General features: G+C 42.0%; 1 protein-coding gene across 8 annotated transcripts; it reads left to right on the top strand.

Annotated features, from left to right (window-relative positions):
* The first annotated feature begins 50702 nt into the window (after nt 1–50702).
* On the top strand, nt 50703–90112 carry PJA2 (praja ring finger ubiquitin ligase 2). 8 transcript variants are annotated; one of them, XM_080972629.1, is made up of 10 exons: nt 50703–50816; nt 62976–63092; nt 65428–65628; nt 67396–68425; nt 72937–73122; nt 78386–78571; nt 80088–80199; nt 87695–87809; nt 88048–88169; nt 89427–90112. In XM_080972629.1, the coding sequence occupies exons 2-10, from the start codon at nt 63047–63049 to the stop codon at nt 89553–89555; spliced, it is 2127 nt and encodes a 708-aa protein (XP_080828755.1). In that variant the 5' UTR covers nt 50703–50816; nt 62976–63046; the 3' UTR covers nt 89556–90112. The 8 variants fall into 8 exon arrangements, with proteins under 8 accessions (XP_080828755.1, XP_080828753.1, XP_080828759.1 ...); XM_080972627.1 differs by having other exon boundaries at nt 50771–50924; XM_080972628.1 differs by lacking the exon at nt 50703–50816 and adding an exon at nt 54245–54350.
* The last annotated feature ends 54067 nt before the right edge of the window (nt 90113–144179 follow it).

Raw genomic sequence — 144179 nt, 5'->3', positions numbered from 1 at the left:
CCTTCCTTTTGTCCTCACAAATGAAAAGGGATGCCATCAGCAATGACCCTGTTTGAACAACTGGTCAAGAGGCTTACAACCTATCTCAAGGGATTAGTCTCCCTGTTGTACAAAATGCTAATAAATGTCTCTTTCGGTTCTGACCAAGCTCAAAGGCTCTGGTGAGAGCTTAACTGGAATGCTCCATTGGAAGAACTGTGGAACGGGTTATGGGCTAAGTCTTTGTCAGCTGGTACCTCGGGTTACATACGCTTCAGGTTACAGACTCTGCTAACCCAGAAATAGTACCTCGTGTTAAGAACTTTGCTTCAGGGTGAGAACAGAAATTGTGCTCTGGCGGTGCAGCAGCAGCAGGAGGCCCCATTAACTAAAGTGGTGCTTCAGGTTAAGAACAGTTTCAGGTTAAGAACGGACCTTTGGAACGAATTAAGTACTTAACCCGAGGTACCACTGTAGACGTCACTAAAAGTAGCCTGTGGTTGGCATCTTTTGAGGCAGCTCTCTTTCCTACAACCAGGTAGTTCACCCATGTGCTAGAGGGAGTGCCAAGTAGTTGGAACCTATAAACACATGTGGTGGGAATGCCCTAAGATTTCTGGGGGAAAGTATTTAGTAAAATTTCTTTAATAACAAGATAGACCATCGTCTGTCCCCCCTTGGCTCTTTTACATCTGTATTTCGTCTGAGATTGCAGGGTGTTGGACTAGATCAGACTTCCTTAACCTCGGCCCTCCAGATGTTTTTGGCCTACAACTCCCATGATCCCTAGCTAGCAGAACCAGTGGTCAGGGATGATGGGAATTGAAGTCTCAAAACATCTGGAGGGCTGAGGTTGAGGAAGCCTGGACTAGATTACCCTTGGGAGTCCCTTCCAACTCTGATTCTGTAATCTCATGCAGGTGAGTTGAGACAGCAGATAGCTGTTTCTACTGCTTTGTTGTGTTCAACATTTTCTCTTAAATATTGCCATGAGATGCAACATTGATCTGAATGATATGGATACAAACTCTGGCAAACATCTCTTCTTGGAACAATCTCCCGCGAGTTGAAAGTAGCTAGAGGACAAGAGACCTTTTTTCTTTCTTTTTTCTTTTTGCCCTATGGCATTACTCCAATAATAACAATGACAAAAAAGAACCCCATCAAAGCATTTAAAAGGCCCACAGCATTTACCGTATTTTTCACTTTATAAGACGCATCAGACCATAAGGTGCACCTAGTTTTTGGAGGAGGAAAACATTAAAAAAAAAAAATCTGAATCTCAGAAGCCAGAACAGCAAGAGGGATTGCTGCTCAGTGAAAGCAGCAATCCCTCTTGCTGTTCTGGCTTCTGGGATAGCTGCGCAGTCTGCATTCGCTCCATAAGACGCACACACATTTCCCCTTACTTTTTAGGAGGGAAAAAGTGAGTCTTATAGAGCAAAAAATACGATATAGAGCAAAAAATACGGTAAAATGACATGTATTTACGGGAAATTCTGCAAAATATCCCTTGAAGCATTAGAAGAAGAGGAGGAGGAGGAGTTTGGATTTGATATCCCGCTTTATCACTACCCTAAGGAGTATCAAAGCGGCTAACAATCTCCTTTCCCTTCCTTCCCCACAACAAACACTTTGTGAGGTGAGTGAGGCTGAGAGACGTCAGAGAAGTGTGACTAGCCCAAGGTCACCCAGCAGCTGCATGTGGAGGAGCGGGGAAGCGAACCCAGTTCACCAGATTACGAGTCCACTGCTCTTAACCACTACACCACACTAGTTCATCACTTCAGTTGTATGTTTAACTGAAACTGGTTTTTCAGCTGATGTGCCAGGCGGAGAAAAAAGAGACGTTGGCAAGAGTAACATTTCAGTTTGACAGAGGTAAGGGTCAGTTTGTCCTGCCCCCTCTACGTATATTTTCAGGCCACAAAAGTGATCAGCCTTCAGAAGTCCACCTTTCTCCTTTACACAGCCTCAGTATCTGCAGTGAGTGACTGAATATTACCTCTCTGGGCAAGGGCCGTAACTTACTGATCGAACATCTCCAGTTCAGTCCTCAGCATCTCCAGGACAGAAACTCTGGAGAGCAGCTGGTGGTCCATAAAGACAATGCTGAATGAAATAGCGCAATCGTCTGATGCAGTATAAGGCAGCTTCCTAGGTTCACCCCTGAAATCTGAAGTGACTCCACGGGACAGAGGATGAAAAATGGACAGACTGATAAATATGCCCACTTCCTTCTAGTTGTGATCTGCACACCAGGAACTATCTTTCTGCACAAAGTATTTTTCCCTGCATGGAATTGCACTTTGATAATCCTCCACTGAATCTGTATTCTTTAGAACTATAAATACAGCTGAACTGCTGTGCCTTTTCTTTAAAATTCAATTGGTCTCTTTTCCTGATCATCTCTGAGCTGCTGCGCTACCTCTTCCAAAATACACGTGCTGAAAATCTGGGTCTTGTAGTTTTCATACAGGCAAGATAGCAGTTGAGTTTCTCCGAGCACAATTTCTTTCATAAATTGATAATGATGTGACTAGGAGCTATTTATATCTCTGCTCCTGTGTCAGCTCTTTAAAAGTAAACATGCTATTTCAATGCAGCAATGTACTGCAGATCAGATCTTTAGAGGTAAGCATCAGATTCAGAGGCAGCATATTTCTGAGTACCATTTATTGGGAGCGACACCAGGAGAAAGCTATTGCTTTCCTATCCTACTTGCGGGTTCTCCCTAGGCATCTGCTTGCCATTTGTAGAAAGCAGGATGGCTTTTTGGTCTGATCCGGCAGACCCAACAGGGATGCAGGTGGCGCTGTGGGTTAAACCACAGAGCCTAGGTCTTGCCAATCAGAAGGTCGGCTGTTCGAATCCCTGTGACGGGGTGAGCTCCTGTTGCTCGGTCCCTGCTCCTGCCAACCTAGCAGTTCGAAAGCATGTCAAAGTGCAAGTAGATAAATAGGTACCTCTCCAGCGGGAAGGTAAACGGCGTTTTCGTGCACTGCTCTGGTTCTCCAGAAGCGGCTTAGTCATGCTGGCCACATGACCCAGAAGCTGTACGCCGGCTCCCTTGGCCAATAAAGCGAGATGAGCGCCACAACCCCAAAGTCGGCCACGACTGGACCTAATGGTCAGGGGTCCCTTTACCTTTACCTTTACCTTTAGCAGACCCAACACCCCATGCAGGTGACTTGAGACACAGTTAGCCTTTTCACCTGCTTCGTTGTGTCCAATGTTTCCTCTTAAATATTGCCATGAGATGTGGAATCTTAAGGCTGAAAACTGAGTGAAAAATATTTTAGCTTATTTTATGAGGAACAGGTTCAGCAATACTCAGTTATAAGATGGGCTTAACACAACACGTCAGAAACATGTTTCTGTCAATAATGTCTAGTTGCATTTGCATATATAGTAATTGTTTCTTTTTAAACAGAGTTTGTAATTCAGATGAATATTTGAATCAGGTAGAGAATTGGCTTGAAAACTCTGTAATTTGGTTGTTTAGAGAAACGGGAGGGGGGATAAATAGTTTACTGCATGTTTTGCTTTCAAATTACTAAGTACCTCAACAAAATTACTAATATTTTTATCATGACCCATCTCCACCCATCTTTCTGTGTTCTCCCATTTCCTTGCACCACAACTTACCCATGCTGGTAGCATCATCCATCTGATTCAGAGATGATTCCATTAGCTGGATCCCATTTGATTCAAGTCAAGCCTTTATTTTTCTGTTTTATTTTATAAAAGCTCATTAATACCTTATCCTTTAGGGGGAAAAACCCTTGGCAACAAAATGAAAACATCACCCCAAAATAATCACCAAGCAAGTTGTGTGGAAAAAATGACTCATGACTTTCAATTGTAATGTTAAGATGTTTTTATTTAGTCGGGCTATTGGCTTTTGCTGAATATTCCTCTTGCTGTGTTGCTTTTGGTTTTAATGTGTTTAATATTTCTGTTCTGTGCTGTCATATTTCATTGTATTAGTTGTGCAAATCATCATTTTAATTGCAAGCCACCTTGAGGGCTGTTGTTAGGGGGTGCAAATGGGTTTGCAAAGAAATCAATAAAACACTCATGTCCGTGTATTTCATGGTAATCATTCACAAAGCTTTTCTGTGAGTACAAAACCTTACTAGTTGCGAATACACTTACTAGGAAGTAAGTTCCATGCTGAAATTGATGGAACATTCACATAAAGGTGTTTACAATCAGAATGCCAATTCCTCATATCCTTTATATACACATCACCCCTGGTGACTGTGCCAATAACCATTTGGTGCCTATTCCCTTTATTGAAAAGCTGCACAGCTCTTCTTGTTTAGACCTATGGGGTTCTGTGGAGTCGGAGTCAATGGCAGGCAGAGCCATCTCATTCTAACTTAGTCCACATAGTCCTCCTCCTTGCTCAGTTGCGCGTCAAGGCCCCTCAAACACCCCCCCCATTTAATGAATAAAACATGTTGACAGCAGTATTTTAGGTTAATGGGCTAATCAAGGCCACAACTTTATTGGTTATGGACTGTGAGTGGTATTGGCTTAGGCATTGGACCTGAACCAATTATATCTGACTCCTGCCTGCCATGCAGAGAGTCTCTCAAGGGTTAACCAGCAGTAGGGGGAGCCTTGTTGATGTACATCAACTCAGAACTCCACTCAGGGTCACCGGAGAGGTTGTGCCATGGCCCTAGCCTCTACCCAGGCTTCGACAGGAACTACGACCCCTGGATTCCTTTAACGAAATACCCTTATAAGGGAGGGGCAGGTGATGGCCACAGCCTCCCCTCCTATCAACCAAGCTTTTCCAATGCCTAACTGCCAAACCTTACAAAGTTGTGACGATTTGCTACGAGGTAGGCAAAAACCAAGTGGCTGGTGCCAATCTGCCAAGTGGGAAAATTCCCCTTCAACGGGCAACCACCAAGGTCTATAGCAAGGTCAAGGTGTCGAATGCAAGAAGAAAGGGTGGGAGGGCGGGAGATCTGCAGGAGCAGGAAGCTGAAGGAAGAGCTCCTGGCCTTCACTGCGGCAAACCACACAGCTGGATTGGTTGGCTGCAGCCATGATGTGGGCCGGGACTCCCCAATGACGTGGGGGACTCGTCACACCCCTGCTAAGGGTAGGAGAGTGCGAGACCAGCACGCAACCCAGGCCTTCCTGTGAAGGAGAGCAGCTTTCTGAGACTAAGGAGGGGGAAGCTAATAGCCATGGCTGCCCCATGGACAGGATGTAAATAAGGGGCTGGCTGAGGGCAGAATGAGGTGGTGCCCCACTTTCCCTAGCAGACCAGTCCATGCTGGCAAAAGGGTTGCCTGTGCTTTAAGAAAAAAACAGGGCTTCTTTTCAGCTGGAACTCACCAGAGCTCAGTTCCAGCGCTTCTCAGGTGGGTGCCATTGCCATTATAAAAGGGAAAAAGGGAGGTGTTCATGGTGAGTTCTGGCACCTCTTTTTCTAGAAAAATAGCACCTGGGTAAAAGAAATGGGCTCCATAAAGCATGTCCTAAGAAACCTGACGGGAAATAAAGAATTTCCACAGAAGGAGGCCACAGTAAGAGCTTTATCGTAACAAAGTACTCAGATATGCCACAAGCCTATGGCATAAGAAGCCATTTAATGACTACTTGTGCAAGAATATTGTACAGTAGGCTATCTACTTCAGATTACTGAAATTTCAGGTGTCCTTGTTAGTCCTCTCTTTCATAGTCATGAGTTACTTGGAGGCATAATTACCTTTACAGCTAAAAAGATGAATTTTCTCCAGGGGATTAATTGTAGCAATTTAAAATACCATTGTGAGTCGTTAACATCTCTTAATAATCACTGAGAGGCTCATGTTGTAAATGTTAGCAAGGCTATTCAAAGCATGGCATAAATTCATGACCTAATCATTTAATGCAGCACAGTTTCTCCAGCAATAGACCTTCCCCTCTTCCCTAAAACATGTTCCTACAATCACACTCTACTGCTGCAACTCCTCAAAGTGGAAAATGGCCAAGTGCAACATTGACGTGCGTGCCAAAGATGGGATAAGAACAGTTCCGTGCTTTAAGCAACAATAGCGATGGTTGAGGGTTTTCTTGTTTGTTTGTTTTCATAGCTGCATTCCCCACAGGAAACACAAAGCTTGAATGGCTGTTGAGCATCTTAAAAAAAATAATAATCCAGTGTGCACACATCAGGAAGCAGTGGCCTAATCTGAGCCTCCAAGCAAGGCTGTACATGGGTGTTTAAGAATGTCCAACTGGCATTCACACTTTATGTATTTGCTCTAGAAAGCACCTGTACAGCACTACTGAATCCACACAAACTGCTTTATATTTAGTGATGGGAGTAAAGTTAGAATTGGGAGAGTTCAAAACACAAACTCGCCCGTTTTGAAAAGCCTCTTGTGCGTGCCATTTTGAGCCAAGCCCAGACTCCTTCAGATTTGGGTCTTTGGAATGGGGTTCCTCGTTCACACTGCGGCCAGTCAGCCTTGCCTCTGAGTTCTCCAATCCACTTCCCAAGCCTGCTCCACCCTGAACCCGGCCCACCCATTTGCCATTGGGCACAGAGCCACTTGGCAACCCTCATCCCATAGGCTGGTTCTGCTGAGTGATGCAGAGAATGGAACAGTGTTAGCTATTTTCTCTGTGAGCCCATAGTCCTTGCTTCAGGAGTTTTTAAGCCCTAGCCAGGGCTTTTTTTCAGCCAGAACTCGGTTCCGGCACCTCTTAGGTGGGCACCATTGCCATTATAAGAAAACAAGGGAGGCGTTCATGGTGAGTTCTGGCACCTCTTTTTCCAGAAAGATAGCACTGGCCCTGCCCTAAGGATCCCCCTTTGCTGGAATAGGCGGGACATGCATACAGCAAATTCTCTTAGGCTGCATATATTGGTCTTGGACTCTGTACAAAGCAGAAATGGTAGGATTGTTATGGTGATTGGCCCTCTGTTGGCACTGGTGCCACCCTCCGGAGCTGGCCATGGGTTTGGGTGAACAACCGTTCCCAACTGGGCAAAGAATGGCAGGTTCCCCGGTTGCATTATTTTCAAATAAATGAAATGTTTAAAAAGGATCTTAAAATGGATTCACAGAGAAAGATTCAAAATTTCAAATAGAAGTAATAAATAATGATTGTAAGATTTTATCTAAAATGTATAAGATACTGTTGGAATGGCATACAAAAGATGAAGAAGTCAAATCTGTTATGATACAATGGGCCAGAGATTTTGAGTACAATATACAATTTAAAGATTGGATTAAACTATGGAGTGAAAACATTAAATTCACCGCATGTATTGCGTTAAAGGAAAATGTTATGAAAATGATTTATAGATGGTATATTACACCGGTAAAACTTGCAAAAATGTATAAAACATGTAAGAAATGTTGGAAATGTAAAGAAAAGGATGGTACTTTTTACCATATGTGGTGGGAATGTAAGAAAGTGAAGAGCTTCTGGGAATTGATATACAAAGAATTGAAAAAAATGTTGAAATATACATTTCCTAAAAAACCAGAGGCTTTCCTTTTAGGAATCATAGGAAAGGAAATAAACAGAAAGGACTGTAAACTTTTCCAGTATTCAATAACAGCGGCAAGAATATTATTGGCCCAGAGGTGGAATCAGGAACAAGTACCTACTTTGGAGGAGTAGAGAATGAAGCTGATGGACTATGCAGAACTTGATAAAATGACAGGGAAGATCAGATACCAACGAGATCAAAAGTTTATTGAGGACTGAGGAAAATTTGTCGAGTATTGGGGAGATTTAAGTGATAATGAAATAACGTTTGCGGCATTTAAAGAAGCTCTGTAAAAACTTTAAGAAATATTGTAAGAAAGGAAAACAGGTGTGGACAGGTTTGTCAAAAGGCAATAGGAAATGTAGGAAATGTGTAACTAAAAAGTTTAATTCGGATGATTGTCAGAATGGCTGATGGAAGTCCTAAAAATGAGAAAATTTGTAAAGTGGAAATGTTTATCTATTTTTCTTTTGGTGAAAATTAATAAAAAAAATATTATAAAAAAATAAAAAAATAAAGAATGGCAGGTTCCCCACACTGGCGGAGGAAGAGGAGTTCGGGGGGAGCACACTGCCCCGGCAGCACGATCCTGGTAGGGTGCCAACGCGGCTGCCCCCCTGCCCGCACTGGGTGCATGCCCCTGGGGTGCACGCCAGCCCCGCCCCGCCTCCCCCCGGTGCCGGAGCATGAAGCTCTGCCACTGGTTCCCCATTCCATACAGAAGCTCCAAAGTCAAATCTTTCCTCAGCCGTAAAATTTCCATTGCGTCTTTGGACAAATCACTGTCTCTCAGCCTTACTCTCTGTCATAGGATTATACTGATAAATGAGACAAAAATAGCCAAGTATTGTGTACACTGAAAAGTGCTATAGAAACAAGAAACAATTATGTTATGAATCATTTCACCACAGTACTCTCTATCTGAAGAAAAATTAGCTGTGTCACCGATTGGAGATAACATCATTGGAGATTTTGCCTTGAGCTGTTATGTGGTAGAAATCTGTCATTCTTCACTGCAGCAATGTTCTCGGTCACAATGAATAAAATTCCCTGCCACATATTTTCCAGTATTTGTACCATTGATCATTTCTATGGAAGGTTTTTGTCTTGAGTTGTTCCGTGATCGGCCACAATTCTGCTGCTCTGCAAAGAGCGCTGTGACTTGTCCCACAATATAGAGTGCTTTCCTTGTCTGAAACCCTGGAGAGATGCTTCCAGTCAGTGCAGACAATACTGATCTAGATGGACTGTTGATCTGACTCAGTATCCTATCCTGACTGCAGGGGCAGAGGAAGGTGGTGCCCCGGGTGTCTTTGCTGAGGGGGGTGACATTTGGTGTGCCGCCTGCCCGCGACTCCCAGGCCTACCCCAAACTGTTGGGGTAGGGGGGGGAGCTGCACCACTTTGCCGGCAGCATTCCCCCCTCCCCCTTTGTTTTGACAGGTCGGGGGAGGCTTGGGAGTTGCGGGTGGGTGGTGCACTGAATGTCTGTCATCGGTGGCTCCGCCACCATGGGCAGCTTGCTCCGCTCCCGGCTGCAGGGTGCGCACACCACTCCGTGTACCCGAGTAGCTATCCCGCGCCTGGGAGGGCACCCTCCCCACCCCTTGGGAGTGCTCCCACCCTGGGCAGCATGGGTATATGCTCCGCTGCTGCCTAACTATCAGAATCATTGTCAGTGCTCACCTATATTCAGATGCTGAGCAGGAGGCAGGAGCTGAGCCAGCAAAGAGAATTGGTAATCAGACTGAGAGAACAAGATGGGATCCAGACACAGAAAAGGCCACCCGCAAAAGCCCAGCCTGAACTGAAAGCTTTGACAGCCCTCCATTGGACTGTGGGTGTTCTTTGATGGTGGTGGATTATTCTCTTTGTTTTGCATTTCTGCCAATAAGAGTGGCTGGTGCCCATTGTCAACAGTAGGGTGGGAAGGCGAAGGCAGAAATCCCAAACAGCAGGTGAAGCCGGAGCTAACGACTGAGTTCTACAAGAGTAGGTAAAAGCAAAGGTAAAGGGACCCCTGGACAGTTAAGTCCAGTTAAAGGCGACTATGGGGTTGCAGTGCTCATCTTGCTTTCAGGGCAAGGGAGCCGGTGTTTGTCCACAGGCAGCTTTCTGGGTCATGTGGCCAGCATGACTAAACCGCTTCTGGTGCAACAGGACACCGTGACAGAAACCAGAGTGCAGGGAAATGCCGTTTACCTCCCTGCCACAGTGGTACCTATTTATCTATTTGCACTGGTATCCTTTTGAACTGCTAGGTTGCCAGGAGGTGGGACAGAGCAATGGGATCTCACCCTGTCATGGGGATTCGAACCGCCGACTTTCTGATCAGCAAGGCCAAGAGGATCAGTGGTTTAGACCACAGTGCCACCCTTTACCTTTACCTTTACCTTTTAGCTTCTACAAGAGTAACACTGAGACTACTGAGGAAGAAGATGACAGGCATGCAATGTTACCCCTCAGACTGATGGTAAGTAAAAAAAAGCAGGCTGGCTGGTTCAGGTCAGACAGGATGTTGTGGTGGTGACACATTTGCCCTCATTGAACAGCTTCCACAGACTCCTGCACACCTTGGGCTTTACCTGAGTATTCTGATCCTCCCTCTTGATTTTCCGTGATCCCTCCAGTTTTGTTGGCACTCAACCACCTTGGCTCACTATTAGAGGGAATAAAGTTAGTTATGGCAGTGCTTTCCTACCTCCTACTATTTATTGGAGGCCCTCATCATCAGTTGGAGAAAAGATGGATTATTCTGCTAGATTGTGATTCTGAATTTGCATTATATTTCTCTTTGTGTATGTGCAATCCTTTTAAACATTCCACTCTCTATATGTCAAACTTAAGTCATATGAATGAATCAGTGTCTCATTTCCATACCACCTTGGCACAGTTCAGGCATATAAAATATATTTGTGGGCACATTCTTTTTCATTGCATTCTCAGGTATCCTGAATCAAACTGTTTAGCTCTTATATTTTATTATCTAAGAAAATAGTAGAGATCTAATGGAAAGGGGAAGGGGAAACCGGGCTTATTATATGTTATGGGTGCCAGGGTTTGTGGGTGCCAGATTTCCCTAAACTCCTGGATTTGGTAAGTGTTAGAACTTAATCAATGCTTGGAGGGTTAAAGTCACACTTCTTTGAATTCTTGGGCTAGTCACACTTGGGCTAGTCACCTTGGGCTAGTCACACTTCTCTGAAGTCTCTCAGCCTCACTCACCTCACAGAGTGTTTGTTGTGGGGGAGGTAGGGAAAGAAGATTGTTAGCCGCTTTGAGACTCCTTAGGGTAGTGATAAAGCGGGATATCAAATCCAAATTCTTCTTCTTCTAAAGTGAAAGTCAGACTCTTAATAGCTGGGCTCAGCTTCATGTGTTCAGGAGATCACCTGAGAGATGGGCCATTAACACAGAACAAAGAGAGGGAGATAATACTTATTGGAGTGTTAATGCTATGAGCCTCTCCATCGCAGGCTCAGGTTGTATATGTGTTTGAATAAACCAGAAAGCATAAAGACACCACCGTATCTGCTGTGCCTCATTGCCAAAAGAAACATGAACCCTGGGTAATTGCCTGGAACTCCTGGAATCTTGCACCGCTCAGAGATCGGGGTGGCATCTCACAATACAAATCTAATGGCGTTCGCACCTGAAGCTGGAGAATGAAATAGTTAATTTCATTAAAATTCCAATTTTCCTTTCAATTAATACATCTAAATGCCACACTGTGAACGAATATAAAAAGAGACTCCAAATATACCGCCTTTTGCTATAAAAGGAGGCATATTGGCCCATAATTTTATATTGTCTATAAATGGTAAAATCTATGTGGCACTAAAGTCTTTAAATGTACTTACCGGTGCATGCCCAGTTTCCTTTGACTTTCAAAGCAATGACCCTCATCTCCAGTGGAATGTTTCAATAAAAGGTGGATTGCTACAGAAGACTGTCAGAGGTATGGGAGACAATGAGCTGCTTTGAAGTATTGAGGAGGAACACTGGGAAGAAGAAGCTGAGCATGATTTTGTCCTAGTGAGCAGTAGCCTTTGAAGGTGTTGGTGTTAGAATACACAGCTGCTATTTAGCATTGAGAGGAGGAGCAAAAAGCTTGGATCGGGAGAGCACCATTGGTTGATGAAGGCATATCTTGCATAAATGGAAGCAAGACCAAATTGGACATAGACACCTTGCATAGACTAGTGTGGTGTAGTGGTTAGAGTATTGGACTAGGACCTGGGAGACCAGGGTTCAAATCCCCACTTGGCTGTGAGGCTCACTGGATGACCTTGGGCTGGTCACTGCCTCTCAGCCTAACCTACTTCATGGGGTTGTTGTGTAAGGTTACCAGACATCCCCGTTTCCCAGGGACAGTCCCCGGATTTACAAATCAGTCCCCTGACAAAATCCATCTATTTAGCAGGAAGTTGAAAAGTGTCCCCAGATTCATTGAAAAAAATCTGGTAACCTTATATATTGCGGGGATTAAATGAGGAGGGGGAGAACCAAATATGCCCCCTTGAGGTCCTAGGGGGGAAAGGTGGGATACAAATGAAGTAAATAAAATAAACAATGAGATCAGGGATGTTTTTAGCACACCGTTAGAAACAGAATATGGAGTTGGAAACACATTTGAGCAGTTGGAAAGCTGATAATGTGAATGAAAAATGAAAAAAATGAAAAATGGAAATGGAAAAAATGAAAAAATGATACTTTTTTGATGCTTGCAAAAATACTTTTGTATAGATTAGCCTACCCAGATATACATAACATGTGGATGTATGTTTTAATCTGCTTTTAGCTTATTGCTGATTTTAATTTCTGTGGTGCTTGTTCACTATTAAGGGTATTTAGGATTTCAGCCTAAATGGAGGAGAAAACACACACGCAAATTTTTTATTTGACACATTTTTGTTAACATTCATAAAATATAGATTTGAAAACAAAGACTCTCCTTTGCAGAAAAATGGTGCCCATGAAGGACTATTATTTTATTTGTGTTATTAGCATTTTGGTCTGCATCAATATGTCTTTCATTAACTATTTCTGAGTCAGAATATGCAGTTCTGATCTAAAATATGTTTCTTGGCCTTCCTGTTGGGAACCAGATTGCACACCTAAAAAAAGCCATATTTTCATCAATTATGTTTTGTGATGCACCTACTACTGACTAATGAATGATAGGCTAAGAATTTCCTGTTAAACCCTTTTTAAAAAGAGGTGTTTCCAAGCAGGTGAATACATTTCCCTTTTTTTTCTCCTAGGCCATATTTTATCAATATTCTTGGTCATATTGTACCAGTATGAAATATTAAACTCTCTGAAGTAAGGCAAGCTAATGGGATATTGTCCAAGAGAGTCATGCCTGCATCTAAATAAATTAGTTGTATATGTTTTTTTTCAGTTTTCTCTCGGACCAAGCAAGCTGATAAAATAGTATTATGGTTATTACTATCCTTTCTTCATCTCTGTAACTCAGTCAATAAGAGCATGAGACTCTAAATCTCCGGGTCATGGGTTTGAGCCTCACATGTCAGGGATGGGCTGGATGGGAAGTGGTGGGGGGCTCCAACCGGAAAACCCCCTAGGGAAGCATCAGAGGAGGAAGGATCAGAGTCAGGGCGGGGGACACGGAAGGCAGGTCAGAGGATGAAGTGGGGACAGAATGATTGGATCCTGAACAAGCAACAGGCTTGAGTGAGAGAAAGGAACCAGAGGCAGAAAGCACTGCAGACACGGGGCAGGCAGCTGACATGGAATAAACCAGGCATGTCCGAAGTCCATTTCAAGGGCCTAATCTGGCTCACCCGTCGATTTAATCTGGCCCCCATGGCAGTATATATTCTTGGGTAAAATCCCCCCAAAAAGCTAAACAACTTTGGGGTAAACTTCAATCCTAAAAAAAGCCAACAACTTTGGTCGACCCTCACACATGTTCATTTCATCAAATCTGGCCCTCTTTGAAAAAAGTTTGGGCACCCCTGGAGTAAACCAGCCAAGTTCCATGATTTTTTTTAAAAAATTCTATGTTTGCCTGGCAGTTGCAAAAGTTTGGGAAGACAATGGCATTCTAACAGCACAACCTAAATCTACTAACAGCACAGCCCACAACATGGGTTTACTCAGAAACTAATCCCATTGAGTTCAATGGAGCTTACTCCTGAGTAAGTGGGCATAGGAGTGCCAAGGACATGTTTCGCATATGGCATAATGGGCAGGTTGGCAGTGTGCTGGTAAGATTGATTTTTAAATCCAGCCCTACAGTACAGCAGCTTGTGTAGAAATAGTATGTATACACGTTCTGATTAGTTGAAAGTCACACTGGTCAGACTTCAAGCCACCTGCTGTTGCAGGAGAATTAATGGTTCTTGACATGAACATATCATCAAGTGTCAATCTCCATTAGTATGTAATGGACTCCTTCACTGGAAAGAGCTAAGGAAATAATTTGTGTTGAATAAGATGAAGCTGCAGCAGTAGCATTAATAGTACAAACAGACCAAATCACAAAAGAGCTAAGAATAGCACACACATTAATTAAGAGCACAGCCCTAACCTATGAGAGAAGGAATGGAAACAAATAGAAATGAACATCAATTTACTCTTGAAACATGCATTTAAAAAAAAAAATACTCTGATTATAATGAGTAACATTTCATTTTTCCTAAGTCTGATAATTGCATAACAGTATTTGAAACGGAGTTGCTGGATGTTCTGCGATAGAGACAGGTGTACAGTGGTACCTCGGGTTACGAACTTAATTTGTTCTGGAGGTCCGTTCTTAACCTGAAACTGTTCTTAATCTGAGGTGCCACTTTAGCTAATGGGGCCTCCCGCTGCTGCCGTGCGATTTCTTTTCTCATCCTGAGGTAAAGTTCTCAACCCGAGGTACTATTTCCAGGTTAGCGGAGTCTGTAACCCAAAGTGTTTGTAACCTGAGGTGTTTGTAACCCGAGGTATCACTGTAGTTCAAAAGACAGCGAACTGTTGGAGAAATCAAACAAAAAAAAGCCACATACATGTTTACATTATTATGTTCCCGTTGTGCGAAGGGGAGGAAACATGAAACACCCCATATTCCCGATCTACCATTGTTTCATTTGCCTCAGAGTATTAGTTAGTCTGTCCGTAAGTAGCACAGAAAAAAAAGGAATGGATGGATTGCATCAAAGGCTCATGCACATAATGATACATAAAATAAATTGTCGTGACTCAACCTACTGATTAAATGCAGTTAACAAGCAAAAAAGTGAATCACATTTTTAATTCTTCTGATCGCATCTAGGAAACGAGGCAGAGCCAGGGATTAACAGGCTAACAAAAAAGAACCTGCCCATATTATGCAAATGTCATCCAAAACAGATGATACTGTTACAAACAATGCAAAACGGATCTGTAACTTGTTTAAATTAGATTATATTTCACACCAAAAAACGAGGCAATAAAAATGAGCACTTGTGTTTTCCCAGCTGCTGCTGCTACCAGCAATGCTGTCAAGGAGGGAAGGGAAGGAAATCAGATGGATTTAATTAGCTATTAATTGAGATTGCTACACTTAATATAAGACATTAAAACAACAAGTTTGCAGCGTGGGCTTAGAACTTTAGAAGAATGAGGGAGGGACTGTGCTTGTGCCATCTGGGTTTCCTATTCCCTCCTTTTCCCACCTAAAAAAAAGCTGCACCTAAGGGTCAGGAGTATAGGGATGTGGGTGGCGCTGTGGTCTAAACCACGGAGCTTAGGGCTTGCCGATCAGAAGGTCAGCGGTTCGAATCCCCGCGACGGGGTGAGCTCCCGTTGCTCGGTCCCTGCTCCTGCCAACCTAGCATTTCAAAAGCACGAAGTGCAAGTAGATAAATAGATACCCCTCCAGCGGGAAGGTAAACGGTGTTTCCGTGCGCTGCTCTGGTTCACCAGAAGCAGCTTAGTCATGCTGGCCACGTGACCCAGAAGCTGTCTGCGGACAAATGCTGGCTCCTTTGGCCAATAAAGCGAGATGAGCGCCACAACCCCAGTCGTCCGCGACTGGACCTAACAGTCAGGGGTCCCTTTACCTTTAAGGGTCAGGAGAAGTTCCAGAATGGAAGGGAGGGGACTTAGTGGAAATTTGGGAGAGGGTAGCAATGTTGTGTGTGGGGAAAAGTCTTTCTGCTAGAGCAAGACAGCTTTGGATCCATGCCATTGTTGCGGCAAACTTCACATTGGAGTAGAAAATGAACAACTGACTGTATTAGCGTCACAGGCAGGATCAAATACGTTAAAACATGTTAAAAGAATACATATAAATGTACTGAGGAACCATCTGCTTTCTACTTTGTTTTGAATGTGGAAGGAATATAGCTACCTTATCAGTGAAATAAATAGTCCTCAATTGGTCAAAAAGGGACCAACATTTCTTCAAGGCAGAGTTCTTTCAGGAACAGAGGGTGAAACAGATGGCATTGCAATTTAATGTTCAACAGCACTGCACAAGCTATGTTGAGAAGCCACTTGATCATGGATTGTGTGTGTGTGTGTGTGATTGATTGATTGTATTCTACCAACTTACTGTATATGTTTAAAAATCCCCCTTTAATTAAAAAAAAATCAAAAAGTAAAATCCTTGTTTGAAATTGAAATACATATACATTTTGAAATACACATGCATGTGCTTGAAACACATATGAATTTCCCTTTACTTGCCATTAGCAGCAGTTGTCTGTAACTTCTGTTTTCCCCCCAGTATTAGAGTTGCCATTTGTCCAGAATTTCCCGGATTTGGCCGTCAGAAAGTGTCTGGGTGGAAATAGCTTAAATGTCTGGGAAAATCCAGACATATGGCAAGTCCGTGTTGGAAGAGTAAAGGTAAAAGGTACCCCTGCCCGTACAGGCCAGTCGTGTCCGACTCTAGGGTTGTGCACTCATTTCACTTAAGAGGCTGGGAGCCAGCGCTGTCTGAAGACACTTCCGGGTCACGTGGCCAGCGTGACGAAGCTGCTCTGGCGAGCCGGCACCAGCGCAGCACACGGAAACGCCGTTTACCTTCCCGCTATACAGCGGTACCTATTTATCTACTTGCACTTAGGGGTGCTTTCGAACTGCTAGGTGGGCAGGAGCTGGGACCGAAAGACGGGAGCTCACCCTGCCGCGGGGATTCGAACCGCCGACCATACGATCGGCAAGTCCTAGGCACTGAGGTTTTACCCACAGCGCCACCCGCGTCCCTGTTGGAAGAGTAGATTAGTTGGAAGAGTAGATTTTGGCAAATTTCCTTAAAAATAGCTTTAAAAATAAATAAATAGTTGTTGGGTCAACAACTTTGCAAAACACAACAACTCTCTAGATTTTCACTTTTTGAAATATGGCAATGCTATGCAGTATACGGAAGGGAAGAGAGGGCTCTTATTAAAAAGTGCAATACAAAGATTGTGTGAATGTATGGATCCACCAATTTAAAGCTCGCCAGTTCAAACCGTCTCTCGCCTGGTCAGTGGATTTTTCTATTTAGAACATCATATTGATATTTAGCTGTCGATAACATAAATGTTGATAAGCACAAGAATGTGCCAGCTGTATCAGAGTTTCAATTGCAAGAAAGAACGAAACGTTTTAATGACAGTGACAGTAAATCAGTGACTAGCAAAGGAAACAGAGGCTGCTATACAACACTAACTTAAGTGTTAGCTGCAGGTTTTTGTGTTGTTTTGCTTTTTTAATGAAAGGTTTATTTTGTATTGAACTCTACTGGAATCTTGTATATATGCCAATAAAGGTTTGAGAATGAGAAAATGAGAAAGCAGAGGCTGTGTATAAACCATACATGGTTTCCCCAAAGGAATCCTGGGATCAGAAGTTTACCCCTCGCAAAGCTATGATTCCTGGCACTCTTAGGAAGACCCAAAAAATGTTGAGCTTTTTTAAGACAAACCCCAAAGTTGCTGACCTTTCCCCCCCGAAAACGCCAAAGTCGATTGACTTGCCTAAGGTCCAGGACAAAGCACTGCCATTTAAAAATTCCCTACGGACTTCAATTCACAGACGTATGGCAGCCTTATCTTAAGAAACTGGAGTTTCCAGCAGAGCAGGGTGAGATTGCTTATGAGATCTTGAGTGCACAAGAGATCTTTTGAGGTTTCAGCGCCCCTGCTTACAACTCAGGTAATGAAGTTTAGGGTGGTATGTCAAAACAGGGCACAACGCGCCTAGTTCCCAGAGTTCTTTCCGGGAAGTAATGTGCTTTAAATGTATGGCGTGTAGACAGCCCAAATGGCAAAAGTCATAACGTCATTCTCTCAAAAGGAGAAAGCAGGTGGTGAGGTTTTTTTCTTCCCCTGTTTATTTTTTCCATCTTAAGCTGATTCTTCAAAAGAAAAAAAAGCGCCATAGAACAAAGGCAGAACAGCATGCGCTTTGAGAACAAAGTGTTTCAGGACCCCCTCCCCAAAATATGGTGAAAACAGGAGAAAAATCGACATTTTTAGTGGATATTCAGGTGGTTGCCTAAAATTAACTTCTCTTTTTAAAAATGTAAACACAAATCAGTCTTTAACAGCCAGATGGTTAATGAAGGCAAGCTAGGCAACTTCTATAATTCACAATAATGCTTATGGTAATGAGACTGCGTTATAAACTAAACTGCCAAGTGATACATAGCACCTACTTCATATAACAAAGCCCTTGGAGTGGTTGATACTAAAAAGAGAAATGTTTCATCTCTGTGAAGAAATATTGGAAGTATAATTAACAACCCTCGTTAAGCACTCACTTGAATAGAACACTCAATGTTTGTTCTAAACAAATGCTTTCAGCTGAAAATCTTTGTAACGCACTGTGGAAGAGCCAGGCTAGAAGCAGGAGAAAAGTAAAAAGTAGCCACTAGAGGAAATGAGTTCGTTTATCCTGGTTTTCAATCAGGACACCATTTCCTTTTTCCATTTGTTTTGCTGTTAGCAGAGAAACTGGGGTACCATGGGGAAAGCTGCAGATAATGTTAAACTTGTGACTTTTCCTCACATGCCACTTAGAGTTGTTGTTTGACTCAATGTTTTAAGAAACTGTAGCTGATTGTCTACACCTTTGGTCCCATGTCACTGTTTTTGGAGAGTCGCTATGTAGCCTAATATTAGTCCAGATATAAGTTGGAAAATGTCAATTTCTCTTTTTAAATCTATCATACAGAAAGCAATGGTCCCATCCAGACATCACAAAGGACAATATTTTGCGGTAACAAGAATGTATTGTGACATACAAGCATGTACAGTCAAACATCTGAACTTGAATGGCTCTGTTGCTGAACGTTTCAGTTCCTGAACGCCGAAAACCCAGAAGTAAGCGTTCCAGTTTTCAAACATTCCTCAGAACTCGAACGTCTGACGCGGCTTCCACTTGAGTGCCAGAAGCTCTTGCAACCAATAGCAAGCTGTGCCTTGGTTGTCGAACATTTTGGAAGTTGAATGGTCGTCCGAAATGGATTACATTTGAGTTCTGAGGTGTGACTATACTTTCCCCAATTCTCCATCCTTCCTTCATATAAAGGAAGTTTTAGTTAACAGGCTTACTGGTGTTACAGGCTGTCTGCTTTGGATGTCATGTATATTTCTTCAGTTCAGAAGCGGGCAATAATCTCTTTCTCTTCCTCGCTCCTCCACTCATTCATAGGATTCAACTGCTAGGAACTATGGAGGCTTCAGCCTCCCCATAAAATATTTGAGGGGGGCTGCCCCCCCAAAATCAATGGGCATTGCTATTCAAATGGTGTGCATGCAGCATGCCATGGGATCAATTAGGCAGGGCAGGGCTTACCTGCCCCCCCATAATTTATTCAAGATGGCGCCCCTGCACCCATTCCACGCTTTACAACTGCTAATACGTTCTTGATATGTTACAGAACAAGGGAAACAGTTCGAAACACTGATAAAAACTTTATATCTTCTTAGTTTTAAACTTGCTTAAATCACAGCTCCATCACATAAACTGGAGTTTTCCTCTGCTGCAATTGTCCTAAATAAATTTGCTTGGGTATAAGCACCATTTTGTCATTGATTTAGAGTGTTTCCCTGCTTGCTATATGCTCCTTTGCCTCATATTTCAGGAGAGACTTGGGGTGGGGTTGGGGGTACCAGTTGCTGCAGGGTAAGAAGAGGAACAGGAAACTGCCGTTCATCAAAATTACTTATGTTATGAGCCAAGCCATGGTTTGCTGCACAATCTGAACATGAGAACAATGGTTGTCAAAAGCTCTGCGCCACAAGTGTGCTCATTATGCTGCTGTAGGAGGCTTGCAACATATTCCAAACATAATAATAGAGACTCCCCCCTTATGGCTGTTTCCTGAAGGTGTAAATAACTAACGTGATGCTTTCTTTCTTGGTCGCAGTCCAGCTACCTTAAGTAAAACCCATTACCACAACATCTATAAGTGTAATGGTTTTCCATGGTTTAAGGCTTAGTCTCCAAATAAGTTCATTCTCTTCTGCTTTGCGCATTATCTTTATTAAGCAGCCGAAGAACCTGCTGTTATAAATGTCTTTCAAAAGCTTTACTTTTGTTTCAGTCTCTAGCTCAGATTCTCCACACTCCCAGTCATAGTGGACTTGGCTCATTGTTTGGTGCCGCGTGGCTTCCATTACCCAGTTTGCCGTTCTTTTGTTTCAAGTCTATGGTTTCTCCCGCTCTTCCAATCATGCTGTTAAATGGCTTTGTTGTCTTGCAGCATTTCTGTCTGGCTTGTTCCATTCTGGAGTCGGTTTGGATACTCTGTGTATGAGGCTATTAATAGATACACAAAAATATTTGGAACTATCTTTTGAAATGGGAAGAATTTAAATTGGCTGAATCTAACTGAATGAAAAGGCGCTGTGGTCTAAACCACAGAGCCTAGGGCTTGCCAACTGGAAGGTCAGCGGTTCGAATCCCCACGACGGGGTGAGCTCCTGTTGCTCGGTCCCAGCTCCTGCCAACCTAGCAGTTCGAAAGCACGTCAAAGTAGATAAATAGGTACCGCTCTGGCGGGAAGGTAAACGGCATTTCCGTGCGCTGCTCTGGTTCGCCAGAAGCAACTTAGTCATTCTAGCCACATGACCCGGAAGCTGTCTGCAGACAAACACCGGCTCCCTCGGCCAGTAAAGTGAGATGAGCACCCCAACCCCAGAGTCATTTGCGACTGGACTTAACTGTCAGGGGTCCTTTACCTTTACCTAACTGAATGAAAACAGGTTTCAATTGCGGGGGTGGGTGGGTATGCTTTCCCATTAAACACCCCAGATGAAGATTTTCTTGTACAATAAATGCACAATTGGTAATTTGTTCTGGTGAGTTATCCAAACACCTTTCTCTCTCTTTATATCACAAATTATTAAGCCACCTTCAATTCTTGAATTTATGTTAAAATATGTGCTATTTTATTGGTGAATGTGGTGTGTATGGATGGATCAAACTGTATCCCCACTGATTCACAGAAAGCTTAAGAATTAAATCAGCATTTCAACACAGATTATAATCAACGAAAATCCTTTCCAACTGTGATATGGTAAATATTTATCAATCATAATTTGCTGAAAATTATGAAAGTTAAGAAAGCCTCCCTATTTAGTTTCAAACATATTTGTTCTAGAATAACTATTCTGACTTCCTAAAATTGGTTAATCTGGTAAACTTGGCTAAATCCCATCTCTTCCGTAAAGGTTCTATGGGAATATTTGGCAACTTTCTGCAGCGAGCTGTTACTCTTAGCCATTTTACGCATGCTCAAAACAAATTCCAAATCAACCAACACCATATCATTAAGTAACCCAGTAGTAATATCAAAGAACCAAAAGGCAAATCATATCCAATCAGATTTCTCATAATGCTGACTCCTATTTTGCACACTGCAACAGTGGTAATGGTTTGCACTAATAAGTCCACACTTTCAACAGTATATATTATTGATATGTAGCAGCAGTCCGTGAGCCAACCAAGAGGAGAATGGCTTGTCCACATAATGCTAAATTGTTTGGCTTACAGGTAGTCAATGTGGTGCCATCCAGATCTTGTGGACTACAACTCCCATCTTCCCTGTCCATTGGTCATGATGGCTGGGGCTGATGGGAAATGTAGTCCAAAATTACCTGGAGGGAACCATATTGATACACACACACACCATCAGGAACGTCTGTCTAAAACCTGTTAAAGTGAAGGAGAGTTACTCTATATTCTTTCACAATCCCAATGAAACTGGATAAGAAAAAATCCTCAGGGAGAAGCCTAATATTCCAGTGAGAGTGAAGCATATTGCCCCCCCCCCCAAGAAGGGCTGATATCCCACAATGAGCTATTAAAACAAAGAACTTTTAAAAATAGCATGCATGGAAATTATGAGTAGATCAACACTATTTGAGGTGGTTATTAGTATGAATATTCTGACCCTTTGAATATTTCTTAATAATATTCAACATATGATAGCAAACAAGCAGGATGAAGTCCTCATCAAATAAAACTCCTATTTCCTCAAAGGGTTTCAGGTATTTGTTCAGCTGAGCAATCATTTATTTCCTCAACTATTTGCCAAAGACAGTAGCCAGGGGAATCTATTTGGCACAAAGCAAATAGCATGAATATTCAAGAGTGTGTTGCAGTATTACAAGAAACTCCTCAAAGTGTACTGTCAAAGTATTTCTGCTGAACACACACATGTCCCCAAACGTCTTAGCGCAAGCTTTGACCGGTAAAATCCAATCACTTACCATACCGCTGTCTGGCGTGAGAAATTCTGCACTACACAGTGACCTGTCAAAAGTGATTTTACATCCATGCAAATTTGGAGTGTTTCTTAAGGGTCACTGCACCAAAATCAATGACATAAAGAACAGAGACTCAACACTTGCAAACATCAGCTTACAGCCAGTTTGAAATGCAATCCAGTGGAAGCTCAGGTGCATGTCAAACAGTTTCCCGTTGCAAGATTCAGACGCAAACTCAGAGATTTTTGCCACTTCCCTGAGTAACCTGCTTCTTTGCAACCCAAACATGGTCCCCAGCCATGTGGAGAGAGACTATGCATGTGTAACTTATACATACATACATACATTCATTCATTCATACAGACATACAGACATACAAACACTCAGTTCATTATAGGACACTAAACACATGGCGGTAGGGATAGCTGGTGCAATACTGCTTCTCTTTCACATAAAGTCTGCTTCTGCTTCTACGCATATTCCTTGCAATGTGTGAATTGCCTGCTTATGTTCCAACCCCCGCCTCTCTTTGCCGTCTTTGTAAAACCTGAGCAAGTACGAATGAATCTGTGTGAGTTTTCCTAGAGCTGTCATCAGCGAAGCAGCAATCCCACTCTTAATTCCTCTATCTCCACAGCTGCATCATACCATATCGGCATAATATTTTTTTTACCCTTTTCATTTCAGCCCAGTGCAGTGCTTGCTTCCACTGGGAATTTGTAACCGAATATGTAATTTAAGCACATCTATATACAACATTTTTATTCAACTTATTGTTTGGATTCATTGTAACATCTACATTCAATAATGTTCTTACTCGCTGCATTGTGGAATGTAGCACTGAGTTTATGAGCTTTCATTTATTGCTTATATCAAAGAGAGATTAAAGAAGAAGGAAAAAACCCCTAAAGCCTCAAATCTCCCTCCGACTGTTTTAATATTGCAATCAACCTGTCTCTTCATCCATTCTGACTCTTTGTACACACTTACCCTGAAGTAAATCGAACTGAAATCAGTGGGGCTTACTTCCAAGTAACCAGGACTAAACATGTCAGGATCGCATCTCCTTTATTTTTAATGTAACCCATCCAAACAATACTACAGCTGAAAAGGGAACTAAAACAATGGGAGGGAGGGATTTTAATCATTTTTACTCGGTAATAAATCACCATGTATAAATATAAAATGTTTTAAGCTCTTTACGGCTGAGCACTTTGCTAGATAATTAAACACTTTCTCTCTGAAAACATGCAATCTTTCTGTCTGTCACAATAACAGTTACTGCGATGTGCTAAGGAAGACTGTTTACCAGTCAGGTTGGCTTGCAGAAAGGGATAACCACAGTCACTTCAGAAAAGATTGGCTTCCACCAGGAAATAGGCACTCCTTGCAAATCAATACCTCATTGCCTACTACCTGTGTTGTGTATTCCTAATCTGACGGATCTTGTTTAGAGGAAGATGGAGAATGACAGACCAATCCTAACGCCTAGCTCTGCTGGAGTGGGCTGAGACTGCAGGGAAATGCTTCTCTATTGGCAAACAAGAGCTGCGCTGGCAGATGCTCTTCTGCACCCACCTGCAGAAAGGTCCCTGGCACACCCTTCAAGTAACAACATTCTCACCTGCTTCTGATTAGCATTCCTTTTCTTTATTTTTACACTTCTGTGTAAAGCATAGAATAGACTGAGATTGGCCTACTGTATCCTAGTTTGGATGGGACGTGGGGGGACCCAGAGTTGTCGACCTTTCCCCAAGCCTCTGCGGGGATCGCTCTCCTCCCACGGAGGCTTGGGAGGCAAGCTGCATGCCCGCCAGCCATATGGTTGATGGGGCACAGCTGGTGGGCGTGCAGGGAAAGGGGAGGCCGCTTGCAAAGCCGCGCAGCTCCCCCACTCTCTGGGGCGCTCCTGAGAGGCCAGCGCCCTGGCGCAACGCGCTAGTAAGCCCAATAGGAAAGACGGCTCTGCCACTGAGTGTAGGGCTTGCCAATCGGAAGGTCGTCGGTTCAAATCCCCATGGCGGGGTGAGCTCCTGTTGTTTGGTCCCAGCTCCTGCCAACCTAGCAATCTGAAAGCACACAGTGCAAGTAGATAAATAGGTACTGCTCTGGCGGGAAGGTAAATGGCGTTTCTGTGCGCTGCTCTGGTTTCGCAAGAAGCGGCTTAGTCATGCTGGCCACATGACCCGGAAAACCTGTCTGCGGACAAACGTCGGCTCCCTTGGCCAATAAAGCGAGATGAGCGCCACAACCCCAGAAATGTTTGCGACTGGAAACTGTCAGGGGTCCTTTAGCTTCTTTTATCCTAGTTTGGAATGATACCGTCTAAACTGATTGTTTCTCCTACATGACTTAGCAGCATGGTCATCCATTTGGCTTGGACACTGAACAAGAAAAAGAAGAAGATCAAGAGTATTTTATAGATCTAATAAGTCAGACGAGTCAGAACACAAAGCTACAACAATAACTTTTCCCGGGGGCAGCAATATACACCAGAATCTCTTTGGAGAATTAAAGTGAACGGGGGCGGGCGGAGGATAAATTCAAAGTAAACAAATGAAAGTACCGTATTTTTTGCTCTATAAGACTCACTTTTCCCCTCCTAAAAAGTAAGGGGAAATGTGTGTGCGTCTTATGGAGTGAATGCAGGCTGCGCAGCTATCCCAGAAGCCAGAACAGCAAGAGGGAATGCTGCTTTCGCTGCGCAGCGATCCCTCTTGCTGTTCTGGCTTCTGGGATTCAGAATATTTTTTTTCTTGTTTTCCTCCTCCAAAAACTAAGTGCGTCTTGTGGTCTGGTGCGTCTTATAGAGCGAAAAATGCGGTATATATCATACCTTCCACCTACTAGACATTCTATTTGGGAAAAAAGCTGGCTTCATTTCTACCAAAAAAATATCATTTCTTGTGCATTCTTAACTGATTATATTTCCAGTAATCTTAATTACTGGCCTAGCTGGGATAAAATGGGTTTTAAACACAGTACAGAAGGAGTGGCAGCTGACATGCATTGCAGTTATGGATCTCAAACAGATGACTGCAATTCAATCCAAACTTGCTGGGGAGAAAACCTATAACAACTGAGGAAAGTCGGACGGCTCAGGAATGAAGTTGTCAATTGCTTCTGGGGTCTCTTGTTGAATACTGTCAAGCTACCGTATTTTTCGCTCTATAACACGCACCCGACCATAACACGCACGTAGTTTTTAGAGGAGGAAAATCCGTAGGCATGCCACCCGTAGGCATTTCCTCCATAACACGCACAGACATTTCCCCTTACTTTCTAGTAGGAAAAAAGTGAGTGTTATGGTGCAAAAAATACGGTATGTGACACATTAAATATTACTACAATTATATATATTTTGCTGTGTGTTCAAGTCTACCCTGAAATACGCAATTCATTTATTTCCATTTATGGAATTTTGGAATTGTACTGCATGCTTTTATTCTCTTTATAATAAGATGAATAGTGCTGATTTTTGTAGCACATTCAATCCACTCAGAAACAAACTAGAAGCAGGCAATAGTGCTCCTCACATCTACTCAGTCACATAGCTCTGCAATAATCCTTCATTAAACAGTCACATTTTTACACTAATGATGCTGCAATTTAATGAAGGGTGGCTCCTAACAAATCCTGCCAAATTTTCTAGAGGATCTGAGGTGTGAGGGGCTCAACTACGATGTTACTGACATTCTACAAAGCTTCAAAATAAGCTTGCAATTCCCAAATCCAACTTGCTCTAGTTACGCTGTTGCTGGTTTTGGAAGAGATCACCATAGTAAAAATCTGGTCACATCTCTGTGGAAGGCCGTATTTATCATTTTACCCAATCCATCTTTCCGCAACAAGTCCTTTCTGAACATATGTATGACTTTGAATCCATAGGCATTTATTCAGAAAAGAATAACAAAGATATTCTTTTAAGTTGCAGGAGGTAGGTAGGTTGTATACTAAGACCCTTCTAAGCCCTGGATCCAGCAATTGTTAAGATATAAGCCAGGCGACGTGATAGCCTAGGTAACAGGCCATTCAGGAGGAAAAGGAAGTGTCTTGGCACCAGAGGGCAAATGAGTGAGCCTCCTTCCCTCACCTGGCCAGTACCGTATTTTTCTGTGTATAAGACAATACTTTTTTTCTTAGAAATAATAGGCAAAAATAGAGGGCGTCTTATACATGAATAGCAGAGGGGGGACGGGCGATTGGTGGCACAGCCAGCTGGAGATAGGCAGTGGCAACTGGGTGTGTGATTGGTTGCTGCGGCAAGGCCTGCTGATGATTGGCTGTGGCTGTGGCAATTGGACATTGATTTACGACAGTGTGTAATTTGCTGTAGAGCGATTGGCGGCGGTGACTCCCCCCCCAAAAAGCGCAATAACTCTGGGCAATCTCCCCCCCAAAAAAAAGCTCAATAACTTTGGGTAATATCCCCCCCACCAAATCTTTTTGTTGCGTTCCCAAAAAAATAGGGGTTGTCTTATACATGGGGGTGTATTATACGCGGAAAAAATATGGTAATTAGGAAGAAAAAGACCCAAGTGGAGAGTTGGGTGATATGAGCTAGAAGTGAGAAGTGGAAAGCAGCAAGCTGGGAAGCCAGCAGGGGTGCCGACTTGCTCCCCACCTTGAGGGGGCCCGGTGTCACGTTACCCGTCCCATCCCTGCCCGGTGTGTCAGCGATTTTGCGTCAGCGGGGACTGGGGAGCCTGGAGGGTGCTCTCCACATTCTGCACCTCCTGTTCCTTCCCAGCATGCCCGCACTCGCCCAGCTGGGTGGGGGATGGCAGCCTCCTCTCTATTGGGGGGCTCTGTCCCCTGCCCAGAAATATTGAGGGGGCTGAAGCCCCTTCCGCCCCTGTAGTTGGTGCCCCTGGAAGCCAGAGAGAGAAGTTTGGTTTCCGTTTGAATCCAAGACTACAGCACTGGGGAAGCAAGGCACTGTGGGGTGTTAATAATAATTTATTATTTATACCCCGCCCATCTGGCTGGGTTTCCCCAGCCACCATGGGCGGCTTCCAACCAAACACTAAAATACAATAACCTATTAAACATTAAAAGCTTCCCTAAACAGGGCTGCCTTCAGATGTCTTCTAAAAGTCTGGTAGTTGTTCTCTTTGACATCTGGTGGGAGGGCGTTCCACAGGGCGGGTGCCACTACCGAGAAGGCCCTCTGCCTGGTTCCCTGTAATTTGGCTTCTTGCAGCGAGGGAAGCGCCAGAAGGCCCTCGGCACTGGACCTCAGTGTCCGGGCAGAACGATGGGGGTGGAGACGCTCCTTCAGGTATACTGGACTGAGGCCGTTTAGGGCTTTAAAGGTCAGCACCAACACTTTGAATTGTGCTCGGAAATGCTGTGAACCCCTCCATTGCAGGCTCAGGTTGTATGTATGTGTAAATCAGAGGTTCCCAAACTTATTTGGCATAATTTGACTAAAACTGGAGGGGGGAGGTCTGCAAAAGAGGCCTATGGGTTTCCTTAAGAGCCCCCCACTTTTGTTCTCATTATACAGGGAGTGTTCATCTTGTCACAGTTCAGTGCTATTTCTTCTGCATTTATGACCCTTGGCTGGCCCAGAGCGAACTAATTGTGCTTAGAGCTTTTTGGTAATTCAGGGAGTTGTATCAGTTGCAGCAGAACACTGAACGTCTAATCTCTTTATCTCCAGCCACTCAAAGTATTGCCATATTGCAGTCATTTTTATGGTCTTTACCATTGTCACTGACTTGCTGTAATACCTAATCACTTCCCATATTCATTTGGGCTTAAATGATAGCCCTTTTTTTCCAGTGTAGCTTTTTGACATGATTAGTCATAATTGGTATCATTTTTGTCAAGCATCTCTACAGTAGATGGGATAAACTGTCACGTTGGCTGCATGATTGCTAGATAAAGGAAGAAAAACATTTTAAACCCCGCTCTCCCATGCTTTAACTATTCTTATGGGGGACATTTCAGCTATTATTATTTGAAGTGGAGGTTTCTGTTATTATGTGACAACATTTCTCCAAACTGAAAATATAACTCTGCATTTTATACTACAAAACAGGTTGATTGGGGGAAATTATATGTATTTTCCTAAGAACTTATCGCTGCAGAAGGAACCCAAAACCATTTAGGCAAATACTTTTAATCACAGGTTCTTGAAAAACTAGATTTTAGCATGGGAATTACTGTTGTTACTGTGGGAAGCACTTGGCATTTCTCATGTGGAAACTGAACGAAATTTTCAAAGTGAAAATCAGTCTTCTTTTTAAAGTGGGGAGGGTACACAGATATAGTTAGAGTTGCCAAGTGATTAGGGTTTCACTAGCCCATATAGAATCTCATCTTCCATGCCAGTTGACAGAATGGAGTAGTGAAAACCAGGGTAAAATGATGGGTAAAAATGTACCCCATGCGCGCATGAGCAATAGTTGGCAAATAGCTTTGACGTGGCAAAGGGTTTCACACAAGCCCATCATGGCATTGCACTGCCATAGGCTTTGAAAATCAGACCCTGCAAATTAGGGACTAGAACATGGAAGTCCAGGAAGGTGCTATGGAGTCTGGACTACAAGCTGACTGAACCTGATTGGTTGGATGCTGGTTCCAGGGGCCACCTGACTAGCAAATTGATGGGGTCTCACGGCATTTTGGTGGGTCAGGGAACTGAGCCTGCTGAAGCATTGAGGTTCAATATCTAGGGCAGGGATGTAGAACGTGTGGCCTTCCAGATGTTCTTGGACCGCTTCTCCCTCATCCCTGAACATCAGTTGGGTCTACTGACTGAATTTCCACATCTTTGCATTTGGGCAAAATAAACCCAGTCATTCTGAGCACTTAAAGGAATGCGCCACCTAAATGCAAAAATATTATTATGGTTGTGTCTGTTTTACAGCTGGTTGGATGAGGGAAGAGGCACACAAATCCCACCCACAAGGAAGGAGGGCATTTCAGAAGTTTGAGTGCTATAGATGTACAGTAGCTGAAACTCATCAAGTCTGCCGTCCATAAGCCCTAAGCTAGAAAGCTGACAGGAGGATGTTTTCAATGATTTGGAAAGGAAATGTGTTGGTATTTGGTTGCTAGGCAATGGACTTGTAGGCCTCTGTCTCCCTACTTAAAGGACCGCAGTGTCACTTCGTTTTTATACCACTTCTGTCAAAGTACTTGGCCTGCTTGCATACATAATAACTACACACAGAAATGCCTATAATTCAAAACAACGCCAAATAAAACAAAAATCCTTGCATGGCACTTTTAAGAAACCCATTAAAACTTTGCCTCTTTTCTGAGAAAGTTGTTTATACTCACCCTCCTGTCAGCTGTCTGGCTTATAGCCTTCTCATCATGTTAGCTTCTTGACCTTTCCGCCATATGTCTGCTGACCTTATGGACTGTTCCCTTTATGGGATTCAGCCATATGCCCAGATCCCATGCTCAGAGCACCACTTCCAATAATGGATTAGAGCAGAGGCCTCAGAGATAAGAGCTGACATTGCTTTCCATTGTTGCTGTAACCTTTGCTAACTCAGCAGTGCAGACACTCTCTCCCGGTCCCCGAGTTGCTGTTTCCTGCTGTTCGACGCCTGTTTCAGGAATGACCTACTTGATAGACATAGCACTGTCCAAACATCCGCAAAAGCCATTTTAAATCTAATGTTCGCTGCCAACATTAGATGTAAAGGGTGATGTACTACTGGCCATTAATCTGTATGTGTAATCTGCTTTTCATAGTGACATAATATAAGGTTTGTTTCATATCCTATTTGTCTTCCTGGCAAGACAGAAGTGCGCCCATAGGAATGCTGGGGACAAATTCTTGCGTGTCAGACACAAGCTCCTGTTTTCACATACAGAATGGCTCTACCAGGGAGTTCGGTGTGCAAATAAAATGAATTGTGTTCCCTGCCCTTCTCCTTGAATTTCACACTGTTTAGTCTTAAACCTGACTGTATATTTAACAGATGGGATTTTGGCTTTCTGAATCTTCGTTCAAATAAACACGATACGTGGACAGCGATATCACAAAACCAAACAAAACCCTAACCAATAGCTCTTCATGTTCTGTAGCTGCCGCCTGCTTCTTCTGAATGGTACACTTTTCTTTTCTTTTCTTTTGGAAACATGCTGTAAAAAGTGATTTTATGAAATGGTGGTTTCATCGCTAACATTGGCATTGTACCAGAATCAAGTGGTCCCTTGATGCGGTTGCAAATCAACAAAGGACCACATGTAAGGGACGACACCATTAATCCATCATTTTTCCTTTGGCAAAGAACCTGGAATTTCCTATAATGTGCAAAATTACGCATATAGAATTTCTGTAATATAAAGGTATACAAATGTATAGGCCTCCTGCACCATTCCTTATCTGCTTCCTAAGCAAGCTAGTTTGCCTTCAAAGAGGTATTTAATCATGGTTATTGCTTCCGTTGATTCTTTGTTCATCCGTAATTCATAAGGGTAGAACTGCAAGTTTTTTTCCTTTCTTCGAGGAAGGGGGAGATTTTAAAAAATCCCAGCAACTTGAACCGTGCCTTAAGTTTCAAGCACAATTTTTCCTGGCAATTCCCAGAGCGAAAGGACTTCTGAATTTGTGAGCCTCCTCCCTTCCCCACCCACACAACAGATGGCTTATTACACCCTGCTCTGTGAGCTTACAATGTCTCCACAATGTCTCAACTGTCAGTTCTTCTTGTAGCGCTACTGGCAGAATGTGTTCTGCGTGATGGCTGCTCCTTCTGTAATTTTTTGATATTAGGTGTTGTGTTGTTGTTTCTAAATAAAACAACAACAACAACAACCCACCACCGAGCCCAAGTGTCACGGTTTTGTATATTTGCCCACACTTTCAATCAAAGTTAAAATTGTGCACTGTGGGAATCTTGTATCGATCTCACATCCACGTTCTTTTCCCTAAAGGACTTTCTATTGATTTCTCATTTTGTGTTCTTCCATCAAGGGCATAAACATAGCCAGAGCCATATCCACATGGAAGTTTCTTCTGCTTCGTTGCTTCTTTAGCAGGTTGTGACTATCTTTCTCAGTGTGTCCCTAAATGGGACAATATAGAGGTGCAGGTAGGTACTTTTAGATTTTGGACCTTGTGGTTGCATAGGTCCCCTTCAGAACATGGAGACCCTTCGTATTTTGCTGTGTGGGGCCCTGGACTTGTGCTTCAAAGTCTTGCCCTGACAGCCTCACTCACACTCCAGATCAGCTTTACAAGCTATGTAGTTAGAGTGCAAATCTCATTTTGTTTCAAGAGTGGTGAGGCTCCCAGGAAGACAAAGCAGGTCTATGTTAAACAGCATTGTTGAAATGTCAGTGTGGTGAGTGAGGCTTCTGAAGGTTGATACATCATTGAAAGCTATTAAATTCATCAATGTAATGAATGTGCACTTATTTTAAGAAGTGCAAGAACACAGAAGGAGCAATCACAGCTAGCTAACTGGCCATAGATTTGTGACTGATCGGCAATAACGTTCAGAGTAGCAAAAACACTTGCAGTAAGTGTACATCCTGCCATTGTTCTGATCGCTCCCCAGTTAAAGAAAGAAAGATCTTTACCGTAAGCAGGGCAGGATACTCCTGGCTCTCGCTTGTGAAATATTACCAACAAAAGGAAGGAAGATTAAACACAACCTTTATTCCTAAAGGGCAGTCGCAAAATTCACACACACACACACACACACACACACACACAACTTTGACATCCCTGCTTCCTCCATGTTCATTGAACAAGTGATGGAGAAACAAGATGAATGATGCTTTTTCCCCACCCCCACCCCCACTGGCAGTTGCATATTCAGCGTTAGTGAGAAAGGGCCCAAGTGCACAGACAGCTTTGCACAAATAGGGCTCCTCCGTGCTTTTGGAAACCCCAGTTGACCAGGATTCCCAAAAGTATAGAGGAGCTGTATGCACATCTAGCTGGGCATGACCAGAGCCCCTTTCTCATGAATACAAAAAAATGGAGCCACTGGGATAATAGCCAATGGACATGTATTGCCCGTGGACTCTATCTTGCTCCACTTACTGCTTAATTGGGTTGTGTACTTTTTGATGTTTTATTTATTCTTCATTATTACTTTTGTATGTGTATTTTTTTCATGTTGCAAACCACCTTGAACATGATTTTATCAGTGGAAAGGCAGCACACAAATAAAATTATGTACGTATTTATGCAAGGGTGCCAACCTGAATAAAATATTGGGGGGGGACACCAGGTAAGCCCCACCCCGCATAATCAATCACAAGATGTGGCACGCACACACCATTTGAATGGCAATGCACATCAACTTTTTTGGGGGGGTCCGACCCCTCAAATGTTTTAGGGTGGCTGAAGGGGGTCCCTGGCCCCTAGGCAGGGATGGAGGAAGGGGGTGTGGTGAGGGCAGGCCACCCCGGGTGGCACCACTCAGGGGGGTGACAAAATGCTGGGCGGCACTCACCGCAGGGCCTGCAGCGCGCCCAAGCCACGTGTCTCTCCTGGGAGTGACGCGGTGGCTTGGGCGCCCGCAAGCTCCACGCTGCCCCAAATGGTTCGCCCGCCGCCTCCCCCTCAGTTGTAGGGTGGCTGAGTGGGAGGAGACAGGCAGACTCCTTGGAGGCCCCACAGAGTGTCCTGCCCTGGCTTGACCGTCCTGTGGGCAGCTGGCCCTGCCCCTGGACGCAGGCGCGCATACCGCTTCAGGCGCCCAATTGGTTTGCTCCACCGCTGCCCCTAGGAGTCGACTCCTATGTATTTAGGTATGTTCAGTGAATGTGTGAGCGAGTTTGTATGAACACTACCAACCACAAACGCATATGCTTCAGGAACAACACTAAATTCCTAATGGACCTTAATTGATGGTTGCAAGTGTGGCTGGCTTATTGCTATGGTGTGGCCTAAAGTGTCACCTGAGAGGTGATCTGGGACTTAGCAAAAGAGATTAGTGTTATCTGATGGCTGCAAATCGCCTCCAAAGTCTTTGGGAAGACTACCCTTCTGCTAGTGAGAGAGCCAATGAAACAATTTATAAGAGTTGGACACATATATACAGAGAGCAGGGATGTTTAGTAGCATAATAGACTGGAACATAATAGACTGCAGGTATTCTTTTGCAACCTGATCCAGGACTAGTGGTTGTGTTGCCTGCTTTAGGAATCTCTTTGCTTTTCAGTGGATTTTCTTTGTATATTTGTAAATAAACAAATACTATGATGTGACCATAGGCTTCCACAGTCTCTCTCATTCACGCCCCCTCAAAATCCTGTACTTCTACGCACTTGGAAGAGTGGAAATATCATGGGGAGATCGTTACATTTCAGTGTAAATATCTGGTGAAGCTAGACACTTTTAGCTTTGAAGTGTAAGCTCCATAGCTGCATAATTTCTACTCTAAAATAATTATTTACATGTTTATTCCTGTGGCGGCTTCAGAGGCAAATATTTCATTCACTGCCTTTTTTTCATCTCATTTCTTTTTGCCTGCGATGATAAATAGACAGATATCAAAACTGATTCTCTTTGTACATTGCGATATAAAGATGGCAATGTGTGCATTTGCATCATATTATTTCTGATGAGAGTTTTCTTTTCTTTGACAAATTTACTGCCGAGCCAAATTTTAAAAGCATTTGATTTTTGATGTGAAAGTTGCTGTTTCAGGGTGGGACTGTAAATTATTGCTGAAAAACAAGCCCATTCCTTGCAAAAAATGAAAACCACAACAGCAGATCCTAGTTAGGATGCTGAGCCTTGTCTTGTTTGACACTGTGGTTGCCAGAACATACCACCATAGGAGGTGCCAGCACTGTAGGGAAAAATCTGCTGTGTAGACAGGTTCCTTTGTCTCCACTGCTGCTGCTACTACCAGAGAAGCTGCTTTTATTCCGTGGCTTCCAGCATGGCTTCTGATAATGATGTACATTATAATGATGTAATGATACATTGTGCACTGTTAGCGGAAGACATGCAGCCACGTATCACAAGCACTTGGGCCCAGTTCTGACACCCCTGTCCCAAGGAAGCTTACAAAAATTGGGTGCCCCTTTTGGACTGGACAAGAGGGGTTTGAGATGTGCTTCCACACTTTTTGTGTTGAGTGGTACTTGAAGTGTAGGTGGCTTCCCACGAGGCAAGACACAGTGATAACAGCAAGAACCTTTATTGAACTAACAGAACTGAACAACAGGGGCAAAGCAACTGCTTATATACATTTCTGAAGGCCTGGGCCACTCCCACTCCCAACGTGATTGGCTGTCTAAACTTCCAAGCTGCGAATCATGACTCAGAGTTTAAGGGCCAATGGCAGAGGCCCAAATCCTGAAATGTTCTGTGATTGGATATCATGTATCAAATCAGAACAAAGGGGCTCAGAATCCTTAGGCCAGACTCAAGCGCAGGCAAACAGAGACCACTGAAAACTGGTGGACAAACTAAGGGATTCTGATTAAATCTTATAAGATCAATATGCGAGCACAGTCTTGAGACGTCTAGATCTCATCACTTTGGGGAGCTTTCATTTTCTTGCATGCTTATCTTTAAACGATGAAATTTCCAGAGCCGAGATGAGTTGACAGGGCAAACACTCCTTCATAATTTTAGTTGGGCACAGAGTGAATTGAAGCCCATTGGAAATTAGCTGATTCATAATTGCTAGCTCAAGGAGTAATTGCCATCTCAAAATAACTACCATGAAATGGCAGATCACTATATTCAGCATTCTTCTAATACACTGTAACCCTCCTGATTTCCTTTTTGGCCTCTTGTCTAAATGACGAGATGGTTCTCAGTATAGTAGTTGCTTCTTGTTCTGTTTGGGAGATGATAGTCACATTGGGTATGGTCGTAACAACAGCAGTTATTGTGGTTTTAAGTTATTGGGTCTTCAGCAGCGCTGTGAAACAAAGCACTCTATTTCCAGACTTTTAACGGCTCAGTCAATTGAGTTCTGGCACTGGATATGCTTGCAAAATAGTCAAAGTCCTACTTGCCTTGCTCTTTTTAGCTCTGCAGGGTGCCTCCAGATAGAGCAATAGCCATCAGTTGTTTATGAAAAGTACATGAGCAAATTTCTGCTTCAGATTTATGTCAAGCTGGGTGGTGCTTACGGTAACTTCTCTTTGAGCCACTCTGAACTGACCTTCTGGTGCACTAGCTTTGATCTTTCTCCCTGTGGACAAGACATTTTGCTGCCTGAGGCAAAGGGCAAGTTGGTGCCTTCTCTCCCACATGCTGAGTGGATTGGCATTTGGCTCTTTCTTCAATATGGACAGCAGAATAGCACCTGAGGGCAGCAGATTGGTTCAGAGGCTGCTGGCCAAGTCTAGCACACATAGCTCTGATCTCCAACAGGGAAAGATGTTTTGGGAGCTCATGGGGAGCAGCTGCAGGGGCTGCTGCTCCCCAGCCTTGGCCACCTGAGGCAATTGCCTCAGCTAAAATTCCCTGGGAAGAGGGACTGTGACTGACTGACTGACTGACTGACTGACCGATAAACCACTCTGGGAATTGTAGTTCTGTGAGGGGAATAGGGATCTTCTAACAATTCTCAGGGACGCGGGTGGCGCTGTGGGTAAAACCTCAGCGCCTAGGACTTGCCGATCGCATGGTCGGCGGTTCGAATCCCCGCGGCGGGGTGCGCTCCCGTCGTTCGGTCCCCAGTGCCTGCCAACCTAGCAGTTTGAAAGCACCCCCAGGTGCAAGTAGATAAATAGGGACCACTTACCAGTGGGAAGGTAAACGGCGTTCCGTGTGCTGCGCTGGCTCGCCAGATGCAGCTTGTCACACTGGCCACGTGACCCGGAAGTGTCTGCGGACAGCGCTGGCTCCCTGCCTCTAGAGTGAGATGAGCGCACAACCCGAGAGTCTGTCAAGACTGGCCCGTACGGGCAAGGGTACCTTTACCTTTACTAACAATTCTCAGCACCCTTAACGAACTACAATTCCCAAGATTCCTTGGGGGAAGCCATGACTGTTAAAGTGGTACAAGAGTGCTTTAAATGTGTGGTACGGGTGTGTCCTGAGTGTTTTGTACTTATTTTGTTATTATTATTACTTACACACGCAAACACACACATATAAAATGCTTGCTTAACTTTATATCATTCAGTGCCTTGTGAGAAGTTGAGATAGAAATTTATTAGTCAGAAATAGATACGTACATATATAGCTAGACAGATATAGTGTTTATAACCCATGATTCTCCTACAAACCAGAAGATTCAAAATGCACAGCTCTCATTTTTAGCTTCGTTTTTGAATGATTGTTTCATTGCTGTATTCCCTATTTAAGCTATGTTTATTCAAAACTCTTTGGTTCCCATGTCTGCTGGGTAATTTGGCTTGTAGCAGGGCTAGCTTATAATTACTAGCTTGCGATTTGGCTGGTAGTGATATTAGCATTCTGGTTTACTCTGCTTAACGATGACAAGGACCCAACTTTGTGATGATTGTCTGCAGGAATCTGCCAGAAGTCCACATTTGTTCAAATTTCCCACTGCTTTTGCATTTGGTAGATAGGGTGGATTTCAACAGTCGGCTGCTGATGGGCAATTTTGATGCCACATTTTCCTCATATTCAGCATTTGTGAACATGTTGCTGCTATGGAAACATCTCCGTGCTGTTAAATGTTCAAGTTATTAAAACTTATTTTGGAGAAAATTACTCATTCCTAAGTCTGCTATGCCACACACACACACAAAATATTTGCAGGAGGTTTACAGCAAAATGATTTCCCATTCCATGTAGAAAGGTAGCATACAAGTTAGAAAGTTATTGCCTCTGTTGTGTGTGGGCATATATATATATATATATATGCAAACATTCACTTTAGAAAACATCCAAATGCATGATCATTAGCTCTTTTCAGCATTTATTTTTAGAAGAATAAAATGTTAGGCAAATCCAAAGTGCCTTGATATGTTGTTGTTGTTTAGTCATGTCCGACTCTTCGTGACCCCATGGACCAGAGCACGCCAGGCACTCCTGTCTTCCACTGCCTCCTGCAGTTTGGTCAAACTCATGCTGCTAGCTTCAAGAACACTGTCCAACCATCTCGTCCTCTGTTGTCCCCTTCTCCTTGTGCCTTCCATCTTTCCCAACATCAGGGTCTTTTCCAGGGAGTCTTCTCTTCTCATGAGGTGGCCAAAGTACTCATATACCTCTAGATTCTAGAGTCTAGAACCATGGTTCCCAACATGGGGAACACACCCCACAGGGGGGCAATTTGATTTGGATGGGGGGGCAGTTTGAGAATGAGTTATTAACAGTGGGGGTGCATTTATTGTAGTTCTAGGGGGCTCATATACAGTACACAAATATATTTTGTGGCATACACATTTTAAAAATTAAAATCAGAATGTACACAGCAGCCAGGTGGTGACAGTGAAGAGGTTATCTAAACAGAAAATACACTGGGCGCATTCGGGGGGGTAGCATTCGGTCAACAGTTGTGGAATTTCCCCTTGAATGCGACCGCTCCTTAGCTGCTCAGTTGAAGCGGTCGCCATTTTTCGGTTCTCTGTTATATGTTTTGAAACTTTGTTTGCTATTTTTCATATCACTTCATATTATTTATTTAGTTTAACAATTTCTTAGTGATTTCTTCCTCAGTACTTCAACTGTCCTTTTCATTCTTTTATTTTTATCTTTCATGGGTGCCATGTTGTTTGGAAGCTTGCTTAGACCAAGTTAATGGCCTTTTAGGCTTCCTCCACGTGAATAGGAGTTCACTTTTTTTGAAAAATAAGAATGATATGTCACAGGGGGGGGGGCAGGACCAGGATTTTAGAGATGCTTAGGTGGGGCGTGGGCAAAAAAAAGGTTGGGAACCACTGCTCTAGAGTAATAATCATTCCAGTCATGGAATTGGTAGCAAAGTTGCCAATTAATACCTGGTGCCACAATGTGATTTAGGTTGAATGGCAATGATCAGCCCTTTTCTTACGCTTTCTCTCTGCCTATTCAATGAGGATTGAGATTCTGCCCCCAGTATCTCCATGTGCGCTCTCTCTGAGCCCAACTTCCATATATGGGGTGGAACATAAGAGAGGGTCCACCTTGTCACAACTATTGACCCACATAGTTCACAGGGCCCATTTTAACATTCCTCCCAATCTGCAGAAAGGTTGTCAAGCGATGCAAGGTTCAAGGATGAGCTGGGACAGAATGAGATGAGTGCTAATAGCCCTGATCCTGCTATAGTCATGTTACACTAAGGTGCTATTTAGAAGGCAAGATAGTTGGTACCTTTGCACAATCCCATCTACACTGCGAAGCAGATTAGAGACTCATCTGGATCCAAATGTGCATATCAGATCCACATTCAATCAACGTGCAAAATAAACAAGGATCAGGGCAAGTGTATTTAATACACTTTAAGCCACAATTTAATACAATTTATTTAATAAATACCATTCTGGAGGCCCAGTTTGATCCTGAACCACAGTATTCTGGAGGCTGTTCAAAATTTAAGAAGCCATTATATCTCTAATGGTCAAGAAAGCCAGGATGACTGTAATTATTCCAAAATGAATGTTCAGTTTCAGGGTTTTAATTTTGCGGCACATACTCACCCTGAATAGATGGATTTATTTTCCCTGCCAAAGCGAAGCAAGAATGCCAAATAATCTGTTTCTTAATCAATACAAGCTATGTGGCCTGTTGCAGGACTATTATGCATTCCAATACATGAATATGTTGACACCTAATTCAGCACAGAACTTTGCACTTCCTTAATGATAATGATAGCTTCTTTTTGCTGCTGACAGCATGCAAGATGCTGTCTAACGCAAACTCAGCTGCAGCAATTTTAACATTTCCCCCTCAGAAAAGCTTGCTGCTGATTTACTCCAAGGACTATGGTTGAACCACAGCACTGTACTGCTGTATGAAGTGCACTGAAGGACTATATCTGAATCAAACATTGTAGGCATAGTCAAGAGTCATAGCCACCCACACAGAAACTGTAGTTTGTTTAGAATGCTGCAATTTGTTAGGAGACCCCTATTCCTCTCACAGAGCTGCAATTCACATAGTAGTTTAACAATTGGGGATCTTCCAGACCTCTCTGCCCAACCCTTGAGATTCTTCCAAAGCCACACCCCTTCCTGTTCCTGTTCTTCCCAGGCCACACCCCTTCCTGTTCCTGCTTTGCACTTCCCTCAAGTTTTTTGCCTGGCTGCACTGTCCCATTGTTCTAGGCGCATTTTGCGACAGGGAATTTCATTAGCACAAGCGGCTTCTGAGCTCTGGGTGCAGTACTGCGCCTAAGATTTCAGATTAAAACTGCAGAGTGGAAAGAAAGGAGGACCTTTTTCTGCCTCCCCACTTCCAGCTACTCTCTGAAGACTGGAGGTGAGACCCTCTTAAGAATATTAGGGGGTTGGGCAGGGGAAGGACTAGACCATGTGAAAAATGAACATAATATTTTAGCTGCAGTTCATTCATTTTCAGCCTTGTATTCTTGTTATAAAAAAAAAAAGCGTGCCTAAACATTCCGTCGTTGCGCCCATAACCTAGGTTTAAGGTGTCATTCAGCTCCTAGCTAAATATCTCAGTTTCTAACACTGCCTAGCTGTGATGCATCCTTGAACTCTAATCATGCTTTTTCCTTGCTTGGATGGACAGAGAGGGTTTTGTAGGGTGTCCAGGAACCTACTATTTTGCAAAGGTAAAATTCATATTACAGTGGTACCTCAGGTTAAGAACTTAATTCGTTCTGGAGGTCTGTTCTTAACCTGAAACTGTTCTTAACCTGAGGTACCGCTTTAGCTAATGGGGCCTCCCGCTGCCACCGTGTGATTTCTGTTCTCATCCTGAAGCAAAGTTCTTAACCCGAGGTACTATTTCTGGGTTAGCGGAGTCAGTAACCTGATGCGTATGTAACCTGAAGCGTCTGTAACCCGAGGTACCACTGTAATTGTCCTGCCCACTTTTGCCTCTCACCACTCAGTAGGGTAGCAGGTGTGGCAGGCAACTGGGACAGGTGCCTGGGGTGTGCCCCGGGGTGGTGTGGGGATGCCGGGGTGTCCCAAGTGTGCACATGCCCCAGGGGGGCGGGGCATGGAGGGTGAACGGAGCCCTCGCCCAGCCCATGCTGCCGCCGCCCACCATACACTGATTTCATCAATAAAGCTTTTGGGATTTCCCAAACCAAGAGTCCAAGTCTTTTGTTTGAGAGTGGGAGCCAGAGCATTAATTTATATGTATTTTCTAGATTATAAAGGTTCTACATAATTAAGGCTCTGATTTCCCACAATGCTCTGGAGCAGTGGTTTGCAATTAGCTAAGTACTGCGGACCACCTGTTTTTCAAAAGCCAATCCATGGATTGAAACTTTTGATATCTCTGTGGTACTTTTTGTTATGTGAATGGTGCCAATGACTTCCTGGTTGGATTACGCGGGTCCCCTGGGGTACACAGACCACTAATTGGGAACCACTGCTCTAGAGTAACACTAGATGCATTGTGGGAAAATAAACGGGCAGCTTCCCAGGTCAAGCCAACTAGAGCTCAGTGAAACCTGGTGGGTCTTGGTGATGTCTGCCACTGCCGGATAAGCCTTCTGGGGCAGGAGTGGGGGTAACGAGGGATCCACCAGATTTTTTTTCCCTGAGGATCCCCTTAATCCTGGAGCCACCCCTGAGTGTACAATAAATACTGTTGTCCTACTGCTGTGGACACAGAGCCCTTTCAAAGGCAGCACACTCCCATACATAATGCAAAGGAAAATGAGATGTCTTATTACTTTCTTCTGAGCTTTGGGACAAAATAAATAGGAACGGCAGTCCCTTAATAATCTCCACTCAGGTAGCTCCGCAAGCCTTACAGCAGTACTTTAATGAACCCATTTGCACCTGTCCTTTCAAACAACAGAGCGTTATTATTTCAGCTATAAGGAAGGACAGAGGATGCTGACTTTGAAAAGGGCAGTCTCACCAGCTACTGCTGACCAGGGTGACAGATTTAGTCGCATACTCTGCACGGAGAATATTCTGCATTTTACCCTTCAAGCATCCGAGAGGAAAATGCTACCAGAACATACAGCAATTTGACACCAAGAGGAAAGGTGACAGAGGCACAACCAGCAGAAGTTTGAGCAGTTGGACTGCCAATGGGATCACATCCAAAATCAAAGTCAAACTGGACAAGAACCTTTAAAATTTTAAGCAGGGAAGGGCTGCAACACAGGTGGATCACAGGATGGAGTTCCCAGGATCAATCCCTAGATCAGGGTTTCTGAAACTTGGGTCTGCAGCTGTTTTTGGACTACAACTCCAATCATCCCTGACCACTGGCCCTGCTAGTTTGGGATGATGGGAGTTGTAGTCCAAAAACAGCGGGGGCCCAAGTTTCGGAAGCTCTGTACTAGATCTCTGAGTTGGGGCTGGAATAGACTCCTGCCTGGATCCTTGAAGAGCTGCTGCCAGTTACAGTAGTCCAGAAGTGGAGAAACTGTGGCTCTCCAACTCCCATCATCCCTGACCGTGGGCCAAGTCCAAACACATCTGGAGGACCATAAGTTCCCTGCCCAGCTGTCGATAACGCCAAGGTAAATGAACCAGCGTTTCAACTCTGTACAGTGGTACCTCGGGTTAAGTACTTAATTCGTTCCGGATGTCTGTTCTTAACCTGAAACTGTTCTTAACCTGAAGCACCACTTTAGCTAATGGGGCCTCCTGCTGCCGCCGCGCCGCCGGAGCATGATTTCTGTTCTCATCCTGAAGCAAAGTTCTTAACCTGAAGCACTATTTCTGGGTTAGCAGAGTCTGTAATCTGAAGCATATGTAACCTGAAGCGTATGTAACCCAAGGTTCCACTGTATAAGGCTGTTTCCTATTATCTGAAGAATTGCCAGATGTCTGTGAAAGTTAATTAGACTTTGTTGCAACAAGATTCATTTTCCTCCTTTGCTTCAAAAATAGAAGTGTCGAAACTTGGAAAAACAAAGGTCATTTGCTTTCTGCTTTTCAAGCTCCCCATAGCAGGCGAGCTGAAGCATATTCCATAAGTAACACTTGCTACACTAGTGTGAAACACGCCTCCCCCCGCCCCAGCATTTATCAGTCTGCAACCCCATTCATTTACTTGTGTGTGTAACATGTCTGCCGGACTGTATTGCTATTGGAAAAAGAAGAAATAAAGTACATTATTAACTCTCCCATTAAAATTGATAGGTCTTACATGTTAAAAATTATGGCAGGATTGTTTAGGATAGAGCTAGCCAACAGGGGTACCAACTTGAATATAGTATTGGGGGGACAGGTAAGCCCAGCCCCACATAACTGATCACAGGACAGTGCACACACACCTTTTGAATGGCAATGTCCATTAACTGGGGGGAGGGGGGACGACAACTCCCATCAACTAGCCAGTTTGACTGGGGGTGATGGGAGGTGTGGTTCAAAACATCAGGAAGTCACCACATTGGCAACCCCTAGTTTAGGATATTGGCAAGCATTGTTACCAACAGTACTATTGTGCTGTCGTTATAAATCAGTCCACGATAGTTAATTAGTGAGGCAGCCATAGCTATCAACTTTTCCCTTATCTTGCGAGGAATCCTATTTGGAATAAGAGAATTTCCCTTAAAAAAAGGAAACCGTTGACAGCTATGCAACATAGATCGTTGCTGCTATGCTGGTAGTGGACTGGACAAGAGCCAATAAACTGAAGCTCAATCCAGCGAAGACTGAAGCACTGTTAGTAGGTGGTTCCCTAGACCAAATGGCTGGGAAGTTGCCTAGCGTTGTCATATTTCAAAAAGTGAAAATCCAGATGCAAAAGTTAGAGCATATTACACTGATCCTGGCCCAACTGCACTAGCTGCCAATTAGTTCCCGAGCCCAATTCGTGCTGGTTTTGACCTATAAAGTCTTAAACTCAGGACCGTGATACATCAAGGACCTTCTTTCCCCATATGAACTGACCAGGGCCCTGTGATCATAAGCTGAAGCCCTTCTTTGTGTGCCCCCTCTATGAGAGGGTCAAAGAAGCAACACAAGAAGGGCCTTTTCTGCAGTGGCTCCCCACTTGTGGAATGCTCTCCCCAGGGTAGCTCGACTAGCATTGTGATTCGAGGACCCGTCCCCCGCTTGGGAATAATAAAGACACGTGGACACAGTATATTAGGTTAATGGGCTAGAAAAGGCCACAACTTTATTGATTACAGCATGTGAGAGGTATTGGCTTAGGCACTGGACAACAGCAAATTCTGACTCCACCCACTCGGAGAGGAGTGAGTCTGACGAGGGTTAACCACCAGTAGGGGGAGCCTGTTGATGCAAATACAACTATAAGCTCTCCCCTGATGTCACCAGGGGTCGTGCCATGGCCCCCCACCACACGGGCATCGGACAGGATCCACGACCGCCGGATTCCTTTAACAGAATACCCATAAGTGAAGGGGTAGGCGATGGCCACACCCTGCCCTTCCATACACCAACAACACATTCCAATGCCTAACCGCCAAATACCGAGAAAGTTGTGACGATTGCTACAAGGTAGGCGGAAAAAAACCAAGAGGCCGGTGTCAATTTGCCAAATGGAAAAAACTCCTACCAGGCCCCCTGGACAACCAGGGCGACCAACCATAGGTCCATAGCAAGGTCAAGCGAGGAGCTACGCACTAAAGGGAGTGGTGGGTGGGTGACTCGAAGAAATCGGTAGCGCAATGGAGGGGAGAGCTGCCGCGGCCACATTTGAGCGGCTAAACCACGCCCCCGAGCTGCCACCTGATTGGGTGCCATTCTGGGAGGCGTGGATCGCCAGCGACGACGGCAGGGCAGGGGCCGGAACGCCCCCTGCGTAGCACGGGAATCGGTTCCCGCTCACAATCCCTCCCCTCCGGGAGGAGGAGAGGCTTTATCATTCCATATCTTTAGGCGGAAGGCAAAAACTTTCCTCTTCAACCAGGCCTTTGGCTAATTAAACAACCACATTTAATGTGGTGAAGGCATGACATGGGCAGAACAAGAAACATGTTACCTATGTGGTACCCTTAAGGCATGATAACCAATGCAACTTATGACACCTATTGTTTGGTAGCAACTTCTTATAATGGAATGCCAGTTTGTGCCATCAATTGTGTCTCACACATCCATATGTAGGATGGGATTGTATCTGTATCAGCAATATAATTCACTACCCTTCGCCCTATCAGAGGTATGCAGATCTAGAGGAACACGGTGATCAATGCCAGCATAAGATAGGTGAAATCTTCATTCTTCTTTTGAAATGAGCTTTTCAAATTTCATTTATTTTAGTTACCAGAAGTTCCATGTAGCACAACAGTGATACAGCTTTCAACCACAGCATTTTCTCAAATGGCTGTTTTTCAAGGAAAACAAAATGGCAGCCACCAGGTGCGGCCACTGATGTCTCTTCTAAGTCATGAAATGAGGAGGAGAGGAAAGTATTTGCAGACATGATTCCATTTAGAAAATGTCCTGTGGTAAAGTGAGAAAGGCCGCAAAAGCCTTTTGCGCCTTAATGAAAGCACCTCTGTTTGAAAATATAATACACTCTTAAGAATTTTATTTCAAGATCTGGTTTAGTAGGGTATAGGAACTCACAATTTATTGAAGGTGATTCAGAGGGGTTTTTTTGTTTTGTTTGGTGTTTTATTATTATTATTACTTCCTTATCATGAAGGTAGGCTGCAATTTATTTTCTGCTTGTAAAAGCATTTGAAATTCAGCCCTACTGCTTACAAAGAATCTAGGGCACCCGAAATGCCAGAGGGATTAGGACGTTACAAATAAACGGGAAAAATAAAACCCGGAAGCTGAAGATGAGAAATGATATATTCAATCCATTTAAACTTATGCAAGAATTAAGAAACATTTTTTATATTTTAAAAAACTGGAATTAATAAAGAACTGGAGTTCCCTATGCATGTGAAACAATGTCAATCAATATTAACAGCTGTCAGGTTCTGCTCCTTCAACCTTAGGCTACATCATACACAACAGAAACTTGTTCTTCAGTCGTATGGACCCTGCCCCTTCCATTGTCTCTATCAAAAGCATTTCTACTGATATGTGTTGGCATTGTGGTGAGGTAGGAGCAGCACCGTAATTCATGGCCTGGTCTCACCCCGCGGTGGCTGTGGCCCCGTTTGGGGCAGAAGTCCTTACCTGTATTAACTTGGTCCTAGAAATATCTCCAAAATTTTCAGATGTCCATGCTATACTTCATTATGTCCGAATCTCCTGTAATTTATTGGATAAACGCCAGATCTGGACCTGGAGTGGCCAAGTAGCTGATCGTGCAGCACTGGAAGGAAAGAACAGTTCCTCCAGATGCCCATTGACTGAAACATCTCTTTTTTCTTGTTGCATATGAAAGAGCTGCTTGTTCAGCGGCACAAAATAAATACTGTTGAGATCTGGGACACCTATCTGGAACTGTTTGTGTGATCTATCCACTATGTGGAATCTGCTGTGGCCTGTTTCCTCCTTCCTCTTCCCTTTCCCAAGTCTTCCTCCTTCTAATTTCTCCTCCTCTTCTTTTCTTACGCCTGGCTTTGATTACATATTCCCAGTGCTTTTTTCCTTTTAGAATGTTTAGGGGTACTCTCATTTTCCTACTCATATTGAAATACTGCCCCTCAGTGAGGCCAAACTTAGATTCACAAAATGTTTAGGGGTATGCGTACCCCTGCGTTCCCCCAGGAAAAAAAGCACTGCATATGCCAGAGTTTCTTAATGGCATTATGAATTGATATGTTGCTGTTTTTTAAACCTGTATTGTTCATGTTTGTCACTTTTATTGTTACAAAAATAATATTACACCCCCCCCAGCAATAAACCATGCATTACAAAACATACCCACTGGAATTAGCACACCAGAGTCTGATGCATATCTTGTTGTTTAGTCATTTAGTCATGTCCGACTCTTCATGACCCCATGGACCAGAGCACGCCAGACACTCCTGTCTTCCACTGCCTCCTGCAGTTTGGTCAAACTCATGCTGGTAGCTTTGAGAACACTGTCCAACCATCTCGTCCTCTGTCGTCCTCTTCTCCTTGTGCCCTAAATGTTTCCCAGCATCAGGGTCTTTTCCAGGGAGTCTTCTCTTCTCATGAGGCGGCCAAAGTATTGGAGCCTCAGCTTCAGGATCTGTCCTTCCAGTGAGCACTCAGGGCTGATTTCTTTCAGAGTGGATAGGTTTGATCTTCTTGCAGTCCATGGGACTCTCAAGAGTCTCCTCCAGCACCATAATTCAAAAGCATCAATTCTTTGGCGATAAGCCTTCTTTATGGTCCAGCTCTCCTTTTCATACATCACTATAGGGAAAACCATGGCTTTAACTATACGGACCTTACATGTGTGCATTTTCTTTTCTTTTCTGTAGAATGCTGTGTGCATCTAGCCTTTGGGGCTCCATAATGGTAAATATAGGGGCACATCAAGAGTGTATGTGTGCATGATCCATGTTTACATGCAGGTCTGCTACTCTGTACCAGTATATTGCCATGTGAGCATTGCTGAATATCTTCAATCTGTTTTACTCAGTTTGGTTTTGCTACTTACCGTATGTCATCTGCCCCTTCTTGGTACAATATTTTATACGGCAAGCAATTTTTCTTCCTTCTCTCCATATGCTAAGTTGTGTCTGGGTTGCAGTGTGGATCAAGTATGATCTAACCTGGGACTTGGGTTTTGTGAAAGCATCCTTAGCCCTTCAGAGTAAGGAGTCAGATATTGGCTTGATATTAAACAAACAAACCCTGGAACTTCATTAGGCTATGGGACTAATAAGGCATTTTCCACCACTGTGTCTCATTTTCACAATTACTTGGAGAGAAACTGGGAAAATTCTATCCTAACACTAAGTTTTCCTGACCTTATTATTTCATGCTCCATAAAACAAGACGGCCAATAAGACCACTGGCATTGCAGATAACTTCACAGTGAGCTGGCGCCTTGCAAACTCTTCTTAGGAAATTGATATTTGGGCGAGAACAGCAATTAATTTGAAAGAAAAGCAGCAGCATTTGACAGTGAATGTTTTTCTCTATCTGTTCTCAACAGTACATATTTTGGGAGTAGGTTCTTTCAATAGAACAACATGCACCCGGATGTGTTTCTGTATATCTTGACATGTCCTTAATGCAAATCTGTCTTCATTTCTGTCATGCTGCTGGTCTCTTTTTATTTTGTAGAGTCTTCATTTGACAGCATATCTGTGGAAAAGCCTTGAGAAATCAATATAAGCTACTTGCCTGAGAATGAAATCTATTATATTCACTGCTTTGCCACTATGGCTCTAATAATAACACTAACAATACGTTTTTACTCAAACATCAGAATAAGCAAAAGCTTTCTCTTGGTGACCAGGCAAGTCAATTTCACTCAATAAATTGCCAAGAGCTATAAGTGCATGCATAATCGTCTTGTAAAAAAATTCAACACTCTCAATTTGTCAGGGGGGCGGTGCATTCTGACTAGGCCAGATTTAGTCCGCTGCCCCTTTTGGCATAGTTTTTCCCCATATGCTGTTGAGGAGGTTCCAAAAAAGATAAGAAAAATTGGGTACTCCCTTAAAGAGGGCACGTATTGCGGTGAGACCCGGAAACCAACACCCTGTGTTGTGGGTGGGTTTGATTGATCAGCCACAACACCTGATTGGAGGTCCCTCGATGCTGGGTTTAATCGGGCCAATGGAGCTGAGTCCAAAGGGATCAAGGGACCTATTTATACCCATGTATGTAACCCAGAGCTTCCTCTTTCAGCGCGTGCATTTGGAACACCCACCCACCTCTCCCTATTTTTAGGGCTTGTGCGCTTGACCTTGCTATGCCGTCATGTGTCATCTGTCGTTGGTACAGGGGCATGGCAGGAATTTTCCCACTTGGCGGATTGGCTGTTGCCATTTGGCTTTCACCTGCTTCGTAGCAAATTGTCACAACTTGTAAGGTTGCAGATAGGCTCTGGTTCAGGTGATAGGGATGGCGAGAGCGTTCTCCCATCCCTATGTGAAGGGTATTTCGTTAAAGGAATCCAGGGACTCAATGGTTTGGTCAACCCCTGAGAGGGGGTTGTGCCTGTGCTTTGGTTTTCGAATGGTTCTGGGAGTCGAACCAACTCCCAGAATGCATTCTGTTTGAAAACCAAGGTACCACTGTATACAATACAATACACCTCTATAGGGGACTTCTGAAAAGTCTTTATCTCCCTAGCTGGCATACCAGAAGCATAGAATCATGTCCTAAACCTAAAGCATCTTAAACGCTATAAGAGGGGGAAGAAATAATGTGCTGCCATGAGAAATGGATACTATGTTGCAAGGAAACATTCCAGCGAGGAAAATACAAAGAGGCACTCTATAGGGTTGTATCACATTTTCTTTTATTTGTGTATTATATAAGCAATATTAACTTGAAAGCTGTTTACGTGAATTCTGACAGAAAGGATGAAACTATATATGATATTTTCTGCAAATTTGCCATCTCTTCTGTGACTACCTTTTAAAAGGTACTGTTTACAATACTTTATTGTGCTAATACATTGTTCCTTTAAAAAAAGGGGGGGCAGGTGAAAAAGGGCCCTGTGAAAGCCATAGCTAAATGCAGCACTGTCTGCAAGGGCCTAGTTCTTGCTTGAAATGGCAAACCTGTGTCAAAATTGTACACTTCAAACTACAGGTGGGAACTCCCATGGCTGAACCAAACACTTCCCATCAAAAAGAAGATATAGAGGCAAGCATATTACAGGTAAAACTAGGCTGGAATATTTCCCTGAAATCCACTTCTCAGTGCGGAGGGATTTTTATTTTATTTTTTGGTATGAAACAGCATATAAATACTTATATATCTATTTTTATACCAAAAATTCTCTAGGTGGTTTACAAGCTAAAATAGAATGACAGTGGGTTTTTGTTTTGTTTTGTTTTGTTTAAAAAAGAGCAAATGCAGATACCGTATTTTTCACCCTATAGGATGCACCGGCTCATAGGACGCACCTAGTTTTTTGGGGGTGGAAATTAAGGGGGGGGAATTATTCCCCCCCCCCAGCCGCGGCTTCAGCGCGCCCCACGCTCCGGGCAGAAGGCTGCTGTCCGCAGCCTAGGGAGCCCTGCGGGAACTCCCGCAGGACTTCCTAGGCTGCGGATATCTGCCCAAAGCGCGGGGTGCTCTGCTTCCTATAGGGGCAAAAAATACGGTACTATTTTTGTTAGTTAAAAGAGTTTTAGCTTATTGTGTTGCTGTCTGTTATTTGCATTGTTAGCCACCTTGATTAACAGAAAGATGGGTTATAAACACTGTTTATTTAAGGCTATGATTCAGTTAATCTCAGCTGTCCCCAATATGATTATTTCCCAGTCTTCTTGGCACAGAATCCCCGGGTCACTGATATTCCTTTTACCCGTAGGCCTAGTCTCTTTATGCCAATTCCTATTCCTTCCCAAGTGCTTTTCCCATCCACGTTCAGTTCATTCCATTTCCTCTTGCTGCTTCCCTGCAAGTGAGCTCCCACTGTCCTATCCTTTCCCCTTCTATCTCCCCACAATTGTCCAACCTGATAAAGCCTTTGGAGTTTCATAGAACTGTAGAGCTGGAAGGGAATCCTAAGGGTTGCGTAGTCCCACCCCCTGAAGTCCAGGAATCCTGCCCACAGCCATCAAAAGTTCTTACTCTAATGCAGTGATGGCCAAACTTGGCCCTCCAGCTGTTTTGGGACTACAGTTCCCATCACCCCTGACCACTGGTCCTGTTAGCAAGGGATGATGGGAGTTGTAGTCCCAAAACAGCTGGAGGGCCAAGTTTGGCCATCACTGCTAATGTGTCAAGAGTAGGGGGACCGTGTGCCCTACTTTACAGAGGACGATCCTCTGCTTTAATGTTCCCTTTTATTTTTTTGGCAATGCATAAGTGGCCACCCTAGTCACAAGTTCATACCCCAGACTCTAGTCCTACATACCCTCCAACATTTCTCTGATGAAAATAGGGACCTCCTAAATAATAATAATAATAGTAATAATATTTTACTATTTATAACCCACCCATCTGACTGGGTTGTCACTCTGGGTGGCTTCCAACATATATAAAAACATAATAAAACATTAAACATTCTTTTAAAAAAACTTCCCTATACAGGGCTGCCTTCAGATGTCTCAGGGGTCGGATAATCGCATACCCTCAAACATTTCTCCGATAAAATACGGACATCCTACCATAACCGCCAACATTTCTCTGATGAAAATAAGGATGTCCTAAGGAAAAGTGGGACATTCTAGGATCAAATCAGAAACCAGGACGGATTCTGTAAATTTGGGACGTCACTGGAAAATAGGGGCACTTGGAGGATCTGGTCCTATATTAGTTTTGGAACTAAGTTGCTAAGCACACTGAGTCTGTCGCTCAGTTCTATGGTCTAGGTAAGATGGCTATTGCTGAGCTTTTACTTAGCTGGAATCTTGGGCTCAGTAAGAACCACACACTGAAAACATCACAAGCACAACCAGCACAGTAACAACCATTCTCACAAAGCCCATAGTAACTGCACAGTTAGTCTACCAATCACACTATTGCTCACAGGCAGGTCCCTTAGCAATGATACAATAACAACACTCAGCAATAGCCAGAGATGTCACAATTGCTGAAGATGGGTGACTCATACTTGCTTAAGAGAGCATGTTTATTCAGAAGTAAGTGTGCTTTGGATTGCAGCCTTAAACCACACCTCCTTTCTCTCTCACACAATGATCAGGCAGAGGCTCAGGTATGCCAAGCCCAGCCTCCATATGGCTTTACAGGTAAGCGGCAATTTGACTTGGGACCTTAAGCTGATAAGCAGCCGGTACAACTGCAGCAGATGAATGGAAGTGAGATATTCCCTAATCCTGGTTTCCAGACAACAGCCAGACCGGGGTATTCTACAGTATCTGAATACTGTCCTGTGTAAATATTTTTTTATTCCGCCAGTTACGCAAGTGTTAAAAGTCACTAGAGCTATGCATGCAAAGGTGGCAGGGAGATGGTATAGCATGAGAAATATCTGAGATACAATTCCCGGCATATGTAGGGAGCAAAGGCAAATAGTGATATGAAAGACCTCTGTCAGAAAGCTGCAGCTACTTAAGAATAGAGATAGCGCATCATTGGAAGTTTTGCATGCAGTTCTTATTGCAGGGATTGTGGTCCAAAGTCTGGTCTCTTGCCCTAGCTGCAAAACTTACACAAAGACATAAAATAAAATCAATCAATCCACCATATAAAATTAATTGCAGCATAGTATTTTATTTACCTGCAAGGGAAGAGACAAAAATTAGTTTAGGAACATAAATATACAATAATACACAGGTGAGACATTGAGAGCCCTGATATTAAGACCACAAATTATTTAAAGAGATGGGGGGGGGGCAGGTAGAGAGAAATCTACCTGGAGCCAAAATGGCCATAAAGAAAATGTGAGGAATGAGAATGTATATTGGGAAGAAATTAACTTCTTGGGTAACCTAGTCCAAAGATATAAAAAGGTAAAGGATCCCTAACAGTTAAGTCCAGTCGCAGACGACTCTGGGGTTGCAGCGCTCATCAAGCTTTGTAGGCCGAGGGAGCCAGCGTTTGTCTGCAGACAGTTTTTCCGGGTCATGTGGCCAGCATGAATAAGCTGTTTCTGTCACAACAGAACACCGACACCAGAGCAGCGCACGGAAATGCTGTTTACCCTCCCACCGGCGTGGTACCTGTTTATCTACTTGCACTTTTTGGCGTGCTTTCGAACTGCTAGGTTGGCAGGAGCTGGGACCGAGCAATGGGAGCTCCCCCCGTTGCAGGAATTTGAACCGCCGACCTTCTGATCGGCAAGCCCAAGAGGCTCAGTGGTTTAGACCACAGCGCCACCCACATCCAACAGTCCAAAGTTACTAAGGGCCTTTAGCAATTAAAACCAGCACTTTGAACTTGCCTTGGAAATGGATCCTGGGCACTAACATAATATTGTTGCACATCACCCTAACCACCACAGTAGTGCAAGATTCAGAGGGTCTCAGGTGCTTTGACCCCAGGGTCTGTGTTTCCTTTTGGACCAATGAGGCACAGTGGAGTCTGTGGTATCTTTATGATATATGGTGTATTTTCACATGTATACAAACTGTGGTTGCTGTGGAGGGAGTTCCAAACATCACATCCCAAACGGCACCAGCTTCTTCCAAAGGCAGCAGCATCCCTCCCTTGGCAGTCTGCCTCCTCTGCACCCAAGGATCACATTTCTTACCTGTTCTAACCTTGCTAAAGTAAGCCCTGGCCTTCTGTAACACAGAGGGAGGCCCCAATCACCTGCTTCCTCATACCTGGTGATTGATGCTTTGTTGTGCTAATACCCCCATGCTCTCACCTCAAAGGAAATTAGGTTGACTCCATTACCTTTGAACCCATGTTAATTTCACAGGATTAAGGATGACTGGCACACTGTCCAGCACACAGGGTCTGACTTAATTAGCCTTCACCTGTGCTAATTAAAGGATTAACTAGGGTTATCACACAGTGTAAATACACCTGAGTCTGGCTATTAACTCCAGGTAAATTAGCTCTGACACCCCTAAACCTTAAATTAAATTCTAGCACCGATAAATCAATAACAATATGATGAAAGCATCCGGTCCCAATTTAAGATTTTGAAGACCTCTTTTTAGATCAACTGCCACTTCTATATAATTTTCGAAGGCAGCCTCATGCACGATGCCTTGCAATAGTCTTACACATGAGGAAACCAGAGCATGGATACCTTTGTCCAGACTATCGCATCAAAGCATGGTCCTGGCTGATGTACCAACTGGATAATTTCTCGAAAATTTATGCTGTGAGATCTTTGGGTGGTATGCAAATTAATTAATTAATAATAGATTAAATAATAGTTTAAATTAATTGATAGGTTAAATATAATAATAATATATTTCAAGGCACCTTCTAAGCATGTATCGACAATGCTGGAGGTATAAGTACCCCATCCACCCCGAGGGCCTTCTGGCGGTTCCCTCATTGTGAAAAGTAAGGTTACAGGGAACCAGGCAGAGGGCCTTCTCGGTAGTGGCGCCTGCCCTATGGAACACCCTCCCAGCAGATGTCAAAGCAATAAACAACTATTTTACTTTTAAAAGACAACTGAAGGCAGCCCTCTTTAGGGAAGTTTTTAATGTCTGATGCTGTACTGTTTTTAATATTCAGTTGGAAGCTGCCCAGAGTGGCTGGGGAAACCCAGCCAGGTGGGTGGGGTATAAATAATAAATTATTATTATTATTATTATTATTATTATTATCCAGCCCATTACTCTGCCCAGTAATGTTGGTATATATGTTGGAAGCTGTCCAGAGTGCCTGTTGCAACCCAGTCAGATGGGTGGGGTACAAATAATAAAATCATTATTATCATTATTGCTGTTATTAGGAAGTCCGGTAGTGCCTCTATCCTTTCGATAGCCTTGTTGCACGGGTCAATCTAGCACTTTGCGCATCGCTAGGCTTGTCTGGTGTATCGGATTGCTGGACAGTGGATAGGATCAGGCTGTTACTTCTAATCTGAAGAGAGAGAGTAAATGCCCATTTTATGTTAGCAGGGCCACTCTTCTTCTGTGACTTGCATTTGTAGCACCTAGGGCTCAGGATGGACAGCTGATAACTTTATGTGTACGGGAATCATTATCCCTCGAGCATCTGCAATAAAATCAGACCACATACATTAGCAAGGTACTTTCCTGACGAAATCAGTGGCCGATTTCGAGTTTCCCATCAATTATGGGAACTCAAGGGTAGGGATATGCATTGCGTGTTACTTGTGTGCTGCTGAAGAAAAGCCCCGCTGCCAGGAGTTTATATACCCTCATAGCTCCGCAAGGAAAACTTTACTGCGGGCTCCAGGCGGGATTATTACTACAGCTCCGCAGCGGAGACCCTGCCTGGGCGCCTCCTCTGCCGAAACGCGCGCGAGGGATCTCCTGACAGACGCCCGCAAAACTCCGGCCCTCAGAGGGAACGAGGGCGTGCGGTGGGCGGGCCCTTCCAAAACCACCTCCTTCATTTCCCCTCACCGATTGGCTTCCTCCCGAGAGGTGGGAGGCGGGATTGGCCGGCGCGGGCGAGGCTTGCCGGGCGGGATTGGCCGGGCCGGCTTTCCGTCCCGAGGTGGTGCGTCTCGACTGCCGCCGCCGCCGCCCTGTCGCCCTTTGGCTTAAGGGGAGGCGGTGAGTTCTCGCGTCCGGATTCTTGAGGGCCGGCGGCCGGGTGGGCTCCGGGGCGCGCCACTGCGGGCCGTGGCGGGAGGAAGAGGCAGGCGGGAGCTTGGCTGGTTCCCCGCCCCCTCGCGGTTCTCCTCAGAGCGGAGGCCTGGGGTGGGGGAGGGGAAGGAGGCCGAGCAGGCCGCCCCTCCCCCTCCCTCCCCCCGCCGGTCTCCGCCCGGGGTTGGTTCTTCCCGTGACCCGGCTGAGGGGACTGTGCTCTCCAGGGGGAACCGCCGTAGCTGGGGGCTCTGTGGGGTGGGAGTGGGCCTGACAGGGCTGCGACGGGGCTTCGGAGGTTGCGCGGTGCCCAATTCTTGTGGGGGGGTGGGTGGGGGGGAGCTTTGTGATGCGCAGTTACGTGTTTGTGTGTATATACATAGCGAATGGGTACGTATCCCTTCTTGTGTGTGTATATACAGTGAGATGTGAGCATGCTTCTTAGCGCGGGGGGGGGGCAGATGGGCGCACGCGCGCAGGTCGCGCGAGAGTGGTGCAGCGAGGGGGCTGAGGGTTGGCTCCCTTTTTGACAGGCCTGCATTTGTTTCGGCCCGTGTGATTTTTGCCACGGGCGTGTGATGCAAAGCTTCTTTCCCCGCCTACGTTCCTCCTCCCCACGTGGGTTTGATTTGGGAATGGGGCAGAGAGAGAGACGACTTGCACCGAGATTTGAGCTGGGAACCGGATTAATTCTTCGGCTCTCCATCGGAGGCCCGGAGATATAAAATGCGGGTTCTTAATTTGGCATCTTCTGCACGTGTTTTCGTATTGTATGCACACCTGGGGCTCCTTGTTGTTTAGTCGTGTCCGACTCTTCGTGACCTCATGGACCAGAGCACGCCAGGCACTCCTGTCTTCCACTGCCTCCCGCAGTTTGGTCAAACTCATGCTGGTAGCTTCAAGAACACTGTCCAACCATCTCGTCCTCTGTCGTCCCCTTCTCCTTGTGCCCTCCATCTTTCCCAACATCAGGGTCTTTTCCAGGGAGTCTTCTCTTCTCATGAGGTGGCCAAAGTGTTGGAGCCTCAGTTTCAGGATCTGTCCTTCCAGTGAGCATTCAGGGCTGATTTCCTTAAGAGTGGAGAGGTTTGATCTTCTTGCAGTCCATGGGACTCTCAAGAATCTCCTCCAGCACCATAATTCAAAAGCATCAATTCTTCGGAGATCAGCCTTCTTTATGGTCCAGCTCTCACTTCCACACCTGGGGCTTATGTAAAAACAAGAGAGAGAGAGAGAGAGCCCCCTCCCAAGAGTTGTCTCCAGAACTACTACCTAAGAGGGCCAGTTCATTTTTACATAGGATTCTAATTTGGAGGCAACGGAGAAGCAAACGAGATGGAATGGTCTTTATGCCTCTGCCCTATATAAATCGTGTGAGAGGGGGGGGAGTTTGCAAGCATATACTGATTATATAAAAAGGAGTGGGGGAGCAACCTCATCTGCTCCTAAAGCACTTTGCTGCTTTAAGCAGTTTTCCAACACCAGAAGTGAGCTGGCCATAAACAAACAAGCAAAAACTATTAAAAGCAACAGAATGCGGGGGGGGGGGTGTCAGTAAAATAGCATGTTTGAGCGGATAGCATGTAATATTGTTTTAGCTGATGGTTGATACGACTGGTTCAATTGCTCCTAAAGAAGTTGTATATACATTTGTCTTGCATTTTGTTTGGTCTTCTGGGTCCCCCAGAAGAGCCCTACAACTCAAAATAGTGAGCGTTTAGTACACCTTGGAGATTTCATTCTTTCATTCCCATGTTGTTTCCTCCTTCAGTCTGTCTGCCTGTAGTTACCATACTGTGTTTGCATGCTAAACATTATTTATCTGTTTTGTATTCTTTCCTACTTCCAAGGAACTTGGACAGTTGGGTGCACATAGAATTACTCCAATTTCAAATTATCTTTTTATTAAAACATACAGGGTTTAAGCAAATAAACCCACCTTTTTATTTGTTTTTGCAGTATTGATCAAGCTGGAAATAAAGGCATCACATTTGAAAAAGTAGTCTTAACATAAAAGCTATTGTGGTATATTGGGCCTCAGTATGCTTCCTGAAGAAAGGGTTAAAACTTATGATTGGTTGCTCACAGAATCAAGTTTGGAAAGGCTCAAAAGCCTGTTCAGTTCAGCCCCTGCTCCAAGGGCAGACACTTTGTCCTCTTTCTTCTCACCAGGCTACATAATCCAGTATGTTTCAAAGAGAAAAGTTTTTTTCATATAAAATGCATGGAAAAAAGATGTATCACTGAAAGAGACACTGAGGCTATTTAGATCTTTATATTTCTAACTCAGATAATTAGTTTTATGCCCCTTTCCTCTGTTAAATAAAAAGAGAGGGGGAAATGCAAGCTTAAACCTACTTTTCAAGATGTTACATGTTGATTTAACACAAACAAAAAAAAACTATATAAAAAGGAGCAGGAAAACTTCTAAATGCAGTGCTTTTCACTCTTAAATTATCCAGTGTACATTTAATTTCTTAACTGTTTGATTTGGTAATGCACAGGTGGAGAAACTTTAATTTTAAGGTCTGCATTTTCATTTATTTATAAAAAAAATTGACTCCTTTTCATCATCAATGTGGTCCCAAAGCATTGTCTGATGGGCAGCCTTCAAGGGGTCACTTGACAAATGCATAGAGCAGGGTTGGTTAGAGACATGGATGGAGGAGGAGGAAGAATCCTGAAGGCTGGATAGAGAGGTTTTTCGGGTCACATTTGGACTATGGAGTGCACGTTCCCTATTCCTGATTTAGTAGATGCTGCTCAGCTCCAATGGTAAAAGATTGCAATCCAGTTGATTGGTAGTAAGATTAATTGATTTCAGAAAATATAAGTTCAAAAAATGTGCTTGGTAAGACTTTCCAATTAAGAAATTTTGATCTGGTTCGTCATGTGAAAATTGTGAACATACTACTCCGTGTCACACTTAATGCAGCTGTAATAAACATTGAATCCTATTCTTTTCTGACTTGGGTGTTTTTGGAAGATGATATCCATATCTGAGCTAACATGCATGACAAGCTACTTTAATCTATTGGATATGGGCACAAAGCATGACCTGGCAATCTTTAATCCTAGCTTCAAATTTATCTCTTTTTGCATTGTATGAACTGCTGAAAAACAGATGTGTAAGTGACTTGTGCCTCCACTGTAACAGTTAAAGGAGAATTCAAGTGGAGGCCATGTGTGAACTCAAGGTTCTTACAGAGCTAGTGCATTTGGGTTTCATGAGTATTCTTTGAAAGCTATGGTGAAAGTACGACTCACTTGTGTTGGCCTTGATCATTTGTTTATAACCAAGGCCTGATGCAGATGTAAAATCAGGATCACAGTTTAGAACAGGGATAGCTAACGTGCGTGGTTAAGGGATAGCATGGTTAAGGATGTATGGGAGCAACATCTGGAGGGTCACAGGTTAGCCACCACATTTAGAAACCCCTGGTTTAATTTCCTCCTCCCCTTTTTGGAGATAACTATTATATCTGCACCCATGTTAACACATTGTGTGGTTAGTGTCAAATCAAAGTTTGCCTCCAGGTATGCATGTTTGCATACCTTGATTAAATTTAACTGAGGCATTAACAAAAGTGGAAATGGAATAATTTCCATAGGAGAGGAGACAAGGGAGAGCAGCCTGGCTTAGAGATGTGGAACATGTTGCTTGTTCCAGGCTTTACAAGACAACCTAAATCAATAAAACATGTTGTATTGTAAGGATAAGAAAACTAACCATGCAAGACCTTTGAACATACTTTAGGTGCTTCTGTTCCTATCATTTTTGTTGTAATCCTAAACTGTGATACATCAAGTATACACTTTAGAGATAATTACTTAAGTTATATCACTGCGCACAACACCACTATTTTTTATTTAGCTGCAAAGTGCCGCTGGCATGAATTTAAAATGTTTATTGTCTGTTTGAAGATGATTTCTTTAATATTACATAAAAAGTTGAAGTGTTGTAGTTCTAAATCCCAAACTCCTGGAATCTGAATATCTCAGTAGTGCCACTAGTCCAAAAATTGTTGGAGTATTTGCAAAGTGTATGCTTTCTGCGGCATTTCACTTTTCACCTGGCAGCTGTGAATTATGAAATGGCTTCGTATTTATGCTGCATGTTTAGTTACCGTAGTTTAGCTGATAGGATAGGAACTGAATCAGAAGTTTGTTGTGAGACTTTCTAAGCCAATCATAATAATAAATTTTGGACTGCTGTGCATGGATAACTTATTCTGTTATTTCTGCAAATAAGTTATAGAGATAGTTGTGGAGAAGCTGTGGTAGATGATCTCAGAAGAATAAGGGGAAACTGACTTTGGGGGTGAAATTGCTCTAATAAAAAACATGCTCATGTACTATTCTGTGTTTTATTATTTTTTAAAAACTTGCAGTTCATGGTGACTTGTTCAGTAATAGTCACCACATCTTCTGCTACACCTTCCCAAATGCCATTAACCTACAGACCAACTCAAAAAGATCTTGCAATATTTTTGAAAGATGCTTGGAATTTGGCAAATTCTAGGAAAAGAATTCCATAGTTACCACTGAGAATACTTCTATATTACTGATGCCTGAACATGGCATGCACATTATATTGTTGAGGTCATTCTTTGTCAGACTAAGATCACTCAGTGTAAGGTTCAGTGGATAAATATTAGCACCTTCCATTGTGCTCGGGGTCAGTAGTGCCACCTGTGTAGTACTTGTGTAATACAGTATGCGGGGGCCAGTAGGAACATAAGACCGTCTAACATTTGCACTAGCTGAAGCTTTGATCAGTGCCCAAGGATATGTAGTGCAGTAGTGTACACTAAGGAATGAATGAAGACTGCTAGATCTGAGTATGACCCCCCCCCCAAGTCAGTAGCCACTGATAGGAAAAAACGGTTTTGGCCGCTGCCAGTGCTTTGAGAGTGATAGAACCATTGAGTCTGCCATTTCCAACATTCTGCAGTTTTCCTAGAGGACTACCTCTAGAAGGAATGGTGTGCCAGAGGAAGGGTAGGAAGGAGGAAAATGGCTGCCACAAGCAGTAACTGTCTCAGCAGCGGTGCAAAACTAGAGGAAGTCAAGGATATGGTTAATTGAGGATTGAAGCAGTGGGTGAAGAAGGACCTACCTGCCTATTTAAAAAAAAGAGAAGGAGACAAGCTCAGAGGAAAAAATGGAAAAAGAAAATATTACTAGATGGTTATTGGTTTAATAAAGCAAAAATGGCCTGTTCCAGTCTTCTGAGATCTACTTTTAAAAAAACTACAATCCTTTTCCTAATAGGAACATAGTTTGCTTCTAGGAAGGCAGACCTTTGGTCCATCTAGCTCAATGCTATCTATGCTATTTGGCAGCCGCTCTCCAGATTCAAAGAGGAGTCCTTTCCAAACTTTCTGATAAGTTTTCTGATTCACAGTTTTCCAGAAAACCCACATTACTGATCATGAGGCTCCAAATGTTCATTAAATATTGGTCTGTGTTCCAGTATCCAGTGGACCACAGACTACCTGTCTTTGTAATAGATGAAGAACAAGTTATACTGGCTCAGTTGCATTCCTGCTCAATAGGCTCTGAGAAACAGAGAACCTTGTAGAAAGACTTTTGTTAAGGGTTGGAAGGGGCACTGGACTTGAGATTTGTGGGAAATATTTTCATCACAGTGTTTTCCACTTGGCATTAGAGAAGGATTGTATGACAGATACCTCAGAGAAAGCACTTTCATTGCAGGGATAATCCCCAAAGCATCATAGGGCAGCTGATACTTTGTGTTGTCAGAATCTCTACTGCAGACTCCCATTGGAATAGGAAACTGCAGGAACAGATAATCTCTTTCAGTCTGATGGATTTTCTTTGATAGTTGAATACACTGATTCTACAGTTAGTTTACATGCATCACCAAAGGGGTTCAGCAGTAATGAATATCTGAGCACCCAAAGGTTTAAATGTTTGTGGCCAAAAGCATGTTAATGATATTCTGTCTGCCGTAGATCACAAGTCCTGGTGGCCTGTTATTTCAGTTTTGTTTGAATTTGGCTTCACTAAAGGTCCACAAATCTGTTGCTAGTGGCATTCATATATATATATATATATATATATATATATATGTATAGATAGATAGATAGATAGATTTCCAGAGACCGTTTATGAAAGCCTGTAGTATATCCCCCATAGGGATAATGGGCTTTGAAAAGGCTGCTGGCACAGAAGGCAAAGTAACTCTTGACATGGTGCTCTGCTATGCACTGTGTTGGGATTCAGTGTCATTGATTGAAGGTTGGGGGTTGCTACAGATACTCATCTCAAAAACCCTCACATCTCAACTAGCTGTTAAAATGGTTGACTAAGAAGTTGACCAGAATTCTTTGTGTCATTCTTTAGTGGCTTTGCTGCATTCAGTCTCTTATTATGAACAGGTATCACATGAATACCAATACTAAAGACCTTAGTCATAAGGAAAGTATGAGCACAGTGTACCAGCAGCATAGGATGGCATCAAGACCCATGCCTTCCTATGATCTCTGTCAGTAGCCTCTTAGATGTATTGGAAAGCTGATTAGCTACCCTTTCTCCTGTTCCAGAATCTCCCTGCCCAGAATGCATCTGAAGCAATGTCACTCACATGTCATGATCAGCAATATTGAAAGCCATTGAAAGATCCAAGAGGATCATTAGGGTGTGATTTTCTTTGTCCATTTCAAGGCAGATAAAGCAACCAAGGTCACAAGTGCTAACTCTTTGTGATATCTGCTATGAATGTCAAATAAATGAATGTCAAATAGATAGTGGTTAAAAATCCTTGCATCTAGATGTGCCCCAAATGGAAGGACGGTTATTACAGTATTTTTTTACAGAAGAAGAAAATGGAAATCAACAACAGCTAGTTTAGAGCATTGCTACTCAAAACTGGTGGTCCACTGGTGCTGGTCCACAAGTCATTGGCTGCTGGTCCGCAGCAATTCTACCACAGCCTAGGTTGGATGGGATGCTTTCGGGACCGTATATGCTTTGGGCGCTGGCACAGTTGGGTGGGGGGAGAATTGCTGGTCCACCACATCAGTTTGAGAAACACTGATCTAGTGGATCTAGAGTACTGCAGATAGGAGGGCAACTTGTACACTGCATTCCATGAGTGAAGCAGTAACAAAGTGCAGAGTCTGCTGACTGCTGAGCATTCACTAGAAATTCTGAATCTAGTGTGTCAGTGATTGCTTCCAATCATATTGTAGAGTTGGAAGGGACCCCAAGGGTCATCTAGTTCAACCCTCTGCAGTGCAGGAATCTCAACATACAGTCTTCTATCCAGTTGAAGCCATAACAGGCCCTATCTGGAATGCTGACTCCATTAACACTAGCAACTTCCAAGGGAACTGAATCTAAGCAATTTTATATGCAAAGCAGCTGGTGTATCATTGGCAAGAAAATGAGCAGTTCCTCAATTTTCAGGCAAAGAGAGCCTGAATTTGTCAGAACAATTTCCATGTAGAATAGACAGATTGTCCACACAGAAGACCATTTCCTTAGCAAACTATGCTATAGCAGTGACAAAGATCATTTAAAAGGCAGTGGCCAAACTCTAATAACAGCAATCTCATTTCCATTCCCTGGAGGATGTATTTCTGAGCCAGGAAAATATATTAAATGTAGTATATGACCTACTATTTATCAGCTAAGCATTTTGGATAGATCCCAGATTGTTAAAAGATAGGAAATCCTGAACCTGTTATCCTGGCCTTTGATGCACATATGCCAAATTATTCAGAGTAAGAACTCCACAACCATTTTGACCAGGAAATAATGTATGTAGGATGGTTAGATGACAGCAGAATCTCCATTCTAACTCAGACCATCAAGATAAGGAATTCGTTCTGCTTTGGCTAGATTGCATGATTTTATTGTGTTATAGGCAAATACATCTTTATAGATCACAGCTGCTTCAATCTGTATGTCCTGAAAAGTTATATCTAGGAAAGCAAAGTGTCTGCCGTGTTTTTGTCCTCTTAAATACTTGCTGCCCAGCAAGCAGTAGTTTTTGATGGCCTAAACTAGGGCTTTACTGTTTTGTTTTTAATTCTATTTTATTGCTTAATATTGCTTGAATAATAATGTGAATACCTGAATTGTTTGAGTCATTCCTTGATGATGAACTGTATATAATCCAAAGCAGAATAGGATGATGCATTAGAGGAAGCATTTTGAAACAGGCTTGTTTCATTGGCACTACCATAAATTTTCTCTCTAGCATTTATAAGTTATACTCTGCCTTGTAAAAGGACTTTGCACACTAAAATTGTTTTTGCAACAGAAGTTACTGCATTCTTTAAAAGTGATGTAGTTAATGAACAGAGAATTAATACTTTTATAAATATAAAAGATTGCTTGTAGGGACATCGAAACAGACTTTGAAAAAGTGTTTTTGTAAGATAACGTTCTTGAATTACCTTCTTTAGATCTCTTGGGAAATCTATAGCTGTAAATGAAATAAATGTGCAAACCTAATGATAGAATACATACAGCTTTTTTTTACTGAGCATAACTATTATAGACAAACTTGGCCTTTGTTTAAAAGATACCAATTAAAATCATGTGATTGGTATCACACAGGTTTCATGGACAAATAAAATGATAGATCTGATGGACTGAGGAGATGGCGGGAAGAAAACTACTGGGAGAATATGGATCATATTGAAGTCTTTTCTAACAAGACCCTGCTGAATTGCAGTAGGTATTACAATTGTTGGAAGTAGATATCTACTGGAATAGGTCTGGAAGAGCAGAGAAAATGAAGTTTTAATTTGTTAGACATTTTAAAAAATGAGTTTCCATAAACAAAGACGAGTTTCAGTGTCAAAAACAGTTACTTTGTGAGCTTGCACACTCCTTCCTCTCATCATGGCATTCTTCCCCTCCGCATCGTGTTTTGTAGGTAACTACAGCTTGCCATACAAGATATGAATCAGGAAAGCCATGATTATTGCCAACGAAAGTTTGCCTACAAACCAGAATTCACAAACCCACTTCAGTCTGTGGTTTCTTATTCTGGTTTGAAGGCAAACTTCCATAGCTCATCTGAATAAATGATTAGAACTCATTTCTCTAACTCTAATTAAAGATTTATATTAATAGAATTACTGCCAATCAGGGTGCATGACTTGGAAGTAGTTCATGTAGTATCTCTTGTTTCCTTCCTTGCCTGCTTGATGTTGGTTATTCTTGTTTGCTTTTAAAGCAACTATTCTAAAATTATTACTGTTATTTTTACTTTATCTTAGAAGGCGACAGATGGATACAGATTGCAAGGGATAACTTAACTGCAGCATAGTCTAGGGAATGCAGATAAAAAAGGAAAAGAACTATATTTTATACAGACACACTGAGAGAAGTACTAGAAGATCCATAAGCCTTAAGGCAGGACCTTATTTTAAGCTTTTTATAAACAAAACTATACAGCACTTAATTGCATTTTTGGAGCTTAACAAATTATAAATATTAAGATACAAGGCAAATGTACCATAGGCACAGTGAATAGACTTTTCATTTTCTTCAGTACATCTTTATCTTGTGATGTTCACTGGTGTAAAGTATATAGAGGGCCACTAGCTTAAATGAGTTAAAGATTCCAATTCATGAGGCACAGGTATGTCAGCAGCTATTAGCTTATTGAAATCTCTGTGCCTGGGGCAGTGTACCTCTGAGTATCAGTTACTGAAAGAGAAATAGAATGGCTATCACCATCAGCTTCCAGAAACAGTTCAGCCTCTGTTGGATGCACAGTGTTGGGCTCTTTGGTCTTTGATCTGATTGTGCAAGGCAGTTTGCGTGTCCATTCTTTGCGTGATCCACGCTTTAAAATCTGCTTGACTGCCATTGCCTCCTATCTGAACTTCAATAAAGAACAGACAGAACATCAGAACCTGCCAGCACTGCAGCAGACATTAATTTGTTTCTATTATAACGTGAGTTTCCCAATTATAATGTGAGTTCATGTAATCCATATTGCAATTTTGCACTCTCCTGCCCTCAGGTTGAAAAAGCAGTGTTTATGCATGCTGTTTGCCCTAGTTCCATTATTTCTTCTTGTGGAACCCTCACCTACCTTACTCATCCTCTTTTGCTTCTCTTGTATAAAAATCAGAGATTGCAGTGATTTTTAGTTTCAGTGCCTATAAGGTAGTAATAAACCAGAAGTGGAGCAAACTAGATCATAGTTGTGACTGTAAGGAGAAGGGATAGAGTCAATTATTTGGAATCGCCTTCTGAGCCCTAATTTTGTCCTCTACAACAGAAAAATGCAAGCATATTGTACTCAGAAACTGAATCCCCCCCCCATATTTAATGATAATACGAAGGATTATATATTTAAATAGAATTTAAGCATAAAATACAACAAGGGATGTAGTGAGCAACCTGTGTATTAAAGGTGGCCATTCAGAAGTAGCTGTATGTGGTTAGCCCAGTTAAAGAAAAGAAAGGCTCTGGAAATTAGAATAACCCCTTACATGTTGGCACCTATTTGTAGGTTTCTTCCAACAACTTGAGAAACTCTGAGGTACTGTTTGAATCCCGGTGAGAGAAGCAGCGGCATAAAACAGGCTGTGAAACTGAAGACAAAACTAAAAGGGAGATATAAGGAGCAGTTGTGGAATGGGTTGGATTGTTTGTGTGATATTTCCTAAGGTTAAAAAATGCTAGAGAAATGTGACTTATTAGGGGATGCTGCTAAAAGTTTAAGAGAGTCAAGTGCATTGATTCAGCTGGGCTAGCTAACATGTCAGCTATTTTCTAAATTGGAAGCTATTAGACAAAAAAGCATGCTAAGTTTGTTTTTTGTGCTTATGCCGCTGTCCTATTTTTAGGTTTTATGCAATATTTTGAAAAGTAAAGTAACATGACAATTGACATACAGTACATACCTGTATTGCTAGCAGCATGAGACCTAAACTGTAGTTTTGCATGTAGCATTTGTTTATACCATGATTAAAAAATGAGTTTTTTATTAAAAAATATTTTCTAATGTGTTTAGAATTGCTTCCCTCCTCCCCTCTTTCTCTTGCAGAAATGGGTCAGGAAGCTGGAAAGCCCACATGGCCAAAACCAGCAGGAGGGTATCAGACTATTACAGGCAGAAGATACGGAAGAAGGCATGCCTATGTCAATTTTAGACCATCTCTGACGAACCAAGAGAGAAATTCGAGCCAACACGATGGAGAATGTGAAGGATTAGAACTAGATGATGTTCAAAAAGAAAATTATTTGTGTGCGTGTCAAATAATTACAACCTGAAAATATTTTTCTTCTTAAGGGAAAGCATTTGAAATAATAACATGCTGTTGGTACAAGTCAGTTGAACAAAAGGCTAGGTAATAGTGAAATTGGCAGTATTGCTAAAACTTTTTTCTTACATCCACTAGTGTATTTGAAGCTCATCAGAATGATATGAAATTATTAAAACTGCGGTCAAAACCTTAGCCACGGCCCCAAATTTGCATAATTCTCTATTGAGGGAAATACTAAAAGTGGTTTGTATGACAGTGGTTCATAGATGGATCATTATTGGAATTTTAGTTTTATTATGCATGCAAACAATAGAATGCACAGAAATGGGCATGTTTCAGGTGTTCATTGTCCATGGATATAGGCAATTATATACCATACTTTGTAGCGTTGGGTAGTAAGTAAGTGGCCTTCTGTTCATTTCTCTCTCCAGCTTTGCTTTATTTGTTGCATCCAGTTAGTTTCTGCACAATCATCTTCTAACTTTATTACCTTAATGTTGTTGGTTGTTGCTATTTTGAAGAACTCCTCTCCCCCCCCCCACCTAATCTTAGCAGTATTTTAACTGTTCTAAAAATGTAATAATAACTTGAATCCAATTTTCTCAAAGTAAGACCCATAGGAACATGGGAAGCTGGCTGGTACTGAATGAGACTATTGATCCATCTAGCTAGTATTCTCAGTGATGACTGGCAGCGACTCTTCACGATTGCAGGCAGGGAGTCTTTACCAGCCCTACCTGGAGATGCCGGGGATTGAACCTGGAACAATCTGCATGCAAGGCAGATGCTTATCAACTACGCTACTATATTGAAACCCATCAATTACAGTACTGTATTTTTTGCCAATATCGTAGGAGATGCCAAATCATCAGTTAACACATTTACATCTCACCTCTTAGCCAAATGTTCATGCTGCTGCTTACAACATATTAAATATAAATCACAATAAAACCATTTAAATGAAAATAAAATAGTAACTTTGGCAACATAAAGTGAAACACCATCCTATTAAAGCTAGCAGAATATGTGCCCTTCCATGTTTTCAGATTCTTTCATCAAAATCACAGAAATACTGATGGAGAGACAGAGGAAGGACGTTCCAGAACCTAATTAAATTGTTCCATGAAGCACTTGGCTTTGACTTGGGGGATTGTATCATAAGGAATGGCATTGACAGACACAATAAATATACACTTGTTTAATCTTAGTAATAGCTATTGATAGAAAATACTGCATTCTTCTTCTTAAGATGTTGTAGAACAAGAATTTCCTTTAACTGGCCATGTTCGGAGGTTTGATACAGTTTCTAGTGCAGGGATATTCTTTAAAATTTCTGTAATTTAATACTGTGTGTTGACTCGGAAGTAATACATAGTAATTCTGCAGCCTGGTCAATATTCTGTGTTGTCCCCTAAGTTCTTAATATGTGGCATATCAGCAGCTATAAAAAATGTCAGGGTATGGTTAACAGAACTGCAAGATGCTGGCTTTCTCATTCTGATACGCAATACAGCATGATTTTTCAGCATTACCTTAAATATATTTTAATTCTAGCAATGAACATCCATGAAATCGTCATAAAATGTCTCTTATACATATTACGACTCGCTTTTTTAACATTCTAATGAAGAACAGCCACAGTTGAGCATCATCAACAAATGCCATTTTTATTATGTGTGTTGATAAAAAAAAAACTTTGATTGGTCTTATCATTCCAACATATACTTTCTTTACATTTTTATATAAAGGTTCCAGTCCACTTGCCCAAGTATGTTCTCCTTTGGCAGATGTACCATTGTTAGCAAATGTTGCTTCAGAAAATCCTGTTGGTCAAGCTGAACTGAACCAAGCAGTCAACACAGATGCTTCTCCATTTTCTCCAGCATGTTACAATTGGGGAGACGGACAAACTGGGAGTAACAATATGAATTCTGATACTTGTGGAGAGCACAATAACCTTAATGGTCAGAATGGAATTGCTTTTGTAAACATTGACTCTTATGAGCCAGATAGCAGTGATGGAGAGGAAGAGAATGACCAAAATGATATTTCATTAGCTAAAGAAGAAGCGGGAATATTTCAAGAGACACTGGATAGTATGCTTTCTGAATTGGAGAAAGGAGTGGACTCCTTTAGTGATCTGCAGTCACATCTGTCTAATTTCAATCATAATGCTTCAAGCAAAAGTTTTGAAGACATAAGACCAGTGCCTTTCAAGAGACATTCTAGCCTAGAATTGGATACTGCTCACCAAAATAAGACACTTGTAAAAACATCTAGTGAAGACGAGCGTCTAGTAAAAAATAACCTTAGTGTTACTTCTGATATGGAACAGCAAAAAAATACAGCTGATCCTACAATTAGGACACAAATAGGAATTTGTAACGAACTGAGTACTGTGAAGACAGACCAAGAGAATTCATCAGAACTGGTCGTAAGACCCAAAGTTAGAAAACAAAATCCTGTGAGCCAGTTGGATAGGAAGCAGTCTTTTTCGAATGAAGAGGAAGAAAAGACCAGCAGTAGAAGGTGGAGTGAGAATGTGGATGTCCAGCACTGTAACACAGAATGTGTCCTGAAACACAGCAAAGAGAAAAGCAATTCTAGTATGTTTTTTGATCCAAGAGACTATGGAGGAGCTCAAAAGAAAATAAAAAGTGAACTAAGGAAGCAAAATATAACACTTCAAGAAAAAAGCAAAGTGGACGATAGTGCTTTCTGGGATGAATTTGAAGACTCTGGCAGAAATCTATCAAGCTCCAACAAAGATGAAGACAGGTAAGAGTTTCTGCAAAGTTTAATTCAAATTTTCTACATGTCTGAATACCTGTACAATGAAAATCACTAAGGTTAGGACAATATTAAATGGTCTCGTAGGACTGACCCCATGTAAGGTGATATCTGCCAAATGGTACCAGTTCCCCATATTCCTTATATGGTAATTAACGGTCCCAATTTCCCCCTTTCTGATCTTTGCCAAAGGGAATGGTCCCCGAGAAAGAAAACTCCAGACTGTACCATCTGATGTTTATACTTTTCACTATGTACTTTATGACATAATTATTGGTGCCAAAACGTGGTGAGTTTTTTGTTTTTTGGTGGAGCTGCTAGCCCTAAGAGCCTCAGCAGTTACTCATAAGACCAGCAGTTTTGGAAATAACATAATTTTTGTAAGATTTCTTGATAGCCAGACTTCTTTATATTTTGTGACATAAGTATTTTGACCCAGACTTTTGGACTATTAGCATCATCTGCTAAAAGCAAAGCTGCATTTTTCTTTTTCTTTAGTGGCATATTCACTGCTGTTAATGCTGTCTTAATATTTCAGAAGCACTTTACTACTTTGTAAGTCATTATCTCCACATGACAGAAAGAGAATGAAGTCATAAAAGAAGCCACACAAACAAATTTAGGAATGAAGGTGAAGTGGAAGTAAAATCTTTATCGCTAGCGGCCTTTTCAAATGCACCACAAACTTTGAACACATCTATATCTTGTCCTGAGTTTGCCCAGCTGTGTGCAGATACAGTGTTAATGCACCTACTGGAATTGAGCAGATTCATTATTCTATATATGCTTCATGGGTATAAAAATTGGGGTTAGGCCACAGGAATATGTGCATCTTTAATACTTTTGGGAATTGTTCTATCAAGTAGAGTAGGGCAAGGTGTTTTCAGCATGGGTGGGGTGAAATGTCGGACTCTACACCTTCTCATTGTACTCATCCTCATGTGCACAAACTCCCACCTCTGATTTATTAATAAAAGTATATACTGCCAATTCAAACAATACAACATGGCACTGTACAGCAGCATATACACCATAAAAACAGTTGAGAATGATTAAAATGACTGGCTCATCCATAAATTTAAGCAGTTGCATAGGCTTGTCTACATAAAAATGTCTTTAAGAGATACCTGGAAATAAAAGCAAGGGTGTCTGCTGAATCAAGGGTGTTTGCTGAATCTGCTGGAAGAGTGTTCCATAGCACAGGATTGGTGGCATTAACCTTCTAGTGGAGGCCATGCCTCCCCCTAAAAAGATGCAGCCCCAAAGATAAACACCACAAATCTAGCTTTGGAAGATGAGGGGGCTACCGTATTTTTCGCTCCATAAGACGCCCCCCCCAAAGTAATGTCTGTGGGCGAATGTGGGGTGAATGTGGGGCCGATAGCTGGCTCCATTTCTGGCCCAGGCCTCCATTTTTTTATGTTCTGCAGACGGAGGCTGTTTGTTTCCCCAGCGACATGTGACTGGCTGATTAGATTATCTGTCTGGAAACTGTAGAAAGGGCTCCCTTTCCTTTCCTAAAGAAGCTGCAGAACTGTGAGTTGAACCCCATAAAAACAGGATTTTTTCCCTTTGCAAAGTAAGCTCAACAACTTTGAGCTGATCCTCAAAAAACTGGGGCTTTCCCCCTTTCCTCCTCTAAAAACTAGGTGTGTCTTATGGCCAGGTGCGTCTTATGGCGTGAAAAATACGGTAATTAATTTCAGCTCTTCTTGCCACTGGAACTAGCTTCAAAAGGAAAGTTCAGGGAGCCATTGCATCAGTGCATTTCTCCCAGCCTTCTCCCCAACCTCCTCAGCTGCCTGGCTACCTTCATTTGGTTGTTGTACACTGTATAGTAATTTTAGATAGTTAAGTAGATTTTTAATTTCCCATAGTTGAAACTAATAAGCTCTCTGCACCTTCAAATAAAGAAAACAACTGTTTCAAAGCTGTATCTGTAGGATATCCTTTGCATTATCCTTTCATTGAATGTTTTAATGAATGGAAGTACTTTAATTTTTTTAGCATATTTAAGGCATTTTCCATGGAACTTGGACCTGAATGAAAAGTAGCTATGAAATTTCCATGTGCTGAGCTCTCCTCTATATAAACGCACCTCTTCATTAATACCGCAAATGTGTTTCTGCCATGTTAAATCTACTTTGTGATACAAAGTTAATTTGTTCAAACGCCCAAGTAAAAGAAGAAATAATAGATGTATCCATAATGATTCTCTAATTTGGCTGCATTCCAGCTTCACTTTTAATCATTCCCTCAGTGCTAACTGGGTATTGTTGTGGAGTGTAATTAGGAAGACTTGGATTTTAAATGTAATTAAAATGTGCTGGAATTTTACAATGGTGGCCTGTTTCTAAATTGCTCAACAACTGGGAAAAGAAAAGGAATAATTGGAAGGGTGATAGAGAAGGGTGTGTTTTGAAAAACTGTTAAAGCATTAAACTGTTTAGGGGCTGCTATGCACACTTTTGGGTCTGTATCCTAAAATAAGAGGTGCCCAAACCACTTCGGTATTTCTGAGAATGAAAATTATATTCAGCATCTACTAGTTCATTCCATCAAGGCACCAACTCCCTAGTTGTTCATTCTTCGGGTATTTTGTTTTAATTGAACTACTCTCATGTCATGAGCATGTGCTCCTTTGCAAGTGGGAATAAAGAACAGATGGAAGTATTTCATCATATTTAACTTCTGCGCTGTTGGAGCAACTTAATGCAGTACAATCTTGGAAAACCTATTGGAATGCAGCATATTACTTCTTAGTTTAAATGATTTTCAACAAAGCCATGAACATATGGCAGAGGAAAAATCACATTTGCACATTGTCCCATAACTTGGTCAGAAAAATAAAGCGTAATTGTCTTAAGATAACTTTAAGTTCTGGGTCTTAAATATGTCTGCAGCCAATTAGGTTAGAACTGCTTCATTCCTTAGAATTTTTAAATGTAGAAATCAGGTCTGGTTAAGAAAAATTCAAAGTAGTATATGAATGACTATATAAGTGTTTTGCGGGAAATGCTAGAAATATTTTATGGCTATTCAAATACATTTCTATTTTGGGAATAAGTAATGGGAAGCTCAGTAGCCTGTACTTTGATTGTTACAACATTCTAACCAGCTATTTCGGTTAATTGCTTTTAGATAGAACCTTCATCAAAACTTGTAAAAGCAGCTTATTTATTTATTTATTTTATTTAACTGAGAAGCAGACCAAGCTGATAGCTTCTGGTAGTATTTGTAGTCTAAACTATTACACATGGAGCTTTATTGCCACAATACTTGTACAAATGTGGAATGGCTTAGGATTAAACTGTAAATAGTACTGTTCATTGAATCCACCCTTTCTGACATAAATCTTGTTCGTTTGATTTCATTTTGTTTGAAAATCATGGGTCAGACTTATTATTTGGCAAATGTTTCCCACTCCCAGTTATTGAAAATTGACCAGGAGCTAAAATATTAAACATCTCAAGTGTATATTTCTCAAAAGTAATTTATTGTTATTTACTTACAATAGGTTAAAAAACTGTAATAAAATACAGCACAAACAAGCAATTAACCAAAACCAACAATATCAAAGCAGTTAAATCATGCAACAGCAAGATTTACAATTACACACTGAAAGCGTGCCAGGGCAGAAATGCCTTCAGTTTCTTGTTTTATTTTTTTTGAAATATGCATTTTATTGGCTTTAATAACAACAACAAACAATTATGAAGTACAAAGATGCAATTATACAGTCAAGTTACAGTTTAGATTGCTCTTGAACTACTTTGCTACTACTTTGCTATGGTATGTAAAGTGTTCTGAAAGAGCTATCTCCCATTTTCTGTTTAACCAGCTCCAAATAGCAAGACTAACCCCCAGTTTCCAATTAGCAGAGATCTCTTTAGATGCCCATGATTTAGAGGCTTGAAAACATTTGGATTTGGAAAAGAAAATTTTGTTGACCAGAATCAGTAAAAGAATTGGCAGCTTTTAGTTTGTCCTCCAAAAGGAAGATAGGCATTTTTATTTTTATTTTGTTTTCGGCAATGTATTGTGTACTGACATAATGCATAGAGAAACAGTACAGTGGTACCTCGCGTTAAGAACTTAATTCGTTCCGGAGGTCCTTTCTTAACCTTGAAACTGTTCTTAACCTGAAGTACCGCTTTAGCTAATGGGGCCTCGCGCCGCCACCGCGTGATTTCTGTTCTCATCCTGAAGCAAAGTTCTTAACCCGAGGTACTATTTCTGGGTTAGCGGAGTCTGTAACCTGAAGCGTCTGTAACCCGAGGTACCACTGTAAATACAATGGGCACACAATCCATCCAAACTTTAAGCATGATCAAATCTCACTGATTTCAATGGGAGAGTTAATCTTGTGCTTAAATTTCTCTCATTATAGTTTTTGGGACAGAAATATACTTAGCTTGGCTAGATCACAGTCAGCATGTTAACTTCTACGTAAAAATCAACCAGCATTGTAAATGCAAATGGAATGTCTTCTATTGCAGCTCTGAATGCAGTGATGGTGAATGGTCTGCATCTCTGCCCTCCTATTTTGCTGTGACAGTAAAAGATCAGTCCTCCAGCGATGAGAGCTGGGAGACTCTCCCAGGAAAAGAGGAGCAGGAACCTGAATTGCAGAGTGACAGCAGTGGTGTGGAAGAGGAACATAATGAGTTTGGTTTCCAAGCAGGGTATGTTGTCTTATAGAATGAAGTGTACTACTCAGTAAGAATTATTGATGTATTATGTACACTTTACTGTGATAGTTGCTGCTAAAAAAACCCCTAATGATTATGTACTGTTCCATATGTGATCATTGGCTGAAATAATTCCAACACTCACTTTTTTCCTCCTAGAAAGTAAGGGGAAATGTCTGTGCGTGTTATGGAGGGAATGCCTACGGGTCGCGGGGGAGATCTGCTGCAGTCATGAGCAGAGGATCCATGGTTCCCCTTCCTTCCCTCCTCCGTGGCTTGCTTTGAAACAGCAAAGCGGGAGAAGAGCCGCTGAGTGGGGAGGAGAGAGGGACAGAGAGAGCCTGCTTCTTTAAAGGAGCAAAGCGGGAGAGGAGAGGAAGTGTAAGCGGCTCCTGTCCGGTTGGTTCCTTTAAAGCGAGCAGGCTCTCTGTCCCTCTCTCCTCCCCACTCAGCTAGCTAAATAGCAGCAAAGTTTTTCAGCTCGCTAAGCCAGGGATGAGCGGGGAGGAGGGAGAAAAGCAGAGCCTGCTTGCTTTAAAGGAGCAAAGCGGGAGAGGAGAGGAGCCTTCTCCCCTTATACCCCTCTTCTTCATTATTAGCAGCATCCTTCTCCACCCACCCCACGCATGCTCCTTGTCCCTTGAGTGCTTTTCCTTCCCTCCCCACTTAAAATGTGGTTACAAAGGATCCTCAGGATTTTTGCATTGGGCTACTCCAAACTCACTGTCAGATCACATGTCTGTGGCCACAGCATGAACCACAAAAATCATACATCCACTGTTTCATTTAGAATATTTTTTTTCTTGTTTTCCTCCTCTAAAAACTACGTGCATGTTATGGTTGGGTGCGTGTTATAGAGCGAAAAATACGGTAATTAGCTTTTGGGAGCCCCATTTTGGAAAGGTTTCTGTATGTAACATCAGGTAAGGTTTTCCAAGTAGATGTTGACTTCAATCTCCTCTTCCCTGAATCCGCCCCCCCCCCCCCCCCAAGTTGTGGAGTCTTCATTAGCTCTGCTATACTCTGCATTATCAACAGCTTTGGGGGTCACTGATATCCTATTTTGTGATCAGTAAGGTTTAGCTGAGCTAGAGAAGCAGAACCAATAAGCCTACAGCCTTTCAGCACATTGAATATGTGACATACAGTGTGCAGGCAACAACCAATTTATGTGCATTTGATGTGTGTGTGTACATGGCACTGAATCTGGAAGTGACCTGAAAATATCACCAAAATGTCACTAAAAGGGCGGAATGGGGTCGGGGCGGAATGCTTTACGCAGGCCCCGCCGACGTGCATAGGCATTTGCACGGGAGCATAACTCCCGTGCAAAGCAAGGATTGCCTATATCTATAGCTTCAATACACTATGACTCTCCCTTACCATGAAAAGCAGCATCTGCTTACTCCGGCGTAGTTTATTTTTGTAGACGTGCCAAGTGTGCCCAGTCCAATCTTCCATGATTTTGTCAAGTTGAAGTGTTACGGGTAATGAAGACTCCAGATAGTGACATCTCCTGGGGGTTGGTGGGGTGTGATTGTCAAGCAGCAAATTCAGCTTTGGTTTAGTTCTATTCAAGTGCATAAATGGTGACTTGAACGTTGCAGTTTGTTACTAATGTAATCATTATATGGAATGCGCCGAGTTTACTGGACACCAGTTGAAGGGTATGTGATGGTGCACAATGATGTCACTGTTACAGAGTGTTCTCTTTGTGTGCTAAATCCTTTTTATGCATTTACAGATAACTGTTCTTGCTCTGTGCCTCAGTAACTTACAAGTACAGGGCCTACTCCAGGATGCAGTCAGCTTTATATATCACTGTTGAAGTGGCTGTTCTCTCCATTTTACTTGCTTTATAATTTATGAACTGTCAAAAATGTCAAGGTAACAACAAGTAACTCGGACTTTTGGTAAGCAAGAGAGCACTTAGAAAATGATCACATAAGAGAGAAACCAGCTGTTTCTGTTTTGGTGCAGAGAGGACCATTCCAACATACATTTCCTCTATCTGCATTCTGAAGTGTTACAGTCTCAATAAAGCTGTGCCACATAGCTTTTTGTCTCGCATATTTATTTATTTTTATCACCTAGCTGCAAGGTGAGCTGGTAAGATTAGAGCAATAAGGGCTGCAGGCAATAAGAGTAGTTATAGTGCTAATAAATAACATTGGTATATCCACTGATACATCCACAGCTAAAACATTAATGTGGCCTCATTCTGCTCCTAATTTAGTATGGTATCACTAAAATCTCTGTGTTATCTTACCTTATTAAACTTGTTTATTCTCGAGAAAGCCAGTAATGATGGATCTAAGATAAATTTATCTAATTCAGTAGTTTCATTGTGAAAGCACAGTTTAAAGGGCCGTTCAGGAATTTAAATCTTTTTAGGACAACCATGAATCATACTAAAACTAGCTTTTGCCCTACGTTGACTTGTTTCTGCATTTTTTACTGGGGAAATCAAAAGGGAGTCTCAAACAAAAAGCCTGTGATATCAAATTGTAAGAAAAATTATATATGGTGAGATGGTTTTTTCCCCATTGTTGTTACCTTGCTGGGTTACAATTTGGCCATAGCAGAAAGGTTATGTTATAAGAGAAGTGTCACTGATTATGTGATTTTTGCAGGTGCATGTGCTGCATTACATATTCAATACCAAGGTGTAAATTTGTTATATAAAGGTGTAAATTTGTTATATAAAATACTTGAAAACCTCAAAGTGGGCTTTTGTTGCTGCAATAAAGCTGCTTAGACCACTCTCTCCAGTTCTTCACTTCTGCTAGACAGAACATATATTAAATATTTTGGTTGATGCTTTCCTTTCTGGTTAGATTTAAGAGCATGTAGAATTCTTGCTCTGATAAAACTGTCACGTTTTCTTAGAGCTGTGCCAGTTGTCATGCTTGTGTACAACCAGTTGCACAGAGCTTGAGAATTCATTAGCAGGGATTCTAATGACCTTTCCGCTTAAGTCAGTCACTTTTGGGGAACTGGACTAGAGCAGGAGGAATGTCTTGTTGCAAATAAGTACTGAAGAATCGTGTGATTCATTCTAAAACATTTGGTTGAGATTTTTTTATTTTTTTTTTGTAAATGGAAAGAAAAATTTAGTTAAGACCATAATTTTGTCCACCTACACAATAAAGCAATTGAAAAGGAAATTGTTTTACTTGCATGCTAATGACCTTTTTCATGTCACATGACTACAATATAACAAATCGTGACTCTTACAGAGTGATTTAGATAAGAGGTACGTGTGTTCTTGAATACATAGTGCTGACAGTTTTTAAATAGCAGCTAACTTTAAATTATTCCCTCTCCCTATTTTCACACACAAAAATATGAAGGTCTTGTAAATCATTTGATATTGTTGACCTTTATATAAAGACAGCAGACTGTGATCAGTAAGCAAGATAAATTTCAGTTGCAGCTAATTTAGCCAGAATTAGTCTCATGTAGGTTTATAAACTCTGCTTTATTTAGCCTTTTTTCTCATCAAGAAGAGAATTGCTCAAGCTTCACATTTCAAGCTAAGAGGTTGTTTTGTTTTGTATTAAGACAGATGGGGAAGCAAAGGGTTATATCTAATTGTATTTCTTTGCTGACAGAAGACTTTTTGATCCAGTGGAGACTTCTGTGTGTTAAAAGGTGAGAGGAAAGTGATTTTCACAAACTCCTGCTTTCTCCTACAGTCCCTTGAGTGTGTGCAGGTTGCTGCAGAGGGAAGGAAGAATATGTGAAAATGCTCTCCCCTCTCTTTCGCTAATGGAAGCCTGTGCTGAATCAAATAGTTTTTCATCAGTGAAGGGACACTATTAGATGCAGGGTTGTATAAGCCCACAATGTGTCATTGTCTTTTCACACAGAAGGATCAAGAGCAGGAACTCTACAAAGAGCAGGTAATAGTTCTACTAAGGCCCTCCACAGTCACTCAGTACAAGTAGTAGACTTGTGTAGCCACTTGTGTAGTGCTGATTGAGTCTGCCTCCTCATTCTTAACACACGGTGCCAGATTCTCAGGAGTTTGAGGCTCATTCCTCGTGCAGTAGGTCAGTAGAAAAGGTGAAAAAAGCTGTACCCATTTAGTGTCCTAATCATAAGTGCATTACTTTGTGCAGGTTGCTCCTTCTGTAATATATAATTTGCTTTTTACTATAATAATGTTCTTAGTGGATGTTTCAACTTCCACAATTCATAGAAGCATAGATTTGTAGAGTTGGAGGGGACCCTGAGGATCATCTAGTCCTACCCCCTGCAATGAAGGGCTATGCAGCTGTCCCATACGGGAATTGAACCTGAAACCCTGGCATGATCAGCACCATGCTCTAACCAGCTGAACTATCCAGGCTCAATTCCAAAAGGGATATTTTCTGACTACTATCAATATTTATGAAAAATAAATTTAATAGAGCTAGAAATTACAGCTCTGATTAAAAAATTCCTCTGCTCTTGTTATTAGCCAGCTGCTTTAACTTGTCCTACTCACTTCTCTGACTATCTGCCTTCCAAATGATCCAATTACAGCCTACCTTCATGATTTGCATTTTGTGAAGATGGCAGATTTATTCCTCTCCAGAGCAAGATCACTAATTTTCAGTTACAATAAAACCTTTGTCTTGTATTCTGTTTATAAAATGGGGAAAACAGTATCAGTCAATAATTATGCAAGGATGAACGTTCAATAAACACAGTGAAGGTTTTTTTTTTTTTTTTTAAATGATTCATTTAGTAAATTTATATTCTGACCTTCCTCCCATGGGAGCCCTGGACAGCAACCACCAAAGTAATAAAACAATTAAAAATGAAGTAAAAACATTTAAAAGTATTTTTTTGAAAAACTAAAAGCATGTTAAACTGTTGTGCTATAGCAGTAGGAGAATACAAAATTCAAGTATAGATTCGTGAATGGACTTGACAAAGAGAGTAGTAGGGTGATATCTTCCCTGCACAATGTGCTAGGACTTTGGCTCACATCACCAGAGCACTTTATGCAGACATTAGATCTTTATCATTCATATGTATATACTTACTCCCTCTCAATTTTTAAAATAGAAATAATGGTATTTTAGCTATTGCTGTTGAATCGTTACTTAATAGGATGTACTGCTTTCTATGGAAAACGGCTGCCAGGTTTTGTTTGCTAGCAGCTGGACATAATATGAGCATTCACCAATGAAGAGCACTCTCTGTACACTTGCTTACATGTAGTTTTACTTTCATTTTGTATAGCTTTTCTCATTTTTGTATAAAGGGAACAGACTACCCTAGAGGACGGCGAAATTCCTTGGTTGCAGTATCATGAAGAAATTGAAAGCAGCAGCGATGAGGAAAATGACCAAGTGAGCCATTTTGTGCATCCTGGCTTTTTCATGTTGGATGGAAACAACAATCTGGAAGACGATTCCAGTATGAGTGAAGATCTAGACGTGGAATGGAGGTACTTTACTATGTGTTGATGCTTATTTGACACATTCACCACTCACATGTTGCATGCATTAAAATCAACTCCAGAGAAGCGGACACGGAGCAATGGATCCAAACTACAAGAAAGAAGATTCCACCTAAACATTAGGAAGAACTTCCTGACAGTAAGAGCTGTTCGACAGTGGAATTTGCTGCCAAGGAGTGTGGTGGAGTCTCCTTCTTTGGAGGTCTTTAAGCAGAGGCTTGACAACCATATGTCAGGAGTGCTCTGATGGTGTTTCCGGCTTGGCAGGGGGTTGGACTCGATGGCCCTTGTGGTCTCTTCCAACTCTATGATTCTATGATTCTAACTGAGAAATGGCATAGTAAACGCTCTGTGCTGCTCTAACAGGTTAACTTAACTACTGAAATGTATTATGAACATTGGGTCTCAGCATCTGGTGGGTCTCTGAATCAAATTCAGCATAGAGAGAGATTCTGCTAGCTCCCCAATTGCTATCTAGCACTGTGATTTCCCTCCTTCCTCTGTGCAAATTAAAATGTGTGGGGTTGAGGGAGGGAGTTTGGAGAGTTGCATGATGAAGGTAGGGGAAGGTTAATCCAAACTTAATTCTACTGTGTTTTATGCTCATTTAGTATGGGATGTAAAACTGGTCTGAGACCGTAATAAAATTTAGATCTATATATAATGAGGCAAGTCATGCTTATACACTGTATGTCCATGTCAAAAAGGAAGGTGTGTTAGCATGTTGGGCCATTGCTAAGGATTGACCTCATATGCCACCCGTTTCCTTGGCATACATGGGGGACTTACTGGCAAGGCCAATTGTGCAAAGGGGGAATATTTGGTCTGCCACTCACTAACGGATTACCATAGTAAAAAACCTGTAGCTGCAGATATTTTTGTTTCAGGTAGGTAGCTGTGTTGGTCTGACGCAGTCGGGGGCGGGGCGGGGAATTAAAAAATTGTCCAGTAGCACCTTAGAGACCAACTCTGAAGTGTGCATGCACACAAAAGCTTATACCCAGAACAAACTTAGTTGGTCTCTAAGGTGCTACTGGACAATTTTTTAATTTCTTTTGGAAAATATTTTTTGTGTTTACTTTCTGCATGACTGCTCAGCTCTAGTTCCCACCTAAGTGTTCATTAGCACAACTTAAAAGAAAAATCCAAGAAAAACCTCTTAGCCCTGGAGACAACATTTTCACTTATTCCTCCCAGAGGAACTATAGTCACCCTAAAAGAGCCAAAACTTTAAGAAATTTTGGCTGTTAAGGTACCGTATTGAAAATATTTTGTGTTGCATGCATCTTCTAAGATCTCCAGGCCAAGTCTGTTTAATGGTTATATTTCCTGGCAGTAGTAGGTTTCTTTGTGTGCCTTGTTTTTCTGACTGAGAACTTACTGTCTGAAGTTCTGAAACATGGGAGGCAAATGTATGCAGCCCCTTGCAACAGCCCAATTTGGGGCGGGGGGGGGATATGGTATCTAATTGCAATTGAGAACATAAATCCTGCTTTTCCCCTAGGCTGCTTGATGAATTTGGTGATGGCTTGGGTGTTGCTCAAGCCATTTCTTATGTGGATCCCCAGTTCCTTACATATATGGCCCTGGAAGAACGACTGGCACAGGCCATGGAGGTAATGCAATACTTTTCTAAGTTTTCATTTTAAGATTAGTTAAACTGAGAGAAAACAAAGCTCAGCTACATTTATATTAGTGCGAACATCCACTGTGGATTAGGCTTTTTCATATTTATCGCATCTGTGAGGAAGCCCACAAGAAGCACCTGAGTGCAGTAGCACTGTCCCCACAGTGACTCCAAGTAATTGGTACTCCTAGGCACAGTGGCTCTGACAGTGGAGGCGAACATAGGCCCCTATCCCCAAAATAGGGCGGTGGCAAAAAGGCTCAGCCCTCAGGAGGTAGGCTGTAAATGGTGTAAGGAATTTGGACTGCTCTTTAGGAAGAAATAAGGAAAGGGAGTATAACGATATCTGCATCAGCTTTATTCTGCCCTTCGATTTTGCTCTGATTAAAATAGGATTTTGCTGTTCAACGTGTGCTCTATGAGCATTGAGCGTACTGCATTGTCTTAAATGCAATGTTAAAACATTGGCAATATTTCTATTTATAATGTATATGTTGCTGGATGGATGTCTCAGTTATTTCAGTTTTGTTCATTTATCCTTATAGCATGGGAATGTGTTTATATACTCCCCCTGGTTTAAGTCAAGGGACTCAGCTAGGCTGGTAAAGCGTTTTATATGCGTTGTATATGCGATATAACACTTTGACACCAGGTGGTGCCGTGGAGTTCTGTCTTTCCCTACCGGATTTCCCTGTATGAGTTTACGATGCGTTTAACTGAATCGCTTCTTTGACGTGTCTAGATCCAGCCAAGGTTTTTTAAAAAAATATTTATATTTGTATAGCATCTTACACATGGCTGCCATTAGTCTCCCATTTAAGGGACTGACCACCTCCCCTAGGTTCAGCAGTACTGCGGCATCTGATCAAATCACCCATTGGTTTCTGCTTTAAGTCAAGTTTTTATTTGTTCGTATGTTTTTAAAGCCAAGTTGGTCCAAGCTGTTTGTTATTGCTACTTTGGAAAGAGGTGCAGTTCTTCTATAGAACATAGAGAAGGGCAAGGGCTCTCCCTGATTTAGGAGCTGGAAAAGAAGGTGAAAGATTTCCATGCAGTTGCATTGTGCTTTGCAGGCGTTCGGGGCACCTCTGGAGGTCAGCATCATGTCACAAGGTCCCTGCCTCACCTGTTGTAGGGTCAGGGGAAGGGGAAGGGTTGGTGACCTTGGGGTGGTGTGTAGATAGTGTGGCTCATCCTTTAGTATTACCAAAGTATTATCAGAGTATACAAAGATAGCCCTTGGTATCAAATTTTTGGCACCTGCTGTTCAGTATAACAGTTTCTCTAGTTTGTTCTGTATTTACATTGAATATTATGTAGGAGATCAGTTTCAGGCTTTCGGATATGGGTAAATTCAGCTATTTCCTAAGTTAGTTTTTGAAATAACTAAATTATATTAGGATAAGTACCAGAACAGGCCATATGATCACAAGTAATTTAGATCCAAGTTTAGAGATCATAGAGGTCATTGAACATTTGGAATCTTAATGTGATGAGAAATATAATAAACTTCTGCTTTTTAGTGAACAAGGAAGGTTGAAAAGTCCTCCTCCCAAAACTAAACCCAATTCTATTTATTTGGGCTAACAATATTTCAGCCACCTGTTGTAACAATTGTGAACCTGATAGTTTCTTGGATCCTTTCCATTATAGCCTGGGAAAGTATTTTGGATATGTTTGAACTAGAGAATTCTGTCACAACCCCTTGAACAGCATAGGGAGCATATAATACATACAATTGTAATGCATACAATACTAATCTGTAATATATTCACATGTTCCCTGGATGTCCTGCAATTGGGTTTGCATGCTCTGCTATTAATGCCACTTTATTGACATTTTTGCCAGTTGCCTTTTGTATTCTCTCTACACAGTAAAATTAAATTAGGAATTGCCTGAGTTGTATGTTGTTGCGTTATTAAAATAGCAGTGTTTAGTGGTCTAAATCAATAATGCAGATTTAGGTTTTCAAAAATGTAGATTCAGAATTTGGACATGTGGTCAACTACTGGAGAAATGAGAGTGTAGAGGGTAGAGCAAAGAGCATCAAGGTTGCATATAGACCAGTCCTGAGCTTTTGGGCTCAGGTCTGCTGAATATTCAAATAAATAAATCATTGTGCCTGTCACTGCTGAAATTATCCTGCACATCTTTTTTCCCCTGCTTTTTCCCCCTTTTCTTCTCGTGCCCCAAGATGCTAGATAGTTCTGTGCTTTCCCTGTTGAGTTCATGAATAAACGGAAAACACATTTTTCTGGCTAATGTCTGAAGTGAGGGAGAAAGCACTTTGACTTCTGAATGCATAATTGGGAGGGAGAAAGCACTTTTACTTCTGAATGCATGATTGGAAAAGCTGTTGAGATGTAGGTTTTCCATTTAGTAAAATACTGGCCAGGGGAAAACTAATTTCTTGGAGTTAAGACCTTCAGTTTCTATGCATCTTTTTGAAGCATAACTTATGTTGAAGGTTGAGAGACAGCCACACCCATAGATTACAGAAAATATTTATTTATGGATTTGAACCTTGTCTCTAATACTAACCACTGTACCACACTAGCTTTCCTAAAGATCAGGGCACCAGTAAGCTCAGGGAAGTATGACAAGTCCGTTGTTGGTATTGCTACCAGCATGCTACCTGGGACAGGCTTATTGGTAGTATTGGTAGCAAGAACTTGGCAGCAGTTGTGGTGGACCCTGGCAGTTGCCCTAAGATATCACATGCTGGTACTCATTTCCTTAGACATTTTTGATATTTTCTTTCGTAGAATAATGGCAAACTTTTTTTTGTTCACACATACAATCTTTATTACATGTTGAGGGACCACAGAAATCAACAATAGTTTAAAACAAATATACTTAATATTCTTTAAAAATAGGATAGTGATATTTTAATATGTAATTGTTATTACAGTATCATAAATGAAACTTGCGTTCCCAACTTCAGTTGAATAAATTATACATTTCAAAGTACATGTCAGTAGTTTTAGACAGAAAAAAAGAGAATTTGCGTGCCCATGTATGTGTGTGGGTAGTATATGCATGTGTTATGTCTTGCTTTGGTCTCACAGGATTTCATTGTGTATAAAAATAAGTTGTGTGATTCCTTGTTAATAAATGAGTTCTCCATTTTATTTGATTTAAAAACAAGCCATTTGTCCTTTTGCAAAGACTTCTGTGTATTTCTTTCAATGTCTTATTTCATATCTTATAAAAAGAGAAAAGTTTGTGATTCTAACAACTCTTTTTAGAAGATAGTTCAGTTTCTTGAACTTTGTTCTAAGAGGGAAATTCAGAACTGACTTTGAGCATTGTGTTATCAACATTTAGGTGAATTCCTTTAAAACACTGTACTCTTGAAATAAGTAACTTGGAGAAGTTGTTTCCAGGTGGCGAAAATATACTAGTTAACACTACTCTGTTTCAGTTGAATGTTTTATTCCTTTGTCAATATTTTTTTCAACATCTTCAAACAAAGATTCCTTTTCTATTGCTGCATTTAAATAACATGCTTAGTATTTCTTTATCAGAGAGGAGCTGTGCAAGAATTTAACATTATAGCTACAATAACTGTACCAGAAACAGCCATTAGTTTACATAGGAACTGGAATGTTTTGAAATTTCACTCCTTAGCTAAGAATGCTTTACTCCTCTTCATCACTAAACTAAATCTTTTCAAATAACAAGCATGTTCATATAAATGACTTACCAGTGTCCACAGGTACTTGCAATTTCTGATTGCCTCCATTCCATCTATGTAGATGATGTACTTAATATGGCAGAGCGCCAGCATTTTTATTTTCTATTTTCTTCTGATTCAGTGAGTCATTGCCTTCCTGTAAGATTCAGTGACCTTTCCAAGAACATTACAGTGCACAAGAGCCTTTGCATGTAAGATTTGGAGTCGCAGGTAGTCTAATTTCCTGGAAAAGGCAGAATGTAAAATGTTGATGCCATACCATAATTGGTACTTGTCATTTTGTGGCAGTTTTGGCTGTGGATTTATTTATTTATTTAGATTTATTTAGCTTCTTTGAATACTTTTGAATACTTCTTACATTCCTAAGTTATCTAGAAATGGTATTGGGTGTATTCTACCCTCATCAACAGAACTTTTATCTAAGTTAAATATAGTTCTGGTGCCCTGCTGATGGGTTTTATGTTGAAAGTGTGCGCTGCACGTCCTATACCAGCAGATCATCTGTGGCAAATATATGAATTTGTGGATGAAGATGGGAGACATCACATCCATCATACTGAATATTTGTATTGATTTGAATTGTGCATTTATTCATTCATTTCATTTTATTGTATTATGATTTGAATTCTGTGGAATTACAGTTGCTACAATGGACAGGAAAATGATTTAAGTGGTCTGCCAAGAACTTCAGCAATTTTCAAGTGGTCCATAGGGGAAAAAGTTGGGGAACCACTGACTTAAACTAAATACTGAAATTGTGTTGCAAAGCAGTTATAAAGGGAAAAGTAGGCAAATGTTTATTATAACATAACACTGAATTGTTTTATTCCTTCTTTAAGTTTAAGATGGCAGCCTTACTGCAAAGATTATTTCCTTCGTTCTTTAACTCTCTTAGATGTTTAGAAGATTAATCTTCCAAATCATTAAAGTAACTCTGTCATCATGCTTATGTAGTTAAACTTAATCTTTTAGATTTGTTTGTGTGTTATGTTTCCCATCATTCTAGGTTTGTTAATAAGTGTGGCATCTCCAAGCAGCTGGATCTGCATTTTTTACTGTTTGCAATACATTATTTTCATTGTGAATAACCTTTCTGTGTTGGCTTGCTAGTGGAAAGGCTGGGGGAGAACACCCCCTGTAGGTCAAGGTGGAAGGGTTGGTGACTGCATGTCACAACATCTCATTACGTGTCTTGCGCCTTCTTTGAAAACAGTGGAATTTTGTGCAGTGAAATTGGAGTTAGAAAAGATAAACATGAAATCAGAGGAAATATAACAGACAGGCTCTTCTCTAAGGATAAATTAGTTAGAATAGTTCATAATGTTCTCATATTTTGACAACCTTCTCAATTTTGAAAATTCAGAACTCTGCTACAAGCAGAGGCAGCTGCTAATAATAATAATTAATAGTAAGAAAAGTAGGTAGAGAATGATGTTACTGAGAAATATTTGTATTGCCTGGTGGATTAATGGTATGAAGTTCTATCAGATATTTGCACAACTACAAGCAGAATAGTAGTTTTACTACAACAGCAGAATTTGTCTCAATTATTTGTTATCTTCTAGGACACAATTGTCAGCTGCCCTAGGTTTCAGAAACACTTGTGATTCACAACACTTGTGCACCAAACTCGGTGATACCCATTCAATAATGCAAAAGGGGGGGGGGAGGATCAATAACAGCCATAAGGTAAAGGTACCCCTGCCCATACGGGCCAGTTGTGTCCAACTCTGGGGTTGCGCGCCCATCTCGCTTAAGAGGCCGGGGGCCAGCACTGTCCGGAGACACTTCCGGGTCGCGTGACGAAGCTGCTCTGGCGAGCCAGCACCAGCGCAGCGCACGGAAACGCCGTTTACCTTCCCGCTATAAAGTGGTACCTATTTATCTACTTGCACTTAGGGGTGCTTTCGAACTGCTAGGTGGGCAGGAGCTGGGACCAAAAGACGGGAGCTCACCCCGCCGCGGGGATTCGAACCGCCGACCATGCGATCGGCAAGTCCTAGGTGCTGAGGTTTTACCCACAGCGCCACCCGCATCCCAATAACAGCCATAGAAACATCCAAAAGCAAAAAGGCAGGTGCACAAATGAATGTGGTTGCAAATGTGTTTTGAGGAAAAATTTCATCAAGAGAAGTGTTTAAAGCTTCTTAAAACCTGTATCAAGCAGTTTTTAGTACAGCTTACCTTAAGTGGCCGACAGGTTTCTGAAAGCACAACGTAGGTCCATTGCTACAGTTGTTACTCTTCCTGAGAACAAATAACCAAACCATGTTTGGCACAAATCTGAATATTAGGGTTGTATGCTTAACATAATACTAGTGGTGTTGGCTCCAAAAGCTTGTTTGGTTAGCCTTTAACTCACTAAGAAGCTGTGGGCAACTCACTATCTTCTCAGCCCCATATCTACAATATGAAGAGCTTGGCCTGCCCTACATAGCTGTTGTGGGGATTGCAGAAGACATGTATGTGGAACATTTTGAGCACTCAAAATCCACAATATAAATGCAAAGTACTATATTTGTTTTCATTTCCTGAGTAAGTGAACATATTTTCTCTCAGACTTTCTAACAGTTTCCCTTTTAAAATATATTAAGTTAAAACAACAGCAAGTAGTCTAATGGAATAAATATGTATTAAAAGAATACGTAGATTTAGATATTCCTATGATGTATTTTTTATTGAAGAACTGCAAAGTTCTTTGTAAATGATGAATAATAATGCCATTCTAGTATTTTTCTGGGGAAGTAATGTAAATTTATGGACCTTTTCACTAAGCACTGCGACCCAGTGTTGAAGGTGAAATTTGGCATCTGTTCACCAAAATGACCATGCATAATCAATCAGAACTTAATTGGAAGTACGGATGTAGTCTAAGCAGTTAGACCCCAGAGCAAAAATGTACTGCATTCTTCTGGTTATGGAAAGGGGTTTGGTTATCTTGGCCACATACCCAATGAAGTTTACATACGAAATCTTGTTTAAATAATAATAGCCTTTGTGTGGGTGAGTTTCTCAATTTTTAGACAATATCTTGATGTAATATTGAACAAAGGCATCTTCAAAGTGTGTGGCGCCACAGGCAAGTTCCTAATTCTGCAGCCCAATTGAACCACCTGATCACCTATCTGCAGCTCATTCTGTATGTGCAAACCAGTCCATGGCATCTGGTTTCCATTTTCCTAAGAGATTATACTGCATGTAACCACTGCTTCCCCCCTGAGCACCATGGACAGTCAATTTTGGGGAGAAGGACAGCATAGCAAAGTTGTGGCAAAGGAAGCTGTAGCTGCCTAGGGCAAGGCACAAAGAGGGAAGCGTATGTTTTAGAAGCATGACTTAATAACCTGCCCCATAGCAGCATTAAACTATGCAAACCACTATTGTAACTGAAAATTGAACTGGTAACAACTGTGATTGGTTGAAATGAGAGACTAATCCATGATAGCACCATGCTGTTACTAAGGCAATGAAGCTTGGACCGCTCTCCCCTGCTGAAGTAAAAGATGACAGATGGTTCATCCACTTTAGTAATATAGATTCATGTTCATTAAGGAGTAAATTTTATTCTTTAATTAAATCTCAGAGATTAATATTTACAACCAGATCTCTGCTACGTATTATATCAATTTAGCATTTCTGAGGGGAAATGTAGAAGCATGTCAATTTGTACCCATCCTTTTCTACAGTTGTTGAGCTTCATGCAACCCTTTTAAATGGATTTTTAAAAAAGGAATAAATTATATCTGTCTTATGCATAACAGAAATGGCTTCTTATGCATCTTTTTAGACCGCTCTGGCACATTTAGAGTCCCTCGCAATTGATGTTGAGCAGGCCCATCCACCAGCTAGTAAGGAGAGCATAGACTGTCTGCCACAGATTATTATAACAGAAGATCACAATGGTAAGCATAAATGAGACAACTCTGGTCAAATTGTGATTAAAATAATGGCGGCCTGTGGGTTTTTTCTTTTTTCTTTTGCATGCTTTAGCATGGCAGTATCTGACCCGCAATTAGAACTAGAGGCCAGTTTCAAAAGCTTTATGCTTAGAAGGCTTATATTTCTAATTGTGCCACCTTAATCTTTGAGATCTCCTAGGTTTTGAAAGTGCAGGGCTGATATGTACTTTGTTTCCCTAAGCTGTAGGTCAGGAGCAGTGCTGTGCTATCTGCTGCAGCGAGTATATCAAAGAAGAAATTGTAACAGAACTTCCATGTCATCACTTCTTTCATAAGCCCTGCATAACACTTTGGTTGCAAAAGGTGTGTATTTGCATTGAAATCTAACAAATTCCTTTAAAACTCATAATTTATGTGAAACGTTGACGATACTTGGTGGACATGGCTTTCTTCCTACTTGCTTTCAGTTTTACTTTGTGAAGATGCCAAACAAACATACAGTCATAATAATGCTCTTTTTTGAAGTTAGATTTAAATGTATAAGTAAAAGTGCATTGTTTTATCCAGTCTATTTACATGAATATGGTCAGTGCCATGATAATTATTTTTTAAATGCTTCATTGACTAGAGATCCAATTGTTCTTGTGTTTAAAGGCAGAAAAGCTCTGCTGGTGGTGATTGTCATACTTCAACTTAGTATTGAAAGAATATAAAGATCAGTTCAGTTTGATCCTAGGTATTTGTTTTCAGTAGCTGAACTGAACCTAAGTAACAGTCCTTCCACACACAAGTTCACTCCTGGTTAGCTTTCTTTCTTTCTTTCAGCAGCCTAATTAAGGTGGGAAAGTAGTGTGTCTGTGTTTGCTATTGTTAAACAGTTGGGAATCAGCAGTCCTTGCTGGTCTACAGCAAGTTACTCAGAGACCTACGAGTAGATCCCAGACTATCACCCCCAAAGTTTCTGGAATATTTGCAAATTTCACAGCTTTACTATAAAGTTTGATTACAGTGAAACACAGGTTAGAGATAATTGTTTCAGTAATGTTTTAGGCCTTTTATATTGGAAAATTTGACATTATATTTGTGGTTTGACCCTAACAAATTCCTGAGATTTCAACGTTTGCTGGGGCAACAGGTGTTAACTTAACCTGCCCTCATCAAGACACTAGTCCGGGGGGAGGGGAGGGGAGTGAGTGCAGTGTTGCATATAGATTGGCTTTCTGCCGAAAAACTATTAGAATTTAGCTTTCTGAAATGAATTTTGCCTATTTCACATAGTAGCGAACTTTAAACAAAAAATCTAGTGATAGGAAACTTCTTAAAATATTGAACACAAGTAATACCACATTTCATCATTCTATGTTTGATGTTTCACTACCTCTACCAAAGGCAGTCTCCCAATTTGCTTATTCCAGAGAAATCCCTCTGAAATTGGCATGACACCTACAAAGCAGGTACACAAAGACTGTGGTCTTAGGTTAGCAAACAGGCTGCTTCGCTCACTCATGGTTCACACCTGCAAATCTACGTTTATTTGAGGTGTTGCATTTTGGCATTCTTGCATACCTGGCCCTCTTGTAGCTGCCTTGCAACTGATCGATGGCCTTTTCTTTCATCTAGTCCGGAACGTGTCCTGTGTGCCGCCATGTGCTTGCGCCTGTGCTTCCAGAGACATCTATTCCCACAGTTACCTTCCTGCCTGATCATGATTCTACTCCTTCAGTCCACAGTACATCAGGAACACAATAAAACGAACATCTGAAAAGAGAGTTTGAACCATCAAATTTTACTGTAAATTTCTCCTGTTTAATTACAATGTGAAATTGGTTTATATGTAAGTATATATATATAAATATAAATATATATTAAAAACACTTTAAAGTATACTAGTTTAGAAAGAGAATGTATGACCTTTCTAAATGGTTTAGAAACCATTTAGAGCTAGAATTATCAGACTAAAAGGAGTAAAAGCTTGCACTAGTTTTCCTCAGTAAAACATGTCGCTGTTAACTAATGTCTAATGCTTATATTAAATTTTTCTTAAGGAATGATCATTATTAATGTGGCACTTGTGTTCAAGGTAATGCAACTGCAGTGCAGTTGGAGCTTACAGATGTTATGCATATAACCTGTTTTACATTATATAATAATTGAGGCTTGGGTTGTTTCTTTTTGTTGAAAAATAGTGCCACTTGATTACTTTGTACATAGCTCTTTCATATTTGCATCAAATGTGAAGACGTTCTGTGATCACAGCAGTAGTATACTTTGGTTTCACTGGAAATAAAAAAAGCATAATAACTCAACTTCCCTGTGATTTCATAATTGCTTGTGAGCGTTTCTCTAACCAGTACCCAGAACTGATAGTTGGACAGCTTTATGGAGTTCATAATCTGACACAATTTGACATGCCTGTGGTAGAAACTGAGGGCACATCATCCAGACTGTAGAAAACCTGTGGGAGCTGGTTGCTTTCGTTATATCAGTTGTTGGAATTTAGATAGGCAAATTTTAGTGGCCAGGTTGAGAGGTTATAAAGGGGTCATACTGCCTGCAAAGCTACTGAAATACAATGGAAAGAACTCCCATCCTTGTCAGTAGGACACCTAAGGTTATCTTACAGTACAATGCATTAGTCTTCAAAATTTTCTGCTGACTTCATTATTAATATTTTTATTATTTTAAAATTGTGTGTGCACTAGGGTGAGCTGCTGGGTTACACACTATCCACTCACTAACTGTTCTCTTTACACATTGTACAATACATCCCAAACCCATGATATTGATGGCTGGGGAAATTATGCAAGTCTCCAACACTGAAGTGTCTGCAGATGTATTATTTTACTGTAAAAGACTGTGAAACAGACGCATCCCGGGATTCTTCTACCCAGCTCTTATTTAATTTACCATAATATGAAAAAAGATTTTGCGCTTATACATGAATGATCTGTTAACAGCTACATTTTTTTTAACAGTTGTCAGAGTATATTCTTCACTTGTCCTGTAAGAACAGATTTTGCAGCAGTGCTTTAGCACTGTAAGAAATAGCAGGAATGGGGGGAGAGAATAATTCCACACTTCACCCACAAAGAATGTCAGCTCACAGTTTCTAGAACAGAAGGGAAATAACAGCTGGACTCTGTTTGGAAAGGGTGTAGGACTAATTATTTAAGCTCCCATAGCATCCTTGCACTGTTGCTCTCTTCCTTCCCCCCCATGCCACATCGCTGAAGCTGTATGCAACCTAGCCAGTTTGTGAGGTTTAAAGACCAGGAAATTATGTTCTCAAGTCACCTAGCAATAGACAGATGCTTTCATTCCTCCCTTCTACAAAACTAGGTAAAAATGCCTGGGCTGAGACTTTGGCAAGAAGAAACATCATTATCACACTGGTACATGAGGGGAATGCCCATTTTTCCCCCATGGTGGATTGTCCCCCACCCCAATGATCTAAATCAATCTGCCTTGGCAAACAGAGCATTCCTCTTCGTTACCATCATTATAAAGAATGCTATTGCTGCCCAAAAGTCCAATTTAAATAACATCTTAAATCAAATTTTTAATGCTGAAATACATGTTTCCTGAAAAAGATGCATACTTCAAGAAACCTCAGAGGCTTCCTCCTTGGAATATTAGGTTCTGAACTGCCCAAGAAAGATGTAAAGGTATTTTTGTATGCCACAACTGCTGCTCGAATTTTAATAGCCAAAAAGTGGAAAACACAAGAATTACCAACGGTGGAAGAATGGCAGATGAAGATGATGGACTTTATGGAGCTAGCTGATCTCACTGGGAGAATCCATGACCAGAAAGAAGAGGAATACCAAGAAGATTGGAAGAAATTTTCGGTGTTCGATTTCTGGGAATGGAGTTGAGAGACGACCTAACCTGGGGAGAGAACAGCAAAGACCTGGTGAAGAGAGCACAGCAGAGGTTATATTTTCTGAGAATCCTCCGGAAAAACAATCTCTCAAAGGACCTGTTGATGGCATTTTACCATTGCACTGTGGAGAGCGTACTAACTTATGGTCTGTGTGTGTGGTTTGGGAGCTGCACGGCCAGGGAAAAAACAATGCTATCCAGGGTTGTAAAGACTGCAGAGAGAATTATTGGGTGCACTCTTCCCACCTTAGATCAAATATATGCTGCCAGGTGCCATAAGAAAGTGGCAGAGATAGCACATGATAGTACACACCCCGGAAATAATCTCAGCTTCTGCCTTCTGGAAGAAGGTATAGGGTTATAAAGGCCAGGACTAGCCGCCTAAGAAACAGTTTCTACGCTAATGCAATTCTGGTTCTAAACTCAGCATAAGGGGTCTCTGTAGTATAGTGTATTTTAAAATGGGGTTTTAGAGTTTTTAGGGGTTTTTGAATGTTTTATGTAGTTTTATGTAGTTTTGCGGTAGTTTTATGTAGTTTTGCGGTAGTTTTATGTAGTTTTGTGGTAGTTTTATGTAGTTTTTCAATTTCATTGTTCCGCAAGGGACAATGACAATAAAGATATCGTAATCGTAATCGTAAATATTGTAATATTAAAGATTAGAAGTTACTTGAAAGTACTAAATAGGCCTAGGTTTAAGTTAGGATTTAAATAAATAAATGAGATATAGAATGTTAGGAAAAGTTACGAAATTTGATTATAATCGGAAGATTGTTTTCTGAATAATGGTATTGGAAAATTGCTACATTTAGTTACAAGGATTCAGATGGAAGAGATTAGACAACGTCAAGCAATATGTTTATGAGGTTGGAAGTTTAATTAATTAATTAATTTTCATTGTCTATGTGTTTGTGGTTATATCTTTTGTTACTATTCGTTATATTTGTTTCATTGGTTTTATAGTATGTGTTGTATTTGTATGAAACAATAAATATTATGGGGGGGGGGGGAGATGCATACTTTAATTGAAACTGTTTTGTACAACCTCGGAGCATAATCCAGAACTTTTGGCCATGCATCTCACAAAGCTTCTGCCCTGCAAAACTATAGAGAGATGTGAGACTTTTTTCTGTTTAGCACTCTCAACCCGTGCAAGGATACACAAGAAAGGGCCTTCTCTGTTAGTGGCTTTCTGTTTGTGGAATGCTCTCCCCAGAGAGGTTTGACTGGCACCTTCATCATGCATTTTTAGGCACCAGGCGAAAATGTTCCTCTTCAACCAGGTCTTTGGCTAATTAATACTCTACAGCCTTTTAAATGTGTCTGTGGAGAGTTGGGGTTATTGTTTTGCTGTTTTGTTTTAATTATTTACTTGTTTTTATCCTGTACTTTATTCTGTGAACCACCCTGAGATCTTATGATGAAGGGTGGTATATTATTATTATTATTATTATTATTATTATCATCATCATCATTATCATCATCATTATTAATACAGCAGAATATCACTGCAATCCTGGGCACACCTATTTGAAAGGAAGCCTTGTTGGAAAGCAAGACAGCTAGTAAATGTCTACCTTGTATATGAACCGCCCTGAGACCTCTGGGTATAGGGCGGTATATAAATTCAATAAATAATAATAATAATAAATAAGTCATAACTATTGTTAACTGCAAAGCTAACAAGAGAGAGCATAAAATAGGAGCACAAGCTAAGATACTTTTTCTTTCATCCCGGTGAGATAAAGATGGCATTTCCTGGATTCTGTTCTCCAAGATGAATTTCTAGTCATACCATGCAATAGGTTCTAGGCCTGATTCCCAGCTACAAGCTAAATTAGAGCAAGTTTTTTACCCAATCTAGGCCCATATAGTGCACTTACAACACTTATTTCAAATAACCATTGCACACCTCTTTACATTTTGGAGGGCAAGGAGATTTGAGTTAGACTTGAGGCCTGTTTCAGTGCAACTGTTTTCATTGCATCTTGTCAGCCACCTCTTCAAGATTAGTCCTGTGGGCAGGAATCCAAGATCCAGGGGTTCTTGTCAAACAATCTGTATGAATGACATATCCCATTACAATGACATCGTGTATATATTTCAGTGAAGTCTCCCAAGTGTTATGTCTCGGAGGCAAAATGTGGTCAGGAATGATCCAGTTAATCCATAAAGTGCTTTTAAATATCCATTTAGTTTTGGGCATGTGAAGAAATGAGTAAAAAAGCAAAACGAACAATGATGTGTCTTGTTAATGGGACAAGTTTGCAAGAGCCTCTTTAGATTTTACGTACGGGGACAATTTGATGGTGGGTTCTGTGTCGCTAGATACACAGCTAGCATATAAAAAGAACCATGCTGGTCCAAAAGCCACGGTAGGGCAATACCTTTACAGTCATACCTCGGGTTGAATGTGCTTCAGGTTGAGTGCTTTCGGGTTGCACTCTGTGGCAACCCGGAAGTCACGGAGCACGTTTTACGTTCCATTCAGGATGCAAACGGGGCTCTGGAACGGATCCTGTTCGCATCCCGAGGTACCACTCTATTAGCATCAACTGCAATGCCACAAAGTACAAGTTGTAAATTAACTGTCAAGGGTCTTATAGCAACCTATATTTGCTGAATGCTTTTGCAGGATACAATCTCAGATCTTTTAAGCTTTTTAATATATATATGATCTTATTCACCTTACTGCAAATATTCAATATTCAGTTATAACAACTGAATAGAACTTTAAAAGCAGCATTGCACTCAATGGTAAGCAAAAGTGAAAATACATAATCCTCTCCACATAAACTGAGGGCCTAATATTGTCCTTTGAATACCTGTAGGGGGCTTCCAATAAATAGACTTTTCTGCACATTGGAATTGGATTTCATGCAGACAGAACTTTAAGCAGGCAATCTGTTTCTCTCTCTCTCTCTCACTAGCTGACCATAGTGTTACAAGAGAACCTTATCCCCACCCCCACCCACAGAGCAGTTTTCAAGTTGCTCTGCCAAGTTTTCCGTATGTTGCCTTCAATCCTATAACCTGGGGAGTAAACTTCACTGGGCTCAATGGGGCTTCTGAGTAGATCGCACTGTTAGAAACTTTCCACCAGTTGTTTGTATAAACTGGAAATAAAAAAAAGAACAGAGCTGGAGATGGTTATTTCCCCACCATCTGTTACTGGCCTCATCTCTTGGCTCCCCACCCCCCTCTCAGCAGTTGGCACAAAGGAAAAACTGTCGAAAGGCAATGACTTCTTAACCCAAATTTGTAGTCTTTGTTGGCACAGTTTTCAAACTCATGTATCCTAATTAAAAGGTATGCTGGTGAGGTTCGATTCTCAAATTCTTTTGGGTTATGAATCCTGCTACTGAGACCTCGTATTCGTTTTTTTCCTCATCAGCACATCCAATGGTCATGATGGCTGCTACATTTAAACATTCAAAGCGCTATCCCAACATAGGAAGAGCAGAGTGTGAATGTCACGCTCCATCTGACCTTTTGTACGTGAATCGTCAAGAAAATGCAACAATCTCATATTGGCACCCCCACATACAGGACATAATACTTAAAACACTCTCTTACCCTGAACCAGCATTGCCAAACTACTTTTGTGTATTCCGGGCAGCAGCTGTGCTGGCGTAAAAGCATTGCATGTGTATGGACTTGCAGTGCTTCTTTCAAAAGGGGGTAAAGTTACAGCAGCCATTCTTAAATTTCCCTATAGTAAAGGGGGAGGGGATGAAGCAGACCCAAGCTGAATCAAACATCCTACAAAGTGCCTTGGGTCAAAGTGGTCTGTTTTCCAAAACACCAGATTGGGGTCCCAGTCAAATCTTGTGCTATGTGCTCCTACTGAGCACTCATCATCATCCACATGGGGCTCATAAAAACTTTTAAATAGGCTCTCAGGTTAGGACAACAGTTCAAAAATGGCCACAGAGCCAGTCTTTCATAGCAAAGCAGATGTCTGGAAATTTTGCACGTACCTTTAAAAGAGAGGAAAACAGGCTGTAGACCACCCACTTGGTATGCAGAAGGTCATCTTCTATGGGCATCTTCAGGTAGTGCTGGAAAAGTCCCCTCTCTGAAAACATGGAGAGACATGGACAGTCAGTGCAGGCCAAACTGAGCTAGGTGGGCCAACAGCCAGACTCAGAATAACACAGCCTCCTATGTTCCTGTCGTCTACCATTTTCTTTCTTAGGGGTACCATTTCAGGGGAGGAGGAGGAGCAAAATCAATGGGCTTGCTAAAAATCCTTCTCTGATATATTTTTAAAAATGCCTCTCTTTGGGGTGTGTATGTGATTTTTCATACCTCATAATAACCAAATTGCTCTCCTCATTCTCCACCTCCCTTCACCCATGACATTTCTAGCTGGCAGTTCCATAACGTAATTACCATATCTTTTCCATTACAACGTCAATAGGTAGATAAACATGTTGTATCAGTCTCCATCAATTTGCCTCTTTTACTTCAAACTGGCAGCTGACTCCATCAGAGTGAAGATTTTTTTTGAGGCCATCGTGTTCCTGCAGGAGCTCAGTGTGCAACCCTTGGCCAAGGTGTTGGGGGGGGGAGAGGAGCAGGGAGGAGCTGACTCCCCTCCTCAAAAATGCCAAACCCCCCTGCAGCGGGCAGCTTAAGGAGTAAACCCTACAGCAATCCAGAGTGGAGTCCCTAATGCAGTTAGATGGCACCTACAGCTGCTGCAGCCCAGCTGGTGCCAACTGGATTGCTCTGCTTCCCTTTGGAAGGCAGCTGTGCTCACCACTATATGACCAACGCTGCTTCCCTTTGGACCACATCAGAGAAGCCAAGAGAGCCTTGTCTGGGCAGTCCAAGACCTCCAGACACGCTGCCCAGGCTTGCACTCCAGAGAGGTGCTGCTAACACAAGCAGTTTGACTGCACCTGCGGAAGCACACTCCATTGTCTCTTGAGACAGATGTATGCCGACAGCCAGCCATTGATTTACACATATCACAATAGTTATTTGAAATCTTTCCCCTTTTTTGCACTAAGAGGAAGATTTCACTTTCAATTTTCGGAAGCCCCCACTTGCAGAATTCTTCAGGGAGAAAACTGGATTACCCCATAAAACATACCCACCTACTCCTACCTACTCTCCTCCGACTCTTGAAGTTAGTTGAGATGAAAAGCTCACTGGTGGGCATTGGGGCAGGGCTCCCAGGGCTGCCTCTCCATCCCTTCCCCTCTTCCAGTGAGCAAAAGTGACACAGCTGCCAGGAAGCTAGCCAGTGCACTTGGGTGAGCAGCTTCTGGGTTCACACCTCCAATTCAAGGACATGTGTCAGTCCAAGCAGAAGCATTTCAGGAGAGGGCAGGAAGAGTGAGTGTCCCTGGGGAGGGCAAGACCTAGGAACAATCCTGAGGGACAGAGATAATTGCATTTGGGCTTCCGATTCTGCACCTCGTTTGTAGAACTTTGTACTGCAAAATGATACAGTGATGTAAGAGGAAATCGGCTGTGTGGATGCAAAGAAGAAGAGGAGGAGTTTGGACTTGATATCCCACCTTTCACTCCCCTTAAGGAGTCTCAAAGTGGCTAACAATCTCCTTTTTCCTTCCTCCTCCACAACAAACACTCTGTGACGTGAGTGAGGCTGAGAGACTTCAGAGAAGTGTGACTAGCCCAAGGTCACTCAGCAGCTGCATGTGGAGGAGCGGGGAAGCGAACCCGGTTCACCAGATTACGAGTCCACTACACCACACTGGCTCAAGTGTCTGTTTGGGAAGGCTTTTTGCTCTGACTCCTGAATACAGTACAGCTCTTGGGACCTCTGAAATATTATTTGAATCCCTAGCTGAAAATTATGCTTTAACTTGATTTTGTTCTTTCCATTTGCTTAAGGTCACATGTTTAGCACCAAGTGCTTTATTAAAAGAAAATAGATGGGAGTTCATAGTGTCTTACAGTGACAACCATGATTAATAATGCCTGAAAGTTGGTAACTGCTTGATGGTTCTGAAATTGGAAAACCTGCTGAGGTTTTTTGTGTGTTTTTTTAAATACCCCAGTGCTCGAGCATTTTGTCTTGTAAATTGAAGAACAGTAGTCAACTGTGACCTGTTAATGTAGAGATGATCTCTGTAAAAGTGAAGATAAGCTTCACTGCACAGGAGTAGGATGTTTCTACTAATATATTTAAAATTCAGGATGTGCCGTTACCGTTCAAGACCTGCATGACTGGATGGAGCAAAACTTGAAAATTAAAGTGCAATGTATGTTACAAGCAATCCCTTCAATGCACAAAGCCATACCCTAGGTCTTCCCATTTGGGCCCCAACATAACCCCTGATCTCAAGGAGTTCCAGCCCCTCCATTCTACATGCGCCACTATGTCCCTCAACCGTTTTCTCCCAAATGGAGACATAAGCAAAGAGCTCTTGAGCCTCTTCTTCGCCAATGCAAACTGTAAGCAAGACTTCAGGAGAGCTGCACCCTCTTCTTATGGCTGGATCACAGATGGAGAGAACTGTTGACAGGATGTGGTATTAGGATGTGAAATATGTAGAACCAGGCAGTCAATTCATGTGTTAGCTGTACCCATCCTCCTTTCTGGAGGTGTAGGTAACAGTGGACAGTGACTGGCTAGCAGATCTGACAGGTAGCACAAGGGCTTGAGAAATTATCCCATCACTGTTACCCCGAAGTTGATGGCCTTCCAGCCACCTTCCTTCTGCCAGGATCTTTAAACTTTACTTGATGGCTTGGTGGAAGGCAAACAAAATTATATCCATTAAACTTCAGGGGGGCAGTCTATTTGTCCACTCATTGGTCGCTCTGAGTGTTTGCTTCTGGAGCATCTCCTCCCAACAGATTGAGGAAGAGGACATGTGGAATGGATGTCCCTCTCAGAAAAAGAACAGGACCTCTGAGGTGTACATGCAGAACCTTTATTCTTTTCCTATTGAGGACCAACTTCCCTTGGAGGTTATCTGTCTGTGGTCACACGCTGGCAGTGAGCCAGCCAAAGCCAGCAGTGGCCTGTCTGCCTGTTTTTCTCACTCATCTTGACACCACCTTCTCTCCTGTCCATCACCCTGGTTGGGGAAGGGGCAGATTTCTCAGGGAGGGTTTTCATCCAACTTCCTCCTTCCATTGCTCAATTGGTTTCAGCTCCTTCCCCTTCCCAGTTTTTTACCCTTCTCCCCACCCCCCTGCACCCCAGGGGTCAGCCAAGGATGCAGCCCTTAGACCACAGCACCCCCTCTCCCCCACCCCGGAGTAAAAAAATTTTTTCTAGAATTTCAATGTCAAGCTGACTTTGTTTTTCCAGCTTCCTTTGCCTCTTCTACCATGTGTCTGTTAATCAGTTAAAAGCAAGACAGTTAATTAATTGAACAGCTTTACTTGATTAGCACCCTTATTTAAAACATCCATTCTTTTTTAAAAAATGGTAGTTTCAGTACCTGGAATTAAATAGTCCTTGCAGCCAGGACCATTCAGCACTAGTTAGATGTAATTTGTAGTACCATGCACAGCGCAAATCAAAAGGAATGTTGTCAAGGGGGACATGTTTGAGCGATAAGAGACTAGGAGCACAAGTCAACACTGTGATGCTGTAGCACAAAAAAATCCAATGCCATTTTAGGATGCTTTTACTGGCAGGAAGTCCATTATGAGCAGTATCGAGGCTAAAATTAAGGCAGTCTAAATGGCAGTAATCAAGAAAATGCAAAATTAGTCAATTCTTGCCCTTAGGTGCCAGTTTGTTAACCAGTGCTTGATTTATGGAGGAAAGGGGAGGCAGCCTTTAAATACCCAACCCCTGACTCTCCCATCAATAAACTACTACCATTAATTTTTAAATTTATTATTATTATTATTATTATTATTATTATTATTATTATTAAGACCACCCTTTATCTGAAGGTTGCAGGATGGTACACAGTAATATAATATAAAATCATGCAATAGATCCACAGAGTGTCATAAAAAAACCCTAATGTTGAAATAAACTAACTGTGAGCATCTCAAAGACTCAAAATATGTTCAGCCCTTGTGCCTCAGTTTCCCTAACTATAACAACAGCAATAACAACCACCACCTTAAGCAGCATGCCAATACCAAGGGGGGGCAACTGTATCTCCAGCAGGAGAGAATTCCACAATCCTAAACCAAATCATGTCCCCAAGTAGCCTTCATAAAGCAGTCATCAAAGATGTAAAACACTAGGCCAAGTCTGTAATTTGAATTACGGTGTTAACCACAGCGCTGTGTCATGCGAATTGTTTCTATGAAGTTGAAAGTCTCTGCTCCTCTGACAGACCTGCTGGTGGATGTGGATAGTCTGAGTCTCTGTAGACACCATACATTCAAAGCACACACATACCACCAGGTAAGTTATATATGTGGGCACTGTGTTACTGCTAGTGTTATCCTTAAGTGTAAGACCACATGACTGGTACCTTTTCTGATATGTACTTGGTACAAGGTGTCTATCGGTTGATGCTTGTTGGAGGGATAGTTGTGGTCTATATGTAAATTGAGATTCTTTTTCCTAGGAAGTGATTACCCTACTTAAATGACACAATGCATTCTGTGAAGTTAGGGAGCAAAGACCAGAAGGTTTTGCAGCCTTCCAAAGAGGTAAAAGACAGTTCTATGACACACTAGGTAAGTTGCTATGTGCAGCTCAGACCTTGGTCTTTCTTTATATAGGGTAAGATTTGCATACAGAGTAACTGGAAGGTTTTGGCTATTATTATTTTTTAATATCTCCCTTAAGCGCACAAGTCTTTTGATCTATGCAAGCCTGAGCAGTTCTTTCATAGTCCAGAGTAGTGGACTAATAAAGAAAGGACATAAGAAATGAGTGAAATGTGCATATGCTGATGTGCATGTATGGACGCATGTTTAGAACTCAATACTATAATATAAACAAAAATACAATGCAACTCACAATACTGGAGAAAACTGTGACCAAGTGAGCTGTGCACCTGCTCAGTCAGCTGCCCAGGTGCTAACTACTGATGCTCCAGTTCAGGGCACCTGTTCTCTCTTCCTACAGCTCTTTTACCTTTAAACCACACTTGCACCAGACAGCCTTTTGAACAGAGCAGTGGTGGCCAAACTTGGCCCTCCAGCTGTTTTTGGACTACAACTCCCATCATCCCTTGCTAACAGGACCAGTGGCCAGGGGTGATGGGAACTGTAGCCCCAAAACAGCTAGAGGGCCAAGTTTGGCCACCACTGGAATAGAGGATTCCTCCAAACAAAGGACTGCCCAGTGACAACCTTTCAAGCAGAGGACTGTCATCTGTAAATAGGACAAATGGCCACCCTAGCCGTTAAAAAAAGGTTGAAACAACTGAAATTATTATTCATGGTACACACTGGTGGTTAGTTTCACTATTCCTGTCTTTAAGAATATCACTCTTTCAAACTGTGTGTTAAATTATTTGCAGTTTGAACATTTTAGTGTTGTTTGCTTTAAAATACTGGATTATGAATTGACTTCAGTGGTGTCCTGCTGTTCATTGAAGGCTCTCTGATCCAGTGGAGGCTTCTGTGACTGTAAGAGCATAATAAGAGCCCTGCTGTTAAAATTCAGAGCTCTCCACAGCTGTATTTAATGTCAAAATAAAAAGACTGGGAGATCCCAGATCTTCTGAATAACTGCCCACCAGTCTTGGACAGGGAACAAGATATTGTTGCAGTATGTCCATGTTTAGTGTCCTCCCCAAATGCAGTGCTGACATTCAGGAGATTAAAAAATATATATCTGAAGAATACCAAAAGCTCTTGGCACAAAGCAAAGCAAAAACTAAAACTAAAAATCTTTTGAATGGCTGAAAATCAATGCAAAATAGTATCCATTTATGACAAGGATATCCTGCACACATTTCTGTCAAACTATCATTCTGCCTCAAGATCGTTACTTCATTTATGCCATCTATATTAAAGAGTGGTGACAACTCTCATTAAGGAAAAAGTACCTCCTGACCTTAATTCCGAAAGAAAGCTTGCAAATGTTCCAGCTTGACAGCTGACAAATGTTCATTATCAGAAAACTTAATTAATAACCATAACTTCGAAACAATAATTTACCTTATTCTGTTCCGTGGCGGAATTAGGTCACGTTTATACTAAGACTGAGCCGAGAAGGGGAGATGGTACGAAGTTCTATATGAATGTTGTTATTTTAAATTGGATTCTCAGCTCAAAGAAACCCTGGATCCGTCTGCTCCCAATCTGCTGCCATTCAGATGCTGCCAGAGTACAACTAGCAATATCTCTGAACATTGGCCATACTGGCTGGGGTTGGGGGGAGTTCAAGAACATCTGGAGGGCACCAGGTTCTAGAAGTCTGTCATGTATTATATTAGGTAAAAAGGTAAAGGACCCCTGGACGGTTAAGTCCAGTCAAAGGCGACTATGGGGTGCGACGCTCATCTCGCTTCAGGCCAAGGGAGCCGACATTTGTCCACAGACAGCTTTGATTGTAGTAAAATAGCTAAGTGATTTACAAAAGAAATAAAAATTAAAACATAGGTGTTTTCCTATTTTCATAGGAAGAAAATCAAATTTGAAATGGCTTTGATTGATTGATTATATTGTATTCCTTTATTCATATTTTGTTTAAATGTCATCTGCCCTGAGATCACTTGTGAGGAAGGACTTTGCCTAAATCTTATTTTTTAAAAACAACAACAACAGCAATATTCTGAAGGCATTAATGTTAAAGATTTTACTTCATAAAACTTTGGCAATTCCTTACTCAGCAAATGGGGTTGTGTGATTGCGCAAACGAGTATGAATATATTATATTCCATGCAAGCATATTCTGAGTTTAGCATTTTCCAAAATTAGTGGCTGATGTATACACTGGCACATTATGCCAAACATATTTATCTCCATGCACTGTTACCACTATGGAGTTTAAATATAGTACAAAAGGCTGGCAAGCTCACTAAAAAATGGTGCAGTGGCAACTAGCCAATGTTTGAAAAACTAAATAGAATGAGTTGGTGTTCATTCAAGCAAAACATCCATTGATTGCAATGAAGTGAAGATTATAAGAAATATTTTTCTAAAAGGGTATTGTTCCATGCTCCTCATATTAGCATAATTTAATTTTAAAAACTCAGCCATTTAATAACTGCTTTACAATTGTATTTGGCATTACCCCATTTACTCTATTCCATCTAGTGGCTATCATTTATACTCAAAATGTACTGTTGTCAAGAGCTTGATCAATAAACTAACTTCTTGTTGATTCACCAGCCATTTCTCATCCCATTTTCTAATTCTAATTCAATTTTTCTAATTCGATTCTAATGATCCCTTAGAATAGACAGTGGTTAGCTGCTGCTCAGCTTTAGACACACCTGAATATATTTCTGAGCCCCTGTGTGCAGCCATGGAAAACAAGCTACTCTAGAAAATCAACAGGAGAGATCGGAGTCTGAGCGTTTTATTGGATCTTTGAACGGCCTTTGATACTGTTAAGAACCTAAGAAGAGACCTGCTGGATGAGACCAAAGGCCCATCTCATCTGGCATTCTGTTCTCTGATATAGAAAAAAATGGGGGTGGTTGGCTTTTGCTGCCCAACTCCCCAAGGGACTGAGTCCCCGAAGACCATGATTGGTCAGAGATGAATGGATGGAGGGCAGGATGAAGTGATCTTTATTTTTCTGTTGCAACAGAGTTCCCTCCTCTCCGAGCAAAAAGGCAAGAGAGATCCATAACCAAGAAGAAACATCTCTTTTAAGGTTTTGCATTTTGGTGTAGAGAAGGAGGACATCCCCTCTGCAAACAGTCAGAAATTACATCGCACATAAGGTGGGGTTACTGTGATACAGGCAGGCCAAAGTGTGATGTTCCTGAGGATTCAGCAAGTTTTACATCGTTCCAGACACAGTTTACAGAAAACATTAGCATCTGATAAGACAATTAGGATGCCAGCAGACATCCCTCAATGCAGAGCATCTGGGCAAACAATGACAATACAAAGGAGGTTCATAGATATAGGAAAGGAATCCCTTCAGGAACTTCTCCTGATGTTCTGAGGCAAGGGGGATTATGGAGGCAGAGGAAATATTTAGAGTCTTTTGGAGAGCCAAGATGGCTTTTGGATTGCTCTCCTGTACTATTTTAGGCATGTGGTTTATATACTTATGTGTGTGTTTACCTTGTGCAATTATCAACTTTTATTCTATACTGGAGGCCTTCAAAGTCCTATAACATAGTGAAAATACAAACAAGACATGAGCAAGACAGCACTCTCTCTGCTTGCACTTCCCAGAAACTGCTATTCAGAGGCAAACCACTCCCACACTGGGGATAGGACACAGTCATCATGTCTAGCAGCTATTGCTAGACTTATCCTCCATGAATTTGCCTCACTCCCTTTTAAAGACAAGCACTCAGTCATCACCTCCTGCGAGATCCAGATCGTTCTGCTGCTCCTGCTGCCCGGGGAGTTGGCCAAGCATGCCAATTCCAAGGGCACCAAAGCCATCACCAAGTACACCAGCTCCAAGAGAGTTGGGCACCATTCTTCGGATGCCTGGGAAAGTTCTTGTGGCCCCTTCAGACTCTACGATTCTATGAAGTCAGTGACCATCAATACACCTTGTTGCTCCCTGTTTATGTGTTACCACCCACCAGGCAGGTGGCGCTGTGCTCTAAACCACTGAGCCTCTTGGGCTTGCCAGTCAGAAGGTCAGTGGTCCGAATCCCCATGAAGGAGTGAGCTTCCATTGTTCTGTCCCAGCTCCTGCTAACCTAGGAGTTTGAAAGCACACCAGTGCAAGTAGATAAATAGGTACCACTGTGGCAGGAAGGTAAACGGCGTTTCCATGTGCTCTGTGTCCCATTGCACCAGAAGAGGTTTGGTCATGCTGGCCACATGACCCGGAAAGCTGTCTGTGGACAAACGCTGGCTCCCTTGGCCTGAAAGCAAGATGAGCGCCACAATCACATAGTCACCTTTGACTGGACTTAACCATCCAGGGGTCCATTACCCTTACTTTTACCTTACCACCCATCACTACCCTCTGAAATTTTCTTGTAAGGTACAAGAATGCTTGCCATCAGTCATCACCAATAAACTCCTCAGTATCCTTTAGTATGCAGGGGCTCAATGCCGCTCCTCTCTTTTAAATGTTGACGAGACCAGTTTAAAAACCTTGGGGATTCGGAGATGAATGCCATCCATAGGCTAGGTGCATCCGATTCTTCACATACCAGACCCTTGTCTGGTGGATCTATTATTGCACCTCCACCAGTGTCTGCTTGAGAATTGCATTGGGGCGGGTGGGCAAGGCAATGTCAGGTAAAGACAGAGCAGACTGCATAATTATAGCAGAAATAATAACAGGCAACAGGGCTGTCTGAAGCAGCAACGAGATGCCACAGAATTACAGAATGATATGAAAGAGAAGGAAGAAGTGGGTAAGGTCTGAAGAGTGTGTGTTTGTCTACTTGATAAGAAAGGCTTCTTACCAGATTTCTCACAGCATTGCCCACCTGCAAGACCTTGGCTCCACAGCTGCCAAATCTATCGACCCATTTGCCATCTTTCCATACCTGCTGGGTGAGAAGTCACCAAAGGTCGAAATCACTATGACAAAACCTGACTAGGAATGTGGAGTTGTGTCTCCACCTATGCTCAATCTGTATGTTTGTAAAAAACACAACTATTACAAGCTCTTGAAGATGGCCTGATCCTCAGGCTAACACCTCAAAAGGAAATTGCCTGAGTTAATTAGCTTTTACACTTGGCTCAATTAAAGGATTAGAAAGGTCTAGCACACAGCTTAAATACGCACGGTGTTTGGCCTAATATACATGAGTCTAACACATATCTTATAACAAACAGGTCTGACATCCTGCTTTAACATATAAGTTCTAATTAAATCCCAGTGAACCCAGGCATTTAGCAACCACAGAACTGTAAGATTATGTATCCACTCAATACAATCCTTTTTGCATCTCCCTCCTTTTTATCTGCCCATGTGCTCCAACAATACCGCTTTGTAATTTTGCGTTTGTACTATTGAAAACATTCATTGTCACAATTGATTTTGGAACAGCTATTGTTGTTACATTGCCAGCAGAGCTGTTTTCATCTTCACTTTATATTATGATCTTTGTCAAAGAATCTCTTAACTTTTAGCCACCCTCATGCCAGGTGACATAAGAGTTAAGTCAAAACATGACTTCATCTATCAGAATAATTCTATAATGATAGTTCGAAGAACATCAGAATCTCAGAACAACGGGCTCGGATCTGCTGCTTTTTGATACGTGCCATTGACATTACGGCATCTGCTCACATTGCTGCCTGTTAATGTACAATGTGCAGCCATGCATGTAGGTAACGTATAAGAGAACAGAGAAATGACAACATTAAGACGGCAAGGCAGGAGAAACAGATGGTGCATTCACTTAAACATGTTCCCTTGTCAAGCTTGCTAGAACAAATGCTGTTGATATGCTTTAATTTGTTAAAACTAGTTTGATGCAACTGTACGGAAAGCATCCAAAAATGGAGAGGAGGAATATAGAAGTGATAGCAGGGCTGGTTCAGCATCACCCAGGAAACTCACCAAGGAAGATCCTCTCACCAATCTACTATAATATACAGGGCAGATTCATATGAACTGAATCTTCATAGGTCACCATTTCTGAGTTCCTTCCAATAGTATATTATGGAGTGAACCAAAAGGTTGCATCACATCGAAACAACTGCAGAATAGGAATGCTACAAGATAGGTGTGACGGAGCAGACTGTGGTCTGACATCTAAGGTGCTAATGAAAAGTTGCTGACTATAGGACTAAAACATAACAGGAGCATTTCTATAAATGAAGTTAAGAACACTTTGTACCCATGAGTATGTCCAGCTGGAAGGTGGATTTACAGCTGCATTTAAACATAAAAACTGGTATTATCTTCAACATGCCCAAGTAATTTAAAAATGAGTATCTGGACTCTTCTGTTGGGCTGCGGGATGTGGTCTATTATAAATGTTGAAGCTATAATAAGCAAGCCAACACAAATGTTCAAAACACAGGGGTGGCATGAAAAGGCAACACTAATTTCTGTACTAATTAGCTAAAGTCGTCAGGTCCAAAGACCTTCCTTAGCAAATTTGAGCTTGACCCAGCTTGCACTCATGTTAATTGCTTTCTCAGGTGTTCTGTAGATGATCTATATTGTTGTGCACACCACAATTTCCAAGCAGCAAGAGACTCCAGGGATTCCAGCACTTATCTAGGGTCCGGGCTCCTTGGAATAAAGGTCAATGGAGACTGTGGTGTCATTAATTATTACTATTACTATTACTATTATTATATCCCACCTATCTGGCTGGGTTCCCTCAGCCATTAGGATATATATATTTATATATACAATCTGAGGACACTATGGAAAGGCTCACAGAATTAACACTCCAACAGAATTTGCCTCTTCCTTAGTTTTTTTTTGGGGGGGCATCCTCAAAGCTACAGCCTTGTATTCAAGAGCAAGACAGGTCCGTCTGTGTCTTTTCAGCTCCCAGCATAAGCTAAACTAATGTAGAGACCAGTTCTGGCTCGTGTTCTCCTAACTTCACACCTGGCAATGGCCCTCCACGCCAGTTATGTGATGAACCACCACCATTCTGCGATCTGGGGCCAGGGTCCTGATTCAGATCAACTCCAATGTGAGAAGAATGGAACAACATGATGGCTACTCCCCCAAACCTCCCACAGCATCTTTCTATTTCTGTCTTTGTCCTCCTGAGCTGGAGATGCCCTGGACACAGTGGAACTGCTGCTAGGACCAGAGCCAAATCTCAGAGCTGGAGGATTACCAGCCACAAGGTATTTTTTGGCCTTCGTGTAATTCTGTTTGAAATGGCTGCCATGTCATCTCTCCAGCCTAAACTTCTGCACGAACAATTTGATGAAGCCTTAGAGACTCTGGGGGGATCTCTCTGGGCTATGGGCCTTTCCCCACAGGCCACACCCACCTGTCAATCAGCTGGAGCCACTAAGTGATGTCAGTTGGTGGAGAAGATTTCAACCCTTCACCAAGGCCATTCCTTCTGGGGAACGTGCTGGCAAAGCAAATCCCCGAAAAGAGCGTGATTGAACCCTTCGTTCAATAGCAGCTGAACTGAGACTTCAGTCTTGTTTGGTGCTGATTCACTAGTATGTTTGCGCATTCCCTGGCCCACGGGATGATGGAAGATACAGCTCTAACCTGCTGGTCCAAAAATGCTCTCCACCACTGTGTTATTGGCTCTGGAGGAAAAATGATTACCTGGTGCAACACATTTAGTTAAAAGCACGATCGATGGACTAGAAAGTCCTGGTTCTGTTCTCAGTTCAGCTGTAAAAATTGTTGGGTGGTCTTAAGCAGCCTCTCAGCCCTTAGGCTCCATGAGTAATGAGATGGGCACATAGACATCCTCATGACAGGCCTGGCATCTGCTTACCTGGTTGCTTCTTCCCCCGCTCCCCTCTAAATCATCCCGATAAGTGGGCTCAGTATCTTCTGTGCAATGCGAAACCAGCCCCAGATCGAGCTTCCAAGGGAAGCTGGAATTAGTCACCATTTGGCAAGCAGCAGCATGCTTGCCTCCGATGACATGTCTGACAACTCTGTGAAACTGAACCTTGAATAAATTCCCCGGCCTGCCGCAGCTTCGAGCCAGTCCACACTTCTCTCTGTAATGGATGTGTCAGGAGGCAGCACAAAACACAACTGTATGTTTGGGCAAAGTAACGAAAACACCCAGAGCGTGCCAAGCATCAGGCATATGCAACATAATGCCACTACAGCACTTGCCCGATCAGACCCACAATCTGCTGTGAGCTGGTGCCACAGAGCAAGGGCAAAGCCAAGCTCTCTGAGAAACCAGCAAAAGCCTCCAGCCAAACTGGGCAAAGCAGCAGGCAGGCATCCGGCACTGAGGTTCAGAAGCCAGTCGAGGAGAGAGCGCAGTGGCTACAGGCCACCGCAGCACAGTAATCCGTGAACGTTAGTCCAAATCCAAATGATCAGAGAAATATGGGAAGCTGCCTTTTGCTTGAAATAAAGCTTCAGATGGGAACATTGGCTCACCTGCCCTGCCCCAAAGGGCCTTTCAACTTCAACCACCTAACAGCTGCTTCCTAAAATTGGGGGAGCATGAAAAGCAAATTGAGATGAGATGGGGAATGGCGAGGCCAAAGTCTTTCTGGGTAGACACAAGGCCCATCTGTCACCTAAACACTGACCGGGTGACGTGGAGTGAGGCATTTGTAGCACTGCTTCTTTCAAACCCACAATAGCATTCATTATTCTGCCAGTCTTCACAACCACATCAACTCTTTGCATTAACCAATGGGGAGTTCTGTCTGTCCTCCCATAGAATTTGGCACAAGAATAATCTGCTCACTTGCCATGCAGTTTGAAAGGCGAGCATCCTTTCTATCATCTGGATAGTCTCCCCCTCCCCTGTGATGACTTCTGAAGGATTGTAAGAATTGGATTGTTGCAAGGAAGTTAGGATTTCAACAGTGAAATGTCACAACCTGATCTGAAGCATGCCAACTCAGAAATAAGTATCACTTGTTCCATGTAGCTTACTCCCTAGGAAATAGGCATAGCACTGGAGTCATGCAGCGTAACCCTTTCTATGGTTGCACACAACCCCAATCTCCAAGCGATGTGATATTCCAGAGGTTCCAGGCACTGAGACGCAGTAGAGACTGTGGTGTCTTTCGGATATATGGTTTATTTACACGTGTATACAACCTAAGACTGTGATGGAGACTATGATGGAGAGGTTCACAGCATCAACACCGCAAAATGGTCTTGTTTCTCCCTTAGCCACAACATGGATTCAAACAGAAATCAAACATTGCTCTCAAACGTTGCACGGACTCTCTATCCGGCTTGCTACTTTGCTTCTAGGTCACACCACAGCATAGCAGCTCTAAACTCTGTCTTCATCCTTCTAACTAACTGCAAGCTAAGGTAAACTGCATTTGGCCCATTTGCCATCTCAGGGAACCAGGCAGAGGGCCTTGTCGGTAGTGGCACCCTCCCTGTGGAATGCCCTCCCACCACATGTCAAAGAGAACAACAACTACCAGACCTTTAGAAGACATCTGAAGGCAGCCCTGTTTAGGGAAGCTTTTAATGTTTGATGTATTACGGTATTTTAATATTTTTTTGGAAGCCGCCCAGAGTGGCTGGGGAAGCCCAGCCAGATGGGTGGGGTATAAATAAGTTGTTGTTGTTGTTGTTGTTGTTGTTAATAATAATAATAATAATAATAATAATAATAATACTTCCTTTGTTTCCCATAATGGCTGATCACCCAGGCAATCACCTCAGCACAGGAAGCTTGCCTGGCTTGTATTTTAACACTTGCTGGATCCAGGAGTTAGAAACATCTCGCATATAGCCTACTTCCTCCCTCCCAACTCATGGTAGTATATTTGTTTGGGGGGGGAAATCCCACAATGTTCAATAGCACTTATTCCATGGTAAGTGTGCATGGGATTGGAGCCAGTCCTATTACACTTTCCTGGGAGTAAGCACCACTAAACACATTGGGGCTTATTATTGAGTATACATGTGGAACTTCCTTATGAGTAAGCATGCACAGGATTGGGCTGTGAGGCAGTCTCTCTACCTGTTTCAGATTAAGTCTCACTGGGTTTACTGAGGCTCATTTCTGACTTACATCTTGCCTCAAGTCTTTCTAAAGTAGGGCACTAATGAAACAAAATGGCCAATGTTCTGTCTGATAATATTGTCAGGAAAGGAACTCCCTGCAGCAGATGGCATTAAGAAAATATTCATCCTTATATACACATTATGCAAGGGAATACATTCAGAAGTTTCCAAACTTTGTAACAGAAGGAGAAATGAGGAAATATTTTATAGAGAACATTTGCTTTAATGGCATCTAAATTCTGTGGGACATCATGACAAACCACTCTTAACTTGGAACTGGCTTAGAGGCGCTGTTAACATTGTTCCAATTGATTTCCATTATGTCTGCAACTCTTTCTCTGATTGCAGAGCAGCTGCAATAGGTCTTGCCTTTGCCTTAAAAAAGCAAGCATTACCCTTCAAAATGGACATCTCCACTGGCGTATAAATTCTGGCAGATGCGGCTGTGCAGCAGCCCCTATCTTTTCCTGTTGTAGAAAGGCATCGGCATTTCGAAAATATAAACCTTTGTTGCTCTGCCTATAATTTTTACTTGTCCTACTTTTGGGGCTGTTTGCAATGAATCTTACAATAGAAAGATGGAGTTATTGGTCAAGCTGACTGTACCCCCCCCCCTTTCTTGGTTAATTATAAATGATAAGCATGGCTGCAGCCATTTTTCCAAGTGGGGACAAACAAACACACCCCCTGAGCATCAGAGAACAGGCCTACCACTTCTGCTAGATTTGTAGACCTAGACCCTGAGAAACTAGTATTCCAGGTCTACCTCTCCATTGCAGGTTCACCTGCTTTTTCTTTATTGTATGGATAGGGAACCTGATGCCTTCTAGATGTTGCTGTAGTACAACTCCCATCTTCTTTGGCCATTGGCCATGCTTGGTGAGGCTAATAGGAGTTGAAGTTCAACAGTATTTGGAGAGCCACAGATTCCCTGTCACTGATCTACAGATAGACCTGGCATTCAGATGATATATTTACACTGAGTCCCTCAATTGCTTAATTCATTGCGCTACTTCTACAATCAGCTTTACGGCAAGCCCCACTTCCTTCACTGCATTTCCCTTTAAAAAAACACACACATCCAGAATAAATAACACCGCAACCCCAGAGTCGGTCACAACTGGACCTAATGGTCAGGGGTCCCTTTACCTTTACACTTCTGTGTTGGTCCACACTGCTCTCACTTCCCTCTCTCCCCAGCAAAATGAATATAAGAACAATGGGTTACTTTCAGGGCTGCAAAACCCTGCACATTCTGCCTACAAGGGTTTCTTTTATTTCTGTTTTCCATGAAAGCTGGAAATCTGGCAATATGTCTCATGGTGAGATGATAATGCCCCTCTTCCCTCTTTGCATATACTCATGAAACAGAACTACAATAAATTCATAATGTAATGACCTATTCTGCCTTACAAGATCTCCAAGGTTTATGGGACTAACACAGATGAACAGTGGGAATGGAACCAAGGAAGAAGGCAGGGCCATCAACAAAAGCTAGATAACACCAGGTTGTCATGTGCCTTCATAAGGTATATCTCTTAATGTTGAAACATTGAATTGAAAGGTTCCCTCTTGGACATGCCATAGATTTACACACCAAGCCACAACGTACTCTCCTTACTCCATGTTTTGGAGTAGCTGCTGGCAAATATACAACAAACATTGTCCCATTTGTTTTGAGCCAAAAGTCCACCCTGATGAGGAGTATCCCATTCTCGACTTTATGTCTATATCATACACAAGATACTTTCACACATTAAGGTAACAATCCATCTGTAGAAATTTATCATTCCTTGCCTCTAATCAAATGAGCAGTAGCTGCGCAAGAGCACATTAAGACTTGTGTGCAAATCCTATCTGCAGCATTATTAGTGGACTGTGTGACTTCATGTGACATCCCATATCTAAATAGCACATTTGAAAAAAGGAATATAATAATGTTGCATGCCGTCCCAACCTCTGAGCAGTATGAGATTCCAGGGGTTCCAGGTGTGTTTGTGTTTCCTTTGGAATGCGGTACAGCAGAGACTGTGGTGTCTTTATGATGTATGGCTTACTTATGCATAAACAACCTGAGCCTACAATGGAAGGGATCACAGCATTAACAACCCAAGAGGGTCTTGCATCACCCATAGCCACAGCCTTGGATGCAAGCAGAAATCAGGCATGTCTCTCCCCCACAAGCTCCAGCCTGCTTCTTCCTTTCGCTTCTACCTTTACGCATACACAACTCAACTCTGGCCTTTGTCTTTTCTAACTAGCTACCAGTGAGTTGAGAGAGGAGAGGCCACCCATTTCCTGTCTGGCACAGAGCCACTTCCTTTGTTACCTTCCCAACCCATTATTTAGAAGGCTTATGATCAAGAAGCTTGTCTGGCTAGTCCAACAGTTTGAATCCTTCCTTAGATTTTAACACTTGATGGAATTAGAAAGGGTTTCAGCATACAGCCTACTTGCCCCAACTCATAACGATCATTAAACAGCAAGAAAGTTTTCTTCTGATTTCAGTTCGGTCATTCTTCAAGGCACTCCAAATCAAGATGTTCTGGTAGGAAAGAGTCTGTTCTGAATGGTGACATATATACAGATGGGCATTTGCCTCCCTGATGGCGATTGGTAGGTAAAGCTTAAGAGAGTGTTCAAACAGGAGGTTAATTATCTGGCTAGGATTGATTCACTTATCACCTGCCCATTCCACTGTCTGAACATTAGAAAGGAGTAAGAGAGTGTGAAAGTATTTGATAGCAGGGAAATGTCAAAAGGGGAATATATATATATATATATATATATATATATATATATATATATCCCATCATATAAGCGACAATACAATTTCTTCCTGATCTGAGGCAATTTGGGAGCACTTGTGTGCCATTTTAGAAAAGATGATTGGATACGACTACAGCCCACTCATTCTCACACAGTGTGAGAGAGATATAGGCATAAATAATGTACCCATCCTTCTCAAAGTATGAAATCTAATTGTCTCTCTCTCAGCAAGCACACACTTCCACTTTTATTTTCATTATCTCTTATAATGAGTATCGCATCACCTGCCTATACCCAGAATGTTACATTTATCCTGGTAAGGTTTTTTGTATCGTATGTCATAAAACTAAATAACATTGCCAAACGAACTTGTTCAGTTTTTTTTAAAAGAAATAAATAAATACAAAAAAACAAACATTGCTTTTCACTGCTTGAGTGCACTGTAATTCTGATGTTTTTCCACTGCTTATTATTAAACATGCAGTCAGACTAATACATTGCTTTTACATTTTTAATAAGCATTCATATGGGCTGTTGGATTAAATTCACCAAGTTGAAACAGTGATTATTCAAACCTGCAAAGAGAGGAGCATATGGCATACTCTCCTGGGGATCAACCACTTCAGGCTGCAGGTAGAGCACAGTACTCAAGAGGTACTTCTTCTCCATTTTCGAACCAGCTTTCCAATTTAGGAGATTGTCACACAGGAAGAACTTGGCTTCTGGCCTAATTTTGCTCTGCATTCGGACTTACTTGGCAGATTTGTCTCTTTCAGGTCAAGAGAGAGAGAGAGAAAATGCACACTGTCCTTATCTCTACACATTTGGCAGACAACTCCATCAGCAAAGGAGGGAAACCATTAAGGTGAATCTTGTTTCATTATGGCTAGAAGTGATGGGGGACAATGACAATACCCACCGGTATTTTGCTGGGTTTTCCAGACATACTGTTGTGTTAAGGTGGATGAGCTTCCAGATTCCCACTGAGTTACATTTGTGCATTTTGGATATGAAAGGACAGAGCAACAAGCATGTGTCCAGCAAACACAGGTGTCTGCTTTTAGGAGACGAGAATTAAGCATTGTAAAATGAAGCTGGAAAGTACAAATGAGAGGGTCTGGGTAATGTATAAATGATGGCAGTGGTATTTTGCTTTCTGCTTCCTCTCACTTCGAAACTGAACAACAAAAGCAGCAGCAGTTAATACAGGTCTATTTGGATCTAATGCTTGAGCCTGGGCACAGATTGGCAGGACCAGAAACTATTTAAATGCACACACAGTTCTGGCACCAGATATCAGATGAGCTATACGGAAAACAACAGAAAAACCGTAAGGATGTTTTTAAGAAACCAGATTAATTTGGGTTGCACTGTTTATCTCAAGGGCTGGGGAAGCTGTGGCCTGCCAGATGTTTCTAGAATATAACTCCCGTCAACCATGACCACTAGCCACCATGAGACACAGTTTTTATTGTTTTCCCAAACCCTGTTCTATCCAAACAGCTATGTTTGAATAACTTGATGCCTTTCTTCTGTGAAGCGTGGAATACATTCCTATTGGAAGCAATGACTGAAATCTACAATCTCATCCAATGTACGTGGATGCGCAGATTTTTCAACTTTGTGTAGAAGTCAACAGAGCAAGCCAAACTCCAGCTAGCCAGTGGTGGGGCATGATGGAATGGCAGACCCACCAACACATCTGGAGCCCAAGAGACAGGAGTGGGGCTTGCTTGGGTTCCAGGAGATTCTGGGCCAGCTCAGACCCACCCCCAGAACATCCCAACTGAGAAGTTTTTGGGTGGAGAGAGATCTCCGTCCCATCCAGCCCATTCTCCCACTGCAGGACAGGCAGGTGGAAGCTGGGACCACGCCATTAGTTGCAAGATTATCTCTCCCCCCCCCCCCGCCAGTCCACTCCAGACACACAACCACACAATTATTTCAAACACAACAAATCTGTCAACCAGAAGAACGTGCGTAGTACGTCGTGTATATCGGGATCCGTTTTCGGATTGGATGTTTTTCTTCTTAACACCATGCAATTATTCCAAGCGCAGGCAAGTTATTTGCTTGTTATTTGCAGCTGAAGTTGTTCTCTCCCTCCCCCACCCCAGTTCTCTGAATGAAAGTGGCAATAGCTACTCTCGAGAGCAATCCGATTAAATGTTCACTTAATGTAGTTGGTTCCTGGTAAAGCACCGCTTGGAAAACAGCCTGCATTTTGTGCTGTAGTACAATGTACATCGTTTAGACAGCTTGCCACTCGGTGTGTACAATACAGACATGTGCCTTGCTGAGTTCTGAAAGATTAAGGTTAGCAACTGCGGGGAAATAGCTTTGCAGGGCAGGAGCAATTTGATACTGAATGCTAGTGCGGAAGGATGGCTATAGTGGAAGAATGCATGGAGTTTGGCAATTTATTGGCGAGAGATATGACTTACTTCCACCTGGGTTTTAAAGGCAAGGGTGATAGCATAACTGCCATCATCACTACCCCAAAAACCTCTGGTAAAACATTATAAGAGTGGGCTAGCATCAGGATGGAACCTCAGTCCCTTATTTACACCCCCCCTTCAGTTTTCACAACTTAGAATCATAGAATCTTAGAGTTGGAAGGGAAGTTGGAAGTCCATTTCCTTGCAATGCAGGAATCTCAGCTAAAGCATCCACGACAGATGGTTCTCCAATCTCTACTTAGAAACCTCCCATGAAGCAGAGCCCACTGACAAACTGCTCTTACTTGGAAATCCCACACAGGTCTGATAGTTTTGCATTCTTATCCGAGCCATATCACAAACTTTTTTTGTTTGTCTTAAATGGCACCCTCAGTTTCACCAAAGTAGTTTGCTAAAGAGGGGGAAACAAGGCTGCTAGAGAATTATGCACCTCAAATTCCTTGGGCAAAAATACATTGAAGGTGTATCCACAACAGACTTACCACCTCACTGCTGGCCATAGTATTGTTGATATAACAACAGTCAGGACTGTATACACATCTGAACAACACCCCTGTCTTCATACAGTTTGTACTGGTGATATTTGTTCATATATCTCAGAACTTTTATTTATAGGTCTGGCTTAGCCGTCGTTGAATACCCTTTAGCAAGGCACTATCAGCAAAAAATTGAATCAACAAGAGAAACTTCAGAGTTGATGTGAGGTTGAATGAGGGAAAGAGAATTAACTCAGGTTGTAGAAATTTGAAATAACAATAATCCTACCTTTTTATGGGCATTTCCCCGTCATCGCTGATAACACAGTATTTTGAATTTGTCATTTCACTTGCCAAGGAAGAAGATTACAGAAATGAAATGCGCCACCCCCCCCCAATTGATTATGGGTTCAGGCAGTGGCATTGCTAAGTAATTAGCGGACACAAGCCATGGGCCCACAATACAAATTTGCATAAGATTTCCATATGCAAATATAGATTTATAGATACAAATTTAGGCTTCTGAACAAATGTGGGTGGCTCCATGCCCAGCAGCTCAGCAGAGGCAGTAAGCAAAGTTTGCCTTTTTTTAAAAAAAAGAAAGAAAAAGGAAGGAGCAAGTGATTTGGGTACTAGACCCAGGGATGTAACATTGAAGGCTGGTCTATTAGGGCAACTGGACCATTAACCTCTGTCTGCTTTCCTACTTACAAACAGTTCAGGGGGTGGCACTGCCTGTTGCCTTCCTCCTCTATGAACGCACCGCTGCCCTCATCAGGAAGGAGGATGGGGACACAGCTAGAATTTTTTGGCTCTGCCTGTCAGTGGCTCTGGCTTCACCCCCTACTGGACACCTGTCTCCTGCCCTCCCAGCCCCAATGGGTACCTGTCACCAGTAGGTCAGACCCCCTGGGCCACTCCTTAACAACTAACTTTAGTAGTGCAGGTTCAAAGCGATCTTTTGTCCTCTTTTTCTCCCCAGGTTGCCATTAAACAAAAAATAAAATACCCCACCCTTCCTTCTTTCCTCATCTTTCTGTTCATTTTACTAACAGCACGCATGAAGTATGGAATATCTGCAGCTTTGGTTCCTCATAAATGAAGCATTACCATTTTCCCCCTTCCAACCAAAGGCTAAATTCCCTTTAACCTCACTGTGCCATTTCGTGTTATTTTCACAAGAACTGAAAAAGGCAAAACTGATTCCAACGTTCCGTTCAGTTGTCAGATCTTACATTCTAAGGCTATATTTCACTTTATGCAGGAGGAGGGGGAAGGTTACCACAAAAAAGGGTTATAACGAACATTGATACGTTTTGTGTTTCATCTATAAATCACTACCCTGTCCTCTTTAACTTACCTTGCTATTCTCAGTTTCTCTTTGCCTGAAATTGGCTTCCGATTCTAAATGTATTAATACTGGCAGAGGTTTAAGCAAATTATTTTTGGTATCACCATGTATTTCTGAACCAATGTGACTTTTCAAAAAATGTTTGCAGCTCCTCTATGTCTTCTCAGACCCAACAAACTTTGCAATCTGTACTCAACTCCACAGTGACACATCTTGCTATAATTTGTTCCTTTAGGCACCTAGGAGGAAACAATAAAACTACCTCTGGCAAGCCATTTTGATCAAGTGCAGTGAAATATGATCTAAAACTACTGTAGGCTTAAAAAAACACCATTGTGGTTGTTGCAGAATTTGATCAAAGATATGTGTCAACACATTGAAAGGAACAAAGTTTGTGATTAAAGGGCAGGTAATTGGCTCCATATTTGTTAAAGATAGCAAGCCAGCCACTGAGTGACTTGACAAAAACAGACAGTCGATGCTTTGATTAGCCAAGACCTCTCTGCATCAATATTCTAATTGCCGCTTTCAAATACTAATTTTCACCTTGGGTGTTTTATAAAGTTTCACATCATGCTTTAGAAAATGATAGGAGGAGGAAATAAATGGATAGCAACTTCCCCCCTTTGTCAGTGAAATCGAAGAGGTGTGGCGTTTTCCTGATGGAGGTCTTGTGTGTCAACATAAGAATTATGAGTAACAAAAATATTTGGAACATGTTTTAAATGCCAACCTGCAACAATGACAAAAGATGTAGGCTGGTATTTGGGTTGAGGGGAGAAATAACTTTTTCAGCAAAGGATATGTGAAAAACTAGTAAATAATTGGGGGAGAGGAGTTGTCGATTTATAGGCACCATTTATTTAAGCACCATTAAGAAGTATTTCACTTGCGCATTCCAGTATGGGCAAAAACCTGTTTGTCTGGATCATGGGTAGGCAAACTAAGGCCCGGGGGCCAGATCCGGCCCAACTGCCTTCTAAATCCGGCCCACAGACGGCCCGGGAATCAGCGTGTTTTTACATGAGTAGAATGTGTCCTTTTATTTAAAATGCATCTCTGGGTTATTTGTGGGGCATAGGAATTCGTTCATGTATTTTTTTCAAAATACAGTCCGGCCCTCCACAAGGTCTGAGGGACAGTGGACCGGCCCCCTGCTGAAAAAGTTTGCTGACCCCTGGTGGATGCTGGTGGGCCCAATCCTGAATTGTAAGCTGCTTGATTCTGCAATGTGTCCAATGGAGGGTGGCAAAGACATTGAGGGAACTAAAGTTCAAGCACTATGAGGAAAGGTTGAAGAAGTCAGGTATTTGGTCTGAAATTAGTGGGTTATCATAAATTATTACAGTTCAGATATCTTTAGCCTTGAGTTATAGCATCACCCTCTTCAGCTATGTGAAGGGCTGTCACATAGATGATGGGCCATCAGCAGTTCTTGAGCACAGGTTCCAAAAATCCCTAATGTCCACTTAAATGTCCCTATGAACCTGGAGAGGTAGAACCAATTGCCCTTTTTCTCATGATAGACGTAAAACTTTCACTGAATGCTTTCTATGGAAATTCTGAGGATGAACAAATTTGTTTGATGATTAATCCATTTTTTATCTTTTGTATGTTTAAAGGTAGAGTTGTGATTTTTTTCCTTGATTTTACTGTTTTGTAAATTGCTTTGAGGTAGTTTTTTAAATAGCCAAGCAGTGTATAAATTTTATGAAAATAAATACACAAATAAATGCATTTAATGCTTCCGCCCCCTCCTTTCAGATCAGATCATATTAATCTCTTCCAGGGTGGCTAAATATTGTGCTGCTGCATGTAAAACTCACCAGGAATTAATTTTAGCAGATTTATTATTTCATGTTCTATGTCTGGCATTTTAGAGTATGGTAAAGTATTTCTGTTGCTATTGTTTTATGTTGCTTTGGAATTATGTTATATATATTTGTGCAACATTTTTTTCCTGAATATTGGCCATTGGCCATAATAAAGAGATTGATATATTATAGATGATGGAGCAAATTAGTTTTTGGTTGCTCCAGAGAGCAGGACCCAAACGTATGGATTCAAATGAAAAACAAAGAATTTAGAGCAAATGCTAGGAAGACCTAACAAGCTGTTTGACAGTGGAACAGAGGTGGACTCTCCTTTGTTTGACTTTTTAAGCAGAGGCTGAACCTATCAGGAATGCTGTAAGAATTGGTTTCCTGCATCAGTGGTAGATGACCTTTGATGGTCTTTCCAACTCTGTGATTTGATAGCATCTTTTTCTGTGAGAAGATATACCTGGGATGATGAAACTGGTGCCAAGGGGGAGCTTGATCACTACCGTATTTTTCACCCCATAAGACGCACCAGACCATAAGATGCACCTAGTTTCTGGAGGAGGAAAACAAGAAAAAAAATATTCTGAATCCCAGAAGCCAGAACAGCAAGAGAGATCGCTGCGCAGCAAAAGCAATGATCCCTCTTGCTGTTCTGACTTCTGGGATAGCTGCGCAACCTGCATTCACTCCATAAGACGCACACACATTTCCCTTTACTTTTTAGGAGGGGAAAAGTGTGTATTATAGAGCGAAAAAGACTGTACTTGGTGACTCCAAGCAGACTGGGACCCCTCTACATTTTATCACCTTTTCCAAAAGCGAATATGAGAGATCCCAGTGCAGCTGAGTTGGGCACTGCCCAGCTGTTCCTGAAATCTTAGCCTAACTCTCAAGTGGGAGCCTATTTGCTTCTCCAGTGTCCCAATCAGCATCACATCTGCGATCAGTTCATTGATTGAAGATAAAGTGCACCAGAAACCGAGATGCTGTTAGTCATTTCAGATTGCCTTGGGATGATTGAGGGCGTCTTTGCTGCCGAATATCTCCTGTTTTGCAGGCCAGCAGGATGATTCTTCATTTCAGCAGATCATTGGTTCTGATTAATGGCAAAATTGTCCACATTCTTAGGGTAAAGCTGACAAAGGCAATTTGGAAAAGGCAGCAAGGAAACAAGCAATTGAGCCATTCGATGCGGCAAGTTCCCAAACTGCCGTCACAAAACAGCTGGGCTAAAAGAAGGAGCCCAAGTTCAATTTAACATTTGAGACATATGTCAGCGTGTGTGATGTAAATGCAGGAAGGAAGGCTCTTTTACCATTCTGCAACAGTCAAGGATCAATGTCAAACAGGAACTGAGAACATTCATCACGAGTCCAAGAAACCAGCAGCTCTTCATTAGGAAGAATAGAGTACAGCAGTAACTCCTATAAATGGTTGCAGCTGTAACACTTGCTAATGGGAAGTGGAGGAAAGGGGGAACACTGAACGCAACCCTGTCCCATTCTGAAAAACACAGAGCACAGAAAAGCATTTAGAGGGGACCCACTGGCCATTTACAGCACTGCATGCAAGATTTCAAATTTCTTGAGGATTCCATGGAAAGAAAGAGGAAATTAATATAGGTTTTATTAAACCTAGACTGGTGGTGGCCTGGCTGAATCTCAGGCAGACTCAGAGGCCAAACAAGCTTTGCTCAGCTCAGCTGCTTCACACAACAAGAAACGGACCAGATACTGGGGGACCAGAAACTTACCTCTCCATTCAGCCTAGTGGCATTGTTACCCATTAAAATACAACCTGGCAATATTATGTAGAGATCCAAAATATTGGGCATTGTGTTCAGAGCCAACGGTTCTGACGTGATAATACCACTGACTACCAATATTTAAGACCAAAAAAACCCTGGGCATTTTTCTCCATTGCACCCCACTTGTGAACTTCCCAAGGCAGCCAGGGAGTGAATGTTGCATGGAAACAATGGACAAGATTACGTTTGGTTCAATCAAGTGAAGCCTTATCTGAAAGCTACTGAGCCATTTTTTGAAAAATCTCTGGGTCCGAAATACTTGAAGCTGCTCTGTGTTTGTTTTTCACAAGCTGTAAAGATCATCTCCTAAGACTATGTCAACCTTACCAATAAGGCCCATAATTTCCACACAAACAAGCTTGATGTGATGGTACCATTTTGGTATCACCCTATGTACAACAGGCTACAAAGCACGTTTGAATGAAACCTAATTGGGAAATGCATATATTTTCTCCACCCTCACCCGTATTTCTTGAGCTGGCTCAAAGAGGCTCCTATATCCTCATCATTTGGTAAACCCCTTTTTGTCTGAATTGTCTACACTGAGACATATTATGTCTGAGCTGACAGAAGATAATAGGAACACCTTGAGTGCAGAGATCAATTTGTGATGACTCAGTTACAGATTTGAAAAGCAATGAACCTACATGTGTGAACAGGTCCATCAATGGATGGCGTTCTCTTTCACTTAGTAGCAAAGGGAGGTCCACAGCTCAGTGGTAGAGCACAAACATGGCATTAAAAAGGTTCCAGGTTCAATTTCTGGCATTTCCAGGTTAAAGGATGAGGTATCAGGTGATGGGAAAGAACTACAGCTAAGAGTTTCAGTCCAACAACATCTGGATGCCATCCCATTAGCCACTCTTGATTTAGCGTATGAATATATGTGTCACCTGTGAGATACACACACACACGAGACAAACATAGCACAAGGATGGCTAGCAGTAAAACTGAGAGGTTTGAGTACAAGAAAAAGCATGATACTCCTAGTGATGAAATAGAAATAGATTGAAAATGACTGATTAAAAATTGAATAGAAATTTCCAGCACAACTCATTTTGCAGTTTAAGCAACATATGCAAATTTTAATGCCTGAAGCAATTAATTATTAAAAAAACACCCAGACAATTAAATCTGACTTTCTTCTTCATTAAGATTTGAAAAGATGTGAAAGATGGACAGGATTTTTTTAATTTCTTGATGAGTTAAGCTCTTACAGAAAAAAATTTAAATTTACTGTCAGTTTGTTCCCCATTTCCTAATCGGTCCACTCCAAATATCACTAGAGGTGTCTATCAGATCAGTGTGAAGTCATGGTTTGCTCTCTAGCAAACTGAACTGTACTTGTAATTCTTACCAAGATTGATTACAAGTTAATTTGTCATTTCTGTGCATGTTCAGCATCACTAAACGTAAATTTTGCTGCCATCTCTGTGCCTGCTCAGATACTGATTGTTATAACCCTTCACTCCTTAAAGGAACTGTGAAGAACTGGCATTTATTTTGAATTGTTTTTAATGTTCTATTCCATATTGCTGTTACCTGCCCTGAGATTTTCTGGTGAAGGTTGGGTGATAAATATAATGGGTGGTATTCAACTAATAATGTCGGTGATAACGTGCTTCACTTTTTGTATGCAATTTCTCCTAACCTACACATTTATGCAATGCAATGTCCCCAAATAGAATGCATTTTGTATGCTATTTTTAGGAATATATGTATTTTGTGGCACACTTTACCTGAGCATATGCATTACCTTAGCATATGCATATGCATTTCTGTGCATGTTACTTGGGTGGGAAACTGCACTGTAAAATGGGAGAAGTGCAGATTTCAAAAAGTGACTGTGTCTTCAGTCCCATCTTGTTTCAGAAAGTGTGAATTAAGTAAATTTGCCAGTAAATGTGAACTGAATAAAATCCCCCACATCCCTACCTTTGGAATCCTATTTTGCAGACCTCCACACTCAGTATGTGGATGTTGAGAGTAGGCCAAGGAAGCTGCATGGCATCGGGGTGGAGCCGCTGGCACAGCGACCCCCAATTCATTGTGAGTACAAGGGGACCTTGTACTTTATATGGCAAGGACACGTAATGGGTAGCTGTTTGTGTAGACGCAATTCCAGTACTACCTTTGCTTCCAAACTACTGCTGAGGATTTCCCACCCCAACTTTCAGGATTTCTGTTGGTCTTTCCCATCCCTTTACTTCCTTAGTCAACAGGTCACACAGCAAGGTCTGTAGGGAAATGTAGTTTACAGACTCTTCAGTCTTATTACAACAGTCAAAACATAAATTTTTAGAGAGAGCAAAAATGAGTGATGAAAGCTTAAAGAAACAACAGTAGCAGCCTTCAGCATTCACAGTATGGAGGTGTTTGTTGGTCACTTACTATTTGGATGTAAATGGACACCAACTATTTGAAAACACGCTTCAACTCTCCAACCCCTAAAAACACCCCTGGCACATACAATTTGTCAAGGATCTCTCTCTTAATTATAGCCCTGCGAAAGTCTGGGCTGGCTTATTAATAAGAAAAATTACATTACCTTACTCTTGCCCTTTGACTGAATACTGAGTGCAAGGATTGTGTTGCATTGTGAAATAATCTTCACTAATGCATAATTAATACACAATGATTTAATTTGACAGCTTTGATTCCACTCCCTCTCCACCAATGAGCCAAAATTTACATTTTTATTAGAAAAGCACGGATTCCATTCTGGAAAAGGCAGTTGGAAATTTTCCATTGATATTTGTTTGCTTGTTTGAGAGCCCATTCCACCAGAGAGGCTAGCTTCCAATTCTTTCTGAAAGGAAGAGGGATTGCTTGTCTGGAGGATGAGAATGTGAAGGACTTTTGCAGTCTTTCAGAACTTTTCTGATTCATGAGGGTATTACATGAAGAAAGAGAATCAGGAGCACAGTTGACTAATACCATCCATAGTTTTCTACAAGCAACCAAGATTACTTGTGACAGTCAAAGTAGCAACAAGTCAGGGATTTCCTGCATGTGTCCCCCCCCCCAAAAAAACAGCGCAGAACACCCTTTTTCACAAAAGATAACCCCACTGACACAGAAAAAGTGGTTGCTTTGCTTGTATTATACATATTACATAACAGTATGACTGACAAGCAGAAATTACGGTGATATTTGCAGAATTGAAAGAATTCCAAAATTTATTTTAAGAAAACTCAGGTGTCTGAACCTCATCGTTATAGTATAAATACTAAGAGTTTAATGAAAGCTTAGATATCGGATGAAGAGTTTACAGAGCTCTAAGAGGTCAGGGAAGAAAGACGCTTCATTCCACTTGCTCCAGTTTTCTATATATTTTTTCCTTTCAGTCAACAATATCACCGTAATAATAATTCCAAAGCTCATATTTTACAAATTAAAACATTGGTTTTAATTTTATTTGAAACAGAGTGTTCTGAAGCTTTCAGTACAGATACAGTGTCCAGATTCACACGGAACACTAACCCTAAACATGACTTGGTGCACTCATGCAAGCAACTAAGGGGGTTCCCAGACCAAAGGTTGCAGTCACTGCACGCCTTTCCCTGGTTCTACTGCTGCCATGCTACCTGGGGCTAAGGCATAAATCTTTGTACGGGGAACCTGCACACGTGCTCCTTTGCACTTTCTTCCTGGCGGGCCCAGGATCACTCAGAGAGCTTTAGACGCTGATGTAGCTCCATATAAAACATCTAAACTTGAGACGGGACTCAGTTTGCTATGATATGCTTCCATACTGCTGTTTTACCGGTTTTAGGTTACTACTACTACAACAACTTTTTTTATTGTTAATACCCCGCCATCTGACTGGGTTTCCCTAGCCACTCAGGGCAGCTCCTAACAGAATATTAACAACATGATAAAACATCAAACATTAAAAACATTCCTAAACAGGGCTGCCTTCAGATGTCTTCTAAAAGTCAGATAGTTGTTTATTTCCTTGGCATCTGGTGGGAGGGCGTTCCACAGGGTGGGCGCCACTACCGAGAAGGCCCACTGCCTGGTTCTCTGTAACCTCACTTCTCACAGTGAGGGAACCGCCAGAAGGCCCTCGGCGCTGGACCTCGGTGTCTGGGCAGAACGATGGAGTGCAGACGCTCCTTCAGGTATACAGGGCTGAGGCTGTTTAGGGCTTTATAGGTCAGCACCAACACTTTGATTTGTGTTGCATTTTTTTTTTAATTCTACTGTTTTCTATATTGTACACTCCTTAGCTGCTTTTAAAAATATTATGCTGTTTGTAAAGGCTTTAAAAGAAATAAACTGGTTTGCCAAAGAATTAATGAGGAGCATTGATCGGCTTCATCAGGACAAGGGGATAAGAACCACTGGTTCACAAGCATTCCTCTTCTCTACTCTGAAAAGCAGCCATTGTCCCTGAAATAAGCTAAAATGGGGCTGGCTTCTACTTCTAGCAGCTTTTAGTCTGTGGAATAATCCACATCCTTTCTACAAATAATTTAGCTTTCCCCAAGGAAAGCCTGATAGTTTCTGATCCCTCTCCCCCATAGCAATGCTTCACACACACACAAATATCAAATTTATATCCACAACAAAACCATTGCTTCTCGATTTAATTTTAAGAGCAGGTCACAGCAACTCCTGGTTATTTTTCTATTTCCCCTTTTTGCAGTGCATCATCAGTTTTCAAGCACAGCAAAGGAATACGACTTGCAAATGTGCTACTATAAAACACAAATTGGCCTTCCCTGGAAAATAATCTCACAGCCATAAAGGAAAGCTACAATAATTGTCTGATCACCGTGTACCGAATGTCACAGCTATATAAACAACATGATGCTCTTTTCAAACCTAGATTATGTAGCATTCCTTCAGAGGAAAACATGGCAAGATCTGTCTTGTGGCCAGTGAGACTGCAATCATACATCTTGGGCGGCAGCGGGGAGGGGGGATATTAGGGGGCTTAAAGGGGAGAAAAGGAATACAGAATCCTGGCAAAACAAAAAAGAAGAACAAAGCTGTTGCAATGGAGCCAATGTAATCTATTTTAAGAACAAACCCTGCCTGTCTAAATCAAACTTGTCCGGGAAAATCCAAAGGCACCTTGGGGTTTTCTGATACATTCTAATGGGAAAGCTAGATGTTAATAAATTGTTAAGTATTTACAAAACAGAATAAAACAGCTGATGGGAATTGCAGTCTAAGGAGGGCACCAGGTTGGCAAAGGCTGGTGGTCAAGCAAATGAAAATCCAGTCAGACCAGATTCTACCTTTCTTCTTCAAACACTTTCCCCAAAAAGATAAACTTTTCCACACAAAAACTTTGGGTTAAAGCGTCCCTCCTCATCGCCTACTGAAATTAGAGCTGCACCAAACAGTTGCCTCTTCACCTCTGAGGTAAAATGCTGTACTTCGGGGGAACAGAAATGTGTCCCCTAAACCCCTCTGTTGTATGAATACCTACTTGTTGACATTCCTGCCCATTGCCATGATTTCAGTATTTATTTCAGCAAATTGCAGTATTTCAGTATTTCCACTGCAGTGTATCTTACCTGAGTCTTCTGCTGAGAGGGTCGAGGGCCGGGGGAACTGAAGTGAGCGTCAAAGACAGAAATCCCTTCTTTAGCTTGGTCTTACTTCATGCACTGAATTTATTTATCTATTCAGTTTTATTTTAAAAGGTATTTAAAGTGCAGCCACGGGCTTCTCCAACAGCTGGGTGCTTGCTTTGGCCTCACAGGAGGCCTGAGAGAGCAATTTAAGGAGCCACACCTGTGGCCTGTAATACTAATGACCTGGTAGGGCTGCTGCAAACTTTTTTCTCTCAGCACAGCCTTGGTACCTACAATAAAACAGCAAACTACAGAGCTGGGTAATGTTATATATCTCTGAGCCCCACCAACATGTGCGTGTGTGGGAAAAAGTGGATAGCAACAAAGGGGGTGTTTCAAACTACTGATTCTAAGCCCTAACCTTCAACAGAGACCTAATACAGTGGTACCTCGGGTTAAGTACTTAATTCGTTCCGGAGGTCCGTTCTTAACCTGAAACTGTTCTTAACCTGAAGCACCACTTTAGCTAATGGGGCCTCCTGCTGCCGCCACGCGATTTCTGTTCTCATCCTGAGGTAAAGTTCTTAACCTGAAGCACTATTTCTGGGTTAGCTGAGTCTGTAACCTGAAGTGTATGTAACCTGAAGCGTATGTAACCCGAGGTACCACTGTACCTCCAGACAACTGTGGGGTTGTTGTTGTAAATCACTGGCATTCAGGTCAGCACTTCCATGAGCTAAACCAAGATGTCTGCTCTGAGACCTCCATCAACTTGCCTCACGGTCCACAGGTACTGCCACCGCCGCCGTTGCTGCTCCCCCCAGAGGAAGTCCAGTCAGGCTCTCTGGCCCTCGTTTCCCTCTTCCCAGTCTCCCTCTGAGGAAGGGCCAAAGGGGGTCTGTCCACACAGCGAGGCATCTCGGCCAAGAGGGTGCCTGCACCACCCCCACTTTCCTGCAGCTGCTAAAAATTGTGCTCAAACCAGCTTTTACAAGAGCCATATTTTGGTTGACCGCGATGCACGAACCAGACCAGTTGCTGTGTTGTGTTGTGTGCGACAAGGCCAAGCAGCGATCTCCCACATAGGAGCCAACTCTTAGAGGCTGAGGTTTTTTTGCCTCCCCTAAAATATTTGAGGGGGCACAAATATCAATCAACAGGCATTACCATTCAAATGGTGTGCATCATGTGATCGCTTATGTGGGTTGGGAATTACCTGTCTCCCCCCCCCCAATATTTTATTAAAGTTGGCACCCCTGATCTCCCAGGTCCTATTCTAACCCTCTTAACTGCTTCCCCACTCTGGTTCCAGGGCCAATTCTCTTGTTATGTCTTCAGACACAGAGACTAAAGCGTTTTAGCAGACGTGAAAAATATTTTTGAAGGTAAATGTTGGTTTTGTTAATTGGCCAAGGACATCTTCCTGCAGGAGTCAAACAATATTGGATAATGGTAATTAACACTCTCGATGTCGTCCAATTACCGTTGACACTTCCTCTGTTATTAGGCTTGTTAGAGGCATTGAAAAGCACAGTCACCCTGGAAGACTCTACACGCAGATGCTCTTTTGCCGTTTCCAGGGCCGCTGTTTTTGCTGAACAGAGTGCCTAAGGTTAATAAAAATTAGTGCCTAAATAAGATGTGGATTCTTATATAGTGCCTGAGTAAGATATGGAATTAATTACATTAATTACTTACCAGTGTACCACTAAGCCATCTGCAACATATGGATGCCATTTATTTGCTGTACGATGCACTGTCCTTATGCGCCAATATATGCTCCTGCTGACCATTTCCATAAATTCCTATTTGGATATCATATGGCTCCTAGTTTGATGATGACAATGGTTCAGTGAGCCTGGCTGTTAACCAGAAGGTTGGTGGTTCAAGCCCACCCAGGGATGGCTGTGGGCAGGATTCCTGGACTAGATGACCCTTAAGCACCTTTCCAACTCTGCAATTCTAACAATGTTCAAATGACTTTTATGGAATTGTGCTACAGTCTGGAATTCTCCATTTCTGCAAGCAATTTTCTCTGACAGAATGCATTTTGTATGTTATTTTCATACATATGTGCACACACGCACAGACACACACAGATTTGGAGAAGTGTGAATTTTAAAGGTTGGCTGTATAGTTTTGGAAAGCGCAGATTAGGTAATTGTTATGTACTGAGCTTGGATCTTAGAACAATAGGCAGGTAGGATCCTGGAAGGCAGCAATCTGATTGGCCTGCAGGAGCCGCCCAATCCTGCTCCAGGAGGAAGTGAATCAGCAACCTGATTGGCCTGCAAGAGCAGCCCAATCAGGCTCCAGGAGGGGAGTTGAATCAGCCAATCACGTGGGACCCATTGTGTAAATAATGTATATATAGCCAGAGGTTCTTTGGGGGGGAAAGACACTCACTCACTCACTGTTTACCATGAGCTGAAAAAAAGAGCATGAAATCAACACTCAACTCTGAGTATATTTCAGTAATAATAATAATAATAATAAATAAATAAATAAATAAATAACAATAATAATACAGTGGTACCTCGGGTTACATATGCTTCAGGTTACAGACTCCGCTAACCCAGAAATAGTACCTCGGGTTAAGAACTTTGCTTTAGGATGAGAACAGAAACTGTGTGGCGGTGGCGTGGCGGCAGCGGGAGGCCACCCGCTAAAGTGGTACCTCAGGTTAAGAACAGTTTCAGGTTAAGAACAGACCTCCAGAACGAATTACCGTATTTTTCGCTCTATAACACGCACCCGACCATAACACGCACGTAGTTTTTAGAGGAGGAAAATCCGTAGGCATGCCACCCGTAGGCATTCCCTCCATAACACGCACAGACATTTCCCCTTACTTTTTAGGAGGAAAAAAGTGAGTGTTATGGTGCAAAAAATACGGTAAGTTCTTAACCCGAGGTACCACTGTATTTGTATCCTGCCTATCTGACTAGGTTGCCCCAGCCACTCTGGGGTGGAAAAGAGGTTTACACATGCAAATAAATTAAGTGCCAATAATGAACCCAGGACACACTCTCCCCTGCAAAAATGAACAAATAGTCCACTTGGTACTGCTAAAATCACTAAATAGCTTTCTTTTTTTTGGGGGGGGGGACATGTGAAATGGACCCGCAGCTGAACTAGCTTCAAAAGACAAGGCAGCCTGGCATTTGTTTCTCTCAATGCCAACATCACCTACTTCTCCAGGCAGGGTGTCAAAAAATGCAAAAGCTCTGGATTCTTGCAGCCCATCTTTGTCTCAGTAGCTTAAAGAAGAGAAATACCACTGCGTCTGGAGCCCTAGTATGCAGCCTGCAAGACCAACAACTGCCTTTATTTGCCTGAAGACAGCAGAGCGGTTTCTGCACGCTGCTTGGAAACACAAATACCTTCTGCTGTTTAGGAGCTATATATGGGGAGGCCTATGCTAACATCAGTTTCAAGTCCCTTGGCCACAGGAAATCTATTGTGAAGCCATTATATTTTGTGCTGCAAGACTCTGAGTGTTGAATTGGTGCTGTCAGCCCTGTAGCTTGCAAGGCTCTGTTGCCTTGAGGCAAATGCTGTCACTGTGCACCCCAACCCCCCGACAAGCACATGCCTACTCATCGACTAGCTCCAGCTACTTCCCGCTGGGGAGCGCGACCCTTTCAGAAGCAGCTCTGCTGTTGTTGTTACGACTCTCATGTGCAAAGCAGCCACACAGAGATGCCTTTGGTTGTGTCTGTCATTTTAAGAGATGGAGCTGATTTCCTGCACAGCTTTAAACGGCTCATGTCTTGCTCCTATTACCTTCTTGGGGTATGCAAGGCAAAGAGGTTCCAGAGAAGCAAGCAAGCAAGCAAGCAGCTGATATTCAAATACCTAGAGTGGGTGAGATGATGGGCAACAGGAGGTTGAATGCTGCTGTACCAGGGCGGTTGCAGTTTTGGAATCTGAATGAGTAGTTAACCGAAAACTGTTTTGTTTCTGTTTTTAAAGCCTTACATAAATGGTTTTGCGGGACTTTCCCCTCCTCCACTGCTGGCTAAAGTTCACAGAGCAATAAAATGCCAAGGTGGGGAATCCAATGAAGACTGCATCGCCCTACCAATATTTTTTGGTTGGGGGGGTGGAATACCACAGGATACTGGTCTTTAACTGATAGGTTGGGACCCCCGGTGGGTCAGGGCCTGATTCAAGGTGGATCACAACAGAAGCACTAAACACCATGCAAATAAATGGCAAAATATTAGGAAATGGGTCCCCAAATGCATATTTGGGTTAAAAGTGGGCCCTGAGTCTGAAAAGGTTGAAGTCTACTGTGACAGGACATCTGTTATCCCAATCTGTTAACACTTGGATGGTCAAAAAGCACCCAAATGGCAGAAATCAATAGATTTCTGGGGATATATTCCCACCCCAGGCCCTTTTTTGGGCACCTAAATCTGTACTGCTGTGTAAGTGCAGGCAGATAGCGCTCCAATTCTAACATTTAAACACTCCAGATATACGAAGAACATGATACGTTGACGGAGTCCAAATTTTACCAGCCCTTACAGTGTGTTGAGTCCCACTGCCCGGAAGTTAACTCCCCCAGGAGAATGCCAAGGATCGCAGACTTAGCAAAGAAACAGAGGCTGGATCTACACTGACCTGTTTCACTTTATTAGATATATCGTTCTAAAATGTCACAGGGCATACTGGTGAATTAAAAGAGTTTCATACCTTGGTTTTTTTTTTTGTAAAAATGCTGTTTCTTTACTGCCAGTTCCTGGTTGCTCTGCAGCTCCCTCTGGTGTCACATATTAATAATGCATTATTAACGCTAAAAGCAGAACATAATGTGTCCATCTACAATCCTTAAACCTTCCTTAATGTTATAAACCACGAGTGTAGATCTGCCCAGAGACAAGACTAAAACATTTGTATTACTTTTTAGCTGGATACCTAGTAGGCATTACCCTCCACTGCATGTAGAGTTAGGAGGAGCTAGACTGCACACTGGACCTATGATCAGCATGCTATGGGGATGCTATTGTGTTCTGCCTCTTGAAGAGATGATACAACACACTTTGTTTAGCTTCACCATTTGCCTAATGGCTCGTGGCTACTAGGAGGGGAAAACACATTCTGTTTGGGTGTGGGCAGAAGAAAACAGATTGGCAGCTTGAATGTAGCCAGTAGAATAGAAAAGACTGGTGCCTGTGGACTGTTGTTGTTTCAGGCTAATTGGTAATAATAATAATAATAATAATAATAATAATAATAATATGGTAAATAATTTATTATTTCTACCTCACCCATCTGACTAGGTTGCTCCAGCCACTCTGGGCGGCTTCCAATGTATACAAAACATAATAAAACATTACACATTAAAAAGCTTTCCTATATAGGCCTGCCTTCAGATGTCTTCTAAAGGCATGTAGTTGCTAATCTCCTTGACATCTGATGGGAGGGTGTTCCACAGGGTGGGCGCCACAACTGAGAAGGCCCTCTGCCTGGTTCTCTGTAACTTTGCTTCTCATAGTCAGAGAACCACCAGAAGGCCCTCAGAGCTGGATCTCTGTATTCGGGCTGAACGATGGGGGTGGAAACGCTCCTTCAGGTATACTGGGCTGAGGCTATTTAGGGCTCTAAAGGTCAGTGCCTGCCAACACTTTGAATTGTGCTTGGAAACATTGGGAGTCAATGTAGGTCTTTCAGGACCGGTGTTATATGGTACCGTCAGCCACTCCCAAGAAGCAACGAAGTTCAGCTTTCAAAGGGATGCCCTAGCTTTGAAATGGGGAACCTCAGACCTGAGAGTTGGATGTGGGTCTCCAGGCCTCCCTTGGGAATCTACCCAGGCTTACCTGTAGCTCCTCTCCTGAAGCCACACCTCTCACTGCCCCTGCTTTGTGTCCTCTTTAAGTGTTTAGGTCTGGCTGGAACATGTCCTTGAACTTGGATAATGTCTCTTGCTTGCTTGGATGGATGGAGGACGGAGAGGGTTGCTTCTTCTTGGTTCTGCCTGTTACTGGGATGTCCCCTCGGGCTGAAATGCCTCCCCCCCCCCAATCTAAGCTGTAGCTTTGGGAATACATCTGCTATCCTTAACGCTAGCACAGTTGTCCAGAACATTTTTCACATCTTCTTTGCTCAGCTTGCATCCAGATTATCACAGTTGCCCTGTAAGTTTCCAGCACATTCCTTTTATGTGAAAAGCAGCCCTGTTGTTGGGGGTGGGTGGGGAGGGGAGAGAAGGATGCTCTGGAACGTCCTACTGCTCAAGAAGCGGGGGAGTGTGAAACGCTGTCAAAAAAGAGAATAAAATTGGTTGGTCTTGGCAACCCATAGCAGACGAACCGAGCCGTTTTGCTCGTCTGGAGCTCTGCGCCTTGCATTCATTTGGAAGCTAAACAAAATTCGGCTGTGCTAGACAAGGCATGCCTTGGTTTGTCACCGAGCCTCAGCTTTGGTTGGCTCTGTTAATGCAAAGACATTGCTTTTAATACAGGGAAGGCTGTAGATTTCCCCCTTACAGGCTTCATACAAGCAGTGGGGTGCGAGGATTAACTGATCTCACAATTAGAGCAGCACCAACGGCAGCCCTTGTAATCTCCGCTTGACTGAATGTCACACATAAATAATGTATGCGCATTTCCCTGCTCTTGTGTCATTTGCAGCCCGAGAGTAAGGAAAAAAAGGCATTCAGGACATTTCTTTCAACGGTTTTCTTTTTTATCCTTTCAATCAGGACAATGCGGCAGCATTCCAGCAGGCTTAACAAAAACCAGGGGCATCTATATTTGGACCTTTGGCTTAATTCAGGCAGGGAGCGAGAGGGTGAGAACAAATTAGCACTTCAGAGTCTCTGCCAGCTTGGGTTTTATGAGATCGACTTACCTTCAGGGATTTCACGTAATATCCTTATGACTGTCGGAATAATAAGCTGACGGACGTGGCTGACTTCTCTGTATCATTCTGCACAGCGATGCCAGTTCAGGAGACCCAATAATTGGCTCCCTTCTTATATGGGACGCTTGTCAGAATGCATTTGTTGTTCCAGGAATCTAATCTAAATAGCTTTATGAAGAGTGAATCCGCCTGGATCCGAGGGACAGGAGCATAGACACAAGTTCAATGGAACTTATTTTCTCTCCTGGAAAGGCTGCCAAATCTATTTCTTCTAAACCAAAAGTGGAAATGAAACACCTTGACTAGTACAAATTACAATTCAAACTGATTGTTCAAGACTATCAAAAGGAATCTTCTATCTCGAATTCCAGCTTTCGCAGCCCCATGAGAAAATGAAACTATGAGTGACAGCCACTTTAGAGAGGGCCAAGTACTTCTAATGGCATTACTTTCCCATAGAATTTTATGTTCTCAGGCATGATCACTGATAAAAAAACAACCAACCCAACTTCCAGGAACTGTGTACACAAACTTGCCTTAAGCAGAATAAAGGCAGTATAATTCTTCTGCCCTTAAAAAAAAAAAAAAAGCAGAAAGCCATCATAAGTGATCCAAAGAATGTAAGAAGAGCCCCTTTGGATCAGACCAAAGGCCAACATCCTGTTCCCCGCAGTGGCCAATCGGACATCATAGGAAGTCCACAAGCAGGACATGAAGGCAACAGCCCTCTCCTGCTCATGACCCCCAGCAGCTGATATTTGCATGCATGCTGTCTTGGATCCTGGATGGAGTACACAGCCAACATCACACTTCAGGTCAAAGGAGAACTCGGACAAAGTTACCTGCCCTAAATAGAGGTCGCTTGGGGACTTCCTAATATTGATGTTGCCTTCTGCCTTCCAGTTCATAAACTGGCTGTATAAGATAAGCATTTTTTACTTGAGAGCAAAGTTGTTTGCTCATCACTTGAACGATTCTATCATGAAAACTTAAAGATCAGAACTCACAACAGACAAGAGTGCTGGATATCCTTTTCAAATACACCCTGAAACATTTATTTCCCTTGGAAGGTATGTGATGGCTTTGCTTAAGCTTGCAATTATTTGAAATATGAATTAATCATTGGCATATCTTATTAACCTCAGTTAACACCAGCTTCTCCATCAACCTATGCTTGCTCAGGTGACCTTTATTATTCCAGAACTCTCTCATTCCTAGAACATGATGGACGTGCCTTCCTATCAACATTGCCATATTGGTGAATCTTTATCTTGTTGATATTTTGATCTGGCACATCTGATCGAGCCTGGCAAAGTTATATCCAAAATGGAATAGCCTTGGCACATACGATGGAATTAGACTAGCTGACAAGGAAGAAACCTACAAAATAAGTGGAGAAAAAACCCTTTGTCGGAAGCCCAGTGAGATGGACAACCACTTTGGGCAATCACATAATTCCCACCCACTCCTCCAACATCTCCCACCTTGAAAAGGAGTGCTTAGCGCAGTGAAGGATAAAAAAATTAGGAGTGCCTAATTTCTCTGAAGGGGTGGTCTTAATTTACTTACCTGGCTGCAAGTGAGTAGTCTTTCTTTACTGTGTAGAAATAAGTTTGTAGGGGATAGGCAAACTATGCAGATAAGACCAGATCAGAGTATCTCTATGGCTTAATGCAGTGGACAAGGCTTCTTAAGTCCTTAGAGTATTAAGGCAAAAAGCCTGCACAACACATGTCCCATCTTTCTAGCCCTGTAACGTCTCACAACTTTTATTGCTTTTGCCATGTCCTTTGGTGACGAAGTTGTGCCACACTAGGAAGCATTAAGTGAGCTCTTCCCAAGTTTGCTTGAGGTTATCTCTTGGAGAGAGATTACGGACCCTGCTGATTCTATATGGGATCCTTTCCACAATCTTGGCAGAAATACCATTTTCCTAACTTGACTTTCCAAAGAGCTGTGCCCTAAAGGTAATAAGACAGAACATCGTGTTATGCTCTTTCACTTTAATACACTGCAAGGGAAACATAATTTCAGTTCTGTGGTGCCTGTCATATTTCTGTAGATTTAGTAAATGGCATTGCTCTGATAACTCTACAGACACTCAAGAATATAAACCATACATCTGGTAATCTGTAAAGTCAAGGTTTCTGATCTACTTTTTCCTTGTCAGTTTATCACAAGGATGGGGGAGGTTGTTTAATTTTTTTAAGCTTTCTTGAGCTGATGTAGTAATTTGTCACACACGAAGTGTCGCGATTAACATCAAGGTGACAGACCATTTATTTTAAATACTCTTTGAACCCCAAATTCAATAGAAGGAAAAACAACATTGTTTTTCTCTTCAAAACACAACAAGCCTGACCTTTACTGTGTTTTGACATGCACTTTAATTCCTGACAGTTAAATTTAAGGACAAGGAAACTACTGCTTTCACACAAGTGACTGATCAGTAATTCATAAAATTTCGCAAAGGAAGCACACAAAAGGGTTAAATAGCTGTGTTGACTTTTTTTCATCCTTGTAAACACCAAGAATGGTGCAAGTTTGAAGAAGAAAAGGTCACTTTTATCATTTTACCACCCCCTCTCTCTCTGTGTGAAGGGAAACCAGGTTTTACTTTCACATGACTCAGAGAAACAGCTCAAATTGTGTTGCCAATGAACACCCAACATAAGCCCCATCCTAAGAAGACAAGGTCGGCCAGATGTCTCCTAGGGCCTAAACTTGCTGTTGAAAAAAAGAAGTCTCTGTGTGTGTTTGTCTGAAATGCAAATAGAAGCTTCTGGGGTATTTGAGAGATCATGGCCACACCATAACTTTTAAAGGACATGACTCCCTCTGAATAATCCTGGGACCTGTAGTTTACTCCTCACAGAGCTACAATTGCCAGCACCATCAACAAACAGATTCCCAGGATTTATTGGGGAGACTCGGGCGCTTTAAATACTTGGATTACAGGAGGTGGAGAGGGGCACTTCCTCTCTTGTTGCTGTCTGGAGAGTCAAACCTTCCCTACACCTCTGTTAGTTTCATCTGGTATGGTCCTTTCCCCTGGTAAAAAGGTAAAGGACTCCTGACACTTAAGTCCAGTCGCAGACGACTCTGGGGTTGCGGCACTCATCTCGCTTTACTGGCCGAGGGAGCCAATGTTTGTCCGCAGACAGTTTTTCCAGTCATGTGGCCAGCATGACTAAGCCGCTTCTGGTGAAACCAGAGCAGTGCATGGAAACGCCGTTACCTTCCCGCTGGAGTGGTATCTATCTATCTACTAGAACTCTGACGTGCTTTCGAACTGCTAGGTTGGCAGGAGCTGGGACCGAACAACGGGAGCTCACCCCGTCGCGGGGATTCAAACCGCCGATTCTTCCAATCGGCAACTCCATCTCAGTGGTTTACACCGCAGTGCCACCCGTGTCCGAAGGGTGAACTGCTACAATGCCAGTATGATTTCTTACAGAGAGAATGCTTTGCTTATATTTTTGTTTTAGATTTAACTTCTCAATAATAAGTGCAGGCACAATTTACTCATTTCTCCTGCACCCCCTTACTCCATTTTATGGGGAAATCCCTATAAAGGTTAATAAATTCAGATTCTCATTCAGATTCAGAACTCATTCAGATTCTGGAAGTGGGGACAAGAAGTGTATGACCATAATTATAGGATCTATAGAAACAGCTTGGCCTCCGATGATACAGACTGAGGGGGTTTAAAACACCCCATACCAATTACTTACCCAACCTGGCTTTAATAATGGATTTCTTCAAATAACTCCTAAGCTTCACACAGATTGCTTTTCTAACCAAGGGTCTTTGCAATGACCAGGTTCATAGATAACGTTTTCAGTTAATTAGCCAGAAGACACAAGGCTGTTTCCTATTGGAGTAATTTATCACTATCACTCGACATTTCCTAAGAGGCCAATTCACAAACACTGATGTAGTCCTCTTGGCTTAATAGGACGACCTTACAACAGGCCAGGTGATTTATAACTGGTCTTCCTTGGCTCTTTAAACAGAGCCTGTGGATGAAATATCAACGCAAGGGCTTCCTCTCCAATTTCCATGCAAATATCTGATTTCGTTGCTGGCTGCATGGAGGTTCCATTTTGGCTGCATCGTGGATGTCTCTTCCAATTGCTACTTGTCCATGAAGAATGGTATGGAAGGATGAGCAGCAGGCGTGTCCATCAAGCATGGAGGCTGCAAAGGGCAGGAAGTAACTCTTCAATTAAATGCTTTTGGGCGTGCTTTATGACTTGAGCCACCTGAGGTATCCCTGTATTTGCTTTTCTTTTCTTGTTCTTACCACTGGAAGAGCAATAGGCTTCTTTGAAAAGATCAGGTGCCCAACTCCCACATTCTCCCTACCAGCATTGATTTTACAGGGCTTATAAATGGCATGCTTAGATGACTTGATCTGGAGTCTAATTGGTTGCAACAGGGTGTCAGTGATGACACAAGCTAAATCTGTGTAGCAGATCACTGCCCTCATCCACGTTTCCCTTTGATAAATCTTCAGCATGGAATGCCAGCTCTATGACTCTCCAAATTTCTGTGTTATCTGAACTGCACTTCTATCTGATTCAGTCCACATGTCGGACAAAGTGTTTATTACAATACGGTTACCAGATTTTTTTCAATGAATCTGGGGACACTTTTCAACTTCAATGGATTTTGTATGGGGGCCGATTTGTAAATCCGGGGACTGTCCCCGGGAAACGGGGACACCTGATAACCTTATATTACAAGCTCTCCATACCTTCAAGGTTTGGGTGTGTGCTTAGGACACCAGAGAGAAGTTTTAAATGCAGCCACTGCACCAAACAATCATAACACATTCCGCATGGGGGTTTTAAATTCCCCCAAGTTATGAACTACTGTCATTTCCACTATTTCCATCTTCTTTTCCTTCTGCTGCCACCACAGCTAATTAGCAGGGACTTCTTGGCAGGCTCTACTTCTCCTGACCTTTAGAGGTTGCAGGGTTTGAAAGAGAGAAGTTGTCCCCAGTTTTTCACAACTTTGCCCATTATTATCCAACAGCAACGTCAAAACAGTCTGCTTAAAAGCCTTGTTTCAAAAAATTCTTCCTATTAGAGATTTTCTCAGCTGGCTGAACTGCTAGTCTGCTCTAGCTCCAACTCAACATCCGTTCAAGACTCAACTCCGTCAACTTAAGGGTCAGGGAAGTGGACCAGGAAAGGACAGGGGTGACCCAGGGCCTGGGATGGCTCATAGGCAGCACTTTGGAGAGAGCCAGCAACTATGAATGAAGGGCATCTAGGAGATAAAGTCAGAAGTGAGGGAAAGGGTCAGCAATGCAAGACAGACTGGAGCTCAGATAAACCTTAGACACTGAAGCTTCGTTAAAACACGGTATTAAAAACAGAGTAAAACAACATTTCAAAAATAAGGTGGGTCCCAAAAATATACATCTCAAGTGTGAAAAGCCAGGGTGAAGAGCTGCACCTTCAGCATTTTCCAAAAGATGTATAATGAAGGTGCCAGATCTAATTCTGTAGGAAGGGAATTCCACAACTTAGGGGATACCACAGATAAATCCCTCTCCTGGGCCGTTACAAGCTTCTGAGGGTGGAAGAACAACCAAGAGGGCGTCTTCTGCTGATCTTAGCACCTGAGAGGGTCTAAAAGGAAGAAGGTGGTCTTTCAGGTGTTTTGTGTTTTGGGGTATGCTCAGTGGTGCTCACTTCTCACTTCACTTGAGATCCTCATTTAAATTAAGCAAAAGGAATTCTAAGCACTTTCCTCATTTTATGAGCTTCCAATATTCAGTATGAAATAAAAGAATAGCATTTAGATTGAACGTCAGAGTGCCCAAAGTGCTTCTCTCACCTTTATACCAACCTTGGCAGCCAAGTAAATTACTCTAAATGAAACAGAAGGATGAAGGATGAAGCTAAGAGATAAAAAGTTGGCCACACCTTAGGGGGTTCATTGTTGAGGTTAAAATCTGAATTGGAGCCATCCTTGAAGTCTTTTTCATCTTTAATATAGGGAAAGTCCTTTATTCAGCTTTTCTGATCTCAGCCATATTTGAAAAGCAGCAAAAATCGATTAACATCCCCCCCCAGGCATAGCCTCTTACTAAGAAGTTCCTTTCCATCTTCCAACCAAAACTTCAAAACTTCATGGCTTACATCTCAAACTCTTTAGCCATTTCATTCCACCAACACCATGCAACCAAGTCATTAAGGTTTATTTACACAATGTAAGGGCTGATCAGCAAGAAGTAGGTGAGGGAAACAAAACATGCAGGGGTTAAAAGCTACAGTCCCCAGCTCAAAAATTTCACATCGACCACTAGCCTAGACACATAATAAAATCCACCTTAATTTTTGCTTCAAACACCTAAGTTGGATGAAGATCAAAGGATTTTAAAAGCCTCATTAGCCTAATAGAAACATTATGTACTTCACGTTTCAGAGATTGTGATGTGCAACCAAGTACCTGGGAACCAAAAAAGGGATTTCCACCCATCATCCATCACCCACAGAAGAAGCTGGAGTTGAAAAGTTGTCTCCTAATATTGTTCTTCATTGTTTCATCCATCTCTAGCGTTTTACCCTCGAAACTATATATATTTTTTAAATCAACAAACTTCCAGCCCTGAAAATCCCTTGGGATTTTATATAATTGGCTAAACTGACAGCAAGCATTAGAGTCAGAATAAGACTTCAAGCAGAAAGAAAGCAATGTGGGCCAAGACAGTCTCAAATATTTAAAAGACGCTGGGGAGCTATGGAATGTCGAATTTCGGAGACCTCTGTCACAAGAAAACAAAAACCCTTCTTCTGAGTGGGGCTTTTAACCAGGATTCAAGTTTACAAAACAAGAGCTGAGCCAAACCTGAGACCTTATAGAATATAAAACATTTCCCAGTGTTGAATAAGTAAATATTTTAGCATAGAAAATGCAAGACTGACCTTCCTTCGTGGACGAACATTTGCAAAGGTACTGCAGCATAGTGTCCTCAATCTGTTTTTGATGAAACACGTGGAAACACTTTTTAAAATAAAAAAGGTAAGAGTTTTCTCCGTAACGTTGCTTCTCTTTTTATCCTTACCATGGCATGTTATAACTAAAGTCAGTGTGTGGTTTAAAAATGAAGAGATGAGCTGTCACTGGATATGATGGTATTGTTGTGGCTGGAATTTAATGCCGACTGGCATAGCATCTACCTGCTATGTTGCTATACAGGTCAGTGTGCTGAGGTTCTGTCTGACTCCTTCCCTGACCCTTTTGCCATTGAGATTCCAGAAAGGAGTGACCACGGTACTGACCTGTAAGAAAACCCTATAGTCTCTCAGGTGAGCCCAAGAATTTTAGGGGGAAAGAACAAGGTCTGCAATCTGCTGGCTACTCATCCCCAGGTTTATTGTACTGGAGGTTTCAAATTTGGTCACACAATAGATTTATAAAAGCAATATAATACCATTCATTTTATTCTCAGCCTCTTTCCTAATACAGTCGTACCTTGGAAGTCGAACGGAATCCGTTCCGGAAGTCCATTCAACTTCCAAAACATTTGGAAATCAAGGCGTGGCTTCCAATTGGCCACAACCCGTGGAACCCACGTCAGATGTTCGGGTTCCAAAAGAACGTTTGCAAACTGGAACACTTGGTTCGGGAGCCAAAATGTTCAACTCGCAAGGCGTTCATCTTCCGAGGTGTGACTGTACTCTCCAACGTAAGATTTGTTCTCTCATAATTCCTCCCCCCTCCCCAACAGCAAATTCTGAAAACTGGGTGACAGCATTTATTAGTGTTTGTATAATGTACAATTTATCTAAATGAGGAAGAAAAAGAGTGAAATTAACCCCTGAGCATCAAACAAAATTTGAGACACATCCAATACAAATATTGTACATTTATTGAAAGAATACAGTAAAAAAAAAAAGGTCTTGCTGACCTGTTAGTGGTAATTGGTCCAAAGAGAAAGAGGCCATTCAAAACTATTTGCAGATTTTCTAAGAACACAGAAGATCCCTTTTTTATATAAACAAAACAGGCTGGGAAAGTGAAATAAGGTTAACTTCAGTTCAAATAGGAATATAAAAAAGGCAAATAAATAAAAGATAAAATGTAGATCTGTTAAAATTACATAGAACAGGTAACTAATAAGTATACATAAGCTATCATTTTGACTCTTGTTAAAAGCCAGGAAAGCTTCCCTTTCCTCCCTTTTTTTAAAGCACCTGTACTTTTTGGGAAGATGCAACCCTTTCCAGTGTTATGTATTATCAATGTGTTTCACAAATATATTATTTTTAAGACAACAAAAGAGCATAAAAGGTGCTTTACCTGATATTAAACCTGCTGGTGCATATATTGGCACTAACTAACAAAAAAAAAACAAAAAGGAGAGAAAAAGACTCAAAGCCACACCAAAATACATATATGTAAAAAGCTGTAAACAATTGCAGCATCTACTCAATATATCTAAAATTCTTCTATTCTGGTTTGACAATGAGCCCCTATGACCTTACTCAACTTCATGGGAACAGCTAAAAAATTAGTAAACCTAGTTCTGGGCTGTCAAATCAACCATGGAGGCGGGGGTGGAATCCTCCTTGCCTAGTCATGTGACCTTGCAATTGCTTTAGCATCAAAGAGAGAAAGGACTCCGTTCTAATAAGCACAGGCATGAGTCACCAATCTTTGTGAAAGAAAGTTATGGTGAAAGAAGGTCTGCTGCAGATGGCACAGAGTTAAACCACTAAAATGTTCCTGGTATTCCCCTAAGACCAGCCGTGGGATAACATATGGGCAGGATTTGACTGTACATAAAAATCTTTATTATCCTGCTTGTCTATACAGCTAGAAGCCTGTTTTTTCCTTTCTTTTCTGCCTTGTACTTCTATGAATACTCCCCTCCCCCCAAAAAGAATAATTTCCTGTGCTATTCCTTGATACATTTGAGATCACCTACTCTGATATGTTTCTTCTGGCTCTTACATTTCTCACTTTGAAGATGTACCTTCCTTCTGCAAACTAATCACAGCATTGGCCTCCTTTTCTTGCTTTAGAAAGTTGTTTTTCTTACACACAGCTCCCCTTGGTTTGGATTGTTAATGGCATTGCTAGAGGGCTTCTCCGTCTTCTCTTGATGTACTCGGTGCCCTATTTCTGCAGAACGAGGAAGTCTGTATTTTGCAATCAGAGCTAAAATAACACCCAAAGATACAAACCTGCCAGTAATTACAGGAGTTTGGCTGGTCCCCACTTCCTAGTGATAAACTTATCACATGGTTTAGCTGTCTTGCACATTTTATCCACCCTTTTGGTCAAATTGTATTTTATGCAGGTTCTGCAGAACACACATAGTTGATTGTATGATGCAAGGCCCCAAAGTTCTATTTAAAGGAACAGTTACCTTATCTGGACAATTCCTGTGCATAAGGGAATCTTTTGTAAACCTAAGATTAACTGTTGAGGGCATAGAAGGGTAGCTGCACATCATATTTTCATCAAGTTATGCAGTTTTCTTCCAATATTATTTTGCATGCTGATTCTCTATTTATTTATGCATTTCCCATAAGCAATCCAGAATATTTAGGTTAAGGGTCTTTAATATATGTATCCAGATTATGTATTTGGAAATACAGGCCAGGATTAAAAAACAAACAAACCTACAAGACCAGTTCCATTCGCTTAATGGATCTTGTGCTTATCTGCAGCTTCCCCTGCTGAACAAACAAACTACTTGTCAAAATGAAAGTTTTGACAGCAAATTGCAATACAATCTGGGGCTCTAACTGAACAACGAAGTAGCCTGACTCAGTGTCCACAAGCCCCTTGGGCTGTGCCTCTAAGCAGATCTTCAAATCCCAAGATTTAGGAAGCTAGTGTCAAACCAAAACAATACATTTCCTAGAGACCATATATAAAAGGCTTAAATAAACTTTGCTGACTCCTTTGACGTAACCTTTTCTACTTTCACATCATGTGGCCTGACCTACCTCAAGTGACTATCTGCAGAAATCAATCCCAAAATTCTTACAGGAATAAGCTACATTTTGAATGAAGATGCAACCCGGCACCAAAGTTAATGGTTTGGAGTTAATAATGATCAATCACTATTGAAGAAGGTTTCGCACATAAGATTTTAATGAAAAGGTTTAGGGCCTCTTCATACATTTTAAAGATGGAATGGGTAGCATCCAAAGGCTCCCTTTCCTTCAGAGGAAAACGCCTTCCATTGGAAGAAGGGAAGCTTTGGATGCAATCCAGTGTGTGTATTTGGCAGTAGGCTTACAAACCCATGAAAGCTTAAGCTGGGCCTGGCTGTACCTTTCTTCCAAGCGCACATATGCAACATATGAAGAGGCCTGTTATTGTCACAAAAAAATGGGGGAAGAAGGAATGGCTTCAGAAAGACTGCTGCCTGAAACAAGTACATTTTGCATGCCAGCAAGACCCTAATTTTCTGCATCTAACGCAGCAAATACTTTTGATCCAAGATGAGCATTTTGGAACAAGCACCCTAAAAAGTGAACATGTTGTTTATTCTTATCTTTTTGTATCAATTGCTGCATGATGAGTTTTAAAAATGTAAGGTCATTTAAAGCCATCTAGATCTCCTTTGCTTTTGCTTTCTTTCTTGTTGATAACTTTCTTCTGAACACAAGAAAAGTTCTTTTGCTTACAAATTCTGCCTAACATGTTGCCGGCTGTAAAGGGAAGGAGGGATGTAACT

Source organism: Podarcis pityusensis, assembly GCF_964106645.2.
Source record: "Podarcis pityusensis genome assembly, chromosome: 11".
NCBI lineage: Eukaryota > Metazoa > Chordata > Lepidosauria > Squamata > Lacertidae > Podarcis > Podarcis pityusensis.
Note: the sequence above shows the minus strand (reverse complement) of the source record. Positions and strands in the feature narration are given on the sequence as shown.

Coding starts and splice junctions, on each gene's coding strand:
- PJA2 (XM_080972629.1), top strand. CDS start 63,047: ATGGATCATATTGAAGTCTTTTCTAACAAGACCCTGCTGAATTGCA. Junction 78,572..80,087: donor GATCTAGACGTGGAATGGAG/GTACTTTACTAT, acceptor CTTTTCCCCTAG/GCTGCTTGATGAATTTGGTG. Junction 88,170..89,426: donor TAACACTTTGGTTGCAAAAG/GTGTGTATTTGC, acceptor TCTTTCATCTAG/TCCGGAACGTGTCCTGTGTG.